The sequence below is a fragment of the Lissotriton helveticus genome, chromosome 8, assembly GCF_964261635.1.
Source record: "Lissotriton helveticus chromosome 8, aLisHel1.1, whole genome shotgun sequence".
Lineage (NCBI taxonomy): Eukaryota > Metazoa > Chordata > Amphibia > Caudata > Salamandridae > Lissotriton > Lissotriton helveticus.
In genome coordinates this window covers 1,727,596,087-1,727,740,265 of record NC_136069.1, presented here as the reverse complement: position 1 = coordinate 1,727,740,265, position 144,179 = coordinate 1,727,596,087, and the positions used below count along the sequence as shown (strand labels likewise).

Below are 144,179 nucleotides of genomic sequence, written 5' to 3'. Positions count from 1 at the left end.
TTATATTTTGCTTCCGCCCACCAAACCAACCAGCATGAGGCATTGGTCGAGCCCACTTTGCTCATAGGCTCCCTTCACTCTGAGTGACGCCACAAAGCATTAGGACATTTGTTTTCACGGGTTGTCTCTTCAGTGGCAAAGTTGATTCAATGTGTACTTTTAGGTGTCACTTATTTTTTTGTTTTGACTTTAAAAAGTTATTTTTATTTCCTGAACTTTGGGTGCTCATTTTGATTGTGATATATTTTCCGTCTCATTTTTAAATTCTGCCTTTTTACAACAACCTTAGCGTTCTCGCCAAACTATTGTTTTTACAAAAATGTATACTCAATATACAGACATAGAGGGGCTTTTGGTCGGCAGGCTTTACCACGTCATTCACATTTTACCACAGCATACACCATGTGGCAGTGGGTTAGACTACTTTATCATTGCCTCCCTTCACTTTGAGTGACTGCCCAAAGCCTCTACATATTGTTCTTTTCTACAGAGTTCAAGGCTGTTTCATAGTGTGCCTTTTCTTCTTGTTATTACTTTAATGAGCGCAGGGCCTACTAGGGACACCGCTCTCACTTTATTTATGTTTATTTATGCAGCGTCAACTTCATGGACACCGCGTTCTGTTTTTTGTTATTTTACTTTGAAACTGAGCACGGCACCGCTTCAAGAACACCACGCTTGGTTTCGTTATATATTTTTTAACTTTAAAACCAAGCGCAGTGCCCGCTTCAAGGACACCGCACTCAGTTTTAAAGTTAAAAAATAAAAAGAAACCGAGCACGGAGTTCTTAAAGCGGCCCCGCACTCAGTTATCGCCTGGTATAATACTGATTCACTTAAAATACCATCCAATGTTCCTTTTGTCCCCCTCCTCTCCAAGTTGATTCCTTGCACGCAACCACACTCTCATCTGTCACCAGTTGCTGTTCCTCACCCCACCCAGTGTTGCTTTTCCTCCCAACCCGCAGCATTGCTTTCAATCCCCAGCAGCAGTCTGTTTTGCCATGGCACCTTCCGTTTTGCCTCCACGTTCAAGCTTTTAAAAAAAATGCTTTCGCACATTTTTTGTTTTATTTGCCGATACAACACCCAAATAAGCATTGGCATAGCCAATAGGTCTCGCCTTTGGGACCTTATAAGTGCTTATCCATGCAACAGTTGATGTTGCTGCACCAAGGATATTGTGCTGCATAACTAAACACTTATAAGGTCCCAAAGGCGAGACCTATTGGCTATGCCAATGCTTGTTGTAAAACTCCTTCACCACATCCTTGTGAATATACACTCTACTTTCTACATGTACTGACGGTACGCTGCCACCAGAGGGAGTACTTTCCAAACTCTTAGCTTTTAAATCCAACTTCCTCAAAACCTTCTCATGGTCAAACTGCATTTTCTTTTCTTCCAGGGCTAACCTCCTGGTTTGCATTTCAAATTCTAACTGCCCACTTAACTTCAGTTTTGTCAGCTCCATTTCATGCCTTCTATTTCTCTCTCTGTCCTCCAACTCCTCTCGAGTCAGACTTTTGCCAGAACCAATGCTGCATGCAGGGGAAGGTATCTTCCTTCCACCTGAGCCCAATGGCCCTTAATGTTGTACTTCTGCATTATCCTCCCCTTCCTCAATTATAGGGGTTTTCCTTGCTTCTATCCAGGCCCTCAGCGCCTGTAGAACTCTTTGTTCACTTTAAATCCAGAAGTGGAAACATTTAATTTCTTGCAGAAGTGCTTCAGCTGTGTTACTTTGTAGATTTCTAGCCTCTATTTTTCCCATTCACAATCAATAGAGACTATGGATTCTGCTCTCTCCACTGAATTAGGCATCTTTCAAAAATAGACAATCCAAAAATAATAGGTCTGCACTCACTAAGTAGTGTTCACCAATTACTGTACATAAGTCACAAATGCAAGTCCAGAATCCTCACCGCTGACCACCAATGTTAGATTTGGGTGTCTCTAGTTGGCACAGGTAGTTACTTGTGACAAATAGGGACCATTGCCTCTCGTCAGGATGAGAGGATTACACTCCTAAATAACGCTTGCTTACCCCCTTGGTAGCTTGGCACGAGTAGACAGGCTTATCTCAGAGGCAGTGTGTAAAGCATTTGTGACCACATACAGTAACTCAGTGACAACACTACAAATGGACACAACACCCGGTTTTTATATAAAAAATAAGTATACTTCATATAGAGTTACCACAAGACCATAAACGACAAAAATACACAATACTGTTAATTTAAGATGGTAGATTTAAGCTTAGTTCAGTTCAGTTCTTACATGCGACACCTTGCGTAAATGTACCTGAGGTTGCGTTGTGCTTCCACGACAAGCAATGTCACAGCGATGGAAATGCGGCAAAGTTCAGGTGCAAATAAATAAAGACGCGAAGATCTTCCAAATGCGGCACGCTTCTCGGGGATGAGAGAAGCGCTCGGTTCAATGCGTGGGCTACAGCGGCGACATCCACGATGCGATGGCAGCAGCTCCAGCGGCGACACTCTTCTCCCACGATGCACGAAGCTTCAACACGATGCGACAACTACAGCAGCAATATCCAAGATGCGACGGCAGCACGCTCCTCGGGGATGCGAGGTGCTCTTCTTCGATGCGGTGCAGTGCGACAGGTCCAGCGGCGACATCCTCCTTTAGAGCTGCGACGGCAGGCACAGCGACGGCGACACGCTACGACCTCGTTGCGAGATTCTTCTCCTGATGCAGTGCAGTGTGACAGCTACAGAGCAACACCCTCCTTCGGAGTTACGACGGCAGCAGCAGCAACGGCGACACGCTTTCTCTCCGATGCGGTGCAGTGCCACAGTTCCAGCGGCGACACCCTCCTTCGGAGTTGCGACTGCAGGCACAGCAACGGCGACACGCTTCTTCTCGTTGAGTCACGCTTCCAGCTCCTTGCGACACGCAGTTCCTCAGAAGGCCCGAAAATAGCAGCAGGCACTTCCAAAGAACTCTGGGGAGCTGGGGAGATGAAGTCTGTTGTCCCTGAGACTTCAGCTGGAGGCCAGCTCTTTTCCAAACCCTTGGAGATTCTTCACAAGTTGAAAGCAAAGTACACAAAGTCCCTTTCTCCTTCCCTTGGCAGTAAGGCATCCACTGCAGGCCAATCCCCCAAGCAGCACTTCAGCTTAGGAATAGTCTCTCCTCAGTTTCTTTAGGTTCCTCTCCTCAGTAAAGGTTTCTTCTTGTAGTCCAAAAGTAATCTAATTTCATGGGATCAGGGTCCCAATATTTATACCCCAAAATCCTTTGTTCTCTGAGGGAGAGGGTCCTGTGCCCAGTCTAAACCAGTTCTGAAGCACTCAGTTTACCAGACTTCTTTCCTTTCACAGTGCAGGGCAGAAACATCAGACTCCCCCAGGAGGCGGAGCCAGCATTGTGGAAGGCAAGTACGGTCCTGGAGCAATTTGTTTACATGACTCCTTCTCTTCTTTCAGTGTGCAGGGCAGAGACATCAGCCGCTCCCCAGGGGGTGGAGCCTGCATTGTGGAAGGCAGGCACAACCCTATTCAAGGTTCAGGTGCAACTCCTCCCTCCCTTCTAGATGCAGATGTTCATTATTCACCACTGGGTGACTCAGCCTGTCTCTTGGAATGCCCCAGCCCTGTGACTCACAAAACCAGAGGTTTCCAGAGTGAACTTGCCCTCGGCTACAGGAGTAGCATTTTCCAGTCCCTCAAGCCCTTCGTGACTTTGGTGTGAGAGGTCTAACAGCAGCGAGGCCGCAGAGGAGGTGAGAGGCGCGGCCCCGGGACTGCGAGGATCAGCGTCTAACACCCTCAGCTGTTTCCTCTTCCCGTGTGAGCCGCGCCCCCTCCCAGTGCCTCGCCCCCACCAGAGTGCTTTAAGATCTCGCGGCCCCCGCTCCGCGGGTGCCGCTTGCAGTGAGGTTTCCAGAGTGAACTTGCCCTCGGCTACAGGAGTAGCATTTTCCAGTCCCTCAAGCCCTTCGTGACTTTGGTGTGAGAGGTCTAACAGCAGCGAGGCTGCAGAGGAGGTGAGAGGCGCGGCCCCGGGACTGCGAGGATCAGCGTCTAACACCCTCAGCTGTTTCCTCTTCCCGTGTGAGTCGCGCCCCCTCCCAGTGCCTCGCCCCCACCAGAGTGCTTTAAGATCTCGCGGCCCCCGCTCCGCGCGTGCCGCTCGCAGTGAGGTTTCCAGAGTGAACTTGCCCTCGGCTACAGGAGTAGCATTTTCCAGTCCCTCAAGCCCTTCGTGACTTTGGTGTGAGAGGTCTAACAGCAGCGAGGCCGCAGAGGAGGTGAGAGGCGCGGCCCCGGGACTGCGAGGATCAGCGTCTAACACCCTCAGCTGTTTCCTCTTCCCGTGTGAGCCGCGCCCCCTCCCAGTGCCTCGCCCCCTCTCACACTGGTCACTTTATAACAAGGACACTACCGCGCACCGCGGGACGCGCGCGGGTCGCAGCCCGGGGCGAAGCCCGGGCCAAGGGCGGGCCCGGTGTTGCCCGTTAGTGCCCGGTAGAGACCGGACCGGGCCACCTCCCTTTTATCACTGAAACATCAGCCAGCAGACAACACCATGCCACCGAAAACTAGGAGTACCTCAAAGCCCAAATCTAAACACGCACAGGAGGTTGCTCAAGTAACGGGTCCTATTGATCTACTTATCTCACTGACTCACGAGGTAATAAACCAGAGCATTGCCCTGATGGAAAAGAGAGTGTCATTAGACCTCATGAACGCGAACGCTAAACGGTCCTCTTTAGGTGCCATAGCAAATGCCACTTCTCCTATTCATCTCAATTCACAAAACTGTTCCCTTCCCGTGACCTTGTCAGCTTCTGACATAAATACAGTGCCATCTATTGTAGATCTGGCTGTAACACAGTCCGAGCTTGATCTCTCATCAACTTCGGATGACTTGGAAGCAACCCCTGACCTGGAGATCTGTCAAACTCAGGAGGAAGCCCAGATAAACGTTAACCTGCACCGTCAAGGAGAAAGGGAAGGAGCCACCCCAAAACAAAACAACACAACAACTACCGAAAATACAGTATCCACTGCTCCCTGCTCAGATCATGCCATAACTCATCTAAACTACACAACGCAACAAAACACACTACTCCCCTCTGTAACTAATCTACCTCACTTGGTAACTTCAAGTGAGGCTCCCGATAATCTCTGCAGAACATGCAAAGTCACCTCGCAAGTTCTGACAACAACAAAAGACCTCCTATTCCAATACCTGAAACCCATTCAACTCAGTATTAGAAACATAGAAGCTCAGCTGAATATAATCTCTGCAACACTCCTTGACACTAATACGCGCATAGAAGTAAAGGGCCAGCGAAATCCATCGCAGCCACCCAAAATGCAATTCCAAGCGCAACCACACAAAGTAGAAAAACGTCCAAATCCAACCACTCTACCTCAAAAAAATCACATACAAAACACTCCAAATCAAAATTTGCCATCCACAACGCCCCAACCACAGCGGAGTAAAACCTCTGCTGTTCCAAATCAACAAACGCAAAACACAGACTCACTCACTGTAGACACTCCAGGAATAGCGACAAATAATAATACCAGCAAAGTTTTTCCGGAAAAAAAGCCAGTATCTCTCCCATTGAAACCAGCGGCCTCCCAGCCGTCTCCCAAGAATATCACCAAAAAAACACCAGTAACCAGACGTTCAGCCCATTTGCCCCCGGGAGCCACCCCCTACACAATAGTTCTCACAGGCGTACCAGAGTTAACTGATGACACACCTGAAACTGCATGGTCACTTAAAAACAAGGTCATGCAGTGGTTAAGTATTAACAGACCTTTAGAATCCCATCTTTCTGGAGGGATCTCCACAGTCCGCAGGGTAGTCTGGGTAGGCAAAACAACAAAAACAATCCGCGGAGACTGTATTATAGTAACATGCAGAGACCCCTCCGCAGTGGACTACATTTGCGCCTGGCCATCGCTGGAAAAAAAGGGGGGGATCGATGCACGTCATCTTTCTTTCTTCTACCCCCCAGCGAGACAGCATCGCAATACCCCGCCCTGGTCCTGGCATCAGATCCCCAAAGAACCATGGAACCAAGAGCCATGGAACCAGATGGAGTACACTTATGAACACGGAGGCAGAAATGGGCCGCGAGAACGGCCGTGGCAACACTGGCAAGAAAGACCCTGCCAAACTTATGAAGGCTGGCAGGGCCTTTCAACGCAAAATCGATTTGACTGTCTAGAGATGGTCGATTGACCACTCAGGGAGGAACCTAGACATGCAAAACTCACTACCACACCCCAACCAGCCAACTCCATACAGCATCTAGCACCCTCACAGTCCCCTCCTGATTACCATAACAACCCTTTTCAGAAATTGCTAATCGCTAACCCAAATATCCCTACAAAAGCCATCTATACAACCTCTTCATCAGAGGATAAAACTACCTCTGGCTTGTTTCACCAGCCAACTGTAGCTCTCAAAGTTTCAGCTGAACCCCCTCAGGTCAAACCACAACAATTATCAGAAACCCAGACTGCTAACACCCTGAGAACTCCACCACATATCTTGATGGACACCGCAAATCTGGGTTTCTCCATCGCATATTGGAACATCGCAGGCCTGTCCTCAAAAATAACATCGACTCTGTGGCTTGACACAGCAAAGCAACACCAGATTCTGTGTCTGCAAGAAACTTGGTGCACAATCCCATTACATCTTGTGGGTTACAAAACTTTCTTTACTCAAGCAGTACCTGGAAACATGGGCAGACCAAAAGGGGGGCTCACGACCTACATTGCTAACACCCTCCCCCTCAGAGTGAAATTATTAAAGGAGTCATCTACTTCTCAAATCATGCAATTCACGCAGACAACAGCACTCAAAGAAAATAAATACATACTCATAAACTATTATAATAACTCAGGCACTCTGGAATGCTGGTCAAACCTAGAAGAGATAGCCGCGTTTCTAACCTCACTTCAACACGACAATAAAATATCTCCAACTCTTCTCATCTGGGGCGGCGACTTCAATTCCCCTTTGTGCCCAAAACACAAAAATGGAAATTGTGGTCTCGAGAATGAACTTGGGAACCCTACCCCCCATTTCGCACATTCATCATGCGGTAACAAACTCAACGAAATCCTCTTCTCCCTAGATCTGGATTTTGTTAACGAATTAGTTGACCCGCAGCAGGATTACTTGCCCACCTTCCATGGGCGAGGCTGTTCTACAACTATTGACTACATAATAGCCTCAAATTCATTTAAAGGACAACTAACAAACTACGAAATTGGGACAAACCCAATAAGCGATCACTACTCGCTCAGCGTGACAATCCACATGAAACAAGCAGGAGTACACCCTGTAAAGCTTAGTTCCCTTGATCAACATCTAGTGTCCATGAACAAACTGAATGGGTACACAATCAAATGGGCAAAGATTGACCCTGAAGAGATGACACAGAGGATCCTAGGAAAAACACACCATTGGCTATCCAAATGCATGTCTCCGGAGACGCCACCGGAAACAATTGTCCGATGCTTCCAGAGTATCCAGGAAACAATAAGGGACGAGCTATTTGTCAACTTAAAAAACAAGATCAAGTCCCCCACCACGAGATGGTTTGACACCGCCTGCCGAAAGGCACTTACATCCCTAAAAGAAGCTTTGCGCAAGCCTATGAGAGACCCCCAGGAAATCTCTCATTTGAGGAAAAACTATAACTCTGCTCGGCAAGACCGCAAAAAACAGATCAAACGAGACCTTTGGCTACATCTACACGACAGTGCTCAAAGGAAAGATAACATTGCATTTTGGCAAACCATAAGATCACCTTTTTTGGCCAACAGCACTGACCCTGATCACCTTGATGTGGTAATAACGGAGGATGACTGGGTCTCCCACTTTGCAAAAATTTTTGGAACATCATCAGATGCCGTACCAAATAATCCAACACACGAAGCCCGACTGGAGAAAAACATCTACCCGATCAAGATACGTTTCTCCCTTAACGAAATCATAAAAGCAATTAAGGCTTCAAAAATTGGTAAGGCCCCTGGCCCCGATGGGGTCCCAATGGACCTGTTCCTTTATGACGTAGACTCTTGGTCAAAAATAATCACACGGGTCATGTCAGCAGTAGTTTCAACCGGTCTCTTCCATTCATGGTCAACCTCAATTTTATTACCCATCTTCAAAAAAGGCGACCGCAACGATCCCGCCTGCTACAGACCAATCTCCCTTCTGGACTCCATGGGCAAGATTGCAGGTCGACTACTCCTGGACCGACTACAATCTTGGGCCCGGGAGAACAACATCATTACCGACCTGCAATATGGTTTCCAGAAGGGGCTTGGGACCGTGGAGCAGGCCCTCAACCTTGTTCTCCTGGCTGAAAAATATGCTCGCGCCAAAGGAGGTAACATCTTCCTTGTTTACGTTGACCTAAGCGCGGCATTTGATTGCGTCCAACATGCGAAGCTTTGGCAAATACTATCAGACCTTGGTGTGGACCCCTCGATACTAACCTTCCTAAGAGAACTTTATACAAATGCTGAAGGCCGAGTACGATTTGGCACCAGCGGCGAACTGTCACGACCCTTTCAAATAACGAAGGGAGTAAGACAGGGATGTGTACTGGCTCCCTTCCTGTTCAACCTCTACACAAACGGCCTTAAGCAGGCTATGCTGGAAGGGAGCCAGGATCTGCCCCAGATAAATCATCGCCCGATACCCACTCTCCTGTACGCTGACGATTCAGTAATCGTAGCACGGACCCTAAATCAACTTCAGTTACAACTTAACAAATATATAATATTTATGGACTCACTTGGCCTTAAAAGTAACATCAAGAAAACGTTTACAATGAAAATCGGCCCCAGGACCAAAATCTCCAAACCCATAATGGTCAATAACAACAGACTAGAAAAAACTCCGGTCTATCCATACTTGGGCATCCTAGTGGATGACGCAATGAACTGGAAAAAGGCAATTGAAGCCAGGAATTTACATTTCCGCCGAGCAACCACAGCACTAACCTCCTTCTCAAGGAAATTGGGAAAACCAGCACCACATGAACTTTTAACCATATACTATGCAAAATGCCATAGTGTGGCTACTTATGGAGCTGGAATTTGGGGCCATGGTCGTATTGACCAGCTTCAGATCACTGAAAACGCTTTCATAAAATACATCCTAGCCCTCCCCCAAAGTTCCCCGATATTAGCCTCACACCGGGAGCTTGGTATGGAATACATCACCGACACCATTCGATGCCAGCCCATCTTATTGTGGCACCGAATATGGTGTAACCCTGAAAGCCATCTAACCCGCTCCCTCATCACTGACTGTTTAGGCCTGACAAACTGGCGGAAAATCCCGTGGCTAAACTATATACGTAACTTCTTTAAAGACCTGGATTGTGAACACTACTTTGACGAACCACCCTCAGTTGAAGATATTTCTAAGAAACAACTAAAGCAAATGTGTTTGGGTCACCTGAGAGACCTCCGTAACCAGGCAGAGATTACCAAACCACAAAACGAAAAAATATGTGCATTGCAGCCTGGAAAAGCTATTCAGCCTTATTTGACATACTTTTTATCCAACTATGAAAAGTTCTTACTCACAAGATTACGCTTTGATGTTTTCTTCCGTTTGGTTTCATTTCCGGAAACGCAGAATTGGTCCCATAATTTGATGAGGTGCCCCTGTGACTGAGTCTCCACACAATCTACGATCCATGTCGTCCTTTTTTGCAAGTATTACAAATTAGCAAGGAAAACTTGGATCATTCCTACTCTTCGATCCAGTGGACTTAGACAATCCTACCCAGCACTTTCCTACTTGCAATCCTTAAAATCGCCACATGAAGCCAAACTCATAGTGACCTTTCTCAAATCAGTTATAACAACACGTCGCAACATTTCTAGTTAAATCAGCATTGTTATAAAGTATAAAAACTATTCTATTGTTTTAAAAAAATGCCATTTTTTAACTATGATCTAATTTCTTTGTGATTCTACTATTTTCCCAACTTTTTTCGCTCAAAACTTTTAAATATGTACTTTTTATGATTATTCAAACTGATAATCGAATAAAAGTTGATGAAACTGAAACTGATAAAGGAATACACAAACTAGCTGAGGCAGGCTTGAATGGTCAGACAAGCAAATACCTACTTTCTAAAAGTGGTATTTGCAAACACAGAATGTTAAAGCCAACTTCACTAAAATATGTATTTTATCATTCTGAGTCCAGGCATACTAAACTCGAATTTCTACCATGTTCTCTGAGACAGTTAGGATTATAAAATGTAATAACTCTAAGAGCCCATTCTGGTCTATGGAGAACAGGTAGCCTTGCAATAGTGAACAACGAAAATGGCTGTAATTCACTATTATTACATGCCACACACACCAGGGCTTGTCCTACCTTATACTTATAATGCACCCTGCCCTTGGGCCTACCATAGGGGTGACTGATATGAAGAAAAGGGAAGGTTTAGGGACTGGCAAGTGGGTGCGCTTACCCAGTCAGCATGACAGTACCAGTCTGCACACAGCCTCTGCAATGGCAGACCTCAGACACACTTTACAAGGCTGCTTCTGTGGGTGGCACAAACCAATGCTTCAGGCCCACCAGCAGCAATTTGATTTACACGCCCTGGGCACACTCAGTGCACTAGACTAGGGTCTGACAAGTAAATCAAATAGCCAAACATGGAACCACTGATTAATATATCAATTTACAATTTACAATAGGGAGCACTTGCACTGTGGCACTGGACAGCAGTGGCACAGTGCCCAAAGCATTTAACACCAGCAAAAATACATGAGGCAACAGTAAAAATGGAAGGGAGACCCACGCCAATGGTGCCAGGTCTAACAGAGTGTAATTCACTATCAGGACATTCTACACAGACCAAGGCATGTCCTACCTTTCACATAAACAAAGGAATCCACTAACATGGGTTTGGTGATCCCTACAGTTTAACAAATTGAAGAAAGACAAAGATCGTTTTACAGCAGAATGGGCTTACCCATATACAAAGGCGGATTATGTGTCTAATGGTAACACAAGTGATGCCGACAGCGTCAATTTAGATGGAAGTACCACTAGTACTAACTCAGGGGGATTCAGGAATAAAAGACAACAGAGGGGTGGCTACCGCCAACAGAGAACCCAGTTCCCACGTCAAAGAGGGTGGAGAGGCTACCAAGGACCACCCACTTTTAACCCCTTCCAAGGCCAGTATCAGATCCCGCAGTATCAATACGGCCCCCAACAAATGGGACCAATATACCCACAGTGGGTAGAAGACCCTACCACTGCACCACCACAGAATCAGCAGCCTTTTTTATCATGGGGCCCAGGATCCAACAGAGGCAGGAACAGGAGAGGGAAAAATGTTACCTGGCAGCCAGTACCCGAGACAGACCCCAGGGTACACACCAGGAGCATGACAGCGGGTCGAGCGTCAACGAGCAAGAGAGGGACCTAGTCATAAATATATCGCCATGGCCTCTAACTAACATGCAGAAACAAGTACTCAATAAAGGTCTAGGATATGTCCCCACTAACAAACCGGATATATTCCGCCTACACAAAGAGGTTCAGGACTTTGTCAGAACTATCAAGCTGAAGGCTTTCTTTTATAACCAGGAACCCATAGCTGAGACATCCGATACAGGCCTAAAACCTAAGTCATCCTTCATACCACAGGATCATCAACTCCCTGTTGAAGTCTTAGCCTTCGAAAAGGCTGTGATGTTGGAATTAGGCAGAATGGATACCGACCAGAGAGTATTCCAAAACATGAGCAGACAAGAAAGCGAAGCCATAAGGGAACTTTCTCAAAACAAACAGATAGTGATAAAACCTGCGGACAAGGGTGGGGCAGTGGTTATTCAAACAACCACGGCATATGACCAGGAATGCAGAAGACTCCTCTCAGACAGGAGGAACTTTCAGGTTCTGGCTGAGGACCCCACAGAGTCCATACGCATCCAAATAGGGGCCATGACTGAAGAAGCCCTGGCCCATGATTGGCTTTCAAAGAAGGAGGCCCAGTTTCTGACACAAAAAACCCCTCGAAAACCTTATTTCTACACTATACCCAAGGTTCACAAGAACCTACAGAATCCACCTGCCCGCCCCATCGTTTCCGGCATTTCTTCGGTACTCGAACCACTGTCTAAGTTCGCGGATGCCTTCTTGAGACCTCTGGTTCAAGCTACTGACACATACCTCAAGGAGACAAAAGCGGTGCTCCAGATGTTACATAACCACCCATTCAACCCTGATTCCCAAATATTACTGAGTCTCGATGTAGAGAGCCTTTATACAAGCCTCCCACACGACAAGACTCTCCTCATTATAGAGGAAGTATTACACAGTAAACAATGGAACTATCACACCCCTCGTGGAGTAGTGATGGAATGTATCTCCATGGCCCTTACCAAAAATTTCTTCGAATATGAGGGAACCCTGTATCTACAACGCCACGGGACAAGCATGGGCAGCACTTTTGCGCCGAGCCTAGCGGGTCTCTATGTTCACCACTTGGAGACTACAAAAATCCTGCACCCCAGCAACCCGTTCAGGAGAAGAATCCTCTCCTGGAAGCGCTATATTGACGACGTCTTGGTCATTTGGTCAGGGAATGGTCAGTCTGTCATGGATTTCATGCAGTGGATCAATAATCAGAACAACTTCCTGAAATTTACCCACCAGATGTCCAATGATTCAATGGTTTTTTTGGACCTGAACATTTACCATGAGGCAGGCCATTTGAAAACTGAGACACATTTCAAACCTACAGCTAGGAACTGTCTCCTTAGATATGACAGTTTCCACCCACGTCACCTAAGAGAGAACTTACCATATGGGCAGTTCCTACGCCTACGCCGCAACTGTAGTGATGTGGGAAAATACAAGTCCCAAGCCCTAGACCTGAGCAAGAAACTGCAACAAAGAAGATACCCGGAAAGAATTATAAAACAGGTGATGAAAAGGGCCCGCAACAACAATCGGGAAGCCCTCTTGGAAGACAGTCTTCCAAAAGAAGTAACAGAGAGAACAGAACAGTCTGTGTAACAACGTACAGTTCCGTCTCAAACCAGGTCTCTAAACTGGTGAATAAACATTGGCGGATTCTAACAAGCGGGAATCTAGAATTAGAAAAACCCCTGTTTGCCCACAGAAGAGGAAGAAACTTTAAAGATATCTTGGTACACACTAGACCACATACCCAGGTGATCCAACAAACGAGACTGCAAGGTCTTCATGGGCACCATCCATGTGGTAACTGTAATAACTGTCACCTCACTGAAAAAAGTCTTACTCTTGAATTCAGAAATGGCACCAAATGGGATCAACGTGCTTTCACGAACTGTAACAGCAGGAACGTCGTGTACCTGATCACATGTCCTTGTGGGAAAGAATATGTGGGGATGACAACACGTGCTGTGAAGACTAGAATTAATGAACACAAAAGCAACGTGAGGTGCAAAAAACAGACCACAAAAATGGCATCACACTTCCTTGAGGCACAACACTGTGTGAACGAGATACATTGGACAGTTATTGAACAACTGCCTTCAGAAAGGGGTCTTTTTGAGAAAGAACAGAGATGGGTATTTCGCTTGGGCTCAGATACAACCGGGCTAAATGACTCCATTCCATGGAGCCAATTACGCTAACAGACACATGACTGTCAACCATTATTATCTTCAGCCTATTGAGCAGTATCTCCCCCTCTCACCATGAATAACTTCAGTTAAATGAACAATGTCTCCCCCTCTTACTCCCATATACACTCCTTAATAGGTTGTAATTTTTGTTATCAGAGGCCCTGATAAAACTTGGGCAGGTGAAAATCATCACCTTTGTTATGAGATGCGTTAATACCAGTACATGCTCACGGGCCCGCACTGCACCGAATCTGTAGACACCGGTAGCAGGAACATCACACTCGCGCATGCACGAATGATTTCCAACCCCGGCCCGGGCAACTTCGCAGACACTACCGCCGTGCGCATGCGCCGATTAGCAGTGTCTACTCACTACGCACGCTCAGTTCCCTCTTTAGACGCGCCCAGCCACCCCGCGCACAACCGGGTGAAATTGAAGGGCCACATCCATTTTTGGGCATTTCCTTTTCCAATTAAGGATCAATTAACCATGTGTTACGATACTATAAAACGGACTACCTCCTACAGGACCGACACTTCGTCGGAGCTGCGTTGAGGGGAGGAAAGCCAACCAGGCTCTGCTGTAACCGTGAGTGTGTGTGTGTATGTCTGTGGTTTACTGCCTACATTCTAAATCTGGGTCTACAGCCTGTGATCCTAATACCTGATTGCCTATAGGTTGCCACAGTGGGCAGGACAGGAGACCCCCAATACCACGCATCTGGCTCATGAGGTTACTAGACCTGTTATCATAAGTAAGCTACATATTTCCTTACAGCATGCCTCCAATTCCTTTTTTCCATCTCATGGAACCAGATGAATATCTTCAGATACGATTAATATGTGTCCCTGTCTATGTGTTTGTCCGTATTTTCTACTTTATTTTTCCTAGGGTTCCTGGACCGCATTTTTGGCTCCTTAATACCCTGTTGTGTAATTACACATTATTTCTTGAATACATGTTGGTTTATTTGACCTCTTGTTCATTCACAGGTTCAGCAAATCGCCAATTGGGCGCAACGAACTTTAATAGAACAGATAGGTACATTTCACCTAGAATTATTTTTGTAGAGCACACTTTTACATTTACACCCATGTGAGTAAGGTGAGGATACCTAGTGCACATCCTTGTCCTGAAGAAGGAGTCTTCTACTCCGAAACATGTTGACGACGCACTTGTGAGGTTACCTTACCCTAATTAGTAAAGACAACCTCCCTTGCACTTTTTAATGATACCAGCCGGGGACTGAATAAAATTTTTTTAGAAACCCACGCGCCAGGTATTTTTTAATTTTCTTGTTCACCTCACCACTCACATAATATCACCCTCACACACACCAACACATAGTTCACTTGTAAGTGCTCCTACGTAGTCGTGAGTCGCAGCACGCCGCATTCCATAGAGGTTTGCGAAGACCCCGATGATGAAGCATGACACCAAGGGGCCTTTTGGTGTGTGAGGGGTATTTAAACAACACTGGTTGCTCCCCACCACTGTAGGGATCACCGAACCCATGTTAGTGGATTCCTTTTGTTTATGCATATTTCTAGGGGAGACAGAATCCACTTCTCCTCTCCCTCCCCCCTTTTGTTTATTACCTACCTTTCACATACACTGCGCCCTGCCATAGGGGTGACTTATATGATGCCAAGGGAAGGTTTAGGGACTGGGAAGTGGGTTCGCTTCACAGTCAGCACAGCAGTTCTGGACTGCACACAGACTCTGCAATGGCAGGACTGGGACACACTTTACAAACTGCTTTTGTGGGTGGCGCAATCAGCGCTGCAGGCCCACCAGCAGTATTCAGTCTACCAGCCCCGGGCACCCACGGTGCACTTTACTAGGGACTAACAGGTAAACCAAATGAGCCAATTATGGGAATACCAATTCATACAGTAAATTTACAATAGGGAGCATTCACTCTGTTGCGCTTAATGGCAGTGGCACAGCGCGAGGAGCATCTAACACCAGCAAACACAGAGGAGACAAAAACGGAAAATGGAAGGGAGACCCACGCAAATGGTCCCAGGTCTAACTGGTGCCACTAACCCTCTCTTACGAGCTCTTGTAGGGGACACTGAATATTTTCCTGGCCACAGTATGTGGTGAAAGAAAGCACTGGCCATGCACAGCAGATTGTGAAGTAGACGTATAAGCTTTAATCAAAACACAGCCTGACATCGGTATGCAACGTTTACAACAAATTTTTTACAACGCACTACCATTACAACGCAGGTATTACCACGCATACCATTACAACGCATTGCGCTGGGGGGCGCTCTAGGGTAAGTAATACGTTTAATTTTCTATCCAACACCTTCCCTAGTGTCCACGGGGACTGGAGTTGGAATAGAATATTATACTTACCACTATCCAGCACCTCTAAGCGCTATGCGTTGTAACGGTATTCGTTGTAAATACCTCGTTGTAAAGGTATGCGTGGTAAAAGTATGCGTTGTAACGTCATACATCCCCTGACATCACTCCTTCCCAAGATCCCAACAGCAACTGGCACCAATGGAATTCCCTTTGCCTTACAGTCTAATAAGGAGTCATAGTAACAGAACACATGCAAATAAAAGAATGTAGTTGCATCATAACACAATGGCTACCACCCCTACTTTAACACGTGTGCAATGGGAATCGGGAGGGAACTTTAGACATGGATATTTACTGAGCCCATCTTTGCAAAGCACCATTCATACACCTGGCACCCCCATCCTGTCTAGACTCTCTGGCCACATGTGCAATTGAAATTGGAGCACCGCTGCCTCTTCCTCTACAGGTGCTGCTTGTGGTCACCTGATCCTGGGTCTATCTCCGCCTCTCCTCAGTCGCTGGAACCCCTTCTGCAACCGCCACGTTGTCTCACTCATGAGGCGCTGTATTAACCAGGCACAGGCCCAAAACGGGCATGCAGTGCAGTGGTGACCCAGATAACTGACAGGTATCAGCTATTGTGCCTCCTCCGGCCCCACTCAATTCACTGAAGCAATATTGACACAGTTAGCAGAAGTTACTGGTGGAGGCAGTGATTGGTCACCAAATACAACAAATCCACTCAGCCTGAGTGGTGATGCTTAATTGTACGCTTGCCTAAAGGTCCTGCTACGCTTAGACTGGTGGCAAATTGGTGATGTGTTCTGTGCCTGAGTGGCCCACTGGATACCATGTGTATGAGCCATGGCTGTTATATTAAGTCTGTTCTGCTTATGTTTACCCCTCTGACTTCATCTCAAGGACCGATGAGGCTTATTACTGATGGCAACCTCCCCAAATTGCCAAGAACTGCTACTTCTCCTCTGAAGGAAGTGTGCGTCTTGCGCTGCGCAGGCAGATGTGAGGTGCTGAGGCCCCCTAGCATTGCACACCACTGTGTTATGGTGCACAACTGAACTGTGAAGCCACCGAATGAGAAATTACGATATGGGGTGACTGCGCTCGGCCACTCAGAGCATACCTGCACATTCTGCAATGGCTGCTGGTCAATCAGATGGGGATGTTTCACAACCCAGAAGCCCCAGGTCTTTCAGTGGCACTGGAAAGTAAGTTTGACACTCTCCTGGTGGCCATCGAGGGTTATAGGCCTGCCAGAATCAACAATGGTGTTACAGACCTTACGCAGCTGCATGCAGACCTTCTCAGGTTTGCTGAAAAGACCGGCTTGGTGGAGCAGACCATAGCTGACATACAGTCCAAAACCCAACGCATGAAATCTTCCTTTCAAGACACTAACAGTCTACATACACATACTGGAGCAAAGAGACGATGATGCAGAGAGCCGATCCAGGAGGAACAATATCCATATAGTAGGATTACCGGAGGAAATGGAGTGTCGAGATGCAGCTACATATATCGAAGACTGGATATGAGACCTGCTTCCTGCACCTGCTATGTCACAATATTTCTCCATTGTGCTTGCACACCGGTCCCCGTGCGCAGACCAATGCCTGGTTCCTATCCAAGTTGAAAGAAGGGGGGTTAGGCCCGAATGACTGAAAGCAGGTAGGGCTAATAATCAATTTGTTTAAAGAAAAAAATACCTGGAATCCAAACTCTTTAGTGAAAAAATGTATCCACTCTATATACTTTTAGTGGTACGGGCTATCTATGTACCCATTTATTTTTTCAATTATTATTCAATTTAGGTAGGAAACTCTCTTATTTCCAAAAGAAACATGCACAAAGTACACAAATTATAATCACATTGATCACATTAATCACATATAGACATTTACAATAGACAGAATCAATAATACTCCAAAAACATTCATAAATTGCACAATACGTAATGTAAATAGTAAACAAATCACATTTGGTTACACAATTTGTAAATACTTGATATGTACAACCGAAAAACTGAATCAATCGTAGAAAAATTCAATCTAGATATCCTGATTGATCAATTTGAGGTATTTTATATCAGATAAAGAATATGCCATCAATTAAAGAATATGCCTCAATTAAAGAATATGCCGACGCGTTTCTAGCCACGGTTAATTCCTTTGCGGGCTTTCATCAGGGCTCCTGAATACAAACATATTGAAGTGATCTTCTGAAGATTTCTTATCGGAAGACAACAGAAAAATTTGAATCAATCCTGGGGAGGCAGGCCCGGGACTTGACTTATTTCAGATTGATGACTTGCTCTCTCCTTATGTTAAGGTGTATCGGTATTTCTCAAAACGGTGTACTGAATATACCGTCCTGACTCTTGGCGGAATATCCTCTCCTATAGTACAAGTCTTTTGTTCGTGATCATTTAGGGCCAGATGTAGCTCGCCAATTACCGTTCGGTAACGGCCAATTTCGGCCGTTACCGACCGGTATTTGGGAATTGACATGTAGGGGGCATATTATTTACAGAATCGGTATATTTACCAATTCGGTAAATTTACAGAATCGGTAAAATACCGAATCGGTAAATATACCGATTCTGTAAATCAATATGTAGGTGGCACTGTAATCAGTACCAAAGGTCCTTACCTAATCGTTATTTACCATGGAATGCTATTCCATGGTAAATAACGAATTACAGTGTACATGCACATCTGTGCATGTACACCTGTGCCATGTGGCACACAGACATGCCCAAAGGGCATGTCTGTGTGTCACATGGTACACAAGCCCGAAACAGGGGTGCAACAGGGTGTCAAAGTGACACCCTGTCCCCCTTGTAAAATCGGTAATTTTACCGATTCGGTAATTACCGAATCGGTATTTGCTATTGAATCCTATGGGCTTCAAGGCCCATAGGAATCAATGGCAAATACCGATTCGGTAATTACCGAATCGGTAATTACCGAATCTTACATATTCGGTATTTTTACCGAATTATTTACCTACATAGCAATTACCGAATTGTAAATACTGAATTGTTAAAATTCGGTATTTACCATTCGGTAAATTGCTATTACCTACATCTGGGCCTTAATGATTTACTGCTATTTTGGTGTCGTAATCAAGCAAGGCTAAGCCGTATTGCTCCTTAGCTCCCACGCCGACGCCATCACTTACTCATTTTGGTATTCACAGAAGTTAGGACTCCTAAGTGCCTTCTGTGAACACCAAAATGGTAGTAAGTTTAGGATTTTGTCTTAAGTTAGTTCTGTGAATCGGGCCCAGTGAGCCTGCCTGACCATGTATTCCTAAGTCAGGGTTGACAGGGAGCTCATAACGGGCGAATTAACTAATAAAGATGCCATGTCATTTTTATACATAAATGTATTGTTGCTCATTTTGACATCGATTTTATCAATATTAAGAAGCAGAAGCATGGGACAGTATAATGGGTGACTTATACCTGGCTCTCACCAACTATAAATCAACAACTACCATGAAGCATCCACGCAGAGTTCTTAATCCCCTCACATCCTTACAATATCAACACAAAGGCCATACAGATGATAGAGCGCTCCTCCAAAGGCCATGTCAGAAAAAGGAACTTAGACACCAGATGCATATATCCATCCCGGAAAGCATGGACGGACATTGCAGAGTGCTGCCTATGTAACTATAAAAAGGAGTCCCTGGCACACATCTTTCTATGCTGTCCAGCGGCATTGCTGGAAAAGATTGGCCACACCCATTGCATAGTTAGGAATGCTCAACAGCACAAGCACACTTTGAGAAGTTTTAAAAACTATTTTCTGCTGCCTGAACCAGTATGGAATCAGCACCTTCTCCTGAGCTACCAGAGCCCCATGGATACTCCCCTGCTGATTGCAGCGCCTAGAGTCACACATGCAGAGTGAGTGACAGCACAGGGCCACTGACCCGTGTCCTCCAATCACACCTGAGCATGCAGATATACTGTTACACATAAGGAAGCATTTATTCATCAATGCAAACCTCTCCTGCCTGCTGTTCCTACAGGAACCTCCTATGTGTAATGCGAGGCTGGCAGACTGCTTGTAATCACTGTCTCAGGCCCTAACCTACCTAAACACTCTTTTTTAAGCACAATTTTACGCGTAGGTTTCATTATACGAAATGCATACGAATGCAGCTGTGGAGCCCTGTGTAGACATTTCCCTTACATCTATATACTTTGAATGCAAGTGGCGAGACTTTTGGGGTAACATACCAACACTGGAATTGAACTGCATAAGTGCAGAAAACCGAATATGCTGCACAGATAAAACTGTGTCTTCGCACACACACAGCACAGGCGGAAAAACAGATATATCTATTTTATGCTGAGCACAAGTTCAGCACATGCGTGAATTATTGAAGCTGCTTCACCAATCACTTAAAAATGTTCAAAACAATGAGTGCAATTTCGAGTCATTGGTTGACAGCGTTCATTAGAGTGGGAACTCCGTGGGGAGCAGGGAAGAAAGGAAGCTGGAAACTCACCATCTCCCTCTTGAAACGCGTCACTCGTGGGTCCGTGGTCCCGGCTGGAGCCGCACCGGAAGTCTTACCTGGGGCAGGTGTGTCAGAGTGCGCGCAGTCGATAAACAGCTGGGAAGGGCTCTTAACCAGAGGGACCCAGAGTATGTCTCTCTCCTCTTTTCATGTCAATCAATCAATCAATCAATTAATCAATCAGGTGCTTATGAAGCGCGCTACTCACCCGTGAGGGTCTCAAGGCGCTGGGGGTAGGGGGTAGGGTGGGTGCAGCTCCGGTTCTGTCAAAAAAATAGGTCTTGAGGCTCTTCCTGAAGGTGTGCAGGGTGGGGGAGCGTCTGATGGTGACTGGGAGCTCGTTCCAGGTCTTTGCGTAGGAGAAGGCTCTTCCACCTGCTCTGTTTCTGTGGATGTGAGGGGTCTCTGCCAGAGAGGAGGTAAAATGTAAATGTAAAATGTATGAAACTTATATAGCGCAGGACTTACCCTGGGGCATCTCCGCGCTTGCTTAGGGAACCCGTCCTGGTATTCCCCTGTGAGAAACCCCGGCAGGGTATCTACAAGGTGAAAGCCAGGCATCCCGCCGCGAGGGGCCGATGTGGAGATTAAGCAAGCTATTGCCCAGAGTCGCAGAGTGTGACCCCGTGAGTCGAGTAGGCACCGGAGCGAGAATTGTCGAGACCGTGGAATTTATGAGCCCGAGACCCGCCGAGGCGGGGAATCGAACCCTGGTCCACGGTCGATCTCAGATTCCGGGTCTGCCGCCTCTAACCACTGAGCCACACTTCTCCTCCTGTTGGGTACGTGGAAGGAGACTCTTTTGTTGAGGTATTTGGGTCCGATGTTGTGTAGAGGAATTCTGTTATTTCCTGTGTAGAGGGCATTGCCACAGTCCAGTCTGTTGGTTATGAGTGTGAGTGTGATGCTCTTTCTGCAGTCGGGGGAGGGGGGTTCATTTGAAGGTCTTACGGAGGATGCGAAGGCAGTTGAAACTGGTGGAGACGACGGAGTGGGTCATGATGAGGGAGGAGTCGATGATGATGCAGAGGTTTTGTGCATGGTCTGTAGGGGGGCAGGCTTCCGAGGGCCGAGGGCTACCATCTGTTGTCCAATGTGGAGGTGGTGGGTCCAAGGATGAGGACCTCAGTCTTCTCCGAGTTGAGCTTTAGGCAGCTATCTTTCATCCAGGCTGTAAGGTCTTTTATTCCTTCCCGGAAACATAGTCTGGTGTCTTCGGGGTTCTTCATGAGGGAAAGGATGAGCTCGGTGCCGTCGGCATATGATATGCTGAGCCCATGCTGTCTGACGATGGTGGCGAGGGGGGTCAAGTAAATGTTGAAAAGCGTGGGACTGAGCGATGGTCCTTGAGGTACTCTGCAGTTGATCTCTGTGGGTTTGAAGACGAAGGGGGGGAGTCTGATCCTCTCGGTTCTGCCGGAGGGAAAGGATTGGATCCAGTACTACTGCTGGCTTTAGTGAAGGCATGCACCAACCACGACCAGCTGCTGCATGGTGAACGCAGGCTTGCGCTCTCCGAGTAAACGCTGAGGACAGATGGTCGTATGGTGCAGTGTACAGAACGTTATCATCTGGCAAGCATGAAAAAGGAGGAGTAATAGCCCTTGAGTGGCAGGGGGTTTAGAACGCAGGGCTTTAGTGTGGAACGCCAGAAATGCGCCTCACAAAACAATAGTATTATATCTCCTTATCGCAATTAAGCTTCTGTCTGTATCTACAGCTTCTGTCCGTAGCTACTGTTTCTGTCCATTGCTACAGCTTCTGTCTGAAGCTACAGCTTCTGTCCATAGCTACAGCTGCTTCTGTCCATAGCTACAGCTTCTGTCTGTAGCAACAGCTTCTGTCTGTAGCTACAGCTTCTGTCCTGTATATACAGCTTCTGTCTGTAGGTAAAGCTTCTGTCCTGTATCTACAGCTTCTGTCTGTAGCTACAGCTTCTGTCCGTGCCTACAGCTTCTGTCGGTAGCTACAGCTTCTATCTGTAGCTACAGCTTCTATCCGCGCTACAGTTTCTGTCCTATAGCTACAGCTTCTGTCCTGTCTCTACAGCTTCTGTCCGTAGCTACAGCTTCTGTCCTGTAGCTACAGCTTTTGCCCATAGCTACAGCGTCTGTCTGTAGCTACAACTTCTGTCTGTAGCTACAGCTTGTGTCCATAGCTACAGCTTCTGTCCTGTAGCTACAGCTTTTGTCCATAGCTACGGTGTCTGTCTGTAGCTACAACTTCTGTCTGTAGCTACAGCTTCTGTCCATAGCTACAGCTTCTGTCCTGTAGCTACAGCTTCTGTCCTGTAGCTACAGCTTCTGTCCATAGCTACAGCTTCTGTCCTGTAGCTACTGCTTCCTTCTGTACATCAAGCTTCTGTCCTATAGCTACAGCTTCTGTCCTGTAGCTACAGCTTCTGTATGTAGCTACAGCTTCTGTCCATAGCTACAGCTTCTGTCTGTAGCTACAGCTTCTGTCCATAGCTACAGCTTCTGTCCTGTAGCTACTGCTTCCTTCTGTACATCAAGCTTCTGTCCTATAGCTACAGCTTCTGTCCTGTAGCTACAGCTTCTGTATGTAGCTACAGCTTCTGTCCATAGCTACAGCTTCTGTCTGTAGCTACAGCTTCTGTCCATAGCTACAGCTTCTGTCCTGTAGCTACTGCTTCCTTCTGTACATCAAGCTTCTGTCCTATAGCTACAGCTTCTGTCCTGTAGCTACAGCTTCTGTATGTAGCTACAGCTTCTGTCCATAGCTACAGCTTCTGTCTGTAGCTACAGCTTCTGTCCATAGCTACAGCTTCTGTCCTGTAGCTACTGCTTCTTTCTGAACATCAAGCTTCTGTCCTATAGCTACAGCTTCTGTCCTGTAGCTACAGCTTCTGTATGTAGCTACAGCTTCTGTCCATAGCTACAGCTTCTGTCCATAGCTACAGCTTCTGTCTGTAGCTACAGCTTATGTCCATAGCTACAGCTTCTGTCATGTAGCTACTGCTTCTTTCTGTACATTAAGCTTCTGTCCTATAGCTACAGCTTCTGTCCTGTAGCTACAAATCCTGTCCTGAAGCTATAGTTTCTGTCCTGTAACTACAGTTTCTGTCTGTAGATACAACTTCTATCCTATAGTTACAGCAGCTTTGGTACTGTATCAACAGCTTCTGTCCTGTATCAGCAGCTTCTGTATGTAGCAACAGCTTCTGTCTGTAGCTACAGCTTCTGTCCATAGCTACAGCTTCTGTCCTGTAGCTACTGCTTCCTTCTGTACATCAAGCTTCTGTCCTATAGCTACAGCTTCTGTCCTGTAGCTACAGCTTCTGTATGTAGCTACAGCTTCTGTCCATAGCTACAGCTTCTGTCTGTAGCTACAGCTTCTGTCCATAGCTACAGCTTCTGTCCTGTAGCTACTGCTTCCTTCTGTACATCAAGCTTCTGTCCTATAGCTACAGCTTCTGTCCTGTAGCTACAGCTTCTGTATGTAGCTACAGCTTCTGTCCATAGCTACAGCTTCTGTCTGTAGCTACAGCTTCTGTCCATAGCTACAGCTTCTGTCCTGTAGCTACTGCTTCTTTCTGAACATCAAGCTTCTGTCCTATAGCTACAGCTTCTGTCCTGTAGCTACAGCTTCTGTATGTAGCTACAGCTTCTGTCCATAGCTACAGCTTCTGTCCATAGCTACAGCTTCTGTCTGTAGCTACAGCTTATGTCCATAGCTACAGCTTCTGTCATGTAGCTACTGCTTCTTTCTGTACATTAAGCTTCTGTCCTATAGCTACAGCTTCTGTCCTGTAGCTACAAATCCTGTCCTGAAGCTATAGTTTCTGTCCTGTAACTACAGTTTCTGTCTGTAGATACAACTTCTATCCTATAGTTACAGCAGCTTTGGTACTGTATCAACAGCTTCTGTCCTGTATCAACAGCTTCTGTCTGTAGCCACAGATTCTGTATCCATATCGTATTTGTCTCATTTTTTTTGGTCAATATTTTCTTGCCTTTAGGTTGGTGACTTGGTGTATGAGTATGGTAATGAAACAGTCATGTATTTGGAATTTCTTTATTCCAGGTCCTCATAAGGAAAGTGCCTCACGTTCTCCAAAGTCCCTGTTAGCTCAACTAATAGATCCATTGGAGGACCACATTTTTAGGTCTCATGCGCTGAATGCACTGTCTCAGCGAGACCTAAAGTAATCTCTATGTGGGCTTAAACTTCATGTAATCTGTTTATTCACTTGCTATTGGCTTACTTGTAGTATTGTTGTTGTTAGCTCCCTTTCTGTTGGCTGTTGGTCATTTGCAAACTTCCGTGTAGTCCCGTTTCAGCGGCACCTAACTACAGTGTTAGTCCGCTATGTTTGCACTTCTTGCCATCTGTTTTTCACGCTGTTTCAAGCTGTAGCCTGCGTCTGTAATTGGACTCTGCTCTACTTAGGAGCGAGTCTGCCTCCTGTTGCCCGATGGCTGCGCTCGTGTTTTCACTCTTTCCTCTTCTGCAGGAACACTAATGCACAAAGGCAGGCAGGCTCGCTCGTAACACTTGCCAATTCTGCCTCACGCCATCCCATGCACAACCTGCTGGGCCCGCCTCCTGTTGCCCAATGGCTGCGCTCGTGTTTTCCCTGTTTCTGATCTGCAGGCACACTAATGCACAAAGGCAGGCAGGCTCGCTCGTAACGCTTGTTTTTGTTCCTGCATCTCATTCCACTTCCTGGCGTGCCCATCCCTCCCACCACCTCACTCACTCCTGTACTCCCCCTCCCGTAACTCATGTGTTTAAACTTCTTCTTAAAAGCACTTTTTAAAGTGTTCGGTTCGATAAAACCGGCCTGCTCACATACAGCGTCATGCTATCTGAATAGCATTAATGGAAACATGTGCATTTACTGTGGATGTACGAACTGTTCTGTAATTGGAAACTGTCCTGCAGCTTAGACCTGGCCTGTGACCTCCGGCGCTTACTGCCGCGGCTGCCTCGGAGGCAATACCATGTCACTGGCTGTAGTCCCAACCGCCAGTAGTAGTAGAACAGCCTTTAATTGAATCCGGATGGAGGTCCCTGTTGCCGGTTTCCCACTGGCGCCTCCCCGCCCATGGCAGTGACATTCTAGCTGCCATGTATTAGCAGAATTATGTCAACCACCAAGACGGTGATCGAGTGCAGCACTCACAGACATGCTAGGGCTTTTTTTGGGTTCCTGCATGTCATCCCACTTCCTGGCTTGCCAGTCTCTCCAACGACCTCCACCCCATGTATTCTCTTTCCCTGCTCTTTGTGTTTTTACCTTCTGCTTAGAAACACTTTTAGAAATCTTCCGATAAAACCGGCCATTCACAAAGAGCTATTTCCACTTGCACCGCCCCACCCTTGTTGTGTCACTGACAGTGACCTGGCTGCCGTGGGATCCTTGCAGGTCACTGGTTTATCTTCAGTGCCTGACACCAGCCTTATGACTCCCAGGGCAGTGCCGATGGACACTGGACAGGCTGCCACTATCATGATACCAGTCTGCACTCTGCAGAGATTCTGGCAGCGGGATGTTTTTAATTTTCCTGCCAGTCCAGGCCCCCTTGTACTGCTGCTGTAAATTATGCAACAGTGTCTGCCCTAACCTCACTCGTGTTGCTGCCCTGTTCTGTGTAGGAGGGGGGGCCAGGGTAAGTGTGTCCAGTCATAGTGAGAGCAGAGCCACACAGCTCTCAAGACAGCGTAGGCACCACTTCAAGAGCTTTGTTTTGTTAACACTACAAGGCAGGGTCTTCAGGGATTATACGTCAATCTGATCTCTGCCCAGCCTGCTTCCAAGTCCACTCTGGGTAGCTCTCAGCAGCCCACTTGGTCTCTACAAGCAAGCAGTGCTTTCGTAGTCCAGATCATGAGGCAATAAGCATGATGCGCCTTGCACGTTTTGCGCAAATGCACCCCCCACTGGTGAACAGTTGAGCACACAGACAGCAGATTTGCAGCTGGCAAACTCAATTGTTGCGCCCTCCATGAGCAGAAGAGCGATCTTCCCGCACCATGCTCACCCTACTGTGGTCATGTTGACCCCCCAAAGTGCTCTTCCTACTATGGGGCAGAGTCATGCTGAGGAATACTGCTGGGTCAGCTCATTCTCCAGCCTGGGCAGACATCGCCAGGGCCCACCGTAGATTGTGGACAATCCTACGATCGTACACTGCATTGAGCATTTGCTAAATTGGAGAAAGCCCCTCTTAGTGCACTGGAAAAGCTCGCAACAGTACTTCAAAAGTGACCGTTCGCAAGATGGCCTGCACTCTAGGAAGAGTGTGGAGTATTCTTCTTTGGGCACTGATAGGGATTAGTTCCCATTCCCAGCAACAAAATAATATTATTTATTTTTGTGTGCTTGTACCTATACACTTAAGGACGGAATTTGTAAATCATAGCAAGTTCTATGTTAAGTGAGTTGTATCCTCCGCTCGTCCCAGTAGGAGTTGCAACCCCAGTGACAGAGCCTATGCAAGTACAGATTGAAACCTTTGTGCGATTCGAGCCCGGTAAATTTTGTTAGGGCAAGATTTGCTGTACAAAATGAATTGTTCCATGTATTGTACTCCATAAGAAATAAAATTTCATACCAAGGAGGAGGAGGCGGTGTTTAGAATATCTAGACAAATGACAGAAGAAAGGGCTTGCATCCCTTACTTACGGAAAATGACTTACCCCCTATGCTAAGAGACACAGTCTTACCTGAAGTATGGGATTTTACAGGAAAGGACATTGGATTGATGAAAGGAGTACTTCCAATTCCAATCACGTGAAACCAAATGAAGAATACACATGAACGTCAGCATATAATTTAAGTCCTGAGATTATTGCTGCTATAACACAGTTGATTGAAACTCTGATCGCACGAGGAATTCCGAGAGAGATTTAGGGCAGTCCGTGTAATTCACCTACCATGGGCATACAAAAACCAAACGGAGTATATAGAATTCTTCAGTATTTGCGAAAACGTCATCCGGTTGTGATTCCTTATTATCTAATAGTACCAAATCAGATTCAGTGCGAAGCAGAAGGATTTTTGGTGATGGACTTGTGTCAAGTTTTTTTCGCCAATCCCTTGCATCCGGACAGCTAATACTTGTTTGTGTTTCGGGTCGGAAACAGTGTTTTGGCATGGTGAAATTTGGAATCTTTTGAAATGCTGAATCATTCTGTGTTGGTACTGTACATAGATCATTTGTTGTTTGCATCAGGAACTAAAGAAGCATGTGTTACTGATACCGTTGCCTTAATGAATAATTTGGAAGTGAGTGGATATAAGCATAAGGTGTCACCATCAAAACTCCAGATTTGCAAAATAGATGTTCTCTAATCGGGACATCACATTGAAAAAGGAGTCAGAAAAGTGTCACAGGATCGAATCACTGTTATTTTGCAGATGATCCTCCCAATATACAAAAGGAGGTTCAAATGTTTTTGGAAAAGGTTGGTTATTGCATGCGGTGGATACCAATTTTTTCTCTAATAGCCAAGCCTCTACACAGACTGACACACAAAGATGTGACGGAGGAATGCATGCACTCTTTTCTTGAACTGCGAGACAGTTTGTATCAAGCTCCAGCTTTTGAAATGCCCAACTTTAACAAGAGTTTTACTCTGGTTTGCAATGGGCACGAAGGTTGTGCACTATTAGTTTTAACGCAAATTCATGGAACTGCACATAGACCTGTTGCATATTTTTCAGCTACTTTAGATTCTGTCGCTGCTGCTTTACCTGGATTTTTTTTAAAGCTGTTACTGCAACGTGTGTTAGGTTGGAGCAGTGTGAAAATATTGTGATGGGTCATCCTTTGAAATTGTATATACCTCATTCTGTTGAGATTTTGTTGACTCGAACACAGCATCTTATGAGTAGTTGGTTAACAAAATATGAACAAGTGATTCTGGGTGCAGAAAATGTGACTGTGACAAGATGCACACATTTAAACCTGTCTACCCTGATGTCATTACCAGGACATAAAGTTGTAGTGGATGAAACTGATCATGATTGTCTTCATATGACCCAATTATGTACCAAACAGTGACCTGACATCCAAGACACCCCGTTTCCTGAGTCAGATCATGTTCTGTTTGTGGATGGATCATGCTTGAGAGATTCAGGAGGTACCTTGAGAGCTGCATATGCAATCTGTACTGTGGTGGGTGTGGTTGAAGCCTCATGGTTGAAAGGAGTGTACTCAGCACAGGTTGTTGAATTGATTGCACTTACCAGAGTTTGCTTCATTACATAGAAAACTAGGGTAACTATATTTACGGATTGTCAACATGGTTGACATATTCACTCCCCCATTTATCTCGGACAGCCGCCCTCTCCGGTGGGGTGTCCCCCAGGGCTCCTCACTGAGCCCCCTTTCATTTAATGTTTACTTCTCACCCCTTTTTGATATCATCGCCCAAACAGGAATAAAGGCCACCTCCTACGCCGATGATATTCAATTATTGTTTTCATTTAAGAGTATCACCCCAACAACCTTTGATACCCTAAAAAACTGCCTTCGCACAATTGCTCAGTGGATGGACAATAATTTCCTGAGGCTAAACGCAGGGAAAACGGAGGTACCTTTTTTTTCACCAGCCGTCTCCAATTGACCCTAACATCTGGTGGCCTCTTGACTTGAGTGCTCCTCCTTCACCCAAAGATTCAGTGAAAAATTTGGGGCTAAGGTGGGATTCCAACCTCACACTTCATCATCAAGTTCACACAGTCTCTGCGGCATGCTTCACCAAGATCAGAATGGTAAGAAAGTTTATCAATTTCTTGCCCAGTAACACCAGGAAGATTGTAGTCCAGGCGTTGATTACTTCGCACCTGGATTACGCCAATGGCTTGTATACTGGCCTGTCTGCCGGTCTTTGTCATCGCCTCCAGACAGTCCAGAATGCTGCAGTCCGACTGGTTGGAGGTATACCCCTACGTGAACACATCTCGCCCCACCGTCGTAGACTTCATTGGCTCCCGATACAAAAAAGGGCGGAATTCAAGGCACTGGTATTGGCACACCGTGCACTGAGAGGCAAGGGTTCTGCATATCTTTCTACCTGTCTGGTCCCCTATAACAACATCAGGACTCTTCGCTCCTCTTTAAAAAACGTTCTCACTATCCCAAGATTTAGGAAAACTCGTTCTGGCGGAAGAACTTTTCAGGTGTTCACCTCGACCCTCTGGAACAAGTTACCAAATTCCATCCAGTTGATTCAGGAAGAACAACCCTTCCGGGAAGCCCTAAAAACCCATTTCCTCTTTCTAAACAACAGCTGGCCAGCATCTGATCATACAGGAGCGCCGGGACACCCCGTTGGGGTAGCTGTGCGCTATATCAAAATACACTAAATAATAAATAAATGGTTTTGGTGGTGGTACACGACCTTGGGCAGTTGGGGTCTCAAGGTGGATTCATGAACTCTTCCTATTCATCAATATGAAATGGAGAGTGCATGAAAAACCTACTATTGGCACCATAAGTGCCAACTCAGATTGCAGTGGTGAAATGTTCTGCTCACTAAACTGGCCATGAATATGTGACAGTTGGCAATCGTTACGCTGATGAAACTGCACGTGATTGCACCCTAAATTGTTATGCATTCAAGGAACAATATTTGAAGGAACAGTCTGATGACACCAAATGCAGGCTGATGTCTTTAGTTGTGGAAACTTGGGAAGAAATCAGAGAATTACAAGATGCAGTCCCACGAGCAGAGAAAGAAGGGTGGATTAAACCAGGATGTAATCGTAGACAGGAAGATGAGGTGTGGGTATACACGGATGGGAGACCTGTGTTGCCAGACAGCTTGTTGTCTCCGATGGCAAGAAACTGCCGTGGACCTGCACATGTAGGAAAGATGCTATGGTATGTCTCTTTTGCCAAACGTGGTACCATCCGTGAATTAGAGCTGCTGCAGAGATTCTGTGTCAGAGATGCATTATATGTCAACAACAAAATGCAGCTTGATTTCATTGGCATGCCCCCTTGCCATTAGCTTAACTGCTTCTTAGAGAGTTGATCTCTTGGTTTGGATTTCGAGGCTCGTTGGAATCGTATAGAGGTACAGATTTTGACAGTGAAGTGGTACAAATGCTCCGTGCTGCATTGCAAATTGAACAAAGTCTACACTGTGCCTATCGGCCAGAGCCATCGATTGTCGTTGAGCAAGTTAAAGGAACTATAAAGTCCAGATTGGCAAAGGTGTGTGCGTCCACATAACCGTAAATGTCCTGATGCACTACCCCTGTTGTTAATGAGTTTGCTAAATATCCCAGACAGAAGGACTGGACTGTCCCCTCCCTCAAGAGATAATAATGGGGAGGGCTATGAGGCACCCTACAATCCCAGAAAATCAGCTTGTGAATATTTCTGATGACTTGGTGCTCGATTATTGTACAGAACTGGCTGATGTGGTGCGTTCTGTGTCTCACCAAGTTGGCAAAGACATAACTACACACATAACAAGTAAAGCAATCTGATACCCTCAGGTCTAGATAGAGCTATATAAAATGTAGAAGTAAATAAATAAATGGATGTGGTAGGCCCAGATGTTGTTGGACCAAAGAAATGGGAAAATATTGCTGGAAAAGCCCTGCACATATGAGTAAAACAATCATGCAGCACCCCAGACAGGGAACCAAAATTAGAGTTTAGATTTTCCATCTGAACATTGTCCTCCCTCTGAAACTGCCTCATCTCCCAGAACTCCATAGGGTCCCGGCCATCATGTGGAATCCCAAGACTTAGTCGATGGTGGGCTTGGTGAAAGTGCACAAAGTGGCCTCCTTTTGCTGGCCTACAGATTCCCTCCTATGTACCCTACCCCCACTATCCTGTGCCTTTGATCCAGTGTACCCCATTCCACTAGTTCCGGGCTGAACTGGAGGTAGAGTTGGATCAACAGAAGCCAGGACTGGGGGGATCAATATTGGAGCATTGTTAATTTAGACACAGGAAGTGGAAGTATCCAGAGGCTGAGGTACGGTAACAGCTGGGGTGGGAGTTGTAAGTGTGGTCTGAGTCAGACTCACTGGAGCTGTCTGCCCAGGCAGACCATATGAACCACCCTGATCCTCATCATCAGGACTTGCGAGCCTGGATACCTCACTGATGGCTTGTTCCTTGTCTAGAGTGGGTGAATCATTAGTAGCAGTGGCAAATGGTTGTCCACGTACTCTGGGCGTTGGTAGTATAATAAATTAAACAAAAATATTAACTTTAGAGGTCTGAATTATACCTCAAATGAGTTTGAAGCAACAAATGTAGCAACCTAAAAAGGAAAATTTTACTTTTTTGATTATTATACTTTTCAATACCATTATAGAAAATTACAAAAACAGTTTAATTTAGATGCAAAACTACTTCCAAAAAGCAGGTAAAATGATGTACAGATATTTAAAAAAACGATCAGAAAGTATACATAACATCTACCACACATGTGCAACACAGTAGAGAGGGGAAATGTGTAAGAACCCATTCCAAGGCCTAGTAAGCTAAAATTCTGAAAATTAAACAACCTAGAAGGAGAAGTAGCTGTAGTCATTATATAAACATTAGAAAGTGCATATGTTTAAAAACAACTTAAATTCATTATACAAAATTCACATACATTACCATTTTCTACGTCAACAGATTTTGATTTGGGACATAAATAACATGAATTCAATAACATCACAAGAAAATGACAACATAAATAACATCATGTGAAAAGTAATGGAGATTGACACCTGTAATCTTAAATATAAATAAACACACTCAGACAAACAAGATAAAAAACAAATGGTGACTTGAAAAAAACACACATATTGACAAAACATATTAAGAATTAGTAAAAAGAGAGAAACAACAATAATGCTACATATTTCCTAAATAAAACAGAAACAATATTTACATACAGGTTGATATGTTTGAAAAGGGTGCAAACACACATTAGCAACAGAACATTCAAAGTACAACTTACCAGTCTCCACTCCACCAGGGATACCTGTCACACCTTCAGGGTGTAGGATCTGCAAAACTTTCTCCCAGGGAAATAGTTGTAAGTGGGGGCTGGGAGAACCACTACGAGTCCTCAGGGCCGCAGGCGATGATTGGAGGCAGGGGAAATCACTCGCCTCCACAGGTCGTTCCACCTCCTCCTAATTTCTTCCCTTGTGCACAGGTTGCTTGCTACAGCATTCACTCTATCAACTATTCTTGTCCACATTTGCCTTTTCTGAGCAATAGTTGTATTTTATACTTGGGCTCAAACAGGGATTTTCCTCCCTTACATAAACTTTAAAATAATAAACTTACATAAATGTTATAAACCACAAGAATATGAATGACAGAAGACAAATGAACAGAAGAAACAGAGAAAGCAAAAAAACACCTGACTTCACTGAAAAACGTTCTTAAAAATGTTCAGCTGCAGTGGAATAGCAAAGGATCTTTATCTGAAATTGTGTGTTTTATAATGTGGTATGCAGGTGAAAACAATTAGCCAAAACACATCAGGTGTGATGCTAGCATCCATCCAAAAGTCACAGGAATAGTACATTGTCAGCAATCTGCCGCTAGGACAACCGGACTGATAGTAGACGTTTGCTCTCTTCAGAATTCCATCAATTGTTTCTTTTGCTTTTGTTGTCCTAAGTGGGAAGGGAAAGCTCAGAAATGGGACTGTGCTTAACTGCGTGACTGATGAGGGGTGATGCCCTGAAACCGGACCCAGGATGCTTGTTTTTTGTCCAGGAAGGACCTGGCTTGGCAGTTCGGGCTGGACTGTTCCCATGAGGAACAGGGTCAAGACTGATTTGAATATGGCTGGGACCAAACTGGTGTGGTGTGGTGAGCAAAAGAACAATAGATTAAACCTAGATCCTTGTGACTGGGGTGAATGTTTACATTGTCCAGCATTCCACCCATCAATTGTTCCTTTTGCTAGGACAAAGCCAGCGGAACTGTGAAATCTAAATAGGGTCCACGCAATCCCGCCACCCTGATGGTGACAGAGCAATGTTAGCCAGCAGAGGAGTCCACCGGGTCGAGTAACTTATGTGATGGAAAACATTCTGTCAACGTGGATGGAAGCTCAGACAGCCCACATCTAAATATGGCAGGTGGAAATCCATCAGCTCATTGGGGTAGTTGTAAACACAACCACGGAGGAATGACGGGAATTCCACCAAGAGCAAAATCAGGCACTTAGGGCCAGATGTAGGTAGGCAAATATCGGTCGGTAACGGACGATTTCGGCCGTTACTGACCGGTATTTGGAGTTTGAGATGTAGGGCCTTTAAAAATTACCGATTTGGTAAATTTACTGATTCGGGAAAATTACCGAATCGGTAAATTTACCGAATCTGTAATTTGAGATGTAGGTGGCACTGTCAACAGTGCCACAGGGCCTTAAGGATTCGTTATTTACCACCAACTATTAGTTGGTGGTAAATAACGAATACCTGTGTATATGCAAATCTGTGCATGTACACCTGTGCCATGTGGCACACATACATGACACCTAAGGGCATGTATGTGTGTCACATGGCACACCAGCACTAATCAGGGGTGCAACAGGGTGTCAAAGTGACACCCTGCCACCCTTGACTATTCGGTAATTTTACCGAATCAGGATTTACCGATTCGGTAATTGCCATTGATTCCTATTGCCATTGATTCCTATGGGCCTCAAGGCCCTTAGGAATCAATGGCAATTACCGAATCGGTAAATACCGATTTGGTAATTACTGAATTTTAACGATTCAGTAATTTTTACCGAATATTTACCTTCATAGCATTTACCGATTTGTAAATACCGAATCGGTAAATTTCGGTATTTACGAATCGGTTAATACCATTTACCTACATCTAGCCCTTAGTCTTTAAGATGAGATGGGGGAGTATGCAGATATACAATGTTGAATATGAAAGGGGACATGCACATGGCATAGAGTGAGCACGCAACAGCTGGATAGTAAGGAGCGGGTCATTCAAAGAAAAAGGAGAGGAGGCACTCATTATCACAAAGTTCATGCTGGGTTTTAGAAACAAAGAATAGACTTTAAGAAAGCATGACCTCGGAGAATGCAAAACTGTAGAAAATACGTCATTATTTGCACCTGAGCCAGCGGTATGCTAGGTACTTTGGTAGACTCTTGAATCATGTGCCCGGTGTGCCCGTTGCTGGGCCACTGTAGACCTCTGCTTCAGCAAGGATAGATGATCAGCTCAGGGGTTGGATTTGTAAAATAATGGCTAAACATATGTTTAGTGAAATTTTTGAAGTGGTGCTTGAATGAAGCAGTAAAAACTCATGATCAAATCACCTTGAGAAACTGCACAAGGCAACTAATGTCAACAACAACAAGGAGATTATGCAGATGCTGGAGCATTGTCTTCTGATGTTTACTCTTATTGTTTGCCTCAGATTGTTATTTACCAAGGCAAAGTAGAATCCATTGGAATGACCTGGTTTATCTCTGCCCAGGGTGGGGTGAGGACAGCATCCCAAACACTGGTGGTGTATTGTCTGCACTCCTGTAGCTGGAGGGGGAGAACCAGGCACTGAAATGTGGAGAGAGAGGCCACATTTGGAAACTCAATGAAGACTTTTGTCTAACAAGGAGATGCAGACTAGCCTTCCTGAGCCATGGTATTCAGTGAATGTCAGGGGTCAGGGGTGGGCCTGCAGATGCAGAGTTCTCACACTTCAATGTGCTCATGTTGTTGGAGCTCCCATTTGAAGCCAACCCTAGTGTTTACTGCTGTGGGAAACATCACTTCACACAAAGGGTTTGTAAGGTGAGAAAGGCATTAAAAAGTAAAAATCATCTTGCCCCAATGTGTACTTTTCCAGTATGTTTAGTCCTGTTGGCTGACACAGGAGAACTGGCAATCAGAAACCGGTAGCATAGATATGAGGCAGCCAGGAAATACCACAAGGATCGGATATAAGTGAAAAAGGCTCAATCTAATTATTCACGGTGAGACATGCTGAGCTGTCTTAACAACACAGACAGAGGTACTTGAACTGCATGGCAGGGCCTGCTGGGGAAAGGCCCACAAATGAGTGAATAAAATTAATGGACAAACTTCTTGAAAGGTATGGACACCAAAACAGCAGTTTACTCCTTTGTTTTGAAAGCAGGAAGTGGAAAAACCCAACTTCACAAACCTTAACCAATCTAAGTTCTTCCACTGAAAAAGCTTGATCCTAATTTGTTACATCTCTCGATCATCTTTGGGAATCTCTCTTTCATGGGGGTTGAAAAGGTAAAGGTGAGCAGTAAGGATGCAAAGACAAACCTGGGTATTCGTTCTGTATTTCTCTCTAGTGAACTTTATTCCAAAACACTGGGTTTGAACTGCTCCCATTGGCAACACTGTCCCGTGACCAACCTGTCAACGTCAGGAGGAGAGGAGCACATTGAAATGGAGGGCTCTGAAGTGAACTTGGGGTTAAAAATATAATTTTGTTGTCATACTCCCCCCCAAGTACATACCCAATTTACATCTGCTGGGGTCTATGGCACCCCCAGCTTCTATCAGGCAAGACTCCCCTCCAGCCCAACAAAGACCTCACCTGGTGTCTTCCAAGCCAGGGACGCTCAGGCCTCCGCAGGTGATGGACTCCACCAAGCAGGCCCTCTGCACCCTCTTGCCTTTGGCAGCTCCTGCAGTTGGTTGGGGTCCAGGAGCAGCTCCACCAGGCTGTGGTTGAAGCGTTGGGTGTCCTCACTCATGGCCAGCAGCTAGCAGGGCTTCTCATCTTTACCTCTCTCTGAGGACATTGACATCCCAGCAATGGGTCTCAGGGGTCAGATGAGGGGTGCCTTGGGCAGACTAGTGCTAGACTGAGGAAGAGCTGGAAGGGAGAGTGGTTTGAACAGTGGTGGAAGAGAGAGAGAACATCTGTGCTGCCATCGCTGCTTCCTGGCCGTGCCCAGGCTCCTCTGTGCTTTCTTCTGCCGCGTGTGCAGTACTTCTGCAATAAGCGTAATAAATACCCTGCATCCATTATTGCTGGTCAGCACTTCTTTAACCAATGTTAAGCCGAGGAACCTACTTCACAAAGTAGTGTTTAGAACTGTCCCTTCACTCAGTGCCCGTTCCAGGACAAAGCATAGGGTTCCTTCACAACAGGCTAACCTTAGGGGTGAGGAGACACAAAGGTATGCTCAATGGCTCCAGTTACAGGTCGTAATAACCTGGCCTGTCTCACACAAAGCTCTCCACTATTTCACGTTGCCATGCACGTGTGAATCCTTAATAGATTCCACCTGGCACTCTTAGCAGTTCACACAATTCTTACATTCAACCCATGACACACACAATATGTACAATTGCAATCCACAAATATACAAACTCATGGAAGTAACAAACTCAATTAAGGCACACTAGTAGAACCTTTTACATAAGAAAGGCCAGTTGGCACCTCCCCATGGAGACAGTAAAAGGAGCTATCCCTTCATTATAAATCATGGTGCATCCACTGTCAGCCCCGCAAGGCCCTGTGAGAGGGGACAGTGGTCAATTGTAGTGTAGTTCCTATATTCCCAATAGGATCTGCGCATTGGAATAATATATCCTATAGTTTAGACGTAGGACTGAGGTCGACTAGGTCTCTATCGAATGTATTAAACTTAATAGTGAATGTGCCAGTTCAAGTTCAAGTTCAAGTTCAGTGATTTGTATAGAGCACTACTCACCCAGAGGGTCTCAAGGCGCTTGGGGGAGGGTGGGTGCGTTACTTATCGAATAGCCAGGGTTTTAGCTGCTTTCTGAAGGAGGGGTGGTTCTGTGTGAGGCGGAGGTGATTGGGTAGAGAGTTCCAGGTTTTGGTCGCTAAGTAGGAGAAAGATCTTCCTCCCATGGTGGATCTATTGATGCGCGGAATTGTGGCGAGGGCTTTATTGGATGAACGTAGTTGGCGGGTGAGTGTGTAGAAGGACATTCGTTTGTTGAGGCATTCGGGTCCTTTGTCGTGGAGGGCCTTGTGTGCGTGGGTGAGGAGACGGAACGTAATTCTTTTGTTGATGGGAAGCCAGTGGAGATCTTTCAGGTGGCCGGAAATGTGAGCTTGGCGGGGGATGTCCAGTATGAGTCTGGCTGAGGCGTTTTGGATGCGTTGGAGTTTTTTCTGTAGTTTGGCAGTGGTTCCGGCGTAAAGGGTGTTTCCATAATCTAGTCGGCTAGTGACTAGTGCGTGGGTGACTGTCTTTCTTGTATCGGTGGGGATCCAGCGGAATTTTTTTTTGAGCATGCGTAGGATGTTGAAGCACGATGATGAGACAGCATTGACTTGTCTGGTCATCGAGAGGGAGGAGTCTAGGATGAAGCCCAGGTTACGATCGTGATCTGTAGGTATGGGTGCTGTGCCCAGAGCTGGAGGCCACCATGAGTTGTCCCATGCAGAGGAGGATGATCCTAAGATGAGGACTTCTGTTTTGTCCGAGTTTAGTTTTAGCCGGCTGTTCTTCATCCATTTGGCTACTTCTTTCATTCCCTCGAGTAGGTTGGTTTTGGCGGTGTTAGGGTCTTTGGTGAGGGAGAGAATTAGCTGGGTGTCGTCGGCGTAGGAGATGATGTTGAGGTTGTGTTGTCGCACGATGGATGCAAGGGGACTCATGTACACGTTGAAGAGGGTGGGACTGAGTGATGATCCTTGTGGTACGCCGCAGATGACTTTGGTGGCCTCAGATTTGAAAGGGGGAGGCGGACTCTCTGGGTTCTTCCGGCGAGGAACGAGATGATCCAGTCCAACGCTTTTCCTTGTATTCCGACGTTACTGAGGCGTTGTATGAGGGTGTTATGACAGACTGTTTCAAAGGCAGCGGAGAGGTCTAGTAGGATGAGGGCAACTGTCTCTCCGTTGTCCAGTACCGTTCGGATGTCATCAGTAGCGGCGATGAGGGCGGTTTCGGTGCTGTGTTTGGCTTGGAAGCCGGACTGTGAGGGGTCAAGTGAGTTGTTGGATTCAAGGAAGGCGGCGAGTTGAGTATTGACGGCTTTCTCGATGACTTTGGCCGGGAAGGGGAGGAGTGAGATGGGGCGGTAGTTCTTCAGTTCAGAGGGGTCCGCTGTGGGTTTTTTCAGAAGGGCGCTGAGTTCGGCATGTTTCCAGCTTTCCGGGAAGGTAGCGGAGTTGAATGAGCAGTTGATGACGTCACGGAGATGGGGTGCGATAATAGAGTCTGCTTTGTTGAAAATGTGGTGGGGACATGGGTCGGTTGGTGATCCTGAGTGGATGGAGTTCATCAGACGGATGGTGTCTTCAGTCGTGATTGGGTTCCAGGTGAAAGGGTTGTGAGAGTGTTGTTTGGGTTCGGAAGTGGGTGGAGTGGGTTGTTCTTCGGACAGGTTATCAAAGCTGTAATGAATGTCGGTGATTTTGTTGTGGAAGAAAGAGGAAAGAGAGTCGCAGAGGTCTTGGGAGGGAGTGATGTCATTGGTGCCGGCGGTGGGGTTGGTAAATTCTTTGACGATGTTGAATAGTTCCTTGCCGTTGTGGGTGTTGTTGTCGAGTCGATCCTTGAGTGCTGATTTTTTGGTGGATCGGATCAATTGGTGGTGTTTGTGAGTGGCGTCCTTGAAGGTGTTGAGGTTGTTGGTGGTTGGGTTTTTTTCTCCAAGTTTTCTCGAGGGTACGACATAGCTTCTTGGATTTCTTAAGTTCATCGTTGAACCAGGGGGCCTTTTTGTTACCTTGTTTGATCTGGTGGTTTTTCAGGGGCGCTAGTTCGTCAGCGCTGTGGGTGATCCATTGTGTGAGTTTGGTGGCAGCTTGGTTTGGGTCCGATGGTATGGTGGGGGGTTTTTGGTTAAGCGAAGTGAAGAGTTGGTCGGTGGTGATTTTGTTCCAGTTTCTTCGAGGAATTGGTTGTGGCGGGATGTGGGTCGTCGTCTTTTTGTAGCTGAAGTGAACGCAGCTGTGGTCCGTCCAATGGAGAGCTGTGGTGTGATCGAAGGAGATGTGTTTGCTGGAGGTGAAGATAGGGTCGAGCGTGTGTCCAGCTACGTGGGTGGGGGTGTCAACAAGTTGTTTGAGTCCGAGATTGGCCAGGTTGTCCAGAAGGGTGTTGGTGTTGCTGTCATTAATTTTTTCCAAGTGGAAGTTGAGGTCTCCCAGTAGAATGTAGTTCTCGGAGGTGAGGGTATGTGGGCTGATGAAGTCAGTGATGTCTTCGTTGAATTGTGTGCGAGTTCCAGGTGGTCTGTAGATGAGGGTGCCTCTGAGTGTGGTCCTGGGGTCGGTGTGGATCTGGAAGTGGAGGTGTTCGGCGGTCGCGAGGTTGTCCTCAGAGCTGGTCGTGATTCGGATGGTGTTCTTATGAACGATGGCGATGCCTCCTCCTGTTTGGTTGGTGCGGTCTTTTCGGATGATCTTGTAAGCGTCTCGGATGGCAATGGCGATGTCAGGCGCTGATGAGGCGTTCATCCAGGTTTCTGTAAGGAAGGCGACATCCGGTGATGTGGTGTTGAGTAGGTCCCAGAGTTCAGTGGCGTGTTTGTGGACCGAGCGGGTGTTCAGCAGGATGCACTTCAGTTGGTTACAGTCGGAGATGTTTTTGGAGGGGGGTTTGGTGTGGGTCTTGATACTGATGAATTTGCAGGGGTGGCAGGCGAAAGGTCCATGGGTGTGTCCAGGTGCCAGCTAACTCAGAGGTCACTAGAAACGTTCTCGAATACACAAGAAGGGATTCGTTTCTGACAACCGCATAAACATGACAACTTTGTTTCCCCAAGATAAAACTGATCTTCAGAGTCGTGGAAACAATAGATAAATATTTCACTCAGTCAATCGTGCATGCTTCGTTTCAACAGAGGTGAAGAGAACTAGAGAGACGGGCGTTTTCAATAAAAAAGGTTTTATTGAACAATCTTCTTTCTCATGGAAGTAAAGTGAACTGCTACAATCGTAACACAGGCTGCAAAGTATAATATGTACAGCGTGAATAGTATTAAAAAATAATACTGTAAAAGCATTGTATGGTTTCTAAGCCATATAACAGTACATACATAAATACACAGGCTAAAATACTCAACTAGTGCCCTCTAAAATACGCCTACCCCAATGTACCTAACCTAAGTCTAGTACGCGGGAGGGAGTAAGTATTTGTGTAGCATAGGTTTGGTTTTCTTTGCCAAGAATCTATCCAAGATTTCTCTTAGGGTCTAATCAGCTCCATACCTTAGTTTAGAATGAAGGAGATCTGGTATCTCTGTCTCGGGACTCGATTTCCCAACACTCCACGAGGGTAGCTTGGAAACACTGGAGCTGGATTCTCAGCGAGAGACAGGACAGCTTCTCAATCAGGGCGTCAGCTGGAGGGTCGGCTTCCTTCGGTACTTGCTGCAGTGAGCTGCGTCGGGCAAGCAGATAATCGAACTGCTCCGAACCACCGTGTCCTGCTAGAGCAAGTGAAGGCATATTTATACCTTGAAAGTGCCTAGTTTGACGTAAAGTTGGGCATAATAACGTCAGTAAAGAACCCCAAGGCAATAGTAGTTCTTTGTAAAGTACATGAGTTCTTGGACAAATCAATATTCAAGCAAGGGGAGGTCCCTGACTGCTTAAGCCGATTTTCCAAGAAATCGTTGTGACGTTTTGGTACGGGTGGAAGTAGCCATGCCTGTATTTGGACTGCATGGGCTATGTCTAAATATGGGTATGATTTATATGCCTATATTAGGGCAATGTGAATTGTACTTATATAAGGGCATGAATCGGGAAATTTCGCTCGGATCCTAAACTGCCATACAACACAATCTCTTAATGATGAGTGCACCTTGGGTGCCTCCTCAACCTAAAAGCAGGATTTTGTCTTCAGTTTGTCTTAAGTCTGTCTTAAGTCTGTCTTAAGTCTGTCTTAAGTTTGTCTTAAGTTCGTCTTAAGTCAAACTTAAGACAAAATTCTAACTTTACTACTACTAAATGCCTTCTGTGAATACCAAAAGTAGTACATTTAGGATTTTGTCTTAAGTTAGTTCTGTGAATCGCCCCCATGATTCGTGAGAAGCTTCATGTTGTACAAGTATGAGAGAATTTCTAAATAAATTTGCATGCAACTTTTTCCCACTGTTTAATGCTGATCGGTCCATTTTGTGGGATTTGTGTACAACTGTAGTGAACATATGAAATCTACTGTTCAGAACCCTATAAAATTGTGCTCTCTTTGCACATGTGGGAGACCGTTTCTACTACCACTAGGAGGCGACTCCATGTGGATTACCTTTTTCTGTTTTGTATTTTGCTGATCTGAGCTTTACAGAGTGCTTCCGACTGATTCTGTACCTGGCTGAGCTTTGCTCTCTGCGTTATTGATTAATTGACTTCGACTACATGACTTGATTTCCGTAGAACATATCATTCTAAAACAAACCTTTAAGGTTCAAGCCTTGCATGTGTGTCATTCAGGTAAGATACTATGGGTCTTATTTATGAGGCAGTGCGTCACTTTCACGCAGCGATGCGTCACTTCTCATACATGAGGCCCAATGGGTTCTATGCTTCCATACAGAAACGTCAAACCTGAATGTTTGAAATGAGGCAGAGATCCAGACAGGAGCACGAGCATCCGTGCAGGGAATCCCACCGCGCCCGGTCCATTAGCCTCCCAGAGACTGGGGTGGAGCGCGATGTCACCGGTCCTTATAGCTCTGGGTCATACAATGCAGCACACATCGTGCTGTGACCTGATGCTCTTTGCTAATGTCCTGCCGGGTCTTCGATGCTCCACTGTGCATTGTTGAAGCGCACATCAACGTACAGCTTTCGGATCCCAGCAGAGCCTATCTAAGGCCATGGCACACCGCAGATCATATTCATGTGGGTTCTGAGGATTGTGTATTTGCATTTGGAGTTTAATGCTGGCATGTTTCATAACTTTTACATATTGAGCTGTAAAAGGATGTGCCAATATTTCAGAATGATATCACCATATGACTGTCTTATGAGATATATCACCAGTGTGGATTCATAATATAAGATTCTCATCTCTTAAAGCTATTGTGCTCTGCACTGTCATTCGGTGTAGTAACAATTCATAATTAAATGACACAAGAAAATGGAAAAGTGTCTAAGATGCTCTGTACTTTGTCTCATGTTCTTAATTTGACTCAGTCTACTAATGAAACCCAATCATTGCATCAGTTTCGACTCCTCAGCATCTCTGATGGGTCATCGACAGTATAGAGTTTACACAGCAGGGAGCTTCCTGGAGGTCCCCATCAGGTCGGGGTTAGCGAATGCCTCAATGTAAACTCGCTGCTGTTCTATAAAGTGTCATTGTAGTTGCAGTTACACACCACAACTCAGTGCACTTTAAGTATCTGCTGTTACCTTTTCACAGTTCTTGCGCTACTTTGATATAAGGACTCACGGTACTCACAGTTACACACCATTCCACAAAGTACACCTTGTCAAGAACCACTTACCTCATCTCTGGGAGGTTGTACTAGGATCACTTCACTACACTTTACTGCACTGCACCACACTGCACCACAGTCCATGTGCTACTGTGATAGATAGAATGACTCACAAAAAACTCAGTTACACACCATTCCACCAAGTACACCTTGTAAATAGCCACTCAGCTAATCTCTGGGGGGTGTACATGGATCACTGCACTGCACTGCACTGCACCACACTGCACCACACTGCACTACAGTCCACATTGTAGTGTAATAGATAGAGTGTCTCACAGCACTCTCAGCAACACACCATTCCACAAAGTACAGCCAATAAGGACTCCGGGGAAAGAAAAGTCAAGCTTTGCTGGTTCGCTGGTTTCTAAATTAAGAGGACTGCCCGATAGTTTAGCACAAATGATGCTGCATGGTGCTTGCGATGGAGCACCCAGTCCAGCAAACTTTGAATTAGGCTCTTTGGAAAATTTGAAAACATAGGTGAGGAATGGTTCATGCTAGGTATAATACTTTCGCCCAATTATAGCTAAAGACAGCACTTTGAATGCTGGAGTTTTGAGCTGAAAGTAAATTCTGATGTCTGAAAAGCCAAGATTGACAGATGTAGGTAATCAAGCTAAGAACAGGCTATGTAGGTGAGAGGGCAGAGAGAGCCTTTCAAATGCAAAAGCAAGCACCTCAGTGCTGCTGAGCTAAGATTAGCCCTTCTTGGATGAGGAAAGCAGCATGCTACAAGACATCACATGCCAGAAAAAATGTCTGGAAAGACAATTAGAAAGAAAAGCAATGTGCTGACACCCCTCTTCCTGCGTCCATTCTCAGCCTTGACATTGGTGTGAGGTGGTGAGCCCAGCAACAGCCCTACGACGTGCCCTGCTTGAACAGGTGATGCCCACGAGGGACGCCAGTGGTTTTACAACTTCTTGGTATTAGGGTTTCTAGAAAACACCCATGCTACGGACTCTCCCTAGCTCTCCAAGCTGTTGGCAGCTGCTTGCTGCCACGAGGCTGCATGCCACTCACTGCCAGCTTCAGTTTGGATCCCAGGAGCTAAACAAACATGGCCTGTCCTTTTACTGCTGCAAATAGACGCCGCGGGGAAGGCTGTGGGAGGGGGGTGACTACGTGATCTTCTCTGATCTGAGCCTGAGAAGCTGCTCAACATCCTTTACTACGACTACAAATGTTATACCTCCACACTAACCACCACTGCACACCTAGCAGCTCCTCCCTCACCGATCACCACTGCACACAACAGTTCACACTCTACTCAAAAGAGCCCAGAGACTCATCTCCACACTTTAGAGTGCTGCCTACCAGGCACTTTACCCACTCCAACAGGTGAGTGCAAGGGCAATCAGAGCTGCAGAAGGTGCAGCAGGCATAGAGGGCGGGGTGTGGTGGGGGCAGTGTGAAGCCCAGTCCGAGCACGGTCTGTTTACTTATTGTTATTTTTAGTTATTTTAAAGTATTTTTGTGTTGTGTTATATTGTGTTGCGTTGTATTGTATTGTACTGTGTTGTCTCATATTGTGCTGTATTATATTGTACTTCACTGTTCTATATTGTACTGTGTTGTATTATATTGTACTGTGTTGTATTGTATTGCGTTATCATATATTTTAATGTGTTGTAATATATTGTGTCGTATTATATTGAACTGAGTTGTTTTATATTGAAATGTGTTGTATTGTATTGTATTGTGTTGTATTATATTGTTTTGCATTGTTTTGTTTTGTATTGTGTTGTATTACATTGTACTGTGTTGTATTATATTGTACTACGTATCAAGAGAGAGAGAGAGGACCAGAAAGCTAGTCCTTATCCCCGGGGTTTATATATAGTGTTAATCAAAAGAGACTAGCTTATGCATTATAGGTAGGACAAAAAGTTTAAGGACTCAGGTATGTTTTGTCATGGGATGGGAGCATCTGGTTAGTGTGCTCATGAAGCCCTCACCCACCAACCTGGTTGGTGGCATGCTTCATCATCGGGCCCACCCAATGACACCTAGCGTGTCCCGGGTGTGCTTCGGCGCCTGGTTACAGCGGAGCAGGTATGTCGCTGAGTGTGCGTTGAAGAGTGTTGTGAATGTGATGTTAAAACGGCTTGGCGATGGTCCCAGTACCCGAAGGTGAATTAGACTTTAATACCTGGGCCACCGTCAGCGGTTAAAAATAAGGCTGTAGGATGTTGGAGGCAAGTTACGACCTCCCACATCCATGGTAAGTCAACATGTTTCAGCCAGTGCCTTATGAGTATGCTGGCTTTCTTCAGGACTAAATAAAAGTAAGTGTATGTGATTAAACTAGTGGGTGTGTAATTCAGACTATGTGTATACACGCCCTAAAGTGTTTATCTTTGTGTGAGAGGGGGATTCCCTTCTGTAAACACCTGTACATGTAACAAATAGACGAGGACAAAACACACAGGGGGAAAAGAAGAGTCACTTGAATGTATTCCATTATATACATCTGACTGCCGGCTTTGTAGCGGGGAGGGTGCAGGCTATAGGCGGCTGCTAGTGTAATGGTATTGGTGGTACCATTAGGGTGAGATTCGCACTTATAGTTCGGGGGTGGAGTTGCTAAAACACGGTAATAACAACCATAGTGCATATATGTGAAGAAAGGACGCAAGGTTGTTTCTTACGCTAGTTTAAGCAGTATTATGCTCCAAGGTTGTGAAGAGGCAAGGGGTTGACCCTGTAGGAAAGAAAGGTTTTGGCCACTTGGATTAGGAGACCTGTAAGGGAGAAAAGGTAGCGCTTACCAGTGGTCGTGGTGGTTGTTCAGTCATACTCACAGCTTTTCTGGGTAGGACCTGCTCTGAACCTGTTGTGCCTCCTTCGCATACCGGTGGCGAATGACCGGTATCGCCAAGTGTTTTATACCATGGTTAATTGGGTTATTGCTTGCATCTGTATGGTGGAGGAAAGAGTAGAGAGACTCAAACTGGTGAGTCATGGTGCTCGTGGGGGCGCCCGGGTGTTCTCTGCTACACGCGAGTCGCGTTCGCGCATGCGTGTTGCCAGCGGCAACAGAGCGCATGTGCGGGCGCTAGTCTTATCTTCGCGCATGCGCATTGTGAGAAGCGCGCGTATGCGTTCCATTGCGCTTGCGTGGGAGCGGGGCACTGAGTTATTGGCTCATGAAGTGCCAAGGTGTTGCTATGGGTAGTTGGCGCTGGCAGGAGGCAAAAAAACCGCTGGCGCGCGGAATAGTTAATTATGAGTAAATGTACCTTGCCAATGCGCTGAACTGTTGGCACAATGGTGGGGTTAGGTTGAAGTGCTTGGGAGATGCACTGAAACCATAGCCACTGGCGGGGAATGCGTACTGCCAGGGTGCTGGATGGAGGGTGGTTCTATTAACATGATCATGGGGGCACCATTAAACCAGTATTAAGAACTGTGGGGCTCTATCTCAGGGGAGATATGCTACAAGGGGGTTCTTTGTAATCTGTGGTAGGCGGAGAAATGTCAGCCCTGGTGGGTTTACAGGGTGGTGCTGTAGGTATACTTCTTAGTGTCATGGGCATGTCAGGGAATTCCCAGGGATGGCGTCATTAAGGCCCTGGGTAGCCGTGGAAAGGCGATATATCCATCGCTGCTCTTTGCTCAGTAGTTTTTTGTCGTTGTCAATTGTGCTCTCTGATATTTGCTCAATAACCGTCCAGTTTAGGTCGTTGGGTGTGTGGCAGTGGGTGATGAAGTGGTTGGTCAGTCTGCTGATGTTTTTCTTGCATCTTATGATACTGCGATGCTCTGTTATTCTAGTCTTGACTTTGCGTGTTGTCATCCCCAATTATCGGAGGCCACACGTGCATGTGAGAAGGTATATCACATTGCGTGAGTTACAGTTGGTATGGTTACGTTGGGTCCAGATTTTATTGGGCTCCAAGTCCAGAGTCTTTGTGTGTGTCGTAAGGTGACACACGCTGCAGTCATTGCAGGGGTAATGTCCTGTGACCTTAGGTAAGCCCCATGCATTCAGGACGGTGTTCGTCTGTGTTTTTGTTGTGGTCTGGGTCGGGTGCTGACCAATTGGTCTTTGAGATTGTTGCATCGTTTATATGCAAATCTCGGGGTGTCCCATGTCCTCTGTCCAGAGTTGATTATTCTCCAATGTTTTTTGATGACCTTTGCTACTTCGTTGGACATTGTGTTGTAGGTGGTGACACAGGTGATGGGTTGTTCTTGGTCCTCCTTTGTGACATTGTCAAGTAGGGCATCATGGTTTTGATTTCTAGCCCTTTTCTGCATTTTGCGGATGATGGCTTTTGGGTAGCCACAGTTTTCCAGTTTGATGGCCAGGTCCGCAGATTGTTGTTTGTAATCTGTGATACTGGTATAGTTTCTACGTATGCGTAGAAACTGGCCGAATGGTAGGTACAGTGACCGCTGCGCCTCTCACCAGGCCGGGTCACCCCCTTGCTCCTCCTGCCGCCTCCTGCTCCAGCCTACCTTGCCGCTTTTCCCGCCGCCGCAGACGCCCCCCTGGTCCCACGAGCGGCCCAGCCACTGCAGAGCCGGCCGCTCGCCAGTTCTCGCCGCTGCTCGCCCAGGCCCCGCCCACCACCGGCCCATTGGCCGAGCCGCTCCCACCGCCCAGCTGACCCGCCCTCACGTCCCCCTTCTTATGACGCCCTCAGAGCGTCCGCGCAGCGGACGCGCGCAGCGGGAGCACCGATTGAGCGCCGAAGGTGCGCCAAAGGTAAGCCCGTCTACGCCCGTCCGTGCCTGGACCGCGCCCAGGGCCAGGACCCCTGGCCCTCGCAGACCCCAGCCCACCCGCCGGACGTACGACGCAGCCACCTTCAACGCACTCAATGCCGGCCGAATCCCGGGATGCTACCGAGCCACCCCGAGACGCACCCACGGACCCTTCTGCTGCAACGCCTGCAAGTTCACCTGCAACCGGACCCACGCCACACCAGCACACACCAAGCCGAACTCCAGCACCACCCACCTGAAGTGCATCCTGCTCAACACCCGCTCCGTCCACAGACACGCCGTCGAGCTCTGGAACCTGCTCGACACCACAGCCCCAGACGTCGCCTTCCTCACGGAAACCTGGATGAACGCCTCCTCAGCGCCCGACATTGCCATCGCCATCCCGGCCGGCTACAAGATCATCCGGAGGGACCGCGTCAACCAGACAGGAGGAGGCATCGCCATCATCCACAAGAACACCATCCGCATCACGACCAACACCGACGACACCCTCGCACCCGCCGAACACCTGCACTTCGAGATCCACGTCAACCCCAAGACCACCCTCAGAGGCACCCTCATCTACAGACCCCCGGGACCACGCACCCAATTCAGCGAAGACATCGCCGACTTCATCAGCCTACACGCCCTCCCCTCCGCCGACTACATCCTCCTCGGGGACCTCAACTTCCACCTGGAGAACAACAACGACCGCAACACCACCACCCTGCTGGACAACCTCGCCAACCTCGGACTCAAGCAACTGGTGACCACCCCCACCCACTGCGCCGGACACACACTCAACCCGGTCTTCTCTTCCAGCAAGGACATCACCTTCAGTCACGCGACGGGACTCCACTGGACGGACCACAGCTGCGTCCACTTCAGCTTCAGGAGGACCACGCTCCACCATCACCAGCATCAGGTTCCCCGCAGAAGCTGGAACAAGATCACTGCAGACCAGCTCGCTACTTCCCTGAGCAAGAACCCTCCCACCAGCACAACGAACCCCAGCCAAGCGGCCACCAACCTCACGAAGTGGATCAGCGACTGCGCAGACGACCTCGCCCCTCTGAAGACCCCGCCGAGCAGACCCGGCAGCAAGAAAGCCCCATGGTTTAACGAAGAACTCAAGAGCTCCAAGAAGAACTGCAGAGCACTCGAGAAAACCTGGCGCAGAGACCCAACACCGGACAACATGACTGCCCTCAAGCTCGCCACCCGAAAACACCACCAACTGATCCACATCACCAAGAAAACCGCATTCAAGGAACGACTGGACAACAACGCACACAACAGCAAGGAACTCTTCAACATCGTGAAAGAGCTCTCCAACCCCACCGCCAGAAACAACGACATCACCCCTTCCCAAGACCTCGGCAACTCCCTCGCCTCCTACTTCCACAACAAGATCGCGGACATACACAACAGCTTCAGCACTCAACCGACGCACGCCACGACCGAGCCACCGCCCCCCACCACCACCCTCCGCGCATGGACCCCGATCAGCACCGAAGACACCATCCGCACGATGAACTCCATCCACTCCGGATCTCCGACCGACCCCTGCCCTCACCACGTCTTCAACAAGGCCGATGCTGTCATCGCACCCCACCTGCGGGACATCGTCAACACCTCCTTCGACACCGCTACCTTCCCGGAGAGCTGGAAGCACGTCGAACTCAGCGCTCTTCTCAAGAAGCCATCAGCCGACCCCACCGACCTCAAGAACTACCGCCCCATCTCGCTGCTCCCGTTTCCGGCAAAAGTAATCGAGAAGACCGTCAACAAGCAGCTGGCCGCCTTCCTCGAGACGAACGGTTCCCTCGACCTCTCGCAGTCTGGCTTCCGGGTCAACCACAGCACCGAGACCGCCCTGATCGCAGCTACCGACGACATCCGAGCCCTGCTCGACAACGGAGAAACAGCGGCCCTCATCCTCCTGGACCTCTCCGCGGCCTTCGACACTGTCTGCCACCGTACCCTAGTACAGCGCCTCAGCAACGTCGGAATCCACGAGAAGGCACTGGAGTGGATCCCCTCCTTCCTCGCCGGAAGGACACAGAGGATGCGCCTCCCCCGTTCAGATCGGAGGCCACCGAAGTCATCTGCGGCGTTCCTCAAGGCTCCTCGCTCAGCCCAACACTCTTCAACGTCTACATGAGCCCCCTCGCAGCCATCGCACGCCAGCACAACCTCAACATCATCTCCTACGCCGACGACACCCAGCTGATCGTCTCCCTCACCAACGACCCCGCCACCGCCAGAGCTAACCTGCACGAAGGGATGACAGACGTAGCCAAATGGATGTCGAACAGCCGCCTGAAACTGAACTCGGACAAGACGTAAGTCCTCATCCTGGGATCCTCACCCTCCGCCTGGGACGACTCCTGGTGGCTCCCCGCCCTGGGCAGCGCACCCAAACCAACAGACCACGCACGCAACCTGGGCTTCATCCTGGACTCCTCCCTCTCCATGACCAGACAAGTCAACGCCGTCTCCTCGTCGTGCTTCAACATCCTGCGCATGCTACGTAAGATCTTCCGGTGGATCCCCACCGAGACCAGGAAGACGGTCACCCAGGCCCTCGTCACCAGCCGACTGGACTACGGCAACTCCCTCTACGCCGGAACCACCGCCAAACTCCAGAAGAGACTCCAGCGGATCTAGAACACCTCAGCACGACTCATCCTGGACATCCCCCGCCGCAGCCACATCTCCGGACACCTGAGAGATCTGCACTGGCTCCCGGTCAACAAAAGAATCACCTTCCGGCTCCTCACCCACGCACACAAAGCCCTACACAACCAAGTCCCAGGACACCTGAACAGCCGCCTCAACTTCTACGCTCCCAAACGCCAGCTTCGATCGACCAGCCACGCCCTCCTAATTATATTGTACTGTGTTGTATTGTATTGCGTCGTATTATATTGTACTGTGTTGTATTGTATTGTGTCCTCGTCCTATTATATTGTACTGTGTTGTATTGTATTGCGTCGTATTATATTGTACTGTGTTGTATTGTATTGTGTCCTATTATATTGTACTGTGTTGTATAATTTTGCATTGTACTGACAGTGGCACCTGGTAATCTTTGGAAGTGTTGGACTTATCACTGTGCAATGAATGTCAATCAGGGAGTGAAGAAAGTGAGTTACAGAGTCCACCTACAGGGAGGGTTCGAGGAGGGAGTTTCCCCCTGTGAATATTTTGAAAATACGGCCTCAAACTGAGCATTCTACAGTACATTTTCACATAAATGTGGTAAAAGGCACCTGCCTTTTGAGGCTTACCAACTGTGGTCCTTCAGACCCTAGCACCCTTTCCTCCTCAGTCCAGTATCCCTGCACTCGCGCTCCCCACCCCACTCTCCAGCCTCCTCACCTCTGTACCCTGTTGAACTGTCCCCGCACCTTCGCTCGTACCTGCTCTTGAACTCTTCACTCCCTTGAGGGGTGCATTGTACGTTGGTTGTGCACTCCAATCCTAAGCGTCTCAGGAGTCTCTAAGCATGTGCTCCTCAGCGCGCACTCACAGCTGTAGTCTCTCTATCATTTACTTTCACTCATTTTCATGGCATTCACTCTCTGTCATGAACTTTCACTCTCTCGTCCACTCATTCTCTGCCAGTCACTCTCTCACTCACTCTCAGTAACTCACTCTCACATTCACTGTCACTCACTCAATTGCTCACTTTCACTCTAGCTCTCACAGTCACTCAGGGGCATATTTACAAGCAAAGTGGCAAAGCGTGCCGCTAAGCCATGAAGGCTAACACCACGCTCCATCACTTTAGAAATGCAGGGCTGCACCATATTTACAAGAATACGGAGCAGGCCTGTGTTTTCCCCTGCGCTGGTGCTAAATCTAGCTGCCTAGCAGCAACCAGGCACTCTTGCACCATAGTACAAGAGTGCCTGCGCTGCTGGGGAAGATTGTTTATGTGCACAAAGGTGTTCATTCCTGCAGATAAACAATCTGAAATGGCGATTTGAAACTTCTATGTGTGCTGCTTAATGCAAAACGTCATTTTTTTAATGATTGTTAATGTGCACGAAGGAACACCTTCCTGCACATAAACAATCAGGGGCATTTTGCTGCCCCCATGTGTGCTGCACAACGCAGCACACATGGAAACAGCATAAACGAGGACAAATTAAAAATGTCTCCTCGTTTTGCCAGGGTAAGACCAGGTTTTCTCTGGTCGTAATTTTGGCACTGCCTCATGTTTACGCCACCCTTGTAAATATGGGGCAGCGTCAAAATAAATGAGTGTTGTGGTGGAACGCCCAAAACAACACCCATTGCCCACCCGTCTCAAAATAAGTATAGGGTGATAGCGTGCCTTATTTATAAGGCAGCTTTAAGCCCATTGCCTTGTAAATAAGGGGAAGCCCGTATCGCCACAGGAATGTCATTAAAAGTGACGCAGTGGTGGAGATAGGGGCTCGTAAATATGCCCCATAATTTCTTAGTTACTCCCTCTTTCATTCACTCACTTGCTCTGTTACTCATTCTAAGTCACTCTTTTACTTCCTCTTACTTTCTCAATTACTCACTCTTAGTCACTCGTTGCCACTCATTCTCTCTCAAGCACACACATACATGAACGCACCAGTGTTTGACATTTGCGTCTTACTTTCATGGCCTCTGCCGCTAGTCAGTGCTGTGCCTCAGGTCCTGAGAAGCAGAGTCCATGTACACCATGAGGTAAGCGGCTCCCTCTCTTTAAACCCTTCCATGCAGGGCTAATTCCCCCGCGAGATCATCACGACTCCACCCACTCCCATGGTACGCCCGCAAAGGCGGGGAATTAGGCCTGTGTGGGCCATCCACGGCAGTTATGACGTGCTCAGTTCGTCATCTCGTCTTGCGCACAGCTCCACTGTGCCTCATGACGAGCTGAGCTCGTCATAAGCGTCGAAGGGGTTAAAGCCCCCACTGTGTTCAGCTTGCAGGGGCCTATACAGGGTGATGGAGAGTGCCTGGCCTGATGTGGTTCTGCGCGGTCAATCGCGCTCTACGTATGACAGGTGGGCTTCTCATTGGTTAAAGTGCTGAGAAGTGCAATCCGAGCACTGCCTGTCTGCACTCTCGATACCCTCTTGGATGATTGGTGTGCTTTAAAAATCAATATAATGTAACATAACACTCGAAACACACAAACAGTGTGACTGACTGCGGGACCATGACATGTGTGGTTTGTGCTTTTAGTAAAGCCGCTGGGAGTCTGAAGCTGGTCACAGGCTGACAGAGCGAAAGGGAGGAAAGTCACACAAAAATACCCCAGTAGGGAAGCTGCCACTGTGTATTTTTGTATAGATATCACTTTTGTACCACATGTGAAGCACACAGACGCTTCTGGGTTCTTACATATATGTTTATACTCAGTGGCGGCTCCTTCGAGTGAGTGCTGCTGGGCGGTGTGGTGGAGCGGGCGGGGGAGGGTCAGGGTGGGGGGTAGTAAACTCCGGAATGCGGCCAAACTGAGTTGTGTATATAAATAAATAAATAAAACAAATGACATTGCACGCGCTGCAACGCCAAATCAGCGTTGCAGCACTCAATGACTTTGGAAAATCATGTGGCTAATCCCATTCCCAACTCAAAGGATGGTTATTCGAGCACTCACTGTGTCAAGATTGGATTACAGCAACGTGCTTTATCTGGGGGGCGGCAAAAAGCCTCCATCAAATAGTTGTAGGTAGTCCGGAACGGCAACGATGCCTTATAAGCTCCCGAAACGTGTTTCTGCCTCTCGGATCTTGATCCAGTGGCTTATGGTAGGGAAGCGGATTTACTATAAAGCCTCGTGCTATGTGCACAGAGTGAGGGCAGAGTGGGCCCAGAGTATCTTTATGAGTTTACTAAATCCCTTACACCAGCCCACCGCCTTTGCTCTGGCTAACTTTCCCTGTGCGGTGTCCCCAGTGTTGAATGCACACATATGGGAGGATGGTCAGTTACATATCAGGGCCCCAAGCTGTGGAAGGCTAACTCAGAACTTTTCAAAAGCTATCCCTGGCTATGACCTTCTGAAGACAGCTGAAGACCTGGTGGTTTTGAGTTAGAGAGACTTGGATAGACCTGACCTACTGTTTGATCACTGAGAAACCCCAAGTGGGTAGGTGAGCACTAACTAAAAGTCCATAATAATAATAATAATAATAATAATAATAATAATAATAATAATAATAATGAATAAATAATAAGCATCCCAAAGTGGCATCTAAAAGTAGATTGTCCATCATGTTTGGTAATAGGATCATTTTATGCTTTGGGACAAGAGCAATTTATAGGGCCCAATTCACAGAACTAACGCAAGACAAAATCCTAAACGTACTACTTTTGGTATTCACAGAAGGCATATAATAGTAGTAAAGTTAGGATTTTGACTTAAATCTGTCTTAAGTCTGTGTTCAGTCTATCTTAAGTCTGTCTTAAGTCTGTGGCAGATATTGTAGGAGCAGTGCCAAGGGTGCCAAAGGGCACATCTACCACCTCTGGTTGCCTCGTATTGGTGCCCATTTCAGGGCTGCATGTCTCTTTGCTGACAAACAACTGACCTGGAGACTCTGAGGACTCCTGAGCTCAGGGATACACTCAGATCATCTGCTCAAGTGGGCAGAGTATTGCAAGTGTCTGCCGGCTGAACCAATATTCATTGATGACAGTACAGGATGTTTATCACTCATGGGAGCTTGCTAGACTGGAATCCCTTCCTCTACCCTCCCAGCAGCAGCTGGTTGACAATTAGTGCAAGATTGACCAACTACAAGCATCTGGGCTACAGAGACGGAGACCTGTTTGGGGGTAAAGCACTAAACATAATAATGGCACTGAGGAGTTTATGAGTTAGAGAAAGGTGGGAAATAACCAGTGTGAGTGCAAAATTCCCTCAAATCTCTCAGCGCTGAGAGAAATTTTCCCCAGAGACTTCTCCTAAACACAGACGTTGATAATGTTCCCTCAGAAGAAGCACATTTTCTTTTGGAAAGGGGAGTGTTACATTAAAACACATTACTTTTATATGTAACTAGCGGCCCGACCCGACGTTGTCCGGGTATGACAGACATGTCTGCAATTAGAATGCGCCCCAGCGATCTGTGCATGCACCGACGCGTTTGTACCTGCTCTGAAGTTCTGGCCTCACAGTCTGCCTCAGAGATATATGCCTGTTGCCTTCCTGCCATGCACATCGTGCCCGGGCTCTGCATCCACAACACGGCGTGATGCACTGAGACGCCACACGCTGCGTCAACGTCACCCGAAGGCGTACTCAGCCGCCGCGATAGAACGCTATTCACACAATCCAAACGTCACCCGACGGCGTACTCAGCCACCTCGATAGAACGCTATTCACACGCTCCAAACGTACGCACACGCCCACCTCAGAGCCGGTGCTACTTCCAATGGACTACATTGTCACACAACGTGCTTTGTCCCCTCCAAAGTATATGTTGCGCCGGTGCATAGCCTATGCCCATCTGCTTTGCGTCACCTTTCCAATGCTGCATGCGGCGCTCCGGTTGGCGCTGTGGTTCCGGAGCTTACCTGCCTCAAAGGTTTGGTCTCTCTCTTTATTATGTTAGGATGGATGTATTCACAGTACATTGCAAGGATGGCTAATGGAAATTCTGATTTTTATTTATATTTTTTCAGGATTTGGTACTACATTGAAATGAGTTTCAAAGGATCTTATGCAGATTTGACTCAAGGCATTGACACTTTGTACTTTAAAGGAAGTTCCATTCCCTGCGAATTACTCCTGGTCGGGGATAAAGCCTTCCCTCTACTCGTGAGCAACTCTGGCCAAGTTCTTATCGCAGCTAGTCACTACGGGAAGGGTCGGATCGTGGCAATCTCTCATGAGTCCTACCTCAATAGCCCAAAGTTCTCAAAGCTTCTCCTCAATGCTGTCCACTGGCTGAAACCCTCAGCAGATGCTCTGGTTGGAGTCCAGTCTACCTTTGACTCTCTGGTGAAGACCTTCTCTGATCATGGCATCAAGGTGCAGTCCACTTGTGGGTTTCTGGAATCCTTTGGCGTGTATTGCATGGACGCTTATAATGCCAATCAGAAGAAAGAGCTTATTGCATTCGTGAAGAACGGAGGTGGTCTCCTCATCGCAGGTCAAGCCTTGGATTGGGCCTCCAAGAACGGCACAGAAACAGTCTGCTTTGAATTTCCTGGAAACCAAGTGATCAATGTGTCTGGCATCTATTTCACATCCAACGGGGTTGAGGGTGGAGTTTTGCCAATCTCCAAAGAAATTCCTCCTTGCCCATTGCTTGTTGGGTAAGTGAATATAAGACCTTATACTTAAACTGAGGTGATTGACAATTTGATAAACTCCTGATTCAAAGATGCAATTTTGCTTTTGTATGTATTATGTAGGCAGAGTTGCACATACTTTAATACAAAGGAAATATGTCAGATTGTTATTTGTTCACACATGAATCTCATTATCTATGTGAGCCATGCTTACAAAAAAAGATTAATTACATCACAAATTAGCAAAACCTGCAGGCAGGTGTGAGCTATGTCTTGTTTCCTTACTAATAGAACTACCCAGTTTCTGCAGTTGTAACATCTGTCTTTAGTAAGAAAGATGTATAAGTCACTGCTGTGTATGACTGGTTTCTTAAATATATGTAAGTATTTCATCCCTGCATAAAATACGCCTTTAGAGTTAGCAGATTGTGCCACAAAGATTACATTTGAAATTGTCTTTATTTCATTTTTGTGATACTTTTACTAAAATGTCTTATTTCTTACAAACCAAATGAAAACTATAGTAATTGGTCACTTTTCCACAATCCTATACATACAGATAATTGTGGAAAATAAATATATTTACACCTTTCATCACATTTGCTCATGAATTCCCTGATCACTCTGATTCACAATGGAAACTCACACAAGTATTTCAGATGTCATCAGTGATGTCACCGACAATGTCATGAGAGATGTAATATGTGCGGTCATAAGCAGTGCATTGCGGGGGCGCAAGTTATAGTTAGGCTAGCTAACTATAATTGCTGAATTTCAGTTGTTTTGTATGAATGAAACCTGCGCCGAACTATGAAGTCCCTATAACCTTTGCTTTTTTGGTGAATTTCTAAGGTTTTTTAAATTCTGTTTCCTAACTATAATGTCCCTATAATCTTTGCTGTTTTCAGTGATTTTCTAAGATTTATTTTTAATTCTATTTCCTAACTATAATGTCCCTGTAATCTTTGGTTTTTAAAGTTGAATTTCTAAGTTAAAAAAGAAAAAATCTATTTCCTAACTATAACATCCCTGTCACCTTTGTTTTTTTCAGTGAATTTCTATGTTTTTTTCAATTGTATTTCCCAAGTATAACATCTATGTATCCTTTGCTTTTTAAAGTTATTTCTTAGGTTTTTCAACATAGAAAGAGTTGACCCACAGATAGTCATAGGCAAAAACATTTTGGTATTTTAAAAATCTTGTTTGACTATACTATGTGTATAACTCTGTTTGACAATTCTGTACAATTTTTTCACTTAACAGTATAGTATTGAATCATGGTGCGCTTTCCAAGTTTCAGGCTGATGTGTGATGATTTGCTTGTGTACAAAACATTTTGTGGACAGAGAATTTATGTTTTACTTAGTAAATGTTATTATCATTTATAAATATAGTTCCGTAGTGAAACAAAATAAATGTAAACACTGTTTAAAGTTAGGATTAAAGTTGCATCGTATTTAGAAATTTTAAAAAGTTTTGTTATATTTGTAAATATTATATTTTTTCTACATTTTCTGTTTCCATGGTGCCGCCAGCATTCACAATGTCTTTGTTAACTATGTAACTGCTCCCCAACAGCCTGCAACACATAATCATTCCTCCAAGAACCTCCAAACAAGCCCGCCGTGGAAACTTACCAGCTTAGGCCCGACATGAACAAAGAGACGCAGAAGGATGGGTTACCACCTGCTATAGGGGTACACACTACCACAGTCTCAAGGTTGCCATGCTGGGTCTCAGCGTCTCCTAACATGGGAGCAGAGCTACACACACGGAGAGGTATGCGATGGCAGGATGGCCTATTCATTAGTCAGTCAGAAGGCAACCTTGAGCAGGAAAGGAAATAATAACTGAATACAGTGTTCTGCTGAGGCAAGCAATACAAGTAACGATGCCTAGTTCAGACACAGTCTAATAGGAATTGCGAAATACAAAATGGAGTCACGCTCGCTAACTGAAGCTCACACATTGCAGGGATAACTCAGTGGGTTACATGACATGAATTCAAATGGTGTCTAATTTAGCCACACACTGCTAACCTAATATAATACGGGACAAGTGCATGACGAGAATGGGGTTTTCAAGCCTAACACAAGGACGAAGGAGGTGGATGAACATGTTCATATTGTAAAAACACCTGCGTCTGCAAAGAAGGGTCAATAATAAAGTTGACATCAGCCAACATCAAAGAGCTAGCCCATCGGATCCAAAATGGATGCAAGGCTTTGGAATTCTGAACACTAGCCTTTGTAACTGCTTCCAAAGCAGGTACTGGCGAGTTCATATGAATACATTTACCTTGCGCCAGAGAGAGTTACTTTAGAATCGCAATCTGAACTGCGGTCAATATTTTTTCATTAAAGGAGAAACGCATCCCAACTGGAGTACACAAATGTGATTTATAAGCAATGGGGACCATGTACCCTTCATTGAAAGTCAAGTAGGTAAAACCTAACGCACCTGGTACAATGCTTATGACCAAATTTGTAGAATTGTCACGTGTTAACAAGAAATTTGTCATAAGCATATCAGGCTGCAAAGACCGAAGAATCACGGTATGTTACAGAATCCAACTGGAAGCCAAAAAAGAAGGTTGCAACAATGAATCTAAGCTGTTGCGCTGGACATAATCAGGAATGTAAGTCCTCCCAAAATTAAAAAATAACAGCAAAGATTAAACATTTTTAAGTGTAGATGGAGGTTGCAAGTGAGAAAAAATTTCCAGCAAGTAGGGGGCCAACCCCCTCCCTTCATTGTTGAGTTCGTAACCAAGAAAAAGGTCAGCCAAGAAGGTGGTGTAAATTTGTAACCAAAATTTGCAAAATGTGTAATAATGTGGTCTACAAGCAAGAGAGGCTGCTGTAATTCATCATCCGTCAAGAATATGTCATCGACATACGAGTAGGCATCAGGGTCGATCTCATGCAAAAGGGAAACTATAATAATAATAATAAGGAGTCTTGTAAAGCGCGAACAGCTACCTCACATGGAGGTGTCCCGGCGCTGTGAGAACAGACCAACCCATGTCAAATAGCGGATCTTAGCATGGTGTATTGAATAGCCAAGTTTTTAGCAGTCGTTTAATACAAGTTTCAGAAGGGGCCTGTTGTAATGCGGGGGGGAGAGAGTTCCATAACTCCGCCACATTGGCCGAGAAGGTTCTTCCACCCAGCCGCACTCTTCGCGCTCGAGGGACCACAAGCTGCACCCGCCCATTGGAGCGGAGGGTCCTCGACTGGTGATACCTGGGTAGCCTGGCTCTCAGATACTTAGGACAGATGCCATACAGGGACCTGAAGGCCAGCGTCAAGGTTTTGAACTTGATCCTACTGGCCACTGGAAGCCAGTGCAGTGCCCGAAGATGCGGAGAGACAGGGTGCTTGAAGGGAATACACCTCAGCAGTCTCGCAGCCGCATTCTGCACCAACTGTAATCGCTGAATTAGATATTGGGGAAGACCCAGATAGAGTCCGTTGGCGTAGTCCAGCCTCGATGTTACTGTGGCATGGACTACGGTCTTGCGACACTCTTCTGGTAGAAGTCTCAGGATCTTGCGAAAGTTCCTCAGCTTGGATAAACAGCATCCTGCTACCTGCCGAATATGAGAAACAAAAGAGAGACTGCTATCCCAGTGGACTCCCAAATTTTTTGCGCTCTGGCTTGGCGACGGGGGCGTCCCCATTTCCTTCGGCCACCAAAACTCTGCAGGGGGGGGCGATCCCTTGCCAAAGAAGATGACCTCTGTCTTCTCAGCATTCAATTTAAGTTTATTAGCGTTCATCCAGCTGGCCACATCTCGGAGGCACCCCTTAAAAGTTGCAAAATCTTCTTCTGACACCTCCGAGTATGGAAACACCAGCTGGGTGTCGTCCGCATAAGATATTGCCTTGACCCCCCAGTTTGAAATGAGTGTAAATAGAGGTGCCAAGTAAACATTAAATAGAAGCGGGCTCAGGGCCGACACCTGAGGAACACCACATTTTATCTTGGTGGGTTTAGATACCAAACGACCCAATGCCACCTTCTGTGTTCTCAGTGACAGGTATGACTGAACCCATCCCAGTGCTTGGTCTTTTAGCCCTATCTCTGCCAGATGTTGTATAAGCCTATCATGATCCACCGTATCGAAGGCGGCCGACAGATCCAGGAGAACCAGCATAGCTGATTCCCCTGCATCCATCGACCACCTCACTGATTCTGCCACTTCAATGAGTGCAGTCTCCGTGCTGAAGCCCGGTCTAAAGCCTGATTGAGTCTCATGTAGGACATCATTGTCCTCAATGAATTTGTTAAGCTGGCGCTGGATTAACTTCTCAAGCATTTTTCCTGGGGCCGCCAAAAGAGAGATTGGGTGCAGGTTACCCAAGTCCAGCGGATCCCCATTTGCTTTTTTCTTTAGTGGGAGGAGAGTGGCATGCTTCCAAGCGTCCGGGAATACCCCTGAAGTAATGGACCCATTCCAGATGGACTGTAGGGTGGGAGCCACAAATTCAGTTATAGATTTCCAGAGTTTAGGCGGGCAGGGATCATCGGGAGAACCCGATTTACATTTTTGGAGCTCCTTAATGACTGAATCTAAGTCTATCTGAAGGAACTGCTCGAGTGCTACCCCTGGCACTGTTTTTTTTACTGTATCTGATTTCTCCGTCCTAACCTCCGGGCCAAAGGAGTCGTACACTTTTTGGATCTTACCCTAGAAAAACTCCGAGATACAGTTGCACAATGATAGGGATGGGGAACCTCCCTTTCTATGCAGCTAGGTTTAAAGAAGGATTGCACCACTTAAAAAAATTCCTTGCTAGAGTGCTCTGCTTCTCGGATAGAGGTCGCAAAGAAGGCTTTCTTGGCCCTTCTCACTGACTTCTGTAGATTTTTTAGTGCATCCTTATATAGGTCCCTTTCTGCCTCTCCATACCTTACTCTCCATAACCTCTCTAATTTTTTACATGCCTTCTTTTCGGCTCTAAGATCACTCGAGAACCAGGGGGCCGATGGAGACACCCTTTGTGAAGTTGCAAGTTTGGCGGGTGCAACTGAGTCCACCATGTTCTTGATCCAGTCATTGAATAATTGCGCATCCGTGTTACTGTCAGCAGTTAAAACAGGTTTTTTCAGGCCCAGGGCCGGACCCATAGCCACAGGGACTAGCTTGTTCCAATGCCTTTTAATAAAAGTACATTTACTCCAAGCCGGTCTAGACGGGACTATTTCCACCGTAAAGGGAATAAGGAAATGATCAGACCAAGTCAGCGGCATGGCCGGCTCAACCTTTTACAATATCCCCATTATTAATAATTAAGTCTAACGTGTGACCAGCGCTATGTGTGGGGCCCTCATTACATAGCGTCAGATTTGCAGTCAACAAAGTGGACAGTAAAGTTTCAGCTAAAGTACAATTATCCCTATCCACATGGACATTAAAATCCCCTAATTAAAGAAAATGGGAGTGTAAGAGTGAGCTCTGAACAATCATATCCAGCAGTGATTCCAAGCTGGAGATGGAACCTCCCGGGGGGCGATATACTAATAGCCCGGCTAGTGTGGCCTGAGTGCCCATCTGGATACCAAAATGTAGGCCTTCCGCTCCTGATATCTGGATAGGGGTGGATGAGGTAAGCGTGAAAGCTGCCTTAATTATCACTGCTACACCTCCACCTTTCTTGTCCTCACATCGATTAGCAAAACACATTTTATAGCCCGAAGGTATAGCTAGTGCAATAGCCGTCATATTATCCTCCCTGAGACAGGTCTCTGTTAAAAACAGAGCGTCCCACTCATGATCCTCGAGGAGTGACCAAATGTCGGCCGCGTGCCTTGGCAGCGATCTACAATTTAAAAGGGCTGCTTTAAAGCAAACGGACCTTGGCGCTACTGTTTTAGCAGGTGTGTCATCAGCCACCCTACCGTAAGCCCCTAGGGTGAACCCACAGCGCTCGCATGTCTTAGATGAAGACCTCGCTTCCAACATCATCAGGTGATCTCTGCAGCCTTGGTCGATGTTTAGCGCACACAGGTCTGCAGATAACCAGGCAATCCGGCCCCCACCGTGCACCTCCCGAACAGCATGGCCGGCCGCGGTCGCAGTCCGGTCGCGGACGGGCGCAGACGGGCTTTCCTTTGGCGCGCCCGCTGCGCCTGTCCGCTGCGCGTACGGGGAAAACACATGATTTATAAGAGGGGGGGCGTGGCCTGTTTAGAGGCATGCCGCAAACACACTAGGGCTATTTTATATCCCATAGGCAATCTCGCATATTGGCGCTGATTGCCAAACGCACTGACTGTGGTCAAATCACGGCTCTCAGGAGCCAAAGAGTGGCTAAAGAAGACGTTGGAAATATCCAAGGTGGTTTTATATTTTTTGCAAACAATGTTATTCACTAACACAGAGCTATGTGTGTTCTGAGCTGCAAAGGTTTAAACGTGACTGTTTAGATGTCTGTAATCTAAAAATATGCGATTTGAACCATACTGGTTTCAATATCTGAACAAGAGAATTATTCATTGATGAAACACTGGGTTCAATCACACGCTGGTATTCCAACTAAGTCAAGATTTCAATTACAGATGTCTTAGAGTCCCATTTGATTGGACACTGTGGATGGGGCTGAGGTGTGCAATGCAAAGGAATCACATGAACGGGGGAACCCTTGTCCCAACCTGCCTGATTGCGATATAACGCCAGGGCTAAGGATAATGCCCATTTTGAGGCATAAGCCATTTTATTATCATCAGGAACATATTGAGAAAAACTAGGAAGAATAATATCTTCTCCTGCAGTGAAAGCTAGGACAAAAAAGGGAGGCTAATCAACCTCCACCAACAAAATAGCATAAGAAGAAGTGATGTTTTCCAAAAAACACTGCTTTAATTGTTCATTTAATATCACCTTCAATTTGGAGAATTACTTCAAAAAGTCTATCAGGAGGAGCGACTCGATCATCAGCTGTCTCTACTGTAATAAAAGTGTCAGTTGCTCTCGCCTTCAGACGCTGGTGGAGTGTCTGCCGCACTATGGTATCTTCTGCTGCACCATCGAGGAGGGTTACCGCCCAACTCCTGTTGAGGAGCAGAGTTCTCACTGTCTGAGGCATACTTTGCAGTCAAAGTGGCAACTTTTTTCTACTGAAATGGGGCACGCTATAGAGGTGGTACATCCTGCTTGACGTTTACATCAAATTGGCGCTGCGGGTCATGTCTTGCTTGCGCAGACTGACCTTGTCTGTGATCCTGACGTCCTCCCACCCTGAACTTTTAATCGGACGACACCTGAATGGAACGAGGGGAACGAGGATAGACAGACTTCCATGTAAGGACCAGTCCATAACATAAGGCTCCAATCCATTTATCAACCAGGTAAACAAGTCCTACCAGAACATTTGTCCTGAAGAAGACCTTCCCCCTAACAACAGCCCAGGTGCACCCCAGAAGGTCAAATTGCGTCGGCGTAATTGAGGCCAAGAGCTAGCAATTACTGCTATAGTCAGTGCACAAACGGCACTGCATCCTGGGAAGCGTAATCTGGGACGATAACCCTGCCTAATACCAAATGCTCTGACCTCTATAAGGCCACAGAATAGTATTGACACATAATTGATATAGAGGACCGATGTAAATGACTGCAAAGTTACAATTGAAATTCCCACTAGGATGATATCCTGCTCAAACCTCCAAGAATATCCTGCTCTCATAATCTGCTGCCAGCCCAGGAAGAATCTTTGTTACCAATTCTCAAATGCCAGACACCTTACCATTTAATCTCAAGTGCATCAAACTGCTCAACGAAAACCTTGATCCAGCAGACCCAACCACATACAGGCCCATGATTAGGAAAGCTGATTGAAGAAGCTTCCTTTACTTGAATGTCCAACTTCAGGGAACAAACCAACTTACTTTCAGACCATCAAACAGGTTTTCATCACCAGAGAATCGACCTTCCTCTCCATCTGTGTCAAATGGATAACTAAGAGCTCCAGAAATTGAGTTGCTGCACTTTTATCTCATCACTTCAAAGACAGTCCTCTACTCCTCCATCCTACCAGGCTTGAGAAACTTGGCATTCACTGAACCATCCTGCTATCTCTGTTAGAGCTTGTATCTTATTCCCCACTTCTTGCACCAATGCCTCTCACCAATTCTCTGCTCAATCCTCTTACCACTCCACTTCACCACCTTCCTCAGCCTTCTACTGGATGTCAGAATGGCCTTCAAATGATCTGCTTCAGCTATGTGCACACCTCGAAACAAGATGTCTGCCTACCAGCCATTGACCAACGAGTGCTGATGACCCATCTAGAATAAACTGTTTCAATATCTCCATCACAGTGCCTGTGTATGGGTACCGGAGTTCAAACTGATTTATCATGGGCTCCAAAGAGCAAATAATTGTGACGTGCAATGTCTGAGGTCTTGGCAAATTGAATCGCATCTTCAAACATGCGTCGGCTAGAAATGAAAACATCATGATGCTTGATGTTCAATCATTGGAGCTTTAAATGTAAAAGAGTAGAAAATCAATACAAGAAAAAAAGCAATTGGAACTTTCTCCAGATCTAAAGAAATATATAATGAACCTTTGAACCTCCTGAGGCGAAAAGCCGGGAGATAGATAGCACTGTTTTTAACTCTTGTGTGTCACGAATAATTTGCTTTGCTGATTTAATAGCACCTATCACCTGGCTTTACAGGACTCCTTCCTGCAAAACTTACCGCACAGCTGCCCAGCGCTGTCAGCGGGTCCCTCACCAACACGGCGCCATTGCCGGCGTGCGATTAGGCCACGCCCCCTTGGAGGCCACGCCCCTTTTCCGCAAGCAGGTATTTAAGCGCTGAGTTATAGCGTCACCTGCCAGAACCTTTGAACCTCCTGAGGCGAAAAGCCGGGAGATAGATAGCACTGTTTTTAACTCTTGTGTGTCACGAATAATTTGCTTTGCTGATTTTAATAGCACCTATCACCTGGCTTTACACGACTCCTTCCTGCAAAACTTACCGCACAGCTGCCCAGCGCTGTCAGCGGGTCCCTCACCAACACGGCGCCATTGCCGGCGTGCGATTAGGCCACGCCCCCTTGGAGGCCACGCCCCTCCCTTCCTCCTCATAAAAGCATGTGTCACTACCGTACGCGCAGCGGTTGGGCGCAGCGGGCGTGCCGTTTGCGCGCCGAAGGCGCCCCTAAGGCAAGCCCGTCTTTGCCCGTCCTCGCCAAGTCATCGCCTCTCGCCAGACCTTCTGCTCAAAATACGCGAGTGACACACTGTTATGGGAAAAGTCAACTCTTGGCACTTAACCCAGGCCAACGATGTGACAAACTAGAAGGCTGCTTGGGACAGACCGCCCTCTGTTGTAAGTCCTGTAACTTACTTATTGCAGAACCTAATCTCCCAAGACTCAGGGTTACTAGTAGGAAGCTTTCCTCGCTGACAATATCTCACCTTAATGTCAGGTCCCTAGTTAAACATCATCCTGAGGTTCATACGCTCCTTACAGAGGACAACCCAGACATCTTGTTTTTAAGCGAAACATGGCTCAAAGATGAACTCACCAGCATCCCTAATCTCACGCTGCCGGCTGGATTCTCGATGACCTCTATTAATAGAGACTCAAGAGGAGGCGGTATTGCGGTAATACATAGAACGTCATATAATTGTACCTTTGTGAAGGAAGACATTACGGGATGCGAGTGCGCTCGCTTTAAAATTACTACTAGCCCTCACTTCTCCCTAACTGGACTTCTCATCTATAGACCCCCGGGACCCACCTCCAAATTTATAGAGGAACTCCTAGAGACAGCCCATGCCCTAATTGCCAGCTCACCTAACCTTACGATCTTGGGGGATTTAAACCTCCATTTTGATGCCCTCGAGGATCCGACCATTAGTAACCTCCTAACAGACCTCACTGCACTTCAACTGACCCCTCGTATACTATCCCCCACTCACTCGGCTGGCCACCTACTCGACCCGGTCTTTACCAATATTCTGGAAGTGGAGGTGGACCCTCCCAAACCTATGGGATGGACAGACCACTTTCTGGTCACATTTGTGATCACGACCGCCACTCAGCCCAAAAAAGCGCTGCCCGTCTCCCGTTTTAATCGGCCCTGGCATAAACTTCACAATACGGACTTCCCTGCCAGTTTAGGTGAACCTAATCTGGATAGTGCGAGTGACATCAATATGGCATACGCTGCGTTTCAAGAGTGGATTACGAAAGGACTTGACACTACCATACCAGCTAAATGGACTAGAGGACGAAGTACCCCCTCTAATCCATGGTATGATGAGAATTTGAAAAATATCAGGAAAGAGTGTAAAAAGGCTGAACGCCAGTGGAGGAAAGATTATAGGGACGAGGAGAAAGCATGTTATCTGGCCAAACTCAAGCGATACCACAAAGCTATCCGCATGTCTCGGGCCTCTTTTTATGCTAAAGAAATTGAGTCCAGCCCCAACCCCACGAAAACTATCTTTAAATTGGTGCAAAAATTACAAAACGGTGGCAACCAAGCCTCATGCATCTCGTCCACTCAACAGTGCGATGAGCTGGCCACCTTTTTCACAGAAAAGGTGAGGAAGATCTATAACACCTTCTCTCATACTCCCTCTGTCGGAACCGCTGATCCCTGTGAGGCCCTCTGAGGCTCTAAACTCACCTCCCTACCGGCTATCTCTCTTGAAAACCTAGGGCCCGATGTAGGTAGGCCGTTACCGATCGGTAACGGCCGAAAATACCGATTTAGGGCCCTTACCGATCGGTATACTGGCATCGAGATGTAGGGCTCAAAAAAAAGTACAAATCGGAGCGAAAACCGAATCGGAATGATTACCGAATGTAAAAGAATCCGATACGTACATACCGAAAATCGGATACTGTACGAATCGGTAACACACCGAATCGGATGCAAACACCGAATCGTTGCATGTACCGAATCGGTAGTGACACCGATTCGGACATAAGCCGAATCGGTGCATGTACCGAATCGGTAGTGACACCGATTCGGACATAAGCCGAATCGGTCCATGTACCGATTCGGTAGAGACACCGAATCGGACAGTAGCCAAATCAGAGAACCTACCAATTCGGTAGAATCACCGATCGGGAAAACATAACACACCGAATCGGATGCAAACACCGAATCGTTGCATGTACCGAATCGGTAGTGACACCGATTCGGACATAAGCCGAATCGGTGCATGTACCGAATCGGTAGTGACACCGATTCGGACATAAGCCGAATCGGTGCATGTACCGAATCGGTAGTGACACCGATTCGGACATAAGCCGAATCGGTCCATGTACCGATTCGGTAGAGACACCGAATCGGACAGAAGCCAAATCGGAGAACCTACCAATTCGGTAGAATCACCGATCGGGAAAATCCCCGCTTCGGACAGATGGGGAGATGTAGGGAGGCACAGAAACACCGATTTTGGCTCAAAATCGGTAGAATCCACTCGGTAATTACCATGGATTACGATCAGGTGGTAACCAACTCCAACCCATAAAAACAGCCCCAAAATGCATTGCAACTTGCAGGATGGCAGCTTTTTATGTCATAGCGAGGCGGCTACGGCTACAGCAGCAAGGAGAGAGGGAATGGCAAAGAGAGGAGCAGGTATACAGACAGCGTATCACCCTGGTCATGCTGACAGATGCAGAGATCCTACAGCGGTACAGGCTGGACTCAGAGACCATCACAGACCTCATTAGGGACCTCCAACCCCTGTTGCAGCACCCCACCCCAAGGGCACACGCAATCCCTGTGCAGGTGCAGGTGCTATGCTGCCTACACCTGCTGGCGTCTGGCAGCTATCAAAGTGTAGTCGCTGTGGCAGGAGGGGTGACCCAGAGCAGCCTGTCAAGGTTCTTCCACAAGTTCCTTGATGCCATGATCCAGAGGATGGCCCACTACATTTCCTTCCCTGCAACCCAGGCAGAACTGGTACAGACCAAAGCAGACTTCTACCAGATGGCAAGATTCCCCCACATCATTGGCTGCATAGACGGCACACACATTCCGATTTGCCCACCATCTGACACAGAATACATCTACCGCAATCGGAAGTCCACTCACACCATCAACGTACAGGTGATCTGCAATGCGAAATGCACCATCACAGACCTGGTAGCAAAATTTCCGGGTAGTACCCACGACTCCTACATTTTCCAACAGAGCGGCATCTATGCACGGCTGATGGCTGGGGAATTTGGAGAAGGATACCTCCTAGGTGAGACACATCATCAGCCCCCCATAACCAAAAACAGCAAAGTGAAATACATGTATGCATGTAAGTAATTTTACCCCTTTTCCTTCTAGGCGACAGTGCATATGCCCTCCGCTCATTCATTCTCACCCCCTACCTCAACCCCTCTACACCCAGCCAAAGGAGGTATAACCGTGCCCACAAAAGCACCAGGAATGTTGTGGAAAGGACATTCGGCATCTGGAAAAGCAGGTTTAGATGCCTGCACAAGAGTGGAGGTGCAAGGCAGTATACCCCCATCACCTGTTGCAAAATCATAGCTGTCTGTGCAATGTTACACAACCTTGCGGTGAAGAAGGGCACTGAGGTGGAGTTGAGTGACTACGAGGACCATGATGACGACGAAGCTGTGCCACTAACACAGCCAGCTGGGGTGTGTACGCCAAGTGATGGCAGATATAGACGTGAGGAGATAACAGCAAACTATTTCTGAGTGAGTACAAATGCACAGACAGGTGAATGGTTGTGTTGAATAAGCAATTTTTAATACTGTTGCTACACAGTTACTGCACTGATGTGCAACAAAAAAAAGGTGTAATAGCAATGAAAACAAAAGTCTAGGGTCCAGGTTGCCTCACCCGCCCTTGCTAGGCTATTTCTTTGAGCGCTTTGCAGCCCCACTGTGGTGTCCCTCACCCCCTTCAGAATGACCAGCGGCATCTGCGGAGCGCCTGGTGCTCCTGCGTGGCTCTGACGCAGCGCTGGCCGGGCTGCTGCGGCTGCTGCTGTCCCCAGCATCCCCCAGGTCCAGGGCAGGATTTGCGGCAGTGTTAGAGATGATCAAGGCCTCCATTGCTGTTGTGATGCGGGCCATTCCCCTTGTCAACTCTGCGGTATTTTGTGCTAGACTAGACTCCATGTTGGCACCGCGCTGACAGAGTTGTGCCGTTGCTGCAGCAAGGCGGCTTAAGGAGCGGTTCTGCACCCGGGCATCCCGCCTGCGCACCACCTCTTGCTCCTCCAGTCTGCCACATAACTGTGTGATGGCAGTGGTTAGCCTGGCTAAACCTGCTACTGCCTCCTTGTTGGAATCCACAAAGGCCTGAAATCCTTTCACCATTTCCCCCATCTGCAGGTTGTGCTGCAGGAGCTGGCGTTGGCATGCCATGATGGATTTCGCCTGCTGCCTTTGGATCTTCACCATATTACCTTCGAGGCCCCGGAACACACTGGCCTCCAGTGCTGGGTCTGCAGTGGTGGGAATGGCACGGCGCCGGGTACTGCTGCTGCCCGCCTGCTGAGTGGGCTGGGGTGCCACTGGTGGGGGTGTGGTGCTGGCCGGGGCCTGAGCCCCTGCTCCCAGGACAGGGTGTACTGGAGCCACAGTGGCAGGAGCTGGTGTAGGTGGAAAGAGCTCCCTTGTCGGGGAGTTCTCTGGGGAGAACTGCAAGGGGGGTGTGCTTTGCATTTGTGGGGAGTGAAGTGCATCAAAGTCAATTGTCAGGTCTCCCTCAATACCCAGCCCTATGGTGTTTTCCTCCTCCTCCTCCTCGGCAGCCTGACTCGTGCTCGGCCCTGCGAGTGCAGTGGTAGATGGTGCTGCTGCCTCCTTTGGCAGTGGTTGTGTGTCTGATGGTGCCCCTAGGTACAAAGAAGCATTTGTAAATAGAGTGCCGATGTATTACAGTCAGTACAATTAAAGCATTCCACATGTCCTAGCATCTCCGTAGAATGTGATCCACTGTTTCATGTCTTGTGATTCTGCACTGCCATATTTTGATACCTTCTGCTGACTGGATGTACCATGATGCTTGTCTCTTGTATGTTGGTTACAGTACTGTGCTGGGGTTTGGCTATGCATTGTGTCTAATGGGGAGGTGTCTGGTAGGGTGTGTCCTGATGTGCATGCCTCTTACCTGTAGCTGTAGCTCTGGCTGAGCTGTCCAGGGTCCCAATTCCGGTCACGCTCTCCCTCTCAATGGTGCTGGAGACCAGTTCCTCCAGCTCGGTGAGGGGTGGCGCCGGGTTCCTGCCACCACCAGTGACTCCAGCCTGCTTCTGGATCTCTGCCATCTTCCGTTTGGTCAGGCTGCGGATGTCGTAGAAGCGCTTCTTCAGCTCATCCAGGGACCTGGGGGTGACACCCACAGCGTTGACCTTTTGGGCGATTTGGCTCCAGAGCCTCCTCTTGGTGCTGTCTGGCACATTGAGGGACAGCTTTCCGAATAGCTGCCGGTGCACCCTCACCACCTCCTCAACCAACACCTGCAGCTCGGTGCTGCTGAACTTAGGCTTCCTCTTCTGGCTGGACTTCTGGCTCTCACTCTGGTTTGCCATCTTGCTCTGAACAGTTCACTACCTCCTACTCCCACTGCTGCTAACTGTGACTGCTCAGCTCAGGCTGGCTCTCCAGAAAGTTCTTAATTGGCTGCACCTGCCAGGGTTGCCACTCCCTGTTTGGGTGGGGGAGGGGGAGCCACCTCATTGGCTGAAGCGGCTTTTACCGAATCGGCTGTATCCGATTCGGATATTACCGAATCGGTGAAATCCGATTCGGTATCATCCGATTGGGATTTTACCGATTCGGTTTCTGCAATGCATTCCTATGGGCTTTTTGGCCATGGGTGTGTTTTCATACCTCCGAATCGGTAATTGCCGAATCTGATTTTACCGACTCGGCTATTTCCGATTCGGTGGTAGCCGATTCGGCTAGTTCCGATTCGGTGGTAGGCGATTCGGTACTTTCCGATTCGGTCCATGCCGATTCGGTACGTACCGATTCACATTACCGATGCCGACCGATTCCCTATTATTTCGCTGTTTGTTTGCTACATCTCGTTTTCCGATTTCAGAATACCGATTCGGCCCGCCTCGGTATTTTGAAATCGGAAATTCCCTTTTACCTACATCGGGCCCCTAGTTACTATCTGCAGAAAGGTGAAATCGGGTTCTCCCTCAGACCCCATGAGACCAGCCCACTTCTTAAAGGCATTGGACTTCTTCCTACCCTCATTGGCTAAACTCCTTAATCTTTCTTTCGCATCAGCTACTGTGCCCACTTGTTGGAAACAGGCCTGGGTTACTCCCATTATTAAAAAACCCACTCTAGACCCTGCTAAACCGGAAAACTACAGACCAGTTTCACTGCTTCCGTGGGTATCTAAATTAGCTGAAGCTCATGCGAATGCCGTACTCACTGACCATTTGGCCAAAAACAACATCTTGGACCCTTCCCAACACGGGTTCAGGCCTGGGCACAGTATGGAATCCGCCCTTCTTGCCACCACAGAACACCTCCGGAGGATTATGGACACCGGTCAGAGTGCTGCGCTGATATTGCTCGATCTCAGCGCAGCATTCGACACTGTCTCCCATGATATCCTACTGGGTCGCCTGGAGAGCATAGGGATCAGTGAACTGGCACTGGAATGGTTTCGGTCATTTCTCACGAACAGATCTTTTCGCGTGTCAGCCCCCCCTTTTATTTCCCAACCCCATGCAATAGGCCAAGGAGTTCCCCAGGGCTCTGCCCTTAGTCCATCCCTTTTTAATGTGTACATGCAACCGCTTGCGGCTGTGGCCAAAGAATGGGACCTTACACTAGTTTCATACGCTGACGATACCCAGCTGGTAATCACCCTCACAGAAGCTCCCTCTGCCACGTCCACTAAATTTAGAGATGGGCTGGCCGCAGTCGCCAACTGGATGACTGCAAATTGTCTGCAACTCAATGCAGGAAAAACAGAAGTGCTACTCCTGGGCAAGAACACTAGCGGTTGGAACGACCACTGGTGGCCCCCCCTACTTGGTCCTACCCCCCGCCAAAATCCTTGGTAAAAAACCTAGGAGTATGGCTGGACTCTGCACTGAATTACCAGTCGCACACAAAAAAAGTGGCAGCTACTTGTATTGGGTTGCTGAGAAGCCTGAGCCCCATCCTGGGCTTCTTTGACCCCAAGACAAGGCAGCTCATTGTCCAAGCCACCATCCTTGCCCGGCTGGACTATGCTAACGTCCTCCTCCTAGGCGCAAATAAAGCTGAGCTATCCAGATTCCAACGTATTCAGAACTCAGCAGCCAGGGCAATTGTAGGCCTGCCCAGAAGATGTTCGGCCAGAGCCACCATTCAGAGGCTCCATTGGCTGCCCATAGAAGCTCGCATCCAGTTCAAGGCTCTTATCATCGCCTTTAAAATCCTTAGAACGGATGGCCCTGATCTACTCCGATCGCTGCTTACTCCTTATAACCCCCAACGCAACCTTCGTTCCATGGGTCAACATCTAGTGGTGGTCCCTCGAACGAAGTTCTGCCGTATCGGAGATCGCTCCTTCAGAGTAAAGGGAGCAAAATTATGGAATTCCTTGCCCCTCCACATTCGTCACCTCACCAATCTGTCTGCTTTCCGCAAAGCAGTAAAAACGCACCTCTTTCCTCCTCTGTAGTCCCCTCCCCCTTTCCCTCCCCCCCTTTTTCCACAGCTGGTTATGCTTCGGTTCTTAGCGCCGGGACGCCCCGTTGCGGGGGCAGCTGTCGCGCTCAACAAAACTGATAACATAACATAACATAACATAATGCTGATTAAGTTCATATATGTTCTGGAAGAAGTCACTCCAGCATTTGTAGCTTACACCAGGCATGTGTATTTGAAAACACTCAAGGGGAATTGGCGATACAGTGAGAGAGTAGAGCACAGGGAGGGGGTAATAAAGGATAACAATGACATGCAATGTTAGCACAGATAAATTGAAAATGATAAAGCAATGTGACATTGTCCCTGGCGTTGAATAGAAACCTTTTCTGAAGCAGTGTGCAGCCCTTAGGATATTAATCCAGATCTCTGGAGTCACACATGTCTGCTTCCTGTATTCAGGCAGGAGGTTTGTATGCAGATACTCAAGATCACACAGGTGTCCACCACAGCCCAGTCTCAGGATGACAAAGACTCATGAAGAGAGCAGAGGCCCTTGAATGTTTTTAGCTCGAAGCGTAAAGAATCAATGGGAAAAGAATGATTGTGCTTTTGCTTTGAACAGTTCAGGTCACAGAGAGAGATTCAACATCATTTCACAATTCTGTCATTTGTGCTTCTTTTTCTTATCTAAATACAAATGAAAATCCTTTGTTTTGATGACAACAGACATTTCTTCCAGACCACCTAAGAATGCACGATTGTCTGGACTATATTTCTTTGGGGCAAGTGGTCACTCTCAGATGTCCAGTGCTGTAACTGAAGTAGGGATAGACTTGCTATTGTAAAGCTGATGATTGAGTTTGACTTTGAGTTAAGATGCATCCAGGCTGGTGGCCGGTTATCCATGAAGTGTTTTTTTGTTACTCCTAAACCAAGTGATGTGCATGTTACCAACAGCTTTTCACCCACTGCATCTCTGCTTTTCCTCTTCAGATTTTCCTGTCGGGGAATGTGCAACACAATACTTTCATCATGATTTCCCAGGAGTCGATTAGAATTAAAATCTCTTTTGATTTACAGATGAGCTTTATGATGGTCAATATTTACTTAGGGCCTGATTTAGATCTCGGCGGACGGTGACGGATATCCAGTCCACCCAAATATAAATCCCATTACATCCTATGGATTTAGATTTCAGCAGACGGAATGTCCGTCTCTGTTGAGATGGAGTAACCCATCCACCGAGATCTAAATCAGGCCATTAGTTCTTATATCCCCCAGTTTGGTAACTTGAGGTCTCCTTTATCCATTGCTTGACTGTATGCATTGCATTCCTATCTTCTAGTGAATTCAACAATCCTATTACTTTTACTGTCTGGACCCACTTTTTAGTAATGTCCACTGATTCAATCGATATATTGAGTTTTACACTCACATACATTGCTAAGCCTCCTCTTGGCTGCCTCTTTAGGTTAGCTCTGTCCGCGAGACTATACATTCTGCAACACCTGCTATAGGCGACAACGTCACTGTCCAGGTTTCCTGGAGTGGGATCACTTCAAAGTCTTGCCAACAGATCAAAATCATTTATTGTAGATCTTAAACCTCCAGTGTTCCATGATCAAGGAAGCTGAGGTGTTAGATGACACATTGGACACCTGGAGTATATCAAGGAAATACCCAAGGAGGCTGAGGTGTCAGATGACGCATTGGACACCCGGAGTATATCAAGGAAATACTCAAAGAAGCTGAGTTATCAGATGACGCATTGGACACCCAGAGTAGATCAAGGGAGTACTCTAGGAAGATGAGGTATCAGATGATGTATTGGACGCCCAGAGAATATCAAGGGAGTACTCAAGGAAGATGAGGTATCAGATGATGCATTGGATGCCAGGGGTAGATACATCAGGGAGTACTCAAGGGAGCTGAGGTATCAGATGATGTATTGGATGCCCGGGTTATATCAAGGAAGTACTCAAGGGAGCTGAGGTATCAGATGACACGTTGGATGCCCGGGGTTTATCCGTTTCTTTGCCTGGGAGGATTCATGCATTTCTTCCATAGTCAGAGCTGCAGGAAATCAAACCAGTCTATGTTAAGACGCATGTTCCCCACTTGGGGTTCTCCGTAAGCCTGTAACTAAGAGTCTTCATTTGCAGTTTGCCAGAGTTTCGACCAGTTATTTCCTTACCTCTGGCATATTCTAAAACTGAATATGGAGCCTGGTACTTTTTAACTCTTAAAATTCTTGTGGATCTGCTTTGAGGTCTCCTCATTGCTCCGCTTCCGCTTCACCTCATACCGTTTTTTATTCTTTTAAATAATACATTTATTTCTGGGTGACACCGTCTCACTGTTTTGGCTCTGCATGACGCCATATTTATGCTCTGGAAAGGAAACGTTCCTTAAATGGTTGCTTTCCCTGTGCTGCTTTGGAGACAATTATATTGACGGAAACGTGTGATCTTCATCCCATATGTGCCTTAATGCGGCTTCTCTGACATCAAGAACTGCCTTGGAGGAGAGTGTGACTGGGATGGTTCTTCTTGCTGGTCCCCTCTGGGATTTTAGAATTTTGTGGAGCTAAAGTCTGCAGACTCCATGGTTTTCAAGCTCTGGAAGGATCACTGGATTACCACAGTTTAAGATGTTCTGTCTCCCTTTTGACAGATATGCAGAAGCAAACACTACTTTGATGGGAAGGACTAAGAAAAGGTCGTTGAAAGATAGTTTCTTTTATGTGAGCTGTGTCCTTCTCTTGATTCATTCACTGGTTTAATTTCTGAGACCCCTTTGACATAATAATGTGCTGATCTAATGCAGGCTGTTTCCCTGCCCTACGATCATTAATCTTTTTAAAGGAATGATGCCCTGCTGTGTCTTGGGGACCTCCTTTGGAGTTGTGCAAGCCTCGGCTACTATTGACCCCTTAGTAGAAGATGGAATGGCAGAAATCCTTCTAACAATTGGATTGTGGGTGTGTTTTCACACATAAAGTTCTTCTGTTCATTGTCGCTGCTCAGCCACTATCAATATACTATATCAATAGACTATATTTTCAAAATATAGTGTACTACACCGTGTTTTTCATTTTGTAACTTTTTAAAGTACTGCAGCACTTCCAAGGCTTTACTGTGTTACTCTTCATGTTTTTTGTAAAAATCTAGGCACACTTATAAATAGTTTTCCCTATCTATATGAGTAGTGCCTAATTTCCCAAGAAGGCAGGGAGCATGCTATTTACCAGTAGGACATGTAAATGTTTAATATAAATCATGTGCTTACCTGACTGAGTTATGTAGGCAGTTGCATGATCGAACTCGGGTGAATCCACAGTATAATGGGGAATTTTGAATTCAAACGATTGGAATTCTCCTAAACAAAGACTTCCATAAGGTTGAACTTTCTCCTCACAGAATGTTCCAGCAGTTGAGGGATCTGGGGTCTGTTTTTAAAAAAAAAAATTCGAGGGTTTCAGAACAAATTAGACCACAACTCAACAGAAACTAGATTGTTGCCTTTATTCATTGTACATATTCTTACACCAGTCACTTTGCGCCGTCTGTGCCCTGCACATTGTCACTTGCATCGCCACCGTGCACCTCACTTGCACCCTCAGAAGCACCAAGTACAATTTGGGTTGTTTTTTATTTATTTACTTACAGTGCTGATATAACTGTGAATTCCGTCTGTTTGCTTTGGATAAACATGATGCCATGTGCACATTCATAACTCCATATGAGTCTCCTTTTTTCCCTCTCTGATAATGTTTTTTACTTATCCAGTGTATTTGTCTTGAAATAATACCAGTTGGGATATCCTATGTTTACTATATACTACTTACCCCAATCCCAACGCACCTGATGGGTCCTTACTCCTGTAGTTTTTACAAGTCCGGTATATAAGGCACCAGCAGGGACGGCCTAAATCGGATTGATCCGGACAGCGCCCTGGGCAGAATGAAAATGTGGTCTTTATTATACAGGCTGGGGGTCGCTGCGCTTTGACGGCAGGAGGTGTAAGATGGGGGAGGTCAGGGTGTTGATGGGGGGGTCTAACAATTAGACTGAGGTGAATTAATGGCTGATTATGATTACAAAATCTTTAACAGGACCCGATAGAAAGCAAATGGGATGGAAAAGCTGCTGTTTGCATGACATAAAAATCCGGCAGCTCCCTGCTGCACCCATCAAAACATTGGTGCCAAGGGCCAGGGCCCAGCTTGCCCATGGCCATGGTGGGCCCTGCAGGCAGGGATGACAGCTGCCTACAACCACCTACTGTCCAAATAGCCTCCTCTCACTCCATAAGCAGTCTATGTCTGGTGACTTCTACAGCGCAGCACGCCACACACACTCTGCTCTCTGTTCCTTGACACACCACAAGCATTCTGCTCACTGCTCTATGCCACAACGCACACACTCTGCTCTCTGCTACATGCCACACAGCATGCACTCTGCTCTATGCTTCGCGCCACACAGCACGCACGCTGTTACGTGCTACACAGCACGTACTCAGCTCCGTGCCACACCGAACACTCTCTGCTCCATGCCACACCGCACGCACTCTGCTCTATGCTCCACACCACACAGCACACACACTGTTCTGCGCCACACCACATACACTTTGCTCTATGCCACACCAAACGCACTCTGCTCTCTGCTCCATGCCACGCCACACACACTCTGCTCCATGCCACCCCGCACGCACTGTGCTCTATGCTCCGCGTCACACAGCACGCACTCTGCTCCAGGCTACACTGCACGCACTCTGCTCTCTGCTTCATGCCACCCCGCACGCACTCTGCTCTATGCTCCACGTCACACAGCATGCACTCTGCTCCAGGCTACACTGCACGCACTCTGCTCTCTGTTCCATGCCACACCGCACACATTCTGCTCCATGCCATGCCACACCGCACACATTCTGCTCTCTGCTCCATGCCACACCGCACACATTCTGCTCTCTGCTCCATGCCACACCGCACACATTCTGCTCCATGCCACACTGTACGCACTCTGATCTCTACTCCGTGCCACACTGCACGCACTCTGCTCTCTGCTCCATGCCTCACTGCACGCAGTCTGCTCTATGCTCTGCACCACACAGCATACACTCTGCTCCAGGCTACAGTACACACACTCTACTCTTTTCTCCATGTCTCCCAGCACACTCTCTCCTCTCTGCTCCATGCCACACTGCAACATGGCACACTGCTCTTCTCCATGCCACACTGCATGCACTCACTCCGCTCTCAGCTCCATGCCACACCGCATGCACTCTGCTCTATGCTCTGCCTCACACCGCACACACTCTACTCTGCACCACACCACACACACTCTGGCCACACCACACACACTCAGCTCTCTGCTCCATGCCTCACTGCAGGCACTCTGCTCTATGCTCTGCCCCACTCCACACACACTCTGCGCCACACCACCCACACTCTGCTCTCTGCTGCACTCCACACTTCAGCGCCACTCAAGCTCCGTCCCCCCAGCTTTCACTTCTGAAAGGTCAAGTAGAAGCTCTAAGTCAATTGAAGGTACAAACATTGCGACATGCTGACTGTTCTTTTCATTTCAGCAGGTCAGATTGCAGAGTGGGCATGCCTGCAACATTGTATGAATTGTGGTGATTTTTCATGTCCCAAGAAAATATTGTACCACTTGATAGCAATAATAATATTTATTATCATGGCTTTAAATGTATTCCTGTATGTTCTGCAAGAAATCATTCTAAAATCCTACCTAAATTCGTTCACTTGCATGTACAAGCAATCTTCTGTTTCAGCAACAGTAAGATTTACTTAAAGTTTGATTGTAGAAAGTGGTTGTGAAGTAACCACTACCACCTAACATGACAGCCATGCAATGCAAATGCTGTAAAGCAGGGGAGGGACAGGAACAGAGGGAAACAATTAAATAGTGTTAGAAATGAGACCCCGGGCTGGCCAGGGCTTGCGCCAAAGTCAGTCAGAGACCACCACTCCCAAGTCAGGGCAAGGGAGTTACACGCCAAGATAACCCCTGCTCACCCTCTAGGTAATGTGGCGCGAGCAGCAAGGCTAAACTTGGAGGCGATGTAAGTTAAGTATTTGCGCACGCACCCCAGCAACAACACCCAGGACCCACCACAAAGGAAACTTGAGGAATGCCGCCTGGAGCCCTCGTGGCTCTGCGTACAAAATGGCCCCCACCGTTGGAATCCCTCTCCTGGGGACTCAAAATAAGGAAATGGCCCCAGAGCCCTCGTGGTTCTAAACAAATACTATGCCCCCAAGAGCCTCGTGGCTTGCAAACAGAAAATGCCCGTGAGCCTCGCAGGCTCTGAACACCGTAGGGGGGGGGGGCACGGGCACCGACAATATGCCCCGACAAGGTAGAGCCTCTCCGGCTCTAAAGAAATGCCCCCTGACCCTTCGGGGGCTCGCCAGCACAGCACCGGACCCAGCTGTACTCACCAGCCAGTACCGGCTCCTCTGCCTCTGCTTCGGTCCGCCGGGCGGCTTCACGAGAGCTCTCTGCACACTTCTCTCTCTCTCTCCTGGGCTCTCCCTCACTTTGGGAGCCCGGGGGAGGTGGAAAGGAAAGACGCCGGCTTCTCCTCTCACCGGAGCGCGGGGTGGCTTCCCGTCCGCTTCCGGTTGTCTCGATGTCCCGCCCCCCGGCCTGCCTGACTTCCGGGTCGCGGCTGCAGCCAATCGCAGCGCGGCCCTGGGGTAGGGAGGCGGGGCTGGCGGCGGTGAAAACACGGGGCAATGCCGGGTGGGCACTGGCTTTAATAAACAATAAATCGAGGTGGGCACTCGATCTGGGGGCCACCAACAAATAGCGGCAAGGTCCCTAGCGAGGTGGGCACTCGCCAGGGGCTTCAAAATCAGCAAAATAGACGGGCAAATGCCGGGTGGGCACCGGCTGTGCAAAAAGCGCTCCCAAGCGCTTAGGGGCAGAATTGAGTGCTCTCAAGCGCTAGAGGTCAAGATGCAGCGCTTCCAGGCCCTGGAAGCCAGCAAAGTCCAGGCAAAGTCCTTCAGCAAGGTAGGGGGGCAAGGCTGGGACCAGAGCCAGCTCACTGGGTCTCCAGGCAGGGAGACAGTCCAAGTGGCGGTCCTCTGGCCCAGCAGCAGCAGCAGCCCCCTCTGGCAGGATCCTGGAAGAGAACAGTTTGTGTGGGGACACAGCCCCATTTTTATACACCACATTCCTTTGTCTGTAGGTGCAGGGTGGGGGAGAAACCAGTCGCAGATGGTTTTGGAGCACCCTGGATGTGCTCAATTACCCTTTTCATTCATTGGCAGGGCTAGGGTCATTAGACGCACCACAGGGGGCGGAGCCAGCATCGATGGGGAAAGCCCAGTCCCATTCAGGACACAGGTACACTCCTCCCCAGCCATCAGCATGCTAATCTCCCACTCACCACCGGGCAGACTCATCCAGCCTTCCTGGAGCCTGGCAAGCCAGCCAGCTCCAGCCAATCACGCTCCAGCACCCTCACTGCACACACACAGCCATGTCTAGAAGTGGCACTTGCTCATAAAAGACATCGAGGGTTTTTTAAATCAAGTATTAGGAACAGATATTCCTCTAACACCCTCAATAATTCTTTTGGGTGTAGAGGAGGAGGAGGAGGGACAACAGCTTGGCGGAGGGGAATCTTTTATATTTTTAGCTATGTCAGTCATGAGATTTTGCATTGCATCTGTATGGCTGGACCCTTTGCCACCGTCATTTCATCAATGGTTGGCTAAATTATTAACGATATATAATTTGGAGATTGAGATTTATGCAAGGAAGCGGAAAAAGGGAAGGAAACTTGGCAAACAGATTTGGGATCCTATTACTCGTTGGAAAGAAGAGAGTATAGATTGAAAGGCTTAAACAATATATATGTCTAATGTGTATCAAACTGTTTAATTTATGTTTATGTTTTTTGTTGCCTTGCTTAGTTGGTGGGATACTTCCCAATTTTGTGTGGACTTAAAATTACTGTACCCCTATCTCTAAATGTCTGATATGTCTTTGTTATATGTAATATATTGCCGTGCCCTGTATGTAAAAAAGGGGAAAAAAATAATTCAATAAAAATATAAAAAAAAAAAAAATAGAAGTGGCGCTTCCCCACTAGACACATACAAGCCGCACATACCATCGTGCAGCATTCCCTCCCACGAGTTCACACATACCAAACTCGAGCCCGCACTCCCCACGCATCAGGAACTACCAGGGACACATACATTCCCCATGCATTCCTATCGGAGGGCAGGCCTAGCTCATCACATGCACTCAAAGTGCGCACGCACTTTCCACTGGGACACAGTGAAAGTGCGCAGAACCCAAAAATCACCATCACCAGGTCACCATTACCAGCAAAAAGTCTAGGGGTGACCCTGCCATAAGGGCCAAGTCCAACACAACCCCCTTCCAGCCAAAACGCAGGGGAGACCAATCACCACTGTGATGGACTTCCCTGCTTGGGGCGATAGAACACGGACGCGGGCCCGCAACTGCAGGGACACCCTCCTGTTCTACGCCATGGTAAACCCCTGGGATTCCTTCTAAAACAACTGTCTGGACCAACTGGGCTACCCCACTGGTACTCCCAAGCTGTCCGCGGCCAGGACCAGGCCCTTGGCCACCCGGGTGCCACCGGTCCTTGCCTATTCGCAGAGCGGGGGGTAGTAACCCCTGGCACATAGGAGCCATTCTCCACTCTTCCTGTCTGCAAGACAGGACTAGACTGCCACTGGTTCTCCAGCCTAGGGCCTACAACCTCAGGCGGACCAGGAGTCTCGGGGAAGGCTATCCTCCCCCTACCTCTTCTTCTAGGGTTCCTCCACTCCGACGAGGGGTACACCTAGAACGCCATTCCAACCCAGGGCTTATCCACTCAAGTTGCACCGGGGTCGGAGGTGGGCTCTCCCACCCTCTGCACCCCCTTCCAGTGGTCTGCCCTCTCCCAACTGGAGAAGTTCCTCTGGAAGAAGAACCGGTCAGTACACTGGTTACAGTCGTCCTACCCTTCAGGTCAGGCTGATCCTGAACCTGGCCTCCCAACCTCTGGTCTAAAACCTTTGGTGGAACAATTGCCTGGCACTCCAGGACTTCTGGGGATTCACACGCCATCCCCCTGAGGCTGACACAGGACCCAGGTGTCATGTGACTGTCTGTCTGGCACAGATCTCCCGTCCCCTGTCCACCTGACAGTGCGCAAAGATCCCCCAGAACAGAAGTGGTGTCACCATGGTCACTACACGGGAACCTAGCCCAACTGGGTAGTCCCTGACATAAGGGCCAAGTCCAACACAACCCCCTTCCAGCCAAAACGCAGGGTAGACCAATCACCACCGTGATGGACTTCCCTGCTTGGGGCGATAGAGTATAGTGGCAGGATCAGTGCTCAATGGGAGTCAGTGGTTGAAGGGGGGCCCATGACACTCATCTTTGGGGACCGGGACATATTTTCTTCAATAGATTTTGACGCAGCAGAAAAAAGGGAAAAACACACAAGAGGGAAAGAAGATGAAGAGAAAGATGGAACCCGTGACAGCGAATGACAGCAGTACCCTGCAGTGAGATATAGGGCAGGGAGTGTCTGGTGGTGGATTACAGAGGCATGAGGTGGAGTCAAGACAGAACACACTTGCTAATCAGCCAACACTCAGTAGCGCTGGCCGCGGGCTAATGAGGAAAAGCTTGAGCACCAGCACTTACTACTTTACAAATTAATCACTGGGAAGGATGCAATTTATTCAGTCCAAGATCAGTAAAAGGCCGAAGTATTCCTGGGGGAAACATTGTTTATAACACATGCGATACTCACATGCCATTACAACGCAGTCATTACAACAACCGCATTGTTACAAAGCAAATCATTATAATGCAAGTCGTTACAACAACTTGCTGTAGGGGGCAGAAGGTGTTGGATTTAAAATCCAACTCCTACCCTACTGTTGCACAGACTGGAGTTGGAATAGTAAATTATACTATTCCAAAATCCAGAGCGCCTCCTACTGCAAGTCGTTGTAACGACTTGCGTTGTAATGGCATGCAATGTATCGTATGCGTTGTAACATGACCTATCCATCCCTGGGTGGGAAAAACAGAAGAATAAAGATGCAAACATTCAAATGAACATTAGGGATCTAAAGTATACAGCAAAGCCATCCAATCAGGAGAAAGATAATGGACCAAAGACCACTGTACATGCGTAAATATATGGCAAAATATTGGAAAGAGAAGGTCTGCAACAGACAGCTAAATCTGTCCGTAGCAGGACTTGAAATAAAGCAGGGGCGTTTGACCTTGGTAAAAGGTGAAGGGAAAGAAAAAATCCATGCAGGTCAGAAAATAATTGTGTCTCTGAGGAGAAGAGGGGCTGGAAAACCACTATACAGATGTTGGAAAGACAAATATTATGCTGGTTTCAAAGTGCCCAGTTTGATATTATTGTGTTGCTGTTATTTGTTAATGCAGATTTTTAGATGATTTTGCAGTACTCTCCTGTTGTTTTCCAGATCGCACACACTACAGTGACTGCTACTGTTTTCATTAGAGCACAATAAGATAAGGTGTGTGGTTGTTTCCCTGTGGTGAACACTCTGAGATGATGCTTTTCACAGTCTTGTTGTAATATATAGTGCACACAGAAAGATGACAGGGTTATGTTTTTCATTAGTGCACACCCTGGGATGATGCTGTTGTTGATTACCTTTAGTAAAGACTCTGAGATGACTGCATATTTATTTTTCACAATGTGCATAGTCTTCTTGTGTTATATAATGCACACTTTGAGATGATTTACTGCTCCTGTACAACAATTGCACTTTGAGCTGATTGTGTTGTTGTTTTTCAGAGTGCACATGCTGAAATCATTGTGTTGTTGGTTTCCACAGTGCACATGCTAAGATTGTTGTGTTGTGTTTCCCGCAGTCCACATGTTGATATGGTTGTTTTGTGTTTCCCAAAGTGCCCATGCCGTCATGATTGTGTTGTGTTTTCCACAGTGTACATGCTGAGTTGGTTGTGTTCTTGTTTTCTACATACGTTATAGTGAACAGAAGGTCCTTAGCTTATTTCAGAATCAAAAACACAATACTGTATAGAAACACAATGGAAAACTATACGTTATAAAATTTCCAAACCCAGCCGGGAGAGGAGTTTATTTTATAAAGAAGCAATGTTCAATCCAACAATATAAACGTAATCACAAGACACAAGCCTGTGCCGTACATAAAAGAAGGAAAAAGAAAAATAGAATAAGAGTGAAAAGGGGTGTCTATCAGGCATAGAGCGAGAGCAAAGACAGGGCACTGTTGATAGGTAAAAAAATCGATAACAGTATCGCCTGGAGTGGAATATAAACAATCTTATCGGTCAGTATTGTAAATATGAACCCACTCATGGGTGTCGACGTTTCGATCCCTATTGCTCAATTAGATACATGGGATCATCATCAGGACATTTGTAATGAACAGGACATGCCTGATTGTAAGGAAGCCTGTTTAGGAGAAACGAAGAGAAACAGAGATATTTCAAAAAACTTAAGAGCAGTTTGCAGACGTATGCCAACTATGCATCGAATTCGCAGTGTGTGACCAAGTGCACGGTGTTTGTGACTTAATCAAGCATCAAATAACAGCATTTTCATACTCCTCGGAATCGCAGTGGCGTGCGTGAAGGGCTGCGAGGATCAGTCGTGACGTGATGGTGAACAATTCAATTTCTAGTCTACTCGGTACAAGGATTACTAACGTAGAGTGTCGGTATCATTTTCAAAAGTTGCGTGACTAAGGGCGAGTAGCAGAATTGGGGATAGCCTGTGGATTATAAGTAAAGTGGGAAGTATGCTAACCCTCGAGGATTTAATCCAAGGAGGTACTGCTAAACAAGGAGTCAACAGGTTACCCCAAACCATAGTTTCCAATTAATAATACTAATCATCACCACGTACCACGCAGTAAATTGTCGTGGAGGTCTCTTCGGGGGACCGGAAGAGTTTTGTAATGGAGAATAATTCCAAAGTTTATTGTTATCAACCGCAAACGATGGCGCTGAAAACAGAAACGGGCATTTAGTATCAGGCTAAAGGGGTGCTAAGAATTAGGGCGGCACTCGGCGGAAGGGTCTTGCTTACCTTGATGTGCTCATCAGGGCAGACGGATAAGGAGATAAAAAGTTACCGTGTAGGCAGCAGAGGCCATACACGTGGGGTGCCAACAATGTGGCTTTTCGACGCTGTAAAGGCAAGGGGTATATATAGATCAGTACATGTCATGGGGCGGGCCACGAACAGACATAAAGGAAGCTCCGCATTTACTTACTTAGTCCAGATGAGGACTCGTCTTTCCCGTGGCTTCTTGGTCGGTGCCGAATGCAAGTCAGTGGACTGCGAGCGCGCGCCGAGTTGTAAACAGCCGCGCTGGTCACATGACCTTCAATGCGAGTGCCATACTTGAGAGGCGAGTTGTCTACTGTGGGGGCCATCTTGGAATGGATAGATGGGCGGGCTAGTGGTGCCCGTGAGCGGGAGTGCAGGGACAAAATTAGGCGGTGATGGTGCCAAGGTGACTTTAGAAACGGTGAATAATATTAAATAAACACAACATAAATTAACCAGTTAGCAATTCACTTCCAGGAGGTCACATTTCTTATCTTCCAACCAGTCGATCATTTCAACATGGAGTATTCATTGCGCAACACTGACCATACAGAAAGGTCATTCCATTACTGTTTCATCTTATAGAGTCATTATTCATTGTTCAATCAAAGCAACGTGGTCCAGTCTTCACTTCGATTCAACCCTTTCTGAATGGTATTGAATTGAATGATGGATTTCAATTCCTCACGATTTAGTAACTGCTGTAGGTTGCCACCCCTTTGTGGTAGTTTGATGGATTTCAGGACTGTCCATTGGAGGTCGTCCGCTGTATGCTTCATGCTGGCATAATGTTCAACCAAGGGGGCATTAGGAGTACTACACCTAATGCGGCTTCGATGTTGACTTATTCTGGTCCTTATTTTTTGAGTAGTTTGGCCCACGTACATCAGAGGGCAAGGACATAAAATTGCATAAATCAAATTGTGACTATTACAGTTTGTGAAGTCTCTTAATTCAATTGTGATGTTATTGTGACTAAACGTGCGCCCCTCAAGTGTCAAATCACACACAATACAATGTCCACATTTTACATGGCCCCTCAACGGGGGCAGGCCCCAGCTTGACTCAATCGTACCTGTCGGGGGTGGCGAAGGCAAGGCAGCTCGAACCAAATGGTCTTTTATATTTCTACTTTTCTTGAAAGCAAACAAAGGTTTATCAAACGTTAGCTGGCCTGAGTTTAGGGTTGGCCAGTAACGTAGAATTGTTTTACGGATTTTGTCAGAGACTGGGGAAAAAGTCGTGACACAGGCAATCCTGCCTGCACTAGGCCTAGTCTTGGGTTGGAGTAGAACCTCTCTAGGACAGTACCATGCACGTTTCGAGGCATTACGCACTATCCTGTTCGGGTAACCTCTTGATTTTAGTTTTGAGCACAGGATCCCTGCCTCTTTGAAGTAATCAATTTTAGCGGAACAATTCCTTCTAATCCGAAGGAACTGTGAATAGGGAAGTGAGTCTTTCAGGGCTTTTGGGTGATTACTATTGTACCTGAGTAAAGTATTTCGCTCGGTCGGTTTCCTATAGAGGCGAGTGAGTAACTCCCCTGTCTCATGATAAATCATGAGATCCAAGAATGGTATCTCTGTTTTGTGACTTGAGAGAGTGAACTGCAGATTGTCGCAATTGTTGTTCAACCAGTGTAGGAACGAATTCAAACCTTCTCTCTCAGAATTCCAAATTAGAAAAATATCATCTATGTACCGGCGCCAAATTCCAATGCTGGTTCTAAATGGATTTGTGTCAGCTAGGATTGTACCTGTCTCAAGTGCATCCATGTAAAGAATGGCCAGATGGGGAGCAAAAATCGCTCCCATTGAGCATCCCTTTATCTGTTGGTAGAAGGTCCCGTCAAAAATAAAAAAGTTTTTAGTAAGACAGAGTTCTAGCAATTGCAAAACGAACAATGTCGGTACCCTGTGTGGTCTAGGTCTGGAATCAAGTATTTTTTCAATGACACGTAGAGCCGCTCCCTGAGGAATATTAGTGTAGAGCGACTCTACGTCCAATGTGCATAGTGTTTGGTTATTAGGATCAAAGGGCTGGTGTTCCACAAGATTGATCATTTCCATGCTATCACGGACATAACAGCACGTCGAAGGCACAAAGTCCTTAATAAAAAAGTCCACATAGGACATTGAACATGTGGTCCCAATGTGGCTGAAGTTGGTAATGTATTTAGGATTATCCGTAAAGATCCCAGGGATATTACGTACTTGAGACTTGGCCGCAACCCAACAGTTGAAATCCAAGGCCTGATAAAACAGATCACCACGGCTGCCCGGGATGAGGGTTTTCTTAGCAAGAAGGAATTCAATTTCCTTAATGTTAAGTGTCCTCGTCTTCCAGTCATCTACACCCTCCCCAAGGTTCATAAAGATATTGTGAACCCACCAGGCCGACCAATAGTGTCGGCCTGCGGCTCTATTTTGGAACCATTAGGGTCCTATGTGGACTTTTTTATTAAGGACTTTGTGCCTTCGACGTGCTGTTATGTCCGTGATAGCATGGAAATGATCAATCTTGTGGAACACCAGCCCTTTGATCCTAATAACCAAACACTATGCACATTGGACGTAGAGTCGCTCTACACTAATATTCCTCAGGGAGCGGCTCTACGTGTCATTGAAAAAATACTTGATTCCAGACCTAGACCACACAGGGTACCGACATTGTTCGTTTTGCAATTGCTAGAACTCTGTCTTACTAAAAACTTTTTTATTTTTGACGGGACCTTCTACCAACAGATAAAGGGATGCTCGATGGGAGCGATTTTTGCTCCCCATCTGGCCATTCTTTACATGGATGCACTTGAGACAGGTACAATCCTAGCTGACACAAATCCATTTAGAACCAGCATTGGGATTTGGCGCCGGTACATAGATGATATTTTTCTAATTTGGAATTCTGAGAGAGAAGGTTTGAATTCGTTCCTACACTGGTTGAACAACAATTGCGACAATCTGCAGTTCACTCTCTCAAGTCACAAAACAGAGATACCATTCTTGGATCTCATGATTTATCATGAGACAGGGGAGTTACTCACTCGCCTCTATAGGAAACCGACCGAGCGAAATACTTTACTCAGGTACAATAGTAATCACCCAAAAGCCCTGAAAGACTCACTTCCCTATTCACAGTTCCTTCGGATTAGAAGGAATTGTTCCGCTAAAATTGATTACTTCAAAGAGGCAGGGATCCTGTGCTCAAAACTAAAATCAAGAGGTTACCCGAACAGGATAGTGCGTAATGCCTCGAAACGTGCATGGTACTGTCCTAGAGAGGTTCTACTCCAACCCAAGACTAGGCCTAGTGCAGGCAGGATTGCCTGTGTCACGACTTTTTCCCCAGTCTCTGACAAAATCCGTAAAACAATTCTACGTTACTGGCCAACCCTAAACTCAGGCCAGCTAACGTTTGATAAACCTTTGTTTGCTTTCAAGAAAAGTAGAAATATAAAAGACCATTTGGTTCGAGCTGCCTTGCCTTCGCCACCCCCGACAGGTACGATTGAGTCAAGCTGGGGCCTGCCCCCGTTGAGGGGCCATGTAAAATGTGGACATTGTATTGTGTGTGATTTGACACTTGAGGGGCGCACGTTTAGTCACAATAACATCACAATTGAATTAAGAGACTTCACAAACTGTAATAGTCACACTTTGATTTATGCAATTTTATGTCCTTGCCCTCTGATGTACGTGGGCCAAACTACTCAAAAAATAAGGACCAGAATAAGTCAACATCGAAGCCGCATTAGGTGTAGTACTCCTAATGCCCCCTTGGTTGAACATTATGCCAGCATGAAGCATACAGCGGACGACCTCCAATGGACAGTCCTGAAATCCATCAAACTACCACAAAGGGGTGGCAACCTACAGCAGTTACTAAATCGTGAGGAATTGAAATCCATCATTCAATTCAATACCATTCAGAAAGGGTTGAATCGAAGTGAAGACTGGACCACGTTGCTTTGATTGAACAATGAATAATGACTCTATAAGATGAAACAGTAATGGAATGACCTTTCTGTATGGTCAGTGTTGCGCAATGAATACTCCATGTTGAAATGATCGACTGGTTGGAAGATAAGAAATGTGACCTCCTGGAAGTGAATTGCTAACTGGTTAATTTATGTTGTGTTTATTTAATATTATTCACCGTTTCTAAAGTCACCTTGGCACCATCACCGCCTAATTTTGTCCCTGCACTCCCGCTCACGGGCACCACTAGCCCGCCCATCTATCCATTCCAAGATGGCCCCCACAGTAGACAACTCGCCTCTCAAGTATGGCACTCGCATTGAAGGTCATGTGACCAGCGCGGCTGTTTACAACTCGGCGCGCGCTCGCAGTCCACTGACTTGCATTCGGCACCGACCAAGAAGCCACGGGAAAGACGAGTCCTCATCTGGACTAAGTAAGTAAATGCGGAGCTTCCTTTATGTCTGTTCGTGGCCCGCCCCATGACATGTACTGATCTATATATACCCCTTGCCTTTACAGCGTCGAAAAGCCACCTTGTTGGCACCCCACGTGTATGGCCTCTGCTGCCTACACGGTAACTTTTTATCTCCTTATCCGTCTGCCCTGATGAGCACATCAAGGTAAGCAAGACCCTTCCGCCGAGTGCCGCCCTAATTCTTAGCACCCCTTTAGCCTGATACTAAATGCCCGTTTCTGTTTTCAGCGCCATCGTTTGCGGTTGATAACAATAAACTTTGGAATTATTCTCCATTACAAAACTCTTCCGGTCCCCCGAAGAGACCTCCACGACAATTTACTGCGTGGTACGTGGTGATGATTAGTATTATTAATTGGAAACTATGGTTTGGGGTAACCTGTTGACTCCTTGTTTAGCAGTATCTCCTTGGATTAAATCCTCGAGGGTTAGCATACTTCCCACTTTACTTATAATCCACAGGCTATCCCCAATTCTGCTACTGGCCCTTAGTCACGCAACTTTTGAAAATGATACCGACACTCTACGTTAGTAATCCTTGTACCGAGTAGACTAGAAATTGAATTGTTCACCATCACGTCACGACTGATCCTCGCAGCCCTTCACGCACGCCACTGCGATTCCGAGGAGTATGAAAATGCTGTTATTTGATGCTTGATTAAGTCACAAACACCGTGCACTTGGTCACACACTGCGTATTCGATGCATAGTTGGCATACGTCTGCAAACTGCTCTTAAGTTTTTTGAAATATCTCTGTTTCTCTTCGTTTCTCCTAAACAGGCTTCCTTACAATCAGGCATGTCCTGTTCATTACAAATGTCCTGATGATGATCCCATGTATCTAATTGAGCAATAGGGATCGAAACGTCGACACCCATGAGTGGGTTCATATTTACAATACTGACCGATAAGATTGTTTATATTCCACTCCAGGCGATACTGTTATCGATTTTTTTACCTATCAACAGTGCCCTGTCTTTGCTCTCGCTCTATGCCTGATAGACACCCCTTTTCACTCTTATTCTATTTTTCTTTTTCCTTCTTTTATGTACGGCACAGGCTTGTGTCTTGTGATTACGTTTATATTGTTGGATTGAACATTGCTTCTTTATAAAATAAACTCCTCTCCCGGCTGGGTTTGGAAATTTTATAACGTATAGTTTTCCATTGTGTTTCTATACAGTATTGTGTTTTTGATTCTGAAATAAGCTAAGGACCTTCTGTTCACTATAACGTTGTTATACCCATGGTACTTAGCTATCTGTTGGGTCCCCCTTGTGTCTTAAAAAGCTTGTTTTCTACATAGACATGGGATTGACATCACCAAAGATATGAGGTATCTTCTAAATGGCGTCACACACCTGAACATTAATAATGGAGGGGAACCCTCCCAACTCTTGGTCCATGGGCTACTAGCTTTCCCTGTTGGACTTGATGATTCGCATAGGTCATTTCTGGCTGCGGCACACTACAGTAAAGGCCGTGTTGTCGTGGCAGGCCATGAGACCCAACTAAACTCAGCTTGTCTTAAGACCTTCCTCCTGAATGCAGTTTCTTGGCTGGATGCAGGGAGGAAGGGGAAGATTGGCATGGTGAGTGGTCTGAAGGGACTCCTTGATCTTCTCAATGAGAACAAGTTGCCAAGTGAAATTTCTGACTTGATCCCAAGTCTTAGCGTCTACTGCTGTCAATCGTACAGTGATTGTGAGGCACAGAAAATCCATGAGTTTGTGGCTGAAGGAGGGGGCTTGCTCATTGGAGGCCATGCCTGGTGGTGGGCCAGGCAGCATCCAGGCCAATATGCTGCAGCAGACTATCCCGGCAATAAAATACTGAATACATTTGGAATCTCCATCCTGAGCCAAACCCTTTTGGCTAAAAATTACAAAGCAATGGATCCAGAAGATGCACCGAAGGTCTACCACTTCCGCAGAGCTCTTTCCAAGTTCCTACAAGAGAGCGGTGGAAAGCAGGATACAGAGCCATCTCCAGCATCTCGGATCAAAAAACTGGGGCAAGACTGTGCTGAAATTTTGAAACTCTCCACAGAAGGCTCTGCAGCGGTCCACTCAGTTCACCAAATCTTGAAGGATCTTTTGCACCGCTCTGGGGTTCCAGAAGTGAGCAAACAAAAGCCGATTCAACACCACTCCAACAAGTCACTGCTGATTGGGTTGGCCACATCTCTCTATGAACATTACCCCAAGCTGTTCGAGGTCTACAGACACCCTAAGTTGTCCGATTTATCTGACGTCACCCTGTCTATTGACGCCAACAATAAAGGTATGGCTAAATCCAGGAGGGTGGATGGGTTTTAAAATTCATAGCAAAATAGACAATCACTCACAGCCACTGGACATGTTAGCTTCATGATGTTATGCAAATATTTATTTTTTATGACAGTTTTGATTTCAGTTTGAGGCTTGGGGGCACAGGCTCTTTGGAGCTTTACATACTCCTTGCCCCCACTGCACAAGTGCTGATCAAACTGCAGTCTCAGAGATGTAGACACAACCCAGAGCAGTGCAAGCTGCTCATCCCTTGTTGCACAGGGTTTATTGTACAAGATATCTTTGCAAACAACACGAAAGCCTGCTCATAGCAGCAGGTGGCCCTAGTTTAGAACTGGAAACGCACGATGTTGAATAAAGACCTGCCCTTCTAGTAGGTTAGCCGACATTCTTTTGGCGGAGTGATTGGATAAGTACACACATGTCACATCAGGCCCCGCCCCCTTCCTGCACCACTGTGCAAACATGCCCCGTGGTGGGTTTTAAGGTGGGGGATTAATTCCCCTTCAATCCTGAGTTGCGTTGCAGAGAGGTGTAAAAAGGGGCATGGCTTTGGACCACCTGATTTTCAGCTCTCCTAGAGCATTTCTTTGTTTTGTAATATTTTTCATATTTTTCATATTATCATGGGACTACTGTAGTCACACATCGTGTTCTATTTTTGGGGTAGTTATTTTTACATTTTTTTGGGAATCTTTTTTGTTCATACATTTTGATAAAAAAAATTTGACTTGTGATTTGACTTGTGATTTCATTTAACAATACTTCAGCTGTGAAATCTTATGTTGAATTTTATTTTCTATATTTACTATAATGAGTAGGCAATGTAATTTGTTGTTTTTATGTATGTTGGTTTATTAGATATTACTATGCCTTCTCATTATATTAGAATATTGCATAGGCGTTATTGAGGTGCTTGGATATTTACATTTATTCATGTTGTATTGATTTGTATTAATTTCTAACTATGTAGAACCAGTTTCGGCATCTATTCGTAAGCTACATTGGCTACCTCTAGAAAAGAGAATTCTGTTCTAGGCCCGATGCCTTGTCCAGAAGACTCTGCATAATTGTGGTTCAGAAGGTGTTAAAAGACTCTTCCAACGGTATGACCCCAACAAACAACTGCGGTCTGTCAGTAACAAACTGGCTAGTAGTTCCCAGGTGCAAGAGGGCCAGGTGGGGGGGGGGGGGGAGAGCCTTTTCTGTCGCTGCCTCTAAACTTTGGAATACTCTCCATCTATCGATTTATTGTCAAGACTCGCATCTACTGTTTCATAAGGCCTTAAAAATGTAACAGCTATTTCCCAAATTTGCTACTTACAACCACCGGTTCGATCCCTAGCGCCTTGACACATTTGGGCAAAGTTCATGCTCTACGAAATCAACATTCATTCATTCATGTATTACTGTAATGTCTGAATAATGATGTTGTGGTGATGCTGGTAGAATCATGCCAAGGCTGTGATGTCATCTGGAGTGTTCATACTATGGTGTTCTGTTAGTGACAGTTGCTATCTGCGCTGTGGCTGCCCCAGCTGGGATGGCTCTCTTCTCTTGACAATACATATATTGTGGAAACTACTATTTCTCCTGTGCCTCGTCTTTACAGTGGCGATGGAGGACGAGATAATTGTCACTGCCACCTGATTTTCCACAACATGTGTGTCTTGTTTGCTGGCCAGCCACTCAACCGTGCGTAAATTGTTTTTTTTATTTACTACCAATGATTGAATATTACATAGAGAGCCGTGCTGTAGTGAGCTGGTCCCACATGTTCAGGAGTCACAAGTAGACGCTGTAGACGTGGCCAGGTAAATGTAGATGAAGTTTATTAAGAAGTTAAATCAAGCCCAACCAGGACCAGCCTCCCAGCTGCTCAGTCCATCCTCAACTGACAACACTCATGCACCGAAGCATTCCACTCACTTTAACATTCTAACCGGAACACTCACACTGGCTGAGCAGCTAGATGCAGAGGAGTAAAGGAACATATATACAACCTGAGGATACTAAAAATGCTCATTTTGTTTTCCGATTGGAAAACTTGGATCTATTTATAAACTGCCGCACAACGTGTAAAGGTCGGAGAGCTCCTTGCCGCCCATCGCTGCAACTCAATTTTCGGTGACTGAACAGCATTTAATTTTGAGGTCTTAAAGCACCATGCCGTCTTTTGCTGCCTTTCATACCTCAACGTTTATTTTTCAAAACAGTAGGGCAAACAGCTTACCTCATTGTGTTTGTTCCGCTTCTCTTCACGGACTCATTGGAATCTGACGTATTCACTCTATCGCTGTCTTCTCTGAATGATAACGGCGTGGAACCTCGCAAAGGGTTTAGAGATCGAGGTCCAGGCGTCACAAGAATGTACTGTGTGAGCCGCCTTACTTCGGAAATGCTTCAATAACAGTAGGATTCTACTTGCTGTCATCACGTTACATTTCCTTGGCATTCATATTTGTTTGGTCACGGAGAACAAGAATACACAGGTTTCTACTCAATTCTATGAGTGTTATTTATTTATCCATACAACTTTGGCATTAAAAGAACTGCAAAGTGCTTACAACTGAATTCTACAACCACTGATGCGCAAGCCTTTCATTAACATCTGTGTTTGTATTTAAGAAAGTCAAATTACCTCCAGTATTTCAAGACGTTTTCAATTTTCAAAGGAAATATAAACTTTTTAGTCTAATACAATACTGCCATCTAGTGACTAAATTGAATTTCATTTTTTTTTACTCTATATGTGGAACTATCATAATACACTGCCATCTGTGATTTTTATCTTTGTCGGTCTTCACTATTAACTGTGAGGAATGTTAGTTTTGTTTTTCTTCTTTGTACAACAAGACTTAATTTCCTCATTATCTGCTCACTGGCAGAAGTAGTGGATTCCTTGACATTTATTTAAAACAATTTCTTTTTGCTTCTTTTTTTCTTTTACTTTGTACTTATTTCTTCTTTTTCTTTCCACAAGTCTTTTATTTTTGTTTGCATCAACATGCTGAGTGTTGTTGCACCAGCGCTCCTTCTTACAAAAACCGGGAGAACCTCCTCTGGAATGGAAGTTATGGTTTAGGTCTTTCAAAGCATACTTAGGTGCAATTGATGGTCAAAGGTACAGACCTGAAAGGAAAAGAACCTAATGTACTACCATCTAGGAGTTGAAGGACAAAATGTGTTTGATCATTTACCCACCTATGATCCACCCGAATTTGAAGACGCTGACAAATTTAAAATAGCTGTTGCACAGTTGGACAAACATTTTACCAAAACAAAGAATATAGTAGTCCACAGATACAAGTTTTTTACGAAGATGCAGAAACCTGAGTATGTATGAGTAACAGAAGAAGGAATGTTCGATGTGTCATTAACGACAGTGATGATGTATTGGATGATGATGTTCCCAATCAGGACTATGTTGTTGTAGTTAGAAACTGTAATGAAAAGCTTCAACATATTCCTGATCCTCAAATTGATGTTATAATTTAAATGAGTCAAATTCAACTTCTGGTTGACACAGGAGCTTGCATCACCATTGCATCACAAGAAAAGTATCAAAGATTTTGGTCTTAAAAAAGCTTATTACCACCTGATATTCTTACTGTAGCTTTTGAAGGAAGCAAAATTGAATTGTTAGGGAATATTTGGGCCACCATTAGTGTTTTAGGAGAAACTATTAAAGACAAAGTATATGTTGCCAAGAGAGGGATTAATGTTCTTGGTCTCATTCACCAAGCTGAATTTGGTTTAACTATCAAACCTGCTTCGGAGAATTCTGTTTTTATCAACAAACAATCCAATAGTAGTTACATTAATACTACTAAAGACATTTACTCCCTTTCTTGTAATCAAGCGCACAATGATTGGCAAAACCAAGTTCAGTAAAGTCTTTGAAGAGCGTTTTGGCAGAATTACCAATTTTCAGCATTTCATTAACCCCTTCCATGCTGGCCCGTTTCCGCCGCTGTGCGGTAAACAAACAAACAGGGCGGGGCCGTGACGAACCCCAGCCGTCATCCGCACACGAGCGCCGCGTGGCGTGACGGCTGGGGTTCGTCACCAACATGGAAGGGGTTAAAGTCAAAGAAAATGCTAATACTGTCAAAAACAAGTTTCGTAACGTGCCATTAAGCATCAGGGATGATCTCTCTAAACATCTGCAAACACTATGTGACCAAGGTATAATTGAGAAAGTTGAGTCCACCCTTTGGCTTTCACCCATCGTTTTAGCAAGGAAAAGGTCTGGGTAACTGAGGATGTGTGTGGACTTCATAAGCCTTAATGAGGCCATCTGGGTTGATGGTTTTCCTCTTCCACGTATTGAGGATCTCATTGCCAAAGTTGGGTCTTCATCATGTTTCACTAAATTGGATCTCAAAGCCGCGTATCATCAGGTCGTACTTCGCCCTCAGTTCCGAAATTTTACGGCTTTTGTCACTCCTGATGGTGTCTTTCCATTCTGCCGATTACCTTTTGGCCTGGCTTCAGCGGCTGCGGTCTTCCAGAGACTTATAACTGAAATGTTCAGACACAATCCCAATCTTGTAGTATTTCAGGACGACATTCTTATCTTTGCCAAATATGAGATTGATCATGACTCAGTTCTTGATGAAGTTTTCACTGTATTAGAGAACAGAGGGGTGACTCTACAAAAGAGTAAATGTTCTTTTAAAGTAAAAGAGATTGAATATTTAGGTCATGATATTTCCGAACAAGGCATAAAACCTAGACCTGGTTTGATCAAAAGCATTATAGAATCACCTGCTCCTCAGAACAAAAAAAAACGTCTGTCTTTTCTTGGCCTTTGTGAGTTTTATGCAAAATTTATAAAGAATTTTGCTAAAACTACAGAATGTTTCAGAGCACTACTTAAAAAAGGGGCAAATTTTGTCTGGTCGGAAGAATGTGAAAAAGGTTTTCAATCCATCAAAAGTCATATTGTCAAAGCACCGGCTCTGCAACCTTTTGTTGAAGGTAGAGAAACTGTTGTCACAGTTGATGCATGCGAGTATGTTTTGGGTGCTGTTTTATCGCAATTTGCAGAGGGTAGAGATTACACAGTGGGATTTGCTTCTAGGACTATTCGTCCTGTTGAACGCAAGTACTCTGTAATTGAAAAACAACTGCTAGCTTGTGTCTGGAGTGTTGAGAACTTTCAGTCGTACTTGTGGGGGAGATCATTCATTCTTAAAACTGATCATCGACCTTTAGTTGACATTAAATGCACTACTGCTCGTTTGGCCAGGTTGTCAACAAAATAGTTAGAGTTTACATTCAATGTAGAGTACATTCCTGGAGGAAAAAATAGCGGAGCGGACCATTAATCTTGGCTCCCTATTCATGATCTACATGAACAAGACTGGGAAACTGATGTAGAAGAATGTTTTGTGGCTTGTACCAATCATGATATTCCCTCCTTTGCTGAAGATGACAGAGTCGCTGAAATCGAGAAAGATGCCTTTCTCAGTGAGGTTGTTTTATTGATCAGAAGAGGTTGGCCAAAAAAGAAATGTCTTTCTCAAGATCTTAAAACGTTTTGGAACGTCAAAGGTGAACCTTCCCTTGAAGGTGGAAAAATTGTCAGAGGTGGCAAGCTTGTACCTCCCACATGTTACAGAGAGAAAATCTTCTTGGCTGCTCACTCTGGCCATCAGGGTTCTACCATTACTAAAAGAAAAGTCAGATCTGATTGTTGGTGGCCTAAAATGGACAGCCAAGTTGATGAATTGGTCAAACAGTGTGTACGATGCAGTACTAGCGATAAAGTTCTTGTATTGGAAGGTTCTGTTGAACTCCCTGTATCCCCCTCTTGTAAGATCATGGCAAAAATTAGGTATGGACTTTCTTGGGCCTTTTCACGTTCTTCCTGCCAACTCAAAGTATTTTTTGGTTCTTGTTGACCACTTGTCTAGATGGGTTGAAGTGGAACCGATCAGTGTTCCCAATTCAAAAAGTGTTATCACTTGCCTTAACAAAATATTTCTTAGAGAGGGCTACCCAGAGTAAATTCTTACAGACAACGGTGTCCAGTTTATTTCACAAGAGATGAATTCTTTTTTTGCATTCCTGTGGTATCAAACACACCAGAACTCCTCTTTACCATCCTCAAAGCAATGGTAAAACTGAGATATTTAATAGAGATGTTGTAGAATGCGTTCAAGCAGCTAACAGATTGAAGTCATGTATTTTCCAAGCTGTGAAAGATTTTGTTTGGTCGTACCGCACTTCTCCTCATGTAGCCACCAATTTTACTCCATTTGAACTTATGAGAGGCAGAAAAGCCCCCTCACAAGTCTACCCCTTTTGGATGGTGAAATCTTTTCACCAAGATTGTAACATGAGAAGTATGTGGGATTCTGCCAACAAAAAATCTTCTGAAATTAGTACTAGAAAGAGTGAATCCACCACTGAGAAAGAAACTCATCAAATTAGAATTGGAGATTGGGTTATAGGAAAAAATCCTGTATCTGTTAGGACAGGTCTTTTGAAATTCCTAGGTTGTGAACAGGTCATAGAAATTCGTAAAAATATTGCAAAGTTGACCAATTTCAACTGGTGGAATACTTCTTGTGTGGAAAAGGATCGTAGCTTTTCTCACAAAAATTTGAACAATGACAAAAATGTTTTAAGAGGAGATGGTGGTGTCAGGAAGAGCTCCAGATTTAATGTTAGACCCAGCAGATTACGAGATTATGTTTAAGTACTAATGTGTTTCTTCTATATTCATCTATTGTTTAATTTTTGTTTTCTTGTCTGTTGTTTTGTTTCTTTTGTTAAAACGGGGGAGGTGTGGTGATATGATGATGCTGGTAGAATCATGGCAAGGCTGTGATGTCATCTGGAGTGTTCATTCTATGGTGTTCTGTTAGTGACAGTTGCTATCTGCGCTGCGGCTTCACCAGTTGAGACGGCTCTCTTCTCTTGACAATAAATATACTGTGGAAACTACCATTTCTCCTGTGCCTCGTCTTTACAGATGTTTTCAATATTTCTTTATTTTTCAGATTGACATTAAGGTTATTTACAAATAAATAATATTAAACAATGTGTTTCCATTTTGTTTATATTTAAACTGTGCTATTGTTTAGTGTTATGTTCTTAAAGTAGTGTTTTTGCCAGAGAATGTTGATATGGTAGGCCTTGATTGTTTTTTTTTTTTTTGTGAAAACTTTTTATTGATTTTATAACACAAACACAAACAACTTGCAAGGAGTGAAGAAAAAGAGACATCAGTATACACAACATTGCAGTACATGGTGTTGGAGCGGGAAGGACAATCCAATGAGCGTTTGTTCTATCGAGAAAGAGTCTCACAGGGGGGGGGGGGGCAGAAGAAACAAATTGCAAACAGTATACAATAATATGTGGAGGAACCCTCTGGTTACGGGGACGTAGGTGCAACATCTGGGTCAGGAAGAGGAGGGGCACATATATCGCCACGGTAAGTGTTCCACTGAGTCCATATCTTCCCCCATTTTCGGGGGGTACCTCGAGAAACATATACAGTTTTTTCTCTGAACATGCACCAGTCCATGTTTTGTTTCCATTTCCGAATTCCGGGCGGGCCCTGAGCGCCCCACAGTTGCGCAATGTCTCTTTTGGCAATCATGTTGCCCAAGGTCACCCACCGAAGCTGCGACACGGAGTAATCATTCGGTTCCCATACGTTCAGCAGGCATCTCCTTGCTTCCGGCATCGATTGCACCCCGGTAACCTCACTCATCACCTCATGCACACGGGTCCAGAATCGCACTATCTCAGGGCACTCCAAGATGATATGTAAAAAGGTGCCCAGGAGACCGCAGCCACGCCGACACAAACCATCCACAGAAAAGCTCATGTGTACCAAACGGGGACCAGTTACATACACTCTATGCAGGATTTTAAGTTGCACAAATCTAAGGCGCGCCTGGGTGGCCACCTCTTTAGGGGAAGAGATCGCCGCCTGCCAGTCCTCATCGTCCAGCTCCAGCCCATCACCAGTCCAGACCTCTCTAAGGCGAAACAGGAGATCAGACCTGGAGTTGATTAATTTTTTATAGATAAGCGAAATCGTACTGTCAGGAACATGTCCGTCCAGTACCCTGTCCTCAAGCGGGGACGACTCCGGAATCTCCCCACCCGAAGGGAAGACCGAGAGCACCGCGTGTCGGACCTGTGCATAACGAAAAAATTCGCGATCGTTCAAAGCGTACTCGGTTTTCAATTCCTCAAACGTCTTCATTCTCCCCTTAGTCCAAACATCATCAATCCTGCTGATACCAATCAAGTCCCACCTATCAAACCCCCGGGACTGCCAAAGTGAGCCAAGTCTATCAGACGCGTACAGGGGGGTGGCACGAGTCAATTTAGCAGCCCACCCAAGCGCCATGGTAGCATGTCCCCACACCTGGACGGCCGCCCTGGTGGGGCCCGTCACGTTGCGAGGGGTGAGTTTCGAGTAGAGGGCTCTATTGTAGTCGCCCCCCGGTAACAACCATTTGTCCATCTCGAAGGCCGGATTCGGCAAAGGGCCATACATGCAATGATTTATTGCCCCCAGTTGAGACGCCCAATAATAGCGACGGATATCAGGCAAAGCAATTCCACCGTCGTACCACGGGAGCGACAATTTAGCAATGGCGATCCGGGGCCTACCCCCCCACACCAGTCGTCTCTGTAAACTCTCAACCTCACGGAAGTATGTAGCCGGGACAACGTCAAGTGTGTTTTGCAATGCGTAGAGGAAGCGGGGCAGTGACATCATCTTAAACAATGCCGCTCTACCCAGGGGAGAGAGAGGAAGTTTCTCCCAGGCGACCACATCTGCCCGGAGGCGCTGAAGAGGGGGCAGTAAATTACGGTCGAACCGGAGTGCAGGGCTCAGCGTGATAAAAATGCCTAGATATTTAAATCCGTCTTCCACAATCGTGATAGGACAACCACTGGGCAGAAGGGGGGCGGCACCCGACAGGACGTATACACAGGACTTCGACCAGTTGATGACAAGACCCGAGTTTTTGCGGAAGGATGTTAAGACATCAAACAACACAATGAGGGATTTACGGGGTGATGTAAGATAAAGCAGAATATCATCAGCGTAGAGAGATACACGGTCCTCAAACTCCGAATTCCATCTAATGCCCTTCAGGGACGGTTCCCACCGCAACCAGGCCGCCAGCGGTTCCAAGGCAAGAGCAAACAACAAGGGGGACAGGGGACAGCCCTGTCGCGTCCCTCTGCTCAGTGCAAAGGGCGCAGAGACCCGACCATTGACCACCACCTGAGCCATGGGACCGGCGTAAAGCAATTTGACCCACCGAACGAATTCCGAACCGAAACCAAACTTAGCAAGAACCGCCCACAAATACGGCCATTCTATTGTATCAAACGCCATCGTAGCGTCCAAGGACGCCAAGATGGCGGGCTCACGCAGCGTCTCGGCCCGTGCCAGGACGCCATGCAACCTTCGGAGGTTAAGCGCCGTATTACGATGCGGTATAAAGCCGGATTGATCAGGGTGAACCAGGTCCCCAATAACGGTCGCCAAACGTGTCACCAGCAGCTTGGCCAAGATTTTAGGTTCCGCATTAATCAATGAAATGGGTCTAAAAGAGGCGCAGCGATCCCGAGGTTTACCATCCTTGTGGATGACAACAATAGTGGCCAGTCTCTGGTCTGGCGGGAGAGACACCCCACCTCCAAAGACTCAAGAAACATAGAACGCAGATGAGGAGCTAGCGAATCCGGGCGCAGTTTATATAGCTCAATGGGGAGCCCATTAGGGCCCGAGGCCTTGCCGGATCGGACCGAACGGACAGCAGCGGCAATCTTGTCCACAGTAGGCGGAGCATCCAGAGCATCTCTATCAATGTCAGACAATCGGGGAAGTGCAATATCACGCAATAACAGGCGGGAGTCCTGCTCCGATCGATCAGACACCTGGGTGTACACCTCGCGGAAATAATCGGCAAAACATGCAACAATATCAACAGGGTCTGTACAACACTCACCATTCTCCGCAACAATCACAGGGACGACACGACTTGCATTCTCCCTCTTGTCCAACCAAGCAAGCAGTTTCCCAGCCTTCTCACCCACATCATACAGGCGTCCCTGCTGTTCCCTCCCCATTTCCTTGGCAGCTTCAGTGACCAGAGCTCTGTATTCATGTTGTTTCAACTCCAGTAGATGTAACCACTCAGCGGTAACCCCAGATTCCAAGCTCTCCTCCAGGGCCGTGACCTCCCCCTCAAGTCGAACCATCTCAGCACGGTTGGCCAACTTCACGCTACCAATCAATGAGAAGGCCTGGCCACGAATGACCGTCTTGTAAGCTTCCCAAAGTAAACTAGGGGAGGACACAGAGCCCACATTTTCCTCAAAGTAACAATCGTGTGCTTTAGCCAGCTCATCCCTGACCCTGGGGTCCTTCAAATACCAGGGGTTGATCGGAGCCACTCGGCCCGCCGAACTCTGCCGTGCATCAACCACCAGCCAAAGCGGAGAGTGGTCCGAGATACCCCGTGCCAGATGTTTAACTTCCCGTATGAGGGATGCATGGGCCGAGGGCAGTAATACGTGATCTAACCTTGAGAGACTACCATGAGCACCAGAATGATAGGTATATTGCAACTGTCCCGGGTGAAGCAACCGCCAGCAATCAGTGAGCCCCAGCGTCTCCAGGAAGTCACTCAACCAAGTCTGGGCCTTCGGCAGTTCCCTGGGAGGGTGACGATCATGCATCCCCGAGACCACCGCATTAAAGTCACCCCCAACCAAAAGCAGACCCTCGGGGAGACCCAGGATAAGTCCACTCAGATCAGCAAATGTGGTGGCCTGGAGGCCCGGGGGCACGTACACGGAAATCAGAATAAGAACCTTCCCCTCCCAGCGCCCCACAATGGCGGCGTATCGTCCCTTATCATCCAATATGACATCATCAATGGCCAAGGGGAGGGAGGTCCGAACCAGAATGCCTGCCCCCCTAGAGCCCGAGGTGAAACCCGAGTGCGCCACAAGGCGATAACCCCGCCTATTCAAAGCGTGGCACTTGTTGCCGAGCAAATGAGTCTCCTGCAGTAAAACAACATCTGGAGTCAAACGTTTCAGCAATTGCAACACCACCCGCCTCTTAATCCCATCCCCCAACCCGTTCACGTTCCAACACAATAACCGAAGTCCCCTACCCCCCATCCCTATGTTCAGCCCCTCCCCCGTCCCACACCCAGAGCAACTGCAAAAAACAGGAGTGCGCCTTTCCTTCGCCTTGCAAGTAACAATAAAATTCAAACAAACAACCCAGTTCCCCCAACAAAGTCAAAACAACTATACCCCCCACCCCGCACCCCTGCTGAAGACCAAAGAGCCCCATAAACTCGCAGTGTGCCTGTCGCCCAACCACCCAACTAATCTACGAAAAGAAAACCCAGGAGGAGAAAGGACCCGTTCACCCCCCACCCACCCCCAAAAAGACTGTTACTTGCAAACATTAAGAACACAGCATAGCACAGTTCAAAGCCAACGGGAAGGGTACGGGGTCAAAGTCAACAGTTACTCTTGCTCCGTCGGGCCACCCCCCGCCCGATCCGACTTGCCAGAGTCCTCAAAAGGTTCATGATCCGTAGGCAGTGTGTCGAGCCAGTCACTCACAACCCCAGGATGGTCGAAGAAAAAAGTACGATCCCTATGTACCACTCGCAAACGGGCCGGAAAGAGCATGGCATACTTCATAGACCTTTCCCGGAGTCTCTTCTTGACCCCTTGAAACCCCAGCCTCTGTTTCTGGACCTGTTGTGTAAAGTCCGGATAGAAGCTGACAGTAGAGTTCTCAAAGGCAATGGGACCAGACTGCCTCGAAGCCTGCAGGATAGCGTCTCTGTCCCGGAAATGAAAGATCCTCGCAATGATGGGTCGAGGGTTAGCACCCGATTTAGGTGTGCCGCCGGGGATCCTATGTGCACGTTCGACAGCGAAAAACTTGCTGAGACCCTTGGGCGCCAGGTGATTCAGCACTAGGTCTTCCACCAATAGGTCCGTCGAAGCAGCAGTCGATGATTCCGGGACCCCAATCAGGCGGATGTTATTGCGCCTGGCACGACTTTCATAGTCCTCTAGGTGCCCAGAGTAATAATCATTGGCTTTCCTCAGATTCCCGACTTCAGCTTGCAAGTCAGAGACGTCGGTGACCAGGCTAGAGGTCTTAAGATCCAGGGATTTGACCTTTTCATTCGTCTTCGCCAAGTCCGCCCTGATCAGATTGACATCATTCGACACCGTATCCAGCTTGAGAGTCAAGGCCTCATATGGTTGCCCCAATGAGGCCTTCATACCGGTGATGGCGCCCATGAGATCTCGCAGCGAGGGCTCGTCCTCAATCGATGAGTCCTCCGGCATTGTCGTCGAGGGTTTAGCTGCTGCTCCCGGCGATCCCTTAGCTAGAGTGTACCGGTCCATAATGTTCGTTTGCAGGGCACTCCCTCGAACGCCCGGTTTAGACCCGCGCTTCCCACCCTCAGGCTTGGTGGCCATCTTGGATCCTGGACCCGTACGGGTCGCCTGTTGACGGGTAAAAATGGTGACTGCGGTGGCAAATGTAGGACCAAAAGGGCGAAGGTGGTGCCAGTCTCAGACCTAGAGGCCGCTACAGATCGGCAGTAGGAGCGGAGAGACCAAGGGTGTAGGAGCGTCCGGCCGTCCACGGAGCCGACAAAGTCAGGTTGAGCTCCGGACAGGAATCGAAACCGAAAGCGGTCGCCAGCCCACGCAAGTCTGGCAGTCCGTTGTTGTTCACTTACTGGACGGCAAGCGAGACAAGATAGCGCGGGGCGTCACCATGGAGCAGGCCAGAAAACTGCGACAGTCTGTAGCTCTGGACCCCGAAGTCCAAAAAAGTTCGCTGAAACAAATAAATGAGCAGTAGAACCGTGCCAATAAACACCCGTCGTCTGAACCAGGATAAAGTACAGGATAGTCGATGGAGGTGGCGAGGGTCCGGGAGCCCTGTGCTCACGCGACCATCTTGGGTGCGCGCGAAGCTCCTCCTTAGGCCTTGATTGTTAAACATTCCATGCTAGGATTCAGTGCCTTTCTTTTGAGTAGTTCTAACAATGGTAGGGTGTAAGGTTGCTACTTTCAAGGGTTTCTTGGTAGAAATTGTTCCACCGTTCTACTATGTTATTTTTTGTTGCTTCTCCCACCATGGGATATGATACTTGGGTTAGAGTCGGTTCCTGCTTGGTGCAGGGGACAACCAACGCATATTCAATATAATCAATTAGTGGAGCTTGTTTCTTGCTTTTGGTAAAAGGAGGCTTCAAAAAGAATGTGATAGTGTTTAGAGACTTCTGGTAAAGGGACGTCTGCTAAAGCTTCTAGTTTTTGTATTTGCTATGTGTATTCAAAGTTAGTTGTGTATTCTATGCTCACAGTGGATTTGTGTTGGCTCCTCTATATGCTCTGGTTGAAGTGATAGTAGCACCCTTCAGCTGCAGGACAGGTTTGGATAGGTTTTCCGTTTAATGAAAATCCTGGCATGGTCGAAAATTACAAAGATTTTTTAGGGTTATAGCTGTTAGTTTGTTGCTTTACATGGGCTAGCATTTTGATATAAATTGCACTTTGTCAGGTAGCTGCGCACACACTCATGGGATGTTTGTATTTTGGTATTTACCATGTATTGTGTACATTTGACTAAATGGAGGGGCGCTCGACTTTAAATGGGCCATTCGTGATCCATGTGTTACAATGTTAGCAGCATAAATTATAATTCGTCTATCGATATTGTGGTTGTCGTTTCGTTAAGGTGTCTTTTATATAGTGTTGTTAGAATGTAATGGATATGTCTATTTCGTCATATCTTTTAGGTGCTACTAGTGCTTTTTCTTGATGATCCATGTGTTGTGGAAATTTTAATTTTTTTGGGTTTAGAATACATTTTCAGGATCCTTTGGAAAGATATTTTCAAGTATTTTTCCAGTTGTTCCGGTGAGCTTGGACTGGCTTCCCCCAGGTCCGACAGGCCATTCCTCGCTTCTATTTCTGTAATATTGGGATAATGGGGGAGATGAATATTTTGTCTAACATTTCCTGTGATGCCATTTTTTGGTGGTAGCACAATCAAAGCATGCATTAGAATAATATTCTAACTGGTCAAGAAAGGTAACAGAAACGCTTACATACCAGTCTATAATAAACTTATACAATACTAGAACAAAGCAGGAGTACCTTGGTGAGTCTTTCCTGTCAAAGCTAAAACTGGACAAAAGGGACAAAAGCTGCAGCCTTTGTGGTTACCATAAAGAGATATGATGCTTCATCTGTGTCTGCCAACATTTATTCCAGGCATGAACATTCTCCGCAAGACTTTGGTTTTAGGAATGGACAGTCTTTCCTGCCGACAAGCTCCAGTTTCGTGTCCAATATGGACAAACATGCAACTGAAATGCAGATTTGTTAAGTTCATGATGATAGGAGAAAACTTTTTCAATTGTTTTTACCTTGGTCTGTGTCAGAAACAGTCTCACATAAGAGGGTATGGAGTTGGAGAACTTACCTGAAATTCAACACAGGTCCCCACAAAGTGAGGAAGGTGGAGTGAAGACAGAGGAAGAAGATGACCAGATGCCATGATACCGTCCAGAGACATGTGAGGAATTGTTATAGGGCAGGCGGTTTACCCCTCTTTCTGGAGACCAAGCCCGAACAGCAAAATCGGTGCTCTGACTCCAGACCACCGTATAAGGGCTACGCGAGACAGGCAAGGAGGCCACTCTAGTGACCCAAAACTCCGAGCATCGAAGTCTGGAGGTACCCGGGGGACCCCGCCAGTTTTACTCCATTACCCATCATGCTCGAGGAGGCGCGCAGCTTTTGCAGGTGCATGAGAGGGTTAGAAACCAGCAAGGGAGGGGGAGAAAGGGAAGGGAGTTGGCAGCACATTAAGGGAAAGTAAAATGTCATAGCTCTCATATTGAGAAAGGATATATAACAAGTTGAGATTGGAGTTTTGTTTTTAGAATCAAAAGTTAATTTCTAGAATAAGGCAATAATAGAATTGTACTATTCCGGATCATTTTTCTCCCTTAATTAAGTTCTAATTCTTTAACTACATGAGAAATCCTTATTCTTTTGGGAATCTTTGATTAATTGCATACTGAGTCATAGAGAGTCTATATATGTAGAGAGTGTCTTAAAGGTATTCTGTGATTATGTTAACCATTACACTATATTTCATTGAGGCTTCAGGCAGGGTTCAGGTGGTGCTCTCATTACTCAAAAATTATCTTCCAATAACAGCTTTTTTTAGAATTTGATATGTTGCTGTTTCTTACATTATCTGTGAGTTATAGAATTAAATATTAAAATCTCGAAATAATTATATAAATATATTTTTACATTATAGGTGTACATAATTTACTGACATTTTCGATGTTATCTTTACTTCAGTTTGGTTGTACATTTTGGTTTTATACGGCTGTTTGCTTCTGATTTTGGTGACAGATTATATTTATATTATATTTGTTGCAGTCTGACAGGAAGACATAGGTTAGATGTATTGGTTTAATCCTATTTTTTACTTTAATAGTCTTTATTTTCTTCCTTTACGTCATAATTTTCAGATGCCTGTGGTTTAATCTTCTTTTTGCTTCTGAACTAAATATGAAATACAGTTTTACTTATTTTGCTTATTTTTTATAATTATTCACTTATATTTTTCTAGTTATTACTGGGTGACTTTTTTTGCCAACTGCTTTTTCCAAAGTGACGGAGCGCGTTGTTAGCCTTCTTGACCCAACGACTCGCTTGCCCCTTCTACTCAACCACAGTGCGGAGGATTCCAGTTTCCCTTACTACAGGCCCAGTCCTCCCATTGAGTTTAACTTCCTGCACAAATCCTATTGTATTAGGATGGAAGTGCTTTAGAGGATCTGGGTCCCTGTCCCAAATGCCCATAGCTACTGTGATGAGTGCAACATGTCCCTTTCAGAAACCTTCACCTGCATGGAACATGCTTGCTATTACGGGTGTCACTAGGCCAAGTTCCTTCTCTTGACAGCCTCTCTTGTAATGTCCCACCTTGTGGTACTTATAACAAGTTACTACCATAGACTTATAATGGCTTCCATGCCTTCCCTTGTGATGCTCCTTCCCAGATACACCATTACTATTTTCATATTTTCTGAGACTGCCACAAGTCCAAGAGAATTGCCCTGACCCTTATTCTGAGGTTTGGAACCAGTCTGTAGAGAGTGCTTCTCCACCTTTGTCTTGAACCGCTTATCATCCTACACTGAGAGATCAATACTCTGGACCTGAAGATGTATTTTACACGCCGGATTCTAGTGCCCAGAACGTTTTGGTCACTGACTTACACGTCCGTCACCAGCGTCCCTACTACCATTGGGACTCCATGATTATTCTTAGAATACTTAACCGTATATTTATTGTGGACTACCCGTGTCGCAACCTGGTTGGAATTATCACTGGTACAGCGATTCCATTGATACTTTGCTAACATAACAGCCCTGAAGAGTCACAATTGTACCACATTGTGACGAAACACGTGTTGGCTAGTTTGTTCATTCTGTATTGATCTGGATTAAAAATCTCCATTATGATGTCGACTGGCTTAATGTCTACAAAAAAACCAATTAGAATTTCTGTTTTTTACATTAAAACCTTCACCCTTATTCATGTGCACAGGACTCTGTTCTATATTTTATTTTGTTTTTGTGTTATTTTTAAATTTCTATATTCCTTTCTTTATATAGTGTCATACAATCCTTGCTAGGGAGAGATCTCTTAAGCAAACTGAACTGTTGTGTATTATCTGTTTCTCTGTTTTATGTGAAATTGTAACTCATGTTCAAAAACCTCTAATGTGTCTGTATCTATTAATATTTCTCAAGTGCCTTAAGCCCTGTGGAATGGACACACAAATGTTGTAGGCTGTGTTCTTTCTGAGCCACAGGTTAAGATTAATCTTAAACCTTTGAAGAAACTGCCCTGAATTCTATAGTACCCTTTACGCCCAGAAGGCAAAGATGGAATCTGACCCATCATCTCTACCTTACTAAAACAGGGGATCCCAGTGTCGTCTTCCAGTGTGTCTGTAAAATGATTTTGCAGATAAAAAAACCTGTTATGGAAATGTACAGATCTGTACAGGGTCGGCACTCATGAATAATGTTGTAATACCCAGTTTTATTATTGGTCCTAAAACTGTAACCACACCATCAAATACTCTTGCTACTTCCAAATGATTTAATATTGTGTATCTCTGTTTTGCCTTCTTCTTTATCTCTGAAGATAAACACAGTCTTACTTTCATCTTCTTGTTCCCCGGGGTCAAGTAATCTGGTGTGGACTTCCACAGGGTTTTACTTTGCCACCATCCCTCTTCTTCCAAGATTTGAAACAAGATCCAGCCACTCTAGATACTTGCATTTGCCTCACTCGATTAATGTAAGGTGCTTCATGGACCTCCTTCCTGAAGAAGCTAGGAAGGGGAATAGATCTTCAATTCCATCTCCCCCTCTTAAATATGTAAGTCACAACATTTCCGGGGGGAGAATCATCTGCCCTCCAATCAGATCAAAGCAATTTATAAGTTACTGCATCTTGTCATGGTCTCCCAAGGATGCACCTTCTCGGGGGTGGAGGGCTACTGCAGGCAATGGATGATGGAATTGGCTTCTTTAATCGGACTCCTTCAGGATTATGTTGAAACCTTACACGGGACTCAGGAGGCCAATCAAGCCTCTGCAGGGATAGAGCCAGCCACCTCCAAGGCCTGTGCACTGGGCCTGATGAATTACTCCAAACTCTTCATGCCAAGTTGGAAGTTTGAAGAAATAAAAACATTTCTCCTTTTTAATGCATTTCTCAAAGATTTCTAGTTTTTTTTTTAAAAGACCAGGTCTGTCATTGTTAGTAGATATATCTTTGAGTCCAACATATATAGTTGCATGATAACACCCATATACCCTATGAAACACCCCCTTGACTCAATGTAATGCAAAGCAGTGCTGAACACTTCTCTGAGGCATCTTACCAGCGCATGTTTTTCAAACCCACCAAAACGTATTTGGGAATCTGCCCTAGAGATGCAGTAGACAGTCTCCACCGAGGAGCAGAGATGGAAGGTGTTTAATATGTGTGTGTCCATATCAGCTGCCACCTACCGTTAGTCGTTCCATGTCCGGAACAAAGACACAGTGGTGACCTATAACAACAGGTATATATTTTTGTGCAGCTCTGTTTCTTAACTGACTCTAGCACTAGAGAGGTGAGAAGCATCCAAAAATGTGTGGAGCATCAGTTAGGAGATCTGATATAAGTCCCTTGCACTGGAAAACCACTTGACCAACCTACATGAGGAAATGGGTGACAGGAGGGCAGATGGCTCCTCCACCAGGGACATTTGAATTTACAGCCCTACTATTCACATAATTATTCCAGGGCCAGCTTCATATTGGGCACCATCAAGCAACAGATGCCCATAATAAAGCAATAATTAACACATTTGTTGAGTGGCAGCAGATATACCCGGGGTGGGAACATAACCTCACCTCACGTGTAAGCATGCAAAAAAGGCATCAGAGCGTACACATCCACAAATTCACAAGCACTCTGTACATAGACACACAGACCTGCTGTATGGCTTATCACTTTTGCTACATTTCACATACATTGCCTAGATAGTGTTACTCCAACTCCTGCCCCCGTATCATATGTATTCCACATACAATTACCATATAATTGACCTTTTTTAGGACCTTTCTATTCTGCACTATCAGCGACACGAACTAGTGACTGCGATTCAAACCTTTCCCAAAGCTATCATACGGCGGGATCCTTAATTGTTGTCGTTTCAGAATTCAGAGTACTGCCCACACATATTTTAGATATTGGCCACTCAACATATTGGCCAATTGTGAAGCAGTCTTTCACTTACTTCCTATCAGATTTTAAGAACGGATACAGGTCCAGTGAATTCCCTCTTATGAAATAGCCCTGACGAAGTGCCTTGTGAACGAAATGCGTTGGCTGAGGAGTTTGTTTTAATTGGAACTGAATAAAGGAATTGTTTAATACTTATTGGAGCTTTTGGATATTCTTCTCTGGTGCACCGTCCTTTTATATATGAACTTTGGGATCTGCGTTGCAGTAGAGTGTTGGTGCGGCACACTCTGGATGTACTGTGCACAGGACATGGACACGTACACCATACTTTGAAAGTACTTGTGCATAACCTTGGTCAGCCGTTCTTGATCTTTTGTAATTGACAAATACACAAGCACTCTGCACATAGACACACAGACCTGCTGTAGGGCTTATCTCTTTTGCTACATTTCCCATACATCGCCTAGAGAGTGTTACTCCAACTCCTGCCCCTGTATCATATGCATTCCACATACAATCACCATATAATTGACCATGCATGTAATACATCTGATTTGTGTGTGGAACACAAAGAGTTTGCATTCCATGTTGAAATTGGGCATCAATAACAGATCATCTTCATGAATTATAATAAACCTACAATTAAAATATGTGATGCTTGTCTAAGGTCTCTTGTAACTGTCATGTGTTCCTGCACATGGTAACTCTGCTAACTAGATGTGCCCATCTTTGAAGCAAGGCGTGCCCTGGCACCCGTAACATCAATTTTCAAAACCTAGCTTGTTCTGTGGCTTCAAAGCTGTTTCCTATAAAGGCCATCTCTGCTCACTCCTATGATCTCACCTCAGCAACTTCTTGTATTCTTGGTGAGAACTAAGTCATGTGATTTATTAGACATTTCTGTGATACTATACATATATGGTCCCTGCCTTGCATCATTGAGTTTTTCTCATGGTGCATGAGGTGTACGTCAAATCTGTGACTCACAAATTATGAACATTTGCAATTCATACTCTTTGCACTCAACTGAACGTGGGTATTATTAGGCGGTTCTTCATGATGTTCCTTCTAACCATGTGCGACCTCTTGCAGGAGCCGCAGCTTGGAGAAGCACCGGCCTTTACCTCCACCCAAAGCAGAACGCATCCATGGTATTCCCACCGTCAGCCATCGGAGCACAGCTGAAGGTAAGACACCGCTTGTCATGGAAAGAGCTGCCACTGAGTGTTAACTGTGAGGTCTGTGAAGAACGTATTGTGATCCTGCTGGGTTAGTTAAACTCATTGAGAAGTCCATCAAACTGCTATGAGGATGCGGCTCTGACTCAGCTGAGAGCAGAGTCTTGGATTCACATGGCCGTACAAGCCCAGTTGAGCTAAGATGATCTGTGTGCGATCTGATGAACCATCGTAGGGATAATCATCAACAGATGCTTTACCGAATACCTCAATGGCCACCAACTCCTCAGCACCACTCAATCTTGTTTCAGACCCATCCACACCATGGAAAATGCCCTCATCGCCACCACAGATGACATCCACATTATTCTGGTTGGATGAGGAATGGCGACCCTCATGCTCCTTGACTCCTCTCCAGCGTTTGCCACAGTCTCCCAGCTCATTCCACCCGGTCCAACTCCTACACACCATCGGAATCCAAGAGCACATACTCAATGGATATGCTCCTTCCTGACTGGGAGGACCCAGTCAGTCAGCCTGGAACCATACACCTTGGACGCGTGTGACCTCATCTTCTGAGTTCCGCAAGGAACTTCCCTTAACCCAGACCATCTTTAACGCAGACATGATCCCTCTAGCCAGCATCATCCACTCTCACAACATCAACGTCCTCCCTCACAGATAAGATGCCCAGTACCCGGATCAAGTTCAATGCCTGCATGAGTGAAATTGTCCAGTGGGTTAATTGTCTGAACCTGAAAAATGACACAAGTGCAATTGTAATCTTTGGGAAGACCACATAGGACTCTACTTTGTACTTTGGTAATCTGGAACAAAACCTTGATTTGGTTCAAAAATGGCTTACAGCTAGATTTGAAGAGCTAGCCCCCGGTAAGCCAGCCAAATCTGCGGGCAGGCACGCCTCGGCCCCTTGGTTCACTCCTCTTCTAGGCAAGATGCGCCAAGATTGCAAGAGGGCTTAAAGAGCTTGGCGGCGCGTGTATGACCCTGTTGATAAAATTAAATATAGGGATGCTATACGACTGTACCACAAACATATTTTGGACGGAAAAAAAGTCTATCTTGAGCGCAGAATTGAGGCTGCGGAAAACACAAGTAAAGAAATTTTCAGGATCGTAAAAGAGTTATCTCCCCTTCTCCGAGTACGCCCATCCATTCTCATACCGAAGTCTGGATTAGCCAGCTTAGTGATTTCTTTACCAATAAAATCAAATCCATTCAGGACTCCTTTTCTGATGCCGGCCTTATTCCATCTGCTTGCCAGTTGATCACTTTACCACCATCATTGAAGGAGCAAGGCCCTTTTCTTTCTGTTTTTCCTCTTATCCCTCTTGCTTCCTCCCTTGATCTTCTGTCTCGGCTTCAGTTGGGCTCGCCACTTGACCCGTGTCCAGCGAAATGTCTAGGGAGAGTTGCGCCTGCAGTTAACATCCTGCTCAATCCGCTGCTCAACTCTTCCTTAACAAAGGGAGAGGTTCCTCCGGCTTGGAAGCATGCCTTGATTCTGCCGCTGCTGAAAAACCATCTTTAGATCCCCTTATTCACGCTAATTACAGACCAATCTCCCTCCTTCCCTCTCTGGCTAAGGTGATTGAGAAGCATGTGCATCTCTCTATTTCCAGCTTTATTGAGAGTAATAATATCTTGCATGACTCTCAATCTGGTTTCCGTGCGAATTTTAGCACGGAGACAGCCCTTCTTGAGATCACCGATGCCATAAGAGAGACTTTGGACGTTGGGGGCAAAGCCATCTTGGTCATGTTGGATTTGTCGGCGGCTTTCGATACCGTTCCCCACGACGGTCTAATTTTAAGACTCTGGGAGATCGGTTTCCGTGGGACGGTGTGGAACTGGTTTAAGTCGTTTCTGACCGACCGCCGACAACTGATCTGGGCACCTCCGTTTTCTGACGAAATGCCGTCGCTGGAGGTTGGGGTTCCTCAAGGGTCTATCCTGAGCCCCACCCTTTTTAATATCTATATGGCCCCTCTAGCGGCGGTGGCGGAACCTTTTGGTGCCTGGATCATATCCCCAGCTTCTTTTTACGTGTAATAAGGGTGAGGACTTTGACGGCGGTGGGATCAAGGAATGCCTAGGCGCTGTCTTTGAATGGTTTCAGAGGCATAGTCTGTAGTGCAACTCCGACAAATCGGAGTTGCTGTTCTTCGGTTGCCCGCCTGATCCCAGATGGTGGCCTCGGGATATGTTCCCGCCTGATGCTGCCTCGTCAAAAGCCAAAAATCTGGGTGTCTTGTGCGACGATGATCTTTCTTTCAGACCCCAGATTATAGGGCTGACAGGAAAATGTTTCGGCATCGTGAAAATGTTGCGGAAATTTCTTCCACTACTGTCTCTGCGACATAAAAAATCATTGTCCAGGCCTTGATAGGCTCGCGTCTTGATTACGCGAATGCCCTCTACCTCGGCCTTCCCAAATACCTGATGGCTCGCCTGCAGGTTGTGCAGAATTCGGCTGCCAGTGCCATTTTTGGACTACAGCGAAGGGCAAGAGCCGCGGAGTTACTCAAGAGACTGCATTGGCTCCCTGTCTCAAAGAGAATTACTTTTAAGGTCTTGACCCTTGCTTTTAAGGCCCTCCATTCGATTGGCCCAAAATACATCGGAATGCGTATGGCTTTCTACGCCCCCAGGAGGACTCTAAGGTCCGCTTTGCTGGCCAAAGCCGTTGTCCCTACCATCAGACGCGCCCGGATTGGAGGTCGCTCTTTCCGGTACTTGGCACCTCGTTGCTGGAATGAGCTTCCCATTTCCTTAAGGAAAGCCAACAGTTTGCTTTCCTTTAGAAAGGAACTGAAGACTTGGCTTTTCTCCCAGTAATTTCTTTTTCGGCCTACGGTTAGTGTTGTGTTGTGCACTTTTTCTTCAGTTCTCTTTGCCAAAGCGCCGGGACACTCCATGGAGTAGCCGTGCGCTATAGAAGAGACCCTTATAACATAACATAACTTTGTGGCCAACAGAGCTAAGACCTATCCCTTCCTCACAATGCATGCCAAGAACCTCAGGCACATCATCCTCTTCTGCAAACTTGACTTGACCTCCCTAGTCAAAGCTGTCACTGCTTCATGCTTCCATGCCCTGAGGATGCAGAGGAAGATTTTCAAATAGCTCCCAATCAGCGTCCGGAAAACGATCACTCACACCATGGGAACTGGATATTCGAACACACTTCTTTGTAGAGATCACAAAAAGCTGTTTGCAGACTATTCAGATATCTTCAGCCAGATTAACCCAACCTTCCATGATGCACTTGCATCACTACAACAGCTGCAGCAGCTCCACTGGCTCTCCATACTCAAACAAGTACAATTCAAACTCCTCATCCACACTTTCAAGGCAGAGCAGTATACCTCAACAATCACATCTGCTTTCGGAAAACTCCCAGACACCTCCGCTTGTCTGAACTCCTACTTGCTCACATGCCTCGAATACAGAAAACCAGATCATGAAGGTGAATGTTTTCCTTCATCGCTCCATCGCTCCTAGTGCATGGAATGACCTGGCAAGACACATAAGAGCCTCCTTCTTACTTCTTGGATTCTACAAGAACCAGAAGACCTACCTTTTGAGTAGTTACCCTTCTGTGTAATTGTGAGCTCTACAAATCTACATGTCATAATATAACATAATGTACGTTAGATTTGAGGGTCTCTAGTTGGCAGAGGTAGGTACTTGTGACAAATAGGGGCCCTTTCCTCTGGTCAGGATAAGGGGATTACACTCCTAAATAACCCCTGCTCACCCACTTGGTAGCTTGGCACGAGCAGACAGGCTTATCTCAGAGGCAGTGTGTAAAGCATTTGTGACCACATACAGTAACCCAGTGACAAAAATAAGTATACTTTATATAGATTTACCACAAGACCATAAACGACAAAATACACAATACTGTTACTTTAAGATGGTAGATTTAGCTTAGTTCAGTTCAGTTCTTAAGATGCAACACTTTGCTTCAATGTACCTTACGATGCGTTGCGCTTCCATGACAAGCAATGTCGCAGCGATGGGAATGCGGCAAAGTTCAGGTGCAAAGAAATAAAGACGCGAAAATCTTCCAGATGCGGCACGCTTCTCCGGGGATGCAAGAAGTTCTCAGTTCGATGTGTGGACTGCAGCGGCAACACCCATGTTCAGAAGTGCGACGGCAACAGCTTCAGCTGTGACACTCTTCTCCCACCATGCGTGAAGCTTGCGCACAATGTGACAACTTCAGCGGCGACATCCTTGTTCAGAAATGCGACGGCAGCAGCTCCGACTGCAGCACGCTTTTCGGGGATGCGATGCGCTTTCCTCGATGCGGTGCAATGAGACAGTTCCAGCGGTGACACCCTTGTTCAGAAGTGCGACAGCAGCAAAAGCGATTGCGACACGCTTCTTCCTCGTTGCAAGACTCTTCTCTCGATGCGGTGCAGTGCGACAACTCCAGCGGCAACACCGTTGTTCAGAAGTGCGACGGAGACACACTTCCTCTTCGTTGCAGCACCCTTCTCTCGATAAGGTGCAGTGCGACAACTCCAGGGCGGCACCCTTGTTAAAAAGTGTGACAGCAGCAGCAGCGACATGCTTCGTTTAGTTGAATCACGCTTCCAGCTCCTTGCGACACGCAGTTCCTCAGAAGGCCCAAAACAGCAGCAGGCACTTCCACAAGAACTCTGGGGAGCTGGGGTTGAAGTCTGTTGTCCCTGAGCCTTCAGCATGAGGCAAGCTCTTTTCCAAGCCCTTGGAGATCCTTTACAAGTTGAAAGCAAAGTACAGAAAGTTCCTTTCTCCTTCCTTTGGCAGTAAGGCAACCACTGCAGGCCAATCCCCCAAGCAGCACTTCAGCTGGGGAATAGCAGAAACATCAGACGCCCCACAGGAGGTGGAGCCGGCATTGTGGAGGGAAAGCACAGCCCTGGAGCACTTTGTTGACATGATTCCTTCTCTTCTTTCACTGTGCAGGGCAGAGACATCAGACGCACCACAGGGGGTGGTGCCAGCACTGTGGGGGGCAGGCACAGTCCTACTCAGGTCCCAGGAGCAACTCCTCCCTCCTATCTAGATGCAGATCTCTCTATTCACCACTGGGTGGACTCATTCTGTCTCCCGGAATCCCCCAGCCCTGTCACTCAAACTCCAGACAAGGAATACACAACCGAGCAGAGGCAGACTTGAAAGGTTAGGCAAGCAAATACCTACTTTCTAAAAGTGGTATTTGCAAACACAGAATGTTAAAACCAACTTCACAAAAGATGTATTTTATCATTCTGAGACCAGGCATACTAAACTCGAATTTCTACCATGTTACCTAAGTCAGTTAGGATTATAAAATGTAATAATTTTAACAGCCCATTCTGGCCTATGGAGAACGGGTAGCCTTGCAATAGTAAAAAACGAAAATGGCTGTAATTCACTATTAGGACATGCCACACACATCAGGGCTTGTCTACCTTATACTTACAATGCGTCCTGCCCGTGGGCCTATCATAGGGGTGTCTGACATGAAGAAAAGGGAAGGTTTAGGGACTGGCAAGTGGGTGAACTTGCCCAGTCAGCATGACAGTACCAGACTGCACGCAGGCCCAGCATTGGCAGACCTTAGACACATTTTACAAGGCTGCTTCTGTGGGTGACACAACCAGTGCTGCAAGCCCACCAGCAGCATTTGGATTAACAAGTCCTGGGAACTCTCAGTGCACTGTACTAGGGTCTGACCAGTAAACCAAATTAGCCAATCATGGAACCACTAATTCATACATCAATTTACAATAGGGAGAGCATATGCACTTTAGCACTGGTCAGCAGTGGTAAAGTGCCCAGAGTCATAAAACCAACAAAAACAGGTCAGACAAAATATAGAAGGAAGGCAAAAAGTTCAGGGATGACCCTGCAAAAAGGGCCAAGTCCAACAGTACCATAGTAAAAGGTCCATAGGTCGCACGCTACTCCACCATTCCAGCGGGTATACCCCAAGAGCATCATGGTAAATGCAGTTTTCTCAAAGCGGGTGCGCTTTTCAAAAGTTCCGAAGTGTAATGCAAAGTTGCAGGCCAACTCTGGACACCGGTGTTTCAGGATTATTGTCCTTCATCAGCAGAGTGTAGGAAGATTTTCAGGGGTGGCTGTGCAGGCTGCCAAAGTGTTCTCAGGTCTGGTACCTCTCCGGGCGCGTAGGGCGTCACCTGAGCTCGTCAGCTCGAAGGCTCGAGGGAGCCGTATTTAAGTAAAAGGTCAATAGGTCGCACGCTACTCCACCATTCCAGCGGGTATACCCCAAGAGCATCATGGTAAATGCAGTTTTCTCAAAGCGGGTGCGCTTTTCAAAAGTTCCGAAGTGTAATGCAAAGTTGCAGGCCAACAGTACCATACACACGGCTCCCAAATGTGTGCATTCCATTCACTTGCCTTAATGTGTCTGTGATCCACCGGTACCCTTTCGCGTTGACTGATGTAAATTGTAACCATATATGATTCCTATACAATGACAACATTTCTTTATAGAGTTGACTATCAAAAAATAATGTAGTCCACTGGTCTCCACTCTGGATGATTGACACAAATGATAGTAATGTCTTGTTCACACATGCTGACTGCACCTATCTGACCTCACAGGTGCAGATTGGATGCCATACGGATAACCTCAGTGGTAAAGAGGATGACTTCAGCAAGAGACAGCAGCTCTTCCGGCCGCCAACGGTCACCAAAGTCTACCAGGTTAAGAGCGAGAAGATGACCATCTCCACCCTGTGGGGCGGCCTCATCTACATCCTGGTGCCAGGCAGATGCCAGCTTGGACTTTTGTCAATCACTGTCACAGGGGCAGTGCGTGCACCCTTCTACAAGCATGGTGAGTACGGTACGAACACCTTGAGTAGGACATGAAGCATAAGCACCTCTACTCTGCTCAACAAGTGGTGGTCATATGGTTTGATTACTTAATTATTTACTAGAAGAAGGGAGTGTTGCATGAAGGTTCGCTTTGATGGGTGAAACTCTGGAATTAGGGAGACCTGGCTAAATGGCATTTCCGCCATCTTTATGTGAGAGTTCCAGCACCTATTTAGAAGATCTGAAGTCCTCTGGAGGCATGGAGATTTGAACTGTGGTGCTGTATATTGAACAAGGTAGCCCTGGTGTTCTGAGTGGGTAACAAGTACATTATGTCATCTTTGAATCTTCTACAGGAGAAACCACTGATTCTGACTGGCTGGAAACGGTGGGGCACTACCCTGCCCCCTGGGCAGAGTTTGCCACTGAGAACATCATCCTCACCGTCCCAGCAGAGTATGCCCTTGCAGTGGAGAAGCCCAGCACCTTGATCTCCTTGTGGGACCGCATGATGGCAGCCGTTGCTGAGCTGGCGGCCATCCCGTTCCCCTTCTTGAGGCCGGAGAGAATTGTGGCAGATGTCCAAATATCAGGAGGTAAGTACTGCACCCACATACATCTGTCCTGCACACCGACAGCTTCAATTCTCTCACAGGTGGCACCAGTACATGCCACACAGCAGGGTGAGTTGAGAGTTCACTCGCTGAGCGCTTAGGCTATTCGATGGGGCACATTTCACTTGCCTCCTGACACATTCTCTGATTTCAAGGGGACTTTGCAAATACTGATTAGAGAGACAGCAATCAAACATTCATAATATTCAGACCTAAGTATAAACTAGGCAACCTTCCAGCTTGCAGGAGCAGGTTTTAATTCACACTCCTTGGGGGTGGAGGAATGTCTAGTTGGAGGATCAGTTTGAGGAACAGATCAACAATCACTTCGATTATTTCAATTGATAAAATGGCCCTCCACCCAAGACCACAGAATACAGCTACACCTGTGCTTATCCCGACAACGCCTTTGAGGGTACAAAGGTCTGGAACTTGACAATGAACAAACTTTGGAATCTATTCACACAGGATGCATGGATGCTTTGGTTGTAAAGGCATCAGGTGCATGGAGACCATCTCTTTTTAGTCCCATAAACTGATTCTCCATCTCTGCTTTTCCTGCTCTTTCTGTTCTACTTTATGCCTTACCGACCTGCTCACCCACCACTCTCCGTATCTCTTCCGGGTAGACCAGCAGCGCCTGAGGGTCAGACTAGCTCATCACTCTTGTAGGTGCAGGGAACTAGTAAATGAGATACCAGAGAGGTGGCCCACTCCTTGCACACAGCTCTCGGGGCTTATTTACAAGCCCCTAACACCACCAGAACGTCACTTTTCACTTAACGTGGCTTAACGCTGCCTTGTAAATAAGGCCCCTCTTCAAGCTATACTTAGCGGGAAAGAGGCGGACAATGGGTGCTGTGGTGGGCGTTCCACCGCCACACCCATTGATTTTGACGCTGCCCCTATTGATAAGGGTGGCGTAAATATGGGTCAGCGTCAGAATTAAGACCAGAGAAAACCAGGTCTTACCCTGGGGAAACAAGGAGAAGTGCTTTATTTCTCCTCGTTTTTGCTGTGTCCGTGTGTGATGCCTTGTGCAGAACTCCATTGATTGTTAATGGGCAGGAAGGTGCCCATTCCTGCACACAAACAATCATTAAAAACAAATGACGGTTGCATTCGGCAGCACACATAAAATTTACAAAACATCCTAACAATCACTCCCCTCAAGGTAGGGGAACCCTTGCACTATGTTGCAATGTTGCCTGGGCTGGTGCTAGGTGGCTACATTTAGTGCCAGCATATAGTGAAACGCACGGTGATCTGTATTGTTGTAAATACAGTGCAGGCCTGAATTTCAGAAGTGATGGCTAGAAGGCTAAAGGCTAAAGCCGCACTCCGTCACTTCCTTGTATATATGCCCCCTACTGTATTACTGCTTCATACTTCTTCTAGGACTTCAGTGTCCCACTGTGAGGCAGAGCAGCCAGGGGTTCATAATTAAATGTGACGTCCCGTTCAAACCTTGATGGGGGAAGCCGACCCTTGTCATACTAGGGGGTGAGATATTATCATACTGGGGTATTCTGTTCTATAAAAATACAATAGCTTAGGGTTCCAACTCAGTAAATAACTTGGGATACAGGATCCACTATGGAAGGCTGTTGGTTGCATATAGGTCATCTACTCTTCAAGTTCCACAAACTGAATTTCCATCCTTGTTTTCCAGCCTCTTCTATTCTATGTCACGTCTTACACCTCTCCCCATAGCTCCTGATTCTCGCACCCTACACACCCACCACTCTCTGTAACATCTCCGAAAATATAATATATGTTCCATTATAAGATAGGAATTGACTGCCCCACAAATGACTGTCAAGACTCTAAGGTGGCCGGGTCTGGTGACTCAGTGGGTTAACACACCCACTGCAGGGGCCTGTGTTCGACCTCATGGTCACAGGTTTAAATCCTGGCGGGGCCATCCAGCCATTCATTCATCTGAGGGCATTAAAATGAGTACCATTGAGATGGGTAACAAAAAACATCTGGTATTCATCTCCAAGATGCCTTTGAGGGAATGTGTGCTTCACAAATACATGTTATGTTATGGATACAGATAGGGAGGCAAGTTATGTCACAAAAAGCTCCCAAGAGACCATTGGCCAGATGTATCAACCTTTTTTTTGTTCTCAAGCGCTCGATTCGCGAACTCAGGTCGTTTGCAAATGCAAGCAGGCATTTTGGTATGTATCAAACCCAAACTGTGGTTCGGTAACACATTGCTGAATCAGGATTTGGGATTGTGAATGCAAACCAATTCGGTATTTGCAAGGGGTTTTATGGCCGAATTCAGGTCGCAAACCCAATAATACTTTACCGACTACAGAAATGTAGTGGAAATGCATTCGCAAACGGGAAAGGTCCCAATGGGATGTCTTCCCTTTTGTGAATAACAAAAGATTATTTAAGAGGACCACAGCCTCCTGTTAAAAAAAAAAAAAAGCTTATTTTTAAATGTGGTCCAGTTTTCTTTGAGGGAAACAGGCTGCATTACAAAATAAATGAAATAGTCTGATTGACATGAAAATCCGAGACTAATTAGGGCGAAATTTAGGATGGGTTCTCATCACTACCCTGTTACTATAAAACATTGTGTAAGGTTCATGGGAACATAGGCCCTGCAACTCACTAACTCTACAAGCAGATATTATGGCGACCGAGTAGGAACCCTTCCTGGAAAGCTGTTGGAGAGAGTCTTATTAAGTGGTTCCAAAGGAGGACCCACAAGGCGGGAAAGGACAATATTTAACGCCCATGGATGAGAAGGTATCCTGAGAGTAGGATATATTTACTGCAGAGGTATGGAAGAACCGCCTCTTCTTGACAAGCGAGAGGATTGAAATTGCTCTGAGAGCACCAGATACAGAACCTCTTCTATTTGAACAAATGTGAAGTTTTAGTAAAAGAATGCTTGGCTTCTCTCAACACTTCCATGCATTCCTGAGAGAGGTTCAGGTAACTATATTTTATGAGTTCAGGAGCCAAGCTCAACAATTGAAGTTTGGGGTGTTGAATCTGGCTTGAACAATGTTGGAGTGAATTGTAGGTTCCCGTGTGGACACTCTGAAAGGTGAAGGAGATCCATGGACCACCACTGTCTGGGCCACTCTGGAGCAATGAGAATCATTCTGGTTTTCACTGTTGGCAATAGAGGAATTGGAGGAAAGGCGTAAAGAAATTTGCCTGAACAACCGATCTCAATAGGGCCTTCCCCAGTGTGCCTGGTTGGTAAAATCTCGAGGCTAAGCTTAGGCATTTTTTGTTTTCTCCGTCTGTGAAAAGATCTATTTAGGGGAAACTCGAGTCTGAAAAGATCTCCTGAAGGACAGAGTTGTTTAATAACCATTTCTGATTTTCTTGAAAGTTTATATTGAGAGTGTCTGCTTGAGCGTTCAGGATTCCCAGCAGATGGATCAATGTATTCTTGAGAATCCTGGCTATTAGCCATTTCCAGGTGTTGGTGCGTCCAAGGACAGAGGTTGGATCTCGTCCCTCCCTGCTTGTTCAGATAATGTATGATTGTTGTACTGTCCATGAACAAGGAGAGATTGTGTTCTGAATGACGAGAGAAAAGCCTTCATGGCCTGATGTACAACATTCAGCTCAAGCAGACTGACGTGGTTAGACTGTTCCTTCTGAGACCACATTCCTTGTATCTGTAGATAGTCCATGTGAGCACCCTACCCTGTTAAGGAGGCATCTGTCGCCATGCTTTTGGTCGGTACATCTTGATAGAAATTCATCACTTTAGTGGATTTTCTGAGCGGAATCAACACCACCTGAGTGATTGTTTTTCATGAGTGTTTGGCATGATTCTGTCTTCTGATCTTTCTGAGAGTTAATCCCACTGAACTTCTAGACATCGGTTAAGAAGCTGCATCTATAGTCATGCATTCGGTACCTGAGAAAATCATGATGCCATCGATCTAAGGAGAAAGGAGACTTGTCCTGCTGTTCCTTGAACCACTGACTTCAGATTGCATTATTCCTGAAGGACAGATAATCGTCTGTGTCTAGGGCTGCACCCAGATTGTGAAGGGATTGAACTAGATTTGAGAGTTTATTTTCATGAATCAAATGCAGCCCCAACAGATTGAGAGTCATGACAGCTAGGTGATAATGTTGACTTGCTTGATTGTACAACAATGCCTTGATGAGCCAATCATCTAGGTAGGAATGGATGAAAAGTTTAATTCTCCTGAAGCAAGCTGCCACAACCGCCATACAAAGAAAGTCCTTGGTGAAGAGTTGAGACCGAAAGGGAGGTCCGCGTATTGATAATGGCCCCTTTCTACAGTGACCCTCAGGAAGGTTTGATGCTTCTTGGCCAATGGGATGTGAACATTGGTATCTTGTAGATCTATTGAACAGAGCCAGTCCCCCTGATGAAGTTGAGGGTAGGTTTGATGAAGAGCCAATATTCTGAATGTTGCTTTGCAAATCAGCTTGCTTGCTTTTTGGAGTCTAAAATGGGTCTGTGCTCCTTTTTGGCCCTTTATTTCTCACTAGGAATAATGAGAATACATTCCCAAACCTCTCAGGTGAGAGGGGGCTTTTCGACAGGGTGTTTCCGCAAGAGGATGTAGAGTTTTTGCTGCATTTTTCCAGATGGATGATAAATGTTTTCTTCCGGGGAATAGATGGTGTAAGACACTTTAATCTGCTGGAGTATACATGTTCTACATTATTCAGAACTCATTTGTGAGTGTTTAATATTTGCTATTCTTGCAGATACGAGGTTATACTTCTCCTATAGAAGAGGGGGAAGAGAGGACTCATTGTTTCCATTGTTTGTTTTGGAGGCTTGGACAGATGATTGCTGATCCCATTTGCCTCTTGATTGACAGCGCTGTCGCTGATGTCTCTGTACTGTTGAGATGATTGATGTTGTTGTTGCCCTTGAAGGCAATGAGGGGTTTGAGCCTTCTGTTGGAATTACCAGCTGTTATAGGGATTATAGGAATGTCTTATATAGGCCCGCTTTTTCTCTAATACGACAGCTGTCAGAGTGTTGAGCTCAGTTTTCACTCGAGACAGCCGAACAATGTGTTACCTCAGAACGGCAGGTTCAGAATTCTGTGTTGGACTTCAGGTTTCAAGCCTGTGATCCTCGGTCAAAATGGAGCAGTTTTTTGCCTGATCTTCTCCTTTTGGATCTCCCCTTGTGTGAGTCCTCAGAGCAGGACATAGAGGCCCCGGTAGAGGGAACAGCCTCTCCTCAACCTTCAGAAGTCTCTCCAGTTGGCCATGGAGGAGAATCTTCTCTCTCAAAGTATGCCTGGAAAGAGTCTTGCAAAGGCAGCCCATCTTGGGGTCATGAAAGTTGGGCAAAGATAAGATACTGATCCTGTCGGGTCTGTTTTTGCCAGTTTTCTTCCACATTCTCGGAATTTCACAAAAGAGTTGTCATTTTGTAGAAATCAAATATAGTTCTTGCCAGAAAAATATCTAAAAATACTCTGTGCCCTAAAGGATGTCAAGTGAATCACTTTTTAACACAACAGAGATGAAAAACCTTAAAATGAAGTTATGTGCTGCAGGATCCTGTCAGCAAAAAGAACCGAGTAAAGTGCCACCTACAGGGCATGATGGGACACTGGAGGTTAAGGCGCCCTTTAAGTCACAGTGTCCTATTCTTATTGTTTTCAATGCTGCAGTGTATACTGCATATACGTCCCATTCGCTTACTTTAACAAGCATTTGCAATGCAATCGCTCTCGCCTTTGGGACCTTATATGTATTTGGCTATGAAGCACATTAGCCTGGGCGCTGAAACGTCTACTGTTCTTTAACTTGGAGGGAAAGTGAGCACCAAACTGCGTGAAATGCCAGGTATGTGAACACATGGAGAGAAATATTGCCTTTCAGTGGGAAATGGTATAGTCCAAACCTCTGTTTTTAATATAAAATCAGGGCTTTCGGTGGTCATATCACTGAAAATTTAAGACATCTTTTTAAATAGAGGCAGTTAAATAGAGGCCGCTTGGCTGGGCCTGTGCTGCTAACACCGCAACTCGGCTGGATAGCAAGGGCACGACGTGGCATGCTGGAAGCCAGGGGGCTAGTGCTGCTGCTGTCAGGGGTACAGCAGGTGCGGTGGCACCAAGGCACAGGTGAGAAAGAGACCCTCCGCCTCCTGATGATGGCTTTGTTTTACTACCAAGCTCGGGTCCATTTCCCATGCTCGCTTCAGTGTCCACAGGGCCCTAACTCTGCCATTGACTTCTGTGCCGCCCGGCTGGGGTCTCATGCAGCCTGGAGCTGTTTTAGACTAAGGCACTGTAACAGTGGTGCTCCTGTGATGCTCATCTGGTGTGCCAAAAACTGAAGGGGCTTCTTAATATAACAAGGGAACCCAAACAGTTGGCTGAGGACCGTGGGGAATTATGCTTTAGAAGACAAGGGTCCTTAGCTTATCAAAATCAGGAGTGTAAATGAAATATAGGCCATGTTAGGAAACTATATTTGTCCTCTGTCCAGCCGGACAGGGTATTTATTTAAACACGATGAAAAACACTTGTATAAATGGGTTTTAGGCACAGTCCTGTACCTTACTCAAGAAGGACAAACAACATATAAGAAAAAGGATTTCACAGGCAAAGAAAGAGCAGTGCTGGCCACTTTTGGATCAATGTTCACTTAAAGTATTTGCCAGACAGCGCTAGGCACAACTAGAATAAAACACAATGGCTAGGTTGTGAAAGCACTATATGAAGTCGACGTTTCAATCCCTTTTCGCTGGGAGGATGGCCGATATAAGGGCAGTCCTAATGGTGAGCATTAGAAGATGGCAATTGTGCAAAGATTAGAAGGCGCACACATCAAGAAAGTGAGAACAAGTTTGTGGTCCCATGGAGGCAGGATAAATGGCGTGTGGGGGAAACATGTGCTACAGACTTTTAAAGAACCTGGCTACAACAGGAGATTTGAAAAGAGAAGGTTGTTTTGGCAACTGCAGGAATGCAGAGAGTGCTGAAAGATACCCTTTGACAATGCCAAAAGCAGAGCACTACCGAGCCAAAGATAGGGCAAACAATAGGACATTGGATAAAGGTGCAGAAAGAGGTCAACTGTGAGGTAAGCACACCATGACACAAACTTATACAAATGGCAGGCATATGCGGGTTTGGTGGAGGGAGGCCTGACTACCCAAAACACATCACAGACTTCAGACGGAAGGTTGAAAGCTGTCAACTGTTTGCCACTCAATCTCCACACATGTAGTGGGAGAGGAAGCAGACTTGGTGCGGGTCCCTGCCCTCTTGCTGCAACAGAAGATCCTCCAGAAGAGGCAACCTGACTGGAGGACCACTGGTAATATTTAACAGCTCAGGATGCCAGACTCATGTCCAATCAGGAGCCACAAGAATGATGTTGGCCTGTTCATTCCTGTTTTTCTTGAGAACTCGGGGCAAGACGGGTATTGGTGGAAAGGCATACATTAGGCCGGAGCTCCATTCGAGACAAAAAGCGTCTCAGAATGAGAACCGTTTTGGAAACTCCAGCACACAAACCTGCTGACATTGCGTATTCTTAGCTGTGGCAGATAGGCCTGGGTGGATTTTGCAGAGTTTTACCCCATGGAACTCCGCAAAGTGACAGAAAAACACTCCGTACTCCGTAGAGTTCCGCCAGCGGCGTAGTATGTTAAGTTGTGCTGCTTGCACTGATTTTAAGTGCCGAGAGTTTGTCCTGCACTCAAAATCAGCACAAAAGGCACTCCACATCACACTGAAGGGTGCTGCTGCTTTCTGCCGCTCAAGTAGACATTCTACTTGAGTGGCAGGTTCCTCAATGCGAGCCGATAAGGTGAGAGCACTCCTTGAGGCAGATTTCTCAAAGCGAGTCCTCTCAACCAGCCGCAACTGCCCGCATTGAGAAATCTCTCCGAGAGGAGGTCCAACATCATTTTGTCTCGTGAGTGCTCACAAATTACAATTGGTGAGCTGTGCAAGGGAAAAAAGTACACTCTGTATCGCTTCACAGAGTTTTGATGAACTCCGCACGGAGCGCGAGGTTGGTAAAACTCTGCAACTCTACCGGCGGAGAGGAATTCTTCGCCTATCCCCTAGTGGCAAACAGATTTAACCAAGGCTCTCCACATTTCTGAAAGAGACCTTTCATCACCTCTGGAATGGATGAAGACACCATTTGTAATCCACTTGGCATCTTCAGCTGAGTTTGTACGCACTGGCGTACAGAGATACGACCAGATGCTGAACCGACCAGGGAAATTTCCTGACATTCCAGCCAATTCCAGAGGCTCGGGCCTCTTGACCCAAGGTCCATTTCCTCACCCCACCCCATTTGGTGCAGTACCAAATGGTGGTGGGGTTGTCCATGAAGACATGCACCAGCCTTCCCTTGATCAAAGGAAGAAAGGCTTTTAATACCAAGAGATTTGCCCAAAGTTCATACAGGCTGATTTGGAACCTAGACTCCACCAGAGACCAGAGCTTCCTGATCTCTACCTCTCCAAGATGGCTTACCCAGCCCAAGAATGATGCATCTGTACTACCATTAGATGTGTTTGGGGAAGGGAGAGGGGTGGGCCACTGACACAGTTTGTTCACCATCACTGCAGGTATTTTGCAGTTCCTTTCGAGATCTAAGCCATGTCAGAAAGATTCCCCTGATGCTGAGCCCACTGGAACTTCAGGTCCCACTGCAGAATCCGCATACACCAGCAGGTATGTTGTCACCAGCAGAATGCTGGAAACTATGAAGCCCAGCAGTCTAGAGGCCAGACTCACCTAAATCCAGGATAGAGGCTGAAGCATCAGAATCATAGCCTGAAAATTCCGGACTCGATGCTCAGGAGGATAAGCCCAAACCTGCACTATTTTCAGAACAGCTCAGATGAAAGTGGGCATCTGAGCGGGAGTCAGGTGTGACCTAAGCATGTTCATAGTGAACCCCAGCGAGTGCAGGAGGTCTGCAGTAGTCTGAAGGTGACTGGCAAGATCCTGGTGAGAGCCCGCCTTCGACAGCCAGTCATCGAGGTAGTGGAAGACTGAAATCACCAACCTCCACAGACGAGCTGTGACCACTGGCATCATCTTTGTGAATGCAGAAGGGTTGCTGGTAAGGCTGAAAGATAGGACAGCGAACTGAGAGTGCTGCTGGCCACTGTGACCCGTGAGTAGCATCTGTGCGCCGGCAGGACGGGAATGTTGAAATATATATCTTGTAAGTCAATCGATACCATCCAGTCCTACAGGTCTAGGGCAGACAAAACTTGGATGAGCCTGAGCATCTTGAACCACTCTTTTTTCAGGAAGAGGCTAAGAAGGTGCAGGTTCAGAATAGGACAACGTCCTCTTTCCTTCTTTCACACCATAAAGTAGTGGAAATAACAACTGTGACATACTTCTGATAAAGGCTCCCTCTCTATGGCTCCCTTGCCAAGAGAACCTGAACTTCTTTACAGAGCAACAAATAATTTTGAGTAGCATCTGTGGGGCTTGATATGTGACTCCATCCGAGTTGTCGATTGTTTCATAAAAAGATATTGCACTGGGAATAGCCAAGAAACTGAGGAGCTCGTCTTCTTGGATGCTAATCAAGATTAACTTCCCTGTGTTTGATGGATGGAATGGGTTGGAATAAGTGATAGATCCTTCCTTTTGTAGGCTGAATTTGAATGTAAACATTTTAAATTGTGGTCATGACTTGCAATAATGAATGGATTAATGTAGGCCATATTTGTATACATTGCAGCCCTGAAGAAGCCCAGATATGGGTGAAACGAGTTGGCTGTATTCAAGTACTCCAATGAATATGAAATAAAGGATCAAATAATCAAAGATAATCTCTCGTTTCTTCTGTCTATGCCTGGCAATTTTTCCGTCATTTCAGTGTATGCTGGTCTGGTTGCCTCTCAGTTCTTTGTGATTACTGATTTTCATATGGCTGGGTCTGAACTGGAGTGGTGAAGTGAGCTAAAGAACGGTGATGGATTCAATCCAGATCTGTGACCAGGGGTTGAGTGCCTAAAACGTTTCAGCACTCCGTCCATCATCTCCTTGTGTTTGCTTTGTTCACCCTAAGTTGGCAGGGTATGCCCAGACAAGGGTCCCTTACTCACTTTCCCACAGGATTCAAGCTAGCCTGGCTGATGAAGGGTGCTATCCTGAAACCTTTTCCAGGATGCGTGTTTCCGGTTCAGGGAAGATATTGCTTGGCAGTTTGGGCTGGACTGTTCCCTTGAGGCACAGGGTCAAGACAGATTTGAATATGGCTGGGTTTGAACTGGGGTGGTGAAGTGAGCTAAAGAACGATGATGGGTTCAAACCAGATCTGTGACTGGGGGTGAGTGTGTGAAAAGTGTCAGCGCCCCGTCCATCATCTCCTTGTGTTTGCTCACTTAGGTAGGAATATTAATTAGTCTACGCAGGATATTACTAGAGCACGTTCCTCAAGTAGCCTGACTGAAGACAAGACTGGGGGTTGGGGGGCAGGAGATAACTTCCTTCTACTTATCCACACCTAATGTGTTTGGGTAGGATGAGTGAAATTGCATGAGTTTCACTTTACAAGTGCATATGCAACCCTAGACTGCTGCATGAATGCTCTGAGTGGGCCTTGAACCTCAACATCTTGCTTTATATTACTCGCCTCATCATAACAAGTTTGACACATGGTTCATGTTTCTCTTCCCTCTGGTACAGATGTGTTGCCACCCACTTCCGGTACTGCTAATATACCAGAGGGGGGACTGCATTTGGGACATCTTACACTGGACATGGCCTTTACCCCAGACTCTTCGTAGTCGCCTATTAAGACAGATCATGATGTGCCAACAGGCCAGAGTACTACGCCGTACCCTGTGCCGGTCATTCATTCAGAGGATTTGGGTGTTATCAGGGGCTAGGATAACCTTCTGAATCCAAGACACCGACCTGTCTTTTTGTTCCCAGCCGACCAGGTGAGGGGTTCACCCCCTGCATCCACATGCAGCTACTTCCACTTCTAATTAATACTTTGGTCTCTGTCATTCAACAGCCGCCAACAGTCCCTGTAACTTTTTAATGATCAGTAAAACGGAAGGGAAGAATGAAGTCAATTTGTTTTTTATAAGCACAGACTCCCCTGTCTAGTGTGTTTTCATCAAACTAGTTTAAAGAGATAATTCTTATGAGCCCCGTGGAACCAGTGATGTTTTTGAGTGTTGGAACAGGAGGAAGTGATGTGTGGGTACCACAGATATCATCTCCCACTTATGACACCTACTGACTCTGACTTTCAAAAGAGTCTCAGAAAGAGAGACAGCAACCCAGACTGTTGTCTGAGTGTACACAGCTGTTGTTCATGTGCAGTGTTTGATGGTTCTTCTGTGGGATGCATTAGTTGTCATCTGTTTTCTTCTCCTTTCAGGCTGGATGCATGCTGGCTATCCCATCATGGCCCACACAGACTCCGCTAAAGAGTTGACTAACTTTGATTTGATTAGTGGAGGGATCTGGGGTCCCATCCACGAGTTGGGGCACAATCAGCAGTGCTGGGGCTGGAACATCAGTCCGAACACCACGGAGGCCACCTGCAACCTTTGGTCAGTCTACGTGAGCGAGAAGGTGCTGGGAATCCCAAGGAGCAGAGCTCATGGAGACCTTCACCCAGAGTGCAGAGAGAAGCACATCACGAACTACCTCGAGAAAGGAGCCAAGCTGCAGGACTGGACTTTATGGGCCGCTCTGGAGACGTATCTGCAGGTGAGCCTTGAGGGGAAATGGGTGAAATCCTATGGTTTCTGCAGTCTGCTGAGAAGCAGCAACAATGGAGTGATCTCAGAATAACCCTCTTGGTAATCTTTGGTGTCCATGACAATCCTCTCCTAAGGCCTCACTCACAGTTCACTTCCGCTCAACAAACTCAACTCAGGGGAGGAGCCTAGCTGGCGACCGAGATGGCTGCTTAGACGCTCGGCTCCGTGAGCCTTCTCACCCCGCACATACATCCTGGCGAATATCCTGAGTCGCAACGACATATTTAAGTAGACGAAGGATAACTTTAACTTACCGTATGCTTCTGAGGCTTCTACGTGCGGCAGACCCGTGGAAATGTCCCCGACTGTTTTGCGGCCTTCACGTAGCTGGGACCGGGGTGTCGAGTGAGGCGAACAGCCGGCCGCGACTGTGACAACAGCGGCCACTGGTGGAGGTGGGAGTCGGCAGGAGGGCACCGATGGTCCGATGGGCCGCTGGCGACAGTGCTGACCCAATGCGTCTAGCGGAGTACCTTGTGAGGTGTGCGGTAAAGCAGGGTCGAGGGGAGTGCGCGATACCTGGCCCCCTTTCCAGTGTTGTGTCCGGGCATGATTACTGACTTTTCCCGGACTTGACGGGCGGCTCACGGGGAGCGGCGGAGATTTTGTTTAGCCCTTTGGTGACCCTTCGTTGAGAAGCCTACCCTGACCTTTGGGGTCCCCGTGGTGAATCCTGTTGCGCCCCGGTGTGGGGCCGGTCCCAAGGTGAGATGGAGAAGGGCGAGGCCGGATCAGCTAAGATGGCGGATGGCACCCTCTTGCGCAGACCACATCCAGACAGAGAAACCGCTGTGAGAGAGAGTCCTGAGGTCTGGCGACACGAGATGATGCCCACGTCCAGAGATATATTGGCGGCGCTAACAACCCTGCACATGACCCTTCTCCGGGACGCCCGAGATCTGGGAAGAAGGATGGCCGCCATTGTTGTACCGCCGTTCCACACGGACATAGTTCGATCTCAAGGAAGCGCCGATGTGCCTGCCTCTGCGTCAGTGATGGGTTTTCCAGCTTCACCTCGGTTCGTGGAGACGCCGGAATATCCGGCTCATGAGATCGCTTCGGACAGATCTGTTGTACATGCGGGTGCCTCGTCGGGGCCCTTGTCTGCTCGGCGGCTGGGTAAACAACGTCATTTTATGGTTTGGGATGCCCCGGCGGCGTTTCAGGGCTTGTTGGATGGTGTGACTTTCTTTCCCTGGCTGGCGAGACTGTGTTTGAACTGGAAGGTGTTTTCGGGATTGCTGCAGACACAGTTGGATTTCCGCTATTCATATTCGACTGGGTTTTGGGGGCTGAGGTCCCATGGAGTAATAACACTGCTCGGTCCGGCAGGACTTCTTGGACCCTCCACGCTGCTCTGTGTGTCGATTGATAAGTGGATGTATGTTGGTACTACTGATAGAAAAGGCCAGGGGTGAAACCGTCTAGGACATGATGGAACTTGTTGTTGGCTGCCGGTGATTTGGGGGACACTCAGCGGGAATGTTATTGATTGTGTTATCGGAGATTATTGTTTTCCATTGCAATCCTGATCTTGCTTTTAGAATGTTTACTGTGCGGGGTGGTGGTGGGGGGGGCCGGGTGGCCAGATCGATGGCTCTTCCCCACATTTCTCCTCTTTTTTCTCCTCTTTTTCTTTTTCTTCTCTTCTTCTATATTTCGGGTCTCTATTTAGGGCGACAGGCATGCTGCTGGGGGGGGATAGGCCGTGGCCTTCTGCAGGGATGCGGGGTGGGGGGTAGGGGGACGGGGTTTGTTAATTTGTCCTTTCTTTGTTTCTATGGCCCTTTGTCTGTCTTTCCTTTTGGTGTCGCCGTTTCTCATGTTTCCTACAGTATGTTTCGTTTTGAGGGGTGGGGCGCATACTTATGGCGTAACGTGTTTGTTATTTACATTTATCCTGACTTGTCTGCCCTACCCCCAATACTTCGCACGTATTTGCACTATTTGCGGATTTCCTGCTTTATGCTAGCTATTGTAGGACCTTGTATGATCGTGTGACACTGATTCTGCATTTTTCTTTATTGTAAAATGAACCTTCTCGAATCCTGAATTTTGTATTGTACGCTTGAATACAAGTTATATCCTGGACTATTGTTAGACCCTGATTTTCGGGTTGCTGTATTCTCCTATGTTGCTTTGCTGTACTTACAACTTGACTAGCGGCCGGCCGGGGTGGTTGTAGGCCCATACGTGTATTTCCTTGAGGTAACAAATAAAGGTTCTTAAAAAAAAAAACAAGCTCATCTCAGCAGCGATCCCTGCACACATAAGACCAACCGTCCTTAGCACTACACTCCCCTCCAATTGCCTCAGATCGAACAGGTGTCAAAGACAACAAGGGAATTATTCCAGTTTTTCTTAGAAGTCATGAAGCCAGAGATGGCCAAAGACACCCGAGTTGTCTCAGATTAGTGTTGTGAAAACTTGATGACCTTCTTTTGAGAACTGGACCCTGGAGATAAAGCAGGGATTTCAGTAAATGTGGAGTTATCAACTTACACTTGGGCAGATTCTTCAAATATTCTGCCTTGTTGCAGTTTTAAGCCCTGGACAAGTGAGTGAAGCAGTCAACAAACTGAAACCCTAGAGTTCTAGTCAGGACCTGCAGGGACAAAACAATGAAGGATGGCTTCTGACAACCTACCTGAGACAGGAAGCACCACGTAGGCTTCACTACAGCAATATATGGTACCAATGGTACCTCTGCTCTAACACGCTATAATAATTGAAGAAAACATTAACAACCAATGGGATCTAGTGATTTATAAAGTCACCTTTAACCTCTCCTTTTAATACATGATCAGGAAGGAGAGGTTGCTTGACAACAACAAGAGATCAAAGAGTCCAAGTTAATGTTAATGTTAATGTTATGGTAATTTGTATAGCGCACGGCTGCCCCAGCCAAGGGGCATCCCGGCGCTGTGAGCAGACAAAATGCAGAGAGTTAGAGGCGCAGAGAAAAGAAGAATTATTGGAAAAGATGGGTTTTGACAGCCTTTCTAAAGGCTAGCAGGTCCTGTATGCCACGGATAGCTTCAGGCAGGCTATTCCATAACTTGGCAGCCAGAAAACTGAAAGAACGGCCGCCTACTCTGGCAAGTCTGGTGCGGGGTATGATCGCTAGATGCTGTCCCTCTGAGCGGAGCGGTCTCCTAGGAGTGTACTTTGACAGGAGGGGGCGCAACATAGGGGGAGAGGCGGTTTTAAGGATTTTAAGGGCTAAACACAATGCCTTGAACTGGATCCTTTTGCCCACTGGGAGCCAGTGCAGTTTTTTCAAGACTCCGGATACCGAGGAATGGCGAGGGAGACCTACCAGAGCCCTGGCTGCCGCATTCTGGACTCTCTGTAGTCTGGTTATTTCAGGCAGGTTTGCCCCCAGTAAGAGAGAGCTGGCATAGTCCAGCCTAGAAAGGATGGTCGCCTGGACAATTAGCTGGCGAGTGCGGCAGTCGAAGAACTTCAAAATAGATCTGATGTTACGTAGGATGCCAAAGCACATGGCAGCCACCTTTTTAGTGTGGTGGGTGAACTTTAAAGCAGAGTCCACCCAGACTCCCAAATTTTTCACACATTCCTTAGGCTTGGGAGGTTGCCCTAGAACATCAGGCCACCAGTTGTCACCCCAGGACGAGATGTTTTTCCCCAAGAGCAGTATCTCTGTCTTCCTGGCATTTAGTTGGAGGAAGTTCGCCGTCATCCAGTTGTCAGATGTCAGTGAGTGTCTGTTTAAAGTGGTGAGCCTCCAGACCACTGTTGTCATTAAGAGCCACCACCAACTGGGTATCGTCTGCATAGGATACCAATGCCAGTCCGTTTCTTCTAGCCACCTCTGCCAGAGGGCGGACATAAACATTGCTCCCTGTCCAATGCTGTGCTCCTTAGAGATATAAGGGGGGTAGAGACTCTAAACGACCTGTTAGACAGGAAGTCTCTAATCCATCCCAAGGCAGTCCCTGTGACTCCAACTTCCTCCAGTCTCGACAAGAGGACCTCGTGTGACACCGTATCGAAGGCAGCAGTGAGGTCCAGCAGGACCAGTGCTGCCGTTCCTGCGGTGTCAAGAATGGTACGGAGGTCCTCTGAAACACTGAGCAAGGCTGTCTCGGTGCTGTGACCGGCTCTAAACCCGTGTTGAGAGTCATCCAGAATGTTGTTGGCAAGAAGGAAATCGGACAGAATGTTGTCAAGTCAACTCAGCAGGACAGAAAATCTGGGCTGAGACCAGGAAAAGGGATGGAAAGTGGAATTGCTGACATTAGTAAAGATCTGTTGTTCTCCTGTGTTGCAGACCACAAAGAAATCTGAATTCTATTTGAACTGGGCAGGGATCTCTGGCTCTGGAACAAGATTTCACTGGTGACATTCTTTCAGGTCAAGTGCCATCTCCTCCTCGTCTACCGCGAAAGGCATCAATGTGTGGGATTCCACAGGGCTGCTCTCTGTCTCCTCTTCTATTAAATATAAACAGGTGACTGCTGGACCAGTGGACTTTTCAATATCCATCAACCCTTTGTTGATATTATTCACCTTTATATGAGTGGGTAGACACTGTGACAATATCACAGCTTGACTAAAGCACATTTGCACTGTATCTAGGAGAAATATCTCTGCCTGGTTTGATCAAACACAGACATCTTCTGACTTGGAGATCCCTTCCATGGCAGACGTACCTTCGTCTGGATGTAGGAATTATGGGTCACATTGGCCGCTGCAGAGCAGTAAAACCAAAGCAGAAACACCAGCTTTCCTCTCATGCTGCTTCTGCCGCTGCATTGTTCTCAGTGCATTGAACTTTATCAGAGTCCTGATGGTGCTACAGGTCTATAGAAATATATTAAAACTCAAACAACCAGATTGTTTCAGATTTTATTGAAAAGTCACAGTGGACAGTCAGTTTATGCTGTGGGAGCCTTGCTTTGGACAGCAGTGAACCAAATTGTGTAGAACCTACCTTGTCTTGCAACTTAAAGAAACCTAAAATCTACCTTTAGTTCCCAACAATAGTCAATCATGGACAATGACTCATGGAAGAAGTAGGGTGGGCACTCAACAAGTAATACCGCCGGTTCTGCAGGCAATCCATGAGAAGATAGACCTTCATGAAACAAATAACTAAGTTCATGCTTTATATAGGAAGGGTCAAGCTCTCCTGTCTAATTCTGATAGCCCCGCCATGGGTCAAGCTCTAGTTATTGCCAGTCTGGATGTGGTCAATGCTGTTCTCTCCAGCTTCACTTCTTGCTTCGCCTTTAAAGGCTGAGCATCAGTCAGCACCTCAGCGAGTATTGTTTGGCTGGTGAATGGCTGGTGGTTCCACAGACATTGTTCTCTGTACCAATTTAGGTTTCTGGCCCACCCTGTATGATCTTGTTTGTCTTCCAAATATGTCTGTCTCTCACCTTCCACTGTGTGCTGCACCATCAGTCCTGCATTCAATGTTGTTGATACCAAGATTGAATTTGAAATATTAACTTTTTGATATTTCTTTCTCTTTGGCTCATTGTTTTTTTAGTCTATTATTTATTGACCTTCATGCGTGATTCTTCACAACCAGGGAACTCTTGTTGCGATGGTGTGTAGGGGATACCTTGAGTTGGGTCCTAGGTATAGTTATTACTAATGCTGAGGTCTGTACCCAAGTGATGGCTGCAGATTAGGTCTATGTGGTTGAAAGGGGTCCTCAGTTAATCACACTGACAACACAGGCCAGTATGACCAAAACACCTTCGCCCAGGGGTAACCTTCTTCCCACAACTGGCCTGGGCCCTCTCAAGGACTTGTACTGTTTGGGTCCTGCCCAGTCTTTGCCGCTCACTGTGCCGCCCACAATCCACTGTATCTGCGGATCAGCAGAATGGGCGATGGCCTTGCATTGGGCATCCTCCTTAGAACTACACCCTGAAGCAGCCGCAGTCTCTGTGGGTGGCAGTAGAGTGGAGTGCGCCACTGATGAGCGACTAGAAGTGGACCACATACTCCTTTCACATTGGCCTTTGAGAAAAACACTAGTTGGTTAAGACATTCAATCACCACAACCCCTAGCCATATTAAGACTCTGAGACTCAGTGACTCTTTGGAAGCCCTTGCATCCCTTGTGCCGTCCAGTTTCTTGGTCATAAATGAAGAGTAGCATCAAAATACTTAATGGTGTGAAAGCTGCTGATGCCTCTTATGGTGTGTTCTATCTTCACATCAATGTCCAGTCAGCTGTGAACCCGGGTCCATCTCCAGCGAGGTTTTGGAAGTGGTGATCGTGCATCCACCTGTGTCATCTTTGAGCTATGTTTGGAGGAGCTGAGAGTTAGAGACTTTCATCCATGTCTTTAGTCTATGTCAGGGGATCTCTCTGACACTATACATGCAATGTGCAGGAAATGACAGGCAAGAAGAAAGACCTTCTCCTGCTCCAAACGGAAGGTCTGGGGCTCCCTTCTTCCCAGATGTATCTCACACCCTCTTTTACTTCCAGAAGGAACTGAAGAGTATTCTCATCCAGCAGCACCTTAAGGCTAGGTCAACCTTCCCAGCTGTAGGGCCACCTTGGCAAATAGCCTCACGGGAGGTCCCCTTTCTCTTCCCTGTGTTATTTGAGAGTGCCCTTTGTCTTTTTTGGTCTTCTCTCTTTCTACATACATATCTCTTCATACCTATCAAATCTGCTAGCATCTGTAGCTCCCCGTTGCTTTAAATTTAGGATTGTGATTTTGAAATACCCAGTGTGCATACAACCCTGTTGAGTCATGATCTAAGGACTGCCGGATTCTCACTCTCCCCTTGCTATAGTCATTGTTTTGCTTTTGTGTGTTGAAAAAACAAATACTATCTTTTGTCTCCCAGCTTCAGATTTCCCAGCTGTAGGGCCACTTCTGCAAATACACCCACCTAGAAGTCCCCTTTCTCTACTCTGTAATTTTCAATTTTTTCTTTTAATGTATTTCCAATTTCAAACCTCTGGAGCGCTCTGTTGCTCTGTAGCTAGGTTTGTACTCTATAAATGCCCCAAACACTGTTGAGTCATGATCTGAGGACTACTTAGCTCTCACTGACCGCTTCATATAGTTAATATTCTGTCTTTGTGTGCTTTAAAAGTACTGTCTCTTGTCTCCCAGCTGCAGGAGGCCTATGGGTGGGCTCCCTTCATCCAGCTCTTCTCCGACTACCAGACAATGACTGACATCAAAGATGAAAACCCCTCCAAGATGAACTTGTGGGCAGAAAAGTTCTCCAATCAGGTTAAGAAGAATTTGGCCCCATTTTTCAAGATGTGGGGCTGGCCGATCAAAGACAGCGTCTCTGCAAAGCTGTCTTCACTGCCAGAGTGGGAGGAGAACCCAATGAAGAAGTGACTCGATCAGATACTTAGGGATACAACTACATCCCGACCCGGACATACTAGTGCGGAAGAATTACGGGACTGCCTACAATAGGCTAGTCGAGGATGTGGACAGATGGTGCAATCTCCCGCTTTCCCTGATGGGGCGAATCGCCCAAATGAAAATGATAGTGCTTCCCAGGTTTCTGTTTCTTTTCACTAACATTCCGGTGGTCCTGTCCAAGGCCTTCTTCGCCACGTTAACTCAGACGCTAGTAAAATTAGCCTGGAGTGGCAAACAGCCCCGAGTTCCATGGCAGACTCTTACGCTTCCGTATGAACAGTGGGGCTTAGGCGCCCCGGACTTTGAGAGATACTACCGTGTAGCACAAGCAACACACCTACACAGATGGATCCACGGGGATCGGAATATCCCGCACGTGATTATGGAGCGTCTGTTTACAGACCCTCTCCCTCCCCCGGCCACAGTGTTCGAGCCGGCCACTCGCCGTGTGGGCTTCCTGGACTCCATAACGATGACAAACCACGCTTGGAATGCACTGGTGAAGGCGCAGGACTGTGTGCTGCTGTACTCCCCCCTTGTCCCTGTGGAGTGGGCCGTATGGCTGGCGCCGCTACGTGAGAAAGGGGTTACACAAGCCCTTAATCAACTGGGCGTCTCCACACTGGGAGACCTGTTTAAGAACGGCAAGGTTGGGTCCTGGGATCAGATTGCTCCCGTTGGGGCAGCGGGGACGCCACTGCAGCGCTTCCACTTCCATAGGATACGCGTTGCATTCCGGGAACTTTTGGGCCCGGACATGGCAGAACCCCCGGAAATCCCGGAACTGACTTACGTGCTTAAAACATCTTTGTCGCGCAACCTGATCACCCGTCTATTTAAAATGGGGTCCCTTCATAGGGAACAACCACTATCAAAAGCCCGCTTGGCATGGCAGCGAGACCTGCAAATACAAATAGACGATGCAATGTGGACGTACTGCTGCCAAAATACCAGGAGGGTATCACTGAATGCAAGGCATAGGTTAATTCATTTTAAATTCTTGCAAAGAGTATATTATACTCCGGAGCGGCTACACAGATATGGGCTCCGCGCTACCTCTGAGTGTGAACGCTGTCACGCTCCTGTTGCTGACTTTCTCCATCTGGCGTGGTCCTGCCCTGGTATACATAAGTTCTGGGAAGACATTTTCTTGGAACTAGGCCAAATTCTCAACACTGATCTTCAGGTGGACCTGGCGTTAGCACTGCTGGGACATTCCAAGATACTCTCCCCGGCTGTTCGTCGCCTGGCCGATATGGGCCTCCTTATCGCCCGGCGAGTGATTGCATTCTGCTGGATGCGTGGTCCCTTGCCGACGAAGCGCAGATGGGCCAGGGACATGCTATTCTGCAGCACACAATCGCAGGACTACAGTGAAATTCTTCCACCAGGCAACAGACCCAAGAACTTTTGGGGGCTCTACCAAGCTTACTTAACCACTAAAGACAGCGTAGATACAGCTCAGGAGGAGATGGAGGACATCATGGCTCTGCAGGGCGAGGTGATAGATCCCGGTGGCGGTTTACCATATACTACGCAATCTTGAGGGGGGAGCTAGGGAATCACTCTGCAGGTTCCACAAGAGGGAATGGTGGGAGGCCTCGAGGGTGTCGGACGCTAGCACACACTCTTTCCCACGACTGCCCACAGACCTACAGGGGTACATGTGACCTGGGGACCTTTGGGGGTGGGGAGGTGCGGGGTGGAGGTGGGCACACACCTAGTATTATCACGGGCGTGGAGGGACAGAGTACTGACCTATTTATTGAAATGCTTACTTGGGTAGTGGGGCAGTCTGGGGGGGGAGGGGGGGGGGGGGGTTCAGGGAGTTAGGTTCGGACACTGATCTTGGGTTACATCGTCAAAGGCGCATTCTGCACTTTGTGGCCTACTCGGTGACACGCACAGTTTGGTCACACCTATTCGGGGGCAGAAGGTTGGAGCGGGGGGGTGCTGACGCATTCTGAAGCCGAAGTAGTTGGCACAATCTATGTTGCCCGCTGCCGGACCTCCGGGCTGTCGGCTAAATAGCTGTGTTGATTGACATATACTCTGCACTGCTGCTGCTGACCTCTGCTCCCTGCCCCCGGGTTGTAGGCGGAAGCTGTGTATGTTTGATGGTACCCAATAAAAAAAAATTGAAAAAAAAAAATCATGTCTAATTTTAAGACTAGGGTTTATGTATGTCTACATAACTGTGAAACAACAGACAATTTACCATGGGCGATTTTAGTTAATGATTTCATTTACCTACTTACATTTAATACATTTGTTATGAGTGTAATTGCTCAGGGAAATGCTCTTTTCGGTCTTCGCTATGTAGCCTAAAAACTGCATTACTTATTCGCGCTGCTATGCTTTCCTAAATATTATCTCTGAGTGCCAACCTCAAAATTCTTTATGAACCCACTTAAAAGGGAGAGCTGGAGAAAAGAGACTTCCCCAAAGATCTGCTCAAATAAAATCCTGAAAGTTCATGTGCCATACATTTTCTTTGTGTTTTGAGATAGATAGAGAGATGGATGGATGGATGGATGGATGGATGGATGGATAGAGAGATGGATGGATGGATGAATAGAGAGATGGATGGATGGATGGATGGATGGATAGAGAGATGGATGGATGGATGGATGGATGGATGGATGGATAGAGAGATGGATGGATGGATGGATGGATGGATGGATGGATGGATGGATGGATAGATAGAAAATTTGCAGAGGTTGTTGCAGATACATAGTACATGAATTAAGGTGTCTTCCCCTTTACCACAGAAGCGGCCTTCCTTGTACCTCTGACCATACTTGTATGACATCAAAGGGATTAATCAAAATCATAATCTCATTAAGTGACATTACATTGTTGGCGTCAGGGGGGATGTTAGATAGTGAGATAGCCTTCCGCAGTCAAAGTTTTGATGCCCAGCTGCCGTGGGAGAGGATTTTCACTGCTAGTGCATCGTGCAGAGTTGAAATTATCTTTGCTTGGTGGATTAACAGTTTTGCAGCCACACCGATGGGTAGCGAGCTTGTCCAAATCTCATGGTCTTCTAGTGCATCTAGACTGTGCGTTAGAAATGTGTTCCAGGTGGACTCTGAGTTGTTTATTAGTGACCAGATTTGGATTTTTAAGGAAAGGTATCTGGAATTTGTAGTTTTTAAGGAGTAAACTTCAAATCTTGCTTTCAGAATCCAATGTTGAGAAGACAGGTTGAATTCAATGCGGGTTTGGCATGAGAGGTCAATGTTTGGGAGACAGAACACTCTGCAGAAGCAGGTTGATTGCACTCTGTCTAACCATGTGAACATTTTGTCTTTAAAAATGATTGCGCTGTAGGCCACTGTCAACAAGAATTTGGCACCTATTACACAAATTACTGGTGATAAGTCTGGCGTACTCAAGGCTTTCCTTACTCTAGGCAGTGGGTCCTAGTGTCTGCCAGCCACTCTGGCGGGTCTGCTAGATGCACCCTCGCTTCAGCCCTGTATTGGTCAAGATTTTGTTGGTAGTGGATTATGCAGGGAAACTTTTATTTCACCCAGGCATCAGTGTACAAGGCGATAACAGCATTTAATAAGGATTGCGGGATGCCCCTGTTGCTTAGTTTTTCCCATAATCTCGGGCGGGCCACACTATTGAATGCTGTTTGGAAGTCAATAAACCCCAATTACAAAGACTTTCCTTTTATTGCAAGCGTATCCTCGATCATGTGGGTCAAGCACCTCGAGACCCTCAAGGGTGAGTAGCGCGTTTACAATTCACTGATTGATTGATTGATTGATTGAAGCAAACCACGTTATCTTCAAAGTGACAGCACTTTTGAAAACTAGGGTATATGGGATCAATTTATGCTCTTCCACCCAAGAGGTCAGTTGTTGGAGTAAAGTGCTTGCATAACACTTTCCCTCAAGATCAAGGTGTACGTTCATCGCGTAATTTTCGGGACTGGATCGGGTGCCTTTTTTGTGGATTGGGACGAGCAGGGATCCTCAACAAGAGTCTGGAATAGATCCACCCATTCTGCATTCCCTGAATAGGGCAGCCATCATTATTTTTGCACTGAGACTTTGTACGCCTTTGTTGGGATGCCATTTAGACTGGGAGCCACCCCTCGCCCTCCACGCAATGGGGAACGTTTCTTTGTATGATATGAGAGACTTGTGTAGATGTTATGTTTACGGTGGTCTCTGTTCCTATATGAGAGTTTAAACTGTGACATCTGATCCATTTGTCAATGAGGGGCTTTACTTAGAGTGTTTTAATCTGGGCCTCCCATTAGGTGGGAGCGATGTTTGGGGCAGTTGATGGTTGGTCCGGTCTCACACATTTGTTCATCCAAATACAAACTTTCCTTTGGTCTTTTGATTTTATGATTTCCTGTGCAGATTCCCAATGATGCTCTTCCTTCAGCCTTTAGTAGGTGAATCTTGCTTTTCTGTAGTTGATACCTTCCCTTGGAGGGATTTGTATTCAATGTTATCATGGGTGCCTCTATGCAGCATGCTGTTTAATTTGCGTTTTATTGTCACTATTGTTTGTTTATATCCGAAAAGACAACGGGTTTTTGATGAGGGTTTATATGTGGAGGAGTGTGGCTCAATAGTTAGAGCAGCAGACCCTGATGCAGAGGTCTGGCCCGGGACCAGGGTTCGATTCCCGCCTCGGCGGGGTCTCGGGCTCAATTTCCTCGGATCTGTTAATTCTCGCCTCGTGCCTATTCTAATCACGGGCCACACGCTGCAACTCTGGGCAATAGCTTGCTTAGCCTCCACACCGGCCCCAACAGCGCTAAGGATGCCTGGCCTCCACCTTGGGGGTGCCCAGGAGTGGACACATCACAGGGAAAGCCAGGATGGATTCCACAGCGGTATGTGTATCAGTGCCAGGAAGCTGCATAGGTGACACCGCAAGGTGACCGTCTGGTGACAGTGTACTCTATAAGTACCATGACATTTACATTTACATATGGCTCAGGCACTATCCTGGTTGCTAAGTTTTCTCTTAGATCTTCCACTGCCGTTTCCCATGACATTGCGGTCAATGGATTGCTTTGTTCTTGCATTAATTAATCGAGGAAATGGTCTACCATCTCGCTGATCACTTCCAGGTGATCTATAGTCCACCATACTATTTTTAATTTATCTTCTTTCCCAATCAGAAAGGTTGCTGGGCGAAGGAATTGTGAGAGAAGCACTTTGCAAGTAAGGATAGCATGGTCATTTGCCAATGAAAATATTACTGAAAATTTCTGGACTGCATGGAAGTGAGCGATCGAGACCCAAATATAGTCCAATGTGGCCATTCTGAAGCATGAAACGTGCGTGTATGCAGCAGGCAAGTCAGATTGAGAGCTTCAGTTCAAAATGTGAAAGCCTAGTTGATTTAGATAAGCTGCTTCTTTTGTACTATGGCCGTCTTTCCGTTGATACTGAAAATTTATATCTGGACTCCTGCCGTGTATCTCTACTCGTCCCCATCCACAACAAATGCTCGTGGGCTGACCCCGACAATTACCGGATGATTGCCCTTCTAGATGTGGAAGGGAAGGAATATGCAAGTGTCCAAGTGCAAGAACTCATTACCTGGGTGGAAGATCGTAAATGAATACCTTTCACACAAACCGGATTCCAAAAGGGCTCACCCTCTTCCGAGCATCCCCACCACAAATTGAATCCACTAAAATTCAATCGATGCAATATGCTGACAACATGATCCTCCTTAATCAAACCCAGGTGGGCCTTCAAAGACTCTTTGATTCTCTGGCCCTGCATTGCAAAGCAAACGCTTTGGAGATCAACATCAAGGCAATGATAGTCTCGCGCTCACGAGCCAGATAGCACTCTTGGTACATTGAAGGAAGTCAATAGAGATAGTGACCACATACAAGTATCTGGGAGTTTGGATGGACCACAAAGGGAGACCAGCGCAGCATATCACCGCAATGCAGGGAGTGGCCCGTAGCTTGGAGGGGGCTTTTGTAAGTTCCAAGAAAGCCCTCCACTCTCCAGACTTTTCACCGCTAATTAGGATGATAGGTGCCTCATTTTTGC

At 46.6% G+C, this 144,179-nt stretch overlaps 1 protein-coding gene across 1 annotated transcript; it reads left to right on the top strand.

Moving 5' to 3' along the window:
* Window positions 1-44,204: 44,204 nt before the first annotated feature.
* Window positions 44,205-138,138, top strand: LOC144773663 (TRPM8 channel-associated factor homolog). Its single transcript, XM_078658811.1, has 8 exons — window positions 44,205-44,279; window positions 55,314-55,949; window positions 90,467-91,443; window positions 111,438-111,532; window positions 118,154-118,388; window positions 118,726-118,965; window positions 130,363-130,697; window positions 137,866-138,138. Exons 2-8 carry the CDS (start codon window positions 55,333-55,335, stop codon window positions 138,100-138,102), a joined length of 2,736 nt encoding a protein of 911 aa, XP_078514937.1. The 5' UTR covers window positions 44,205-44,279; window positions 55,314-55,332; the 3' UTR covers window positions 138,103-138,138.
* Window positions 138,139-144,179: the final 6,041 nt, after the last annotated feature.

What these genes read in the sequence shown, in the direction of transcription:
- LOC144773663 (XM_078658811.1), top strand. Translation starts at nt 55,333, where the DNA reads ATGAGTTTCAAAGGATCTTATGCAGATTTGACTCAAGGCATTGACACT. An exon ending in CCTTGCCCATTGCTTGTTGG is followed by an intron (nt 55,950 to 90,466) that starts GTAAGTGAATAT and finishes TTTTCTACATAG; the next exon opens with ACATGGGATTGACATCACCA. An exon ending in CCATCGGAGCACAGCTGAAG is followed by an intron (nt 111,533 to 118,153) that starts GTAAGACACCGC and finishes CTGACCTCACAG; the next exon opens with GTGCAGATTGGATGCCATAC.